This window comes from Bos grunniens, chromosome 14, assembly GCF_055505025.1.
Source record: "Bos grunniens cultivar Pamir isolate PY7600 chromosome 14, Bosgru_T2T1.0, whole genome shotgun sequence".
NCBI lineage: Eukaryota > Metazoa > Chordata > Mammalia > Artiodactyla > Bovidae > Bos > Bos grunniens.
In genome coordinates, this window is record NC_141178.1 from 13,323,581 (window position 1) to 13,467,759 (window position 144,179).

The 144,179-nt window shown below is 42.4% G+C and overlaps 1 long non-coding RNA gene and 1 pseudogene across 1 annotated transcript; one reads left to right on the forward strand and one right to left on the reverse strand.

Annotated features, from left to right (window-relative positions):
- The first annotated feature begins 20,606 nt into the window (after window positions 1–20,606).
- Window positions 20,607–90,440, forward strand: LOC147359070 (uncharacterized). Its single transcript, XR_015140512.1, has 2 exons — window positions 20,607–20,750; window positions 90,022–90,440. It is a non-coding gene; the product is annotated as an uncharacterized LOC147359070 (long non-coding RNA).
- Window positions 90,441–108,750: 18,310 nt separating this feature from the next.
- On the reverse strand, window positions 108,751–108,874 carry LOC147359071 (small nucleolar RNA SNORA70; annotated as a pseudogene).
- Window positions 108,875–144,179: the final 35,305 nt, after the last annotated feature.

The following is a 144,179-nucleotide window of genomic DNA, read 5'->3' on the forward strand; positions in this document are numbered from 1 at the left end:
TTTCCATTTGAATTGCCATCTGAGGTGATGGCACCCCACTCCAATACTCTTGCCTGGAAAATCCATGGACGGAGGAGCCTGGTAGGCTGCAGTCCATGGGGTTGCTAAGAGTTGAACACGACTGAGCGACTTCACTTTCACTTTTCACTTTCATGAACTGGAGAAGGAAATGGCAACCCACTCCAGTGTTCTTGCCTGGAGAATCCCAGGGACAGAGGAGCCTGGTGGGCTGCCGTCTATGGGGTTGCACAGAGTCGGACATGACTGACGTGACTTAGCAGCAGCAGCAGCAGCATGAGTTGCCCAGATTTTTGCTCCCTTCCTTGTGGCTTCCCTGGTGGCTCAGATAGTAACTAATTTGCCTGTAATGCAGGAGACCTGGGTTTGATCCGTGGGTTGGGAAGATCCCCTGAAGAAGGGAATGGCAACCCACTCCATGCCTGGAGAATTCCATTGCCTGGAGAATTCCATGGACAGATGGTCCTGGCAGGCTATAGTTCACGGGGTCGCAAAGAGTCAGACATGACTGAGAGGCTAACACTTGCTGCAGATGGTCGGAAGCTGACTGGATCACTGTTTAACTCAGATAGTTGTCCTATCTAGCTGAAAATTTCTATGTTGTCATTCCTTCTTCCCCTCAGCTTTATCTAGGTATAGCTGACAAGTATAATTGCACATATTTTAAGTGTGAAACATTATATTTGATATACATGTAAACAATTTTATATACATTGCCAGAATCAAGTTAACACAGCCATCACTTCACAAAGTTACCTTTTGTGTGTGTTGAGAACAATGAAGACCTATTCTTTTTTTTTTTGAGGCAAGGAATATGACTTTATTTGGAAAGTCAGTTGACTGAGAAGATGGCAGACTAATGTCTAAAAATCACCATCCTGAAGATCTGTTCTTTTAGAAAACTTCAAGAATACAATACAGTATTAAGCATGATCACGGTACTGTACATTAGATCCTCAGAATTTGTTCATCTTGTAAGTGAAAGTTTGTACCCTTTAGTTAATGTCTTCCCATTTGTCCTCCACCCCAGCCCCTGGTAACTACCATGCTACTATTTCTGTGATTGAACTTTTTTTTTTTAAGAGTCCACATATAAGTGATACCACTCAATACTTTCCTTTCTCTCTCTGTCTTATTTCACTTAGCATAATGCCACCCAGCTTCATTCTGGTTTTCAAAAATGATGGGATTCCTTTTTTTTTAATGACTGAATACTAATCCATTGTATGTATGTCTCTATCTGTCTATCATCAATTACATTTTCTTTATCCATTCACTCATTGATGGACACTTAGGTTGTTTCCATGTCTTTAGCTATTGTAAATAATGCTGCAATGAACATGTGGGGTACAGATATGAGACTGATTTCATTTCCTTTGAGTATGCACCCAGAGAAGGGAATGGCAATTCACTCTAGTGTTCTTGCCTGGAGAATCCCATGGACAGAGGAGCCTGGCGGGCTACAGCCCATGGAATCGCAGAGTCAGACACGACTGAGCGACTTACACATACACCAAGAAGTGAGGTTTCTGGGTTATATGGTATTGGGTTGGCCAAGAATTTTGCTCGGGTTTTCTGTAAGATGTTATGGAAAAACCAGAATGAACTGTTTGGCTAACCCAACAGTTCTATTTTTAATTTTCTCCCCCTATTTTTAGCCCTGTACAACCCCTCTGCTTTCCTTTGTGCTTGGTGCCCCTGAGTCTGGAGCCTCTGTAGCCTGCTTCCTGCAGAGAATAAGGCTGTGGTGTCTGGCAAGAGCCAGGGTTAAGTCAACCCCTGTCTGGGCAGAATAGGAGAAAAGACCTACTTGGAGAGAGATGTCTTGTTTCCTTGTCTGCCCAGACAGGGACTGTGGAGGCAGACTTTCACAGCTACCTCCTGGGGGACTGTCCCTCCAAATGTGAGCCTGTCAGAGGTTCTATGCAGCAAACTGGCGTAACTCTCCTTGGTACTGTGACTTCTGTAGACTCTCAGGTTGCAAATTTTATAATTTCTCTTGCTTCACTAAGTCTCACATCATTCCTTCAACTCTGTCTTTTCAAAATTAATGTAAATGCATTGCATGCTGAAATCTCCCCATTGTCTTTATGGGTTAAGCTATTGAAAAAATACCCTTGCTGTATTTTATATGGATTTAAGTACAAAGAGGTGATAATGTTGTCAATACTCCATGTTTAACCAGAACTCTTTCTTGAATTTGAACTGATTTAGAATCCAGCAGTGTTATGATGCAGATTTAGCTCTCTCTCCACAGAGACTTCTGATTTCTTGAGGGACTACCACACTGCTTCCCACAGTGGTTGTACTGCTTTACATTCCCACCAGCAGTATACAGGATCCCCTTTTCTCCACATCCTTGCTAACATTTATCTCTTATCTTTTTGATACTAGCCATCCTAACAGGTGTGAGATGATGTCCCACTGTGACTCTTAAACAGATTAACCACCAAAGGATCAGGAACTAGAGACGCACTGCCAGCCTGGTGCAGTAAGATGGTTCTGGGCCCAGGCTTATGGGAATATTAGGTGGTAATAATATCTGCGATGTCTGTGGGTCTCTTCAGCATCAATGGGCCTCAGTTTCCTCATCTATAGAGTGAGGGTGGATTAGAGATGACAGTCCTGTAAGACCTCTCCTAGCTTTACAATTCTCAGATTTTGCAGAGCACCTGGAGATACTGACATTGACGTTTGGAGACTCCTTTGAGGGTTCTTTCCATGATGTAGGCAGTGTGGAGTGCCGTAAGGAACATGTGCCTGAGGAAAATGAGCACAGCTATCATGCTTCAGAGCCTTACCCCAGCTTCTTTTTGCTTACTTTCCATGTTTAGTTTGAAAGTGAGATCCATGGTCTTACAGTACTTCTTTGATTCACTGCCAATATTTGCTGAAGCAAACCAAAGGGAGAGTTTAGGCTAGTGTACCAGTGAAGAGGGACAGATGGAAAAATAGTCCTTTCACTTCAATCGGTGCACGGAGAACCCAATCTTTTCTTCATGGTGGAGAGGGGTCTTCCAGGATAGCTCCTCAGCTGTGGAGGGCTAAGGGCCCTGTCTCTCTGCCCACCCTTTTTGCTCCATTTTCTGAGCTGTTGGGAATAGTCCGTATCTCCTAGGATAGCTCTGGGATTAGCACATCCTGGCCTGGACCCATTTCCTCAGGAGGTGCTGGGGGGCCTAGACTCCAAGGTGCAAGCTGGACGTAACATACCAGATGGCCGGATAAAGTCATGCTGGCGCTTGTTCCTGTGGCAAAGCTCTGGGGTGATGAATGGTGCACTAGAGTGATGAGCGTTACATTAGAAACTTGGAAAGGTGTATTCACTTACTGATGGCAAATTCAGCAATGATTGGACACACCCAGCCATTTTCCAAGGGCTATGGGGTTAGCAAAAGCACAAAGCCTGTTTTGCCCAGAATTTTTTCCTCATAATTTTTAAACTTGTGTGAATCTTAATGGAAAATTAATCATATGTTTCAGATTTATTTACACTTAACTCATCAAAACGTTGTTTTGTAAGAGGGAGTCAAGGTCCAGGAAGCCTTTTGAGGTGTTTTTTTTTTTTTAAATAAGGACTTTTCTTTTTTCTTATAAACAGGAAACCATGTATCACTGAGAGAAAACAAGCTTGAACCCCAAAAGATTCAAGTTTGATTTGAAACTCAGGAGTCATGAATACCAGGAATACTCTGAGGCGAAATGGATTTCTCCTGTTTTATTCTTAGAAATTCACAGGGAGACAGCTGAGAATTTCAGCAGAACACTCTCTATTTTCCTAAAGTTAGTGACTATCCTGCAAGGCAGCATACAAATTAGAAACGTTATAGCTTTTTTTTTGTCTTTTTCACATCACTTGCTTTTGACACATTTATCAATACTTTTTTCCTGAATAAAAATTGGGTTAAGTATAAAATCACATCATAAGCAGAGATTTCATTTCATATCAAGCTTCTTAGGTAGCATTACAATTATTATCAAACAAAAAAGCAAATTTTGTGCAAACAAAAATAGCCATTTACAAGAAAAACTGTGGCCTGATTTTCTAATTATTTTATTTGTAGTGGCCATGTCTGTACAGGTAAAGCGGACAGGTGATTGGTTCATTTGTAGATGTCTGTAACAGACTTACTTCCCCTCCTCAAAGAGTTGAAGTAGTTACCACAAAGCATCTAAATATTAATGAATTCATTGTTTTGATAGCCTGAATTAACATTTGTGTACTTTTATATACTTATATTTTTAGGCTTATATGCTTTGCTTGTATACTCTGTTTAATGTATGCTTTTTTACTTATGATAAGTATATGTACTTATATAATTTTAAGCTCTAAATATTTGACTTATATACTCTTTATTCACTTTTTACTTACTATTTTACTTGCATTTATGTACTTATATGTTATAGAATCTGGATTAGTAGTTATATTAGAGTTCATTTTTACTCTGTGTACATTGTGTCTATAGATACTTCATCATCCTTTTGGTATCAACCTGTTTATTTCCCCTTGGAAATACAGATTAATTGATTTACCCTACTCCAGTACTCTTGCCTGGAAAATCCCATGGACAGAGGAGCCTGGTAGGCTGCAGTCCACTGGGTCGCTAAGTCGAAGACTGAGCGACTCCACTTTCACTTTTCACTTTCATACATTGGAGAAGGAAATGGCAACCCACTCCAGTGTTCTTGCCTGGAGAATCCCAGGGAAGGTGGAGCCTGATGGGCTGTCGTCTTTGGGGTCGCACAGAGTCGGACACGACTGAAGCGACTTAGCAGCAGCAGCAGCAGCAGCTAGAAAAGTTGAAGTGGACTGACCATTCAACTGAGAACTCAACACTTAGTCCTTGGGCTTTGTAGGGGCTGGAGAAACCCTAAGAGCATTCACTTCCTGCTTGCCAGGGAGGTGCCTCTAATAGACTGAGGCTTTGTCAATAGAGCCAAATGCTGAATGGGAAGTTTCTCCATGTCCAGTTGTCTGGAATACATGATATGAATCAGTCTTTCGTGAACCTGTCATTTTCTCACCTAAATTTTGTGTGTGTGTGTGTGTTTTAGTTGGAGGAATAGCTCCTCTAGTTCAACACCACCTGACTAAACTTTATACTCCTGCTACTATGAATCTACTACTGTGATTTTAAATATGGCTCAAGGTAAGACTAGGTTTATAGCTACATGTAACAAGTTGGATGGGTCTGAAAAGTATTTTCAACAATATCTTACACATTAAGAATTCTTGTTTTATTGCTAATATTTTATTGCAGGTTAAAAAATATGTATAACTGGCAGAAACAACTTTTGGAAAAATGAGTAGATTAAAAAAAATGAACCACAGAATACACAGAATAAAGTTTATCAATGCCATGATCACAGCCAATGAAGTAACTGACTAGAAACTCCCCGGGTTCACATCCTTTCCAGCTGTTCAGAGGAACTCTATCAGATCTGCCCAGGAGAGCAATAAAGAGACTTGGTGACAAAACACAACATAAATAATTGCTCATCCTGTGTGAAATGCCTTCCATCCGCTTTGGGAAAACCTCCTTGTGGCAGGAAGAAGCCAGGTAGCCTGGAATAAAAGAGTAAGTGGTGTCTGCCAAGCAGGTACCCAAGAGCCAGCTGGCAACCAGGGACTCATGGGTGGAGATGCAGATTTGAATGGCAAAAGTCAAAGGAAAAACAAGGATTGCACCATCTTCGAACCCAGCACTTAATGGCTTCATCAAGGAGGCTGTGGGGGAATTCAGCACGTAAATGAAGATAAACAAACTTAAAAACAGGCTTTATAGGCCTGGAGTAGCATGTTAGCTATTATGGGGCTGCTGTTGATGCCCAAGGATGCGTCATTGTGGGTGATTATGGCTCTTGGAAGAGTGCAGAGCTAGGCTGGGCTTAGCTGGGGTGGTGGAGGTAAGTTGCTGGACTCTTATGTGGAGGTTGAGCTCTTTTGACGATTCATTTGTCAGACTATCTCCACTGTATGCTAGTCACATCCACATGCATTCTGAATTTGGCCAAATCAGTCTGCGTCAGCTGCCTAATGATTATATAATTCTATGTTCTTCTGTGAAAAAATTCAGAGAACATATATTGCATAGTTAAACTCTATGTCACAGTAGATAGCCTCAAAAAGCGTGATTCACTTTCAATGTGTGTGTATGTGAAATTCACCTTTGAGTGCACGTTGTTATTTTTCCAACTTTTTCAGATTTAAAATTAAAAAATATATTTCTTAATTTTGAAAAATGACACGGATTCCATGTGAGAAGAGGGCTTCTAGGCAATGAGGGTCTCCCTGGAAAATTTTCCTTTTTTGTTTAGGTTCATGATTACAATAAAAAAAAATCATATTTAAAAAAAATTTGAAACATAGAAAATACACAAGATTCTCCTCTCCTCTCCCTGTAATCTAAACAAAATTCAAATATCCATCACAATTGGTTTCACCTTTAAAGGGCCTTTACTGGAAGGAGCCAAAGAACTTGGTTCCTTTCCTCCTTCCCTGGAATGCATTCGGCTTTGTTCTTTGCAGCTGAGGCAATTGCTGTTAAAGAGAGTTCCAGTTTAATATGTAATTAATAGTTTGGCATTTCCCAAGGGCTTTCCTTGGGACCCTTTGTGTATCTGTTTTGCATTACAGGGCTCCCTTGCTAAGTATTTCCAGATCATATAGATTTAGATAAGACAAGTTCCAGAACTTAGAGTATTTTTTATTTTGACATTTACAGTATTTATTAGTGTAATGAAAGTAATACTTTGACAAGTCCCCAAGTAATAAATGGCAATATTCTCAACCCTTGAGTAGGTTAGAGTAACTTTCAGTGGCTAGTGACCACCTGTTATCCAACTGTTCTCCTTTCAGAGGTGTTAGCAAATTCGAAATACCTCAGGATCAGCCCTTTTAGACCGCTTTCTCACGATGGTAATTGTATTTCCCCTCAGTCCCTCTGGGTGGTCGGCGTGTCTGTCATATCTTGTTCCTTCATCTGTGAGAATTAAAGAGTTAGGAAAGGATGAACTACAACCCCAGGCAAATCACCGCCTTTGTGCCTGGGCTGAGCATGGGGCGTGCTGGGACCCTTGGTGTGTCAGGGGGAGCAGCTATCACCCCCAAACCATGTGTGTTAATCACAGCATGGGTCACCCCATATGTCAGGAGACAGGACTGAGCTGAAACATAATTTCAACTCAATCTGGGAACTAATTATGGCTCACTTGGATGTTTTGCAGGACAGTCCTTAGTGAAGTGGGTTGGGTGGGCTTTATTCATTCTCCCTTTCTCCCTTCTCTGTAGATCTTTGTTGTTCTTATGGAATTTATCTCATTTTGCAACATATAGTAATATGTTCTACTAGGAACACGTGTCTCTATGCTCTACTGGGTCTGAGCCTGGGAAGGGACTCTTTTTCTCACTGTTCAATCTTCCCAGCTCTTAGCACTTTTCATAAATATTTTTCAAATTGTATCAAAAGTCTAAATCAAAGGTCAAACAGAACTTTGTGTTTTTCATGGTAGTTAGGAAAATGCTAGCTGCTCATAACAAATAAACCACCAAATTGAAGTGGCTTTACACAAGAAAAGTTTAATTCTCATTCATGGAATAGTCCAGCATGAGTATGCCTGCTTAGCGCAGCTTCCTCCAAGTGGTGACTCAAGGACCAAGGCTCCTTTTGTCTTGCGGCTCTGCCTCCCCTAAGCCCTCAGAATTTTCTGCATCTGGCCAGAGACAGAGGAAGAGAGTGTGGGAGGGGGACAGCTGTGTCTTAATCACCTTGCCTGGAAGTGACATGCATCACTTTTGCTCATATTCTATTGGGAAGATCTAGTCACGTGGTCTTACCTATGGGGGTCAGGGAGACGGAGATGTCCCTGGCAGGTTTCTGCTTCTCAGTGGGGAGAAGGGGAAGCTATAGGAAGGGGAGCACATGTTTTTTGGAGGCCAGTTATCTCTACCATCGTTCCATAAGGTGAAAAGCTTGAAGAATGACGGAACCATACAAAAGTATATATTGAAGGACTTTAGAGCCATGATAACCCCACTCTCCACTTTACAATTGAGGATACATGGACTTAAAGAGGGAATGAGAGTTTTCCAAGTCCACACAGCTAGTTAATGGAGGAGCTGGGACTAGACCCCGGGTCTTCTGACTGCCAGTCACTTGTGCAGCCCTGTGTACAACCAAAGTGCTTGTGATTTCGTTGCTGCTCAGGTACAGTCATACATCAGGTCCTTGAGAACGGTGGATGGGGAGCTTTTTGTGGCAAGTTCAGTTGGGGTTGTTGTGTCACGCTTCCTTTAGGTATATTTAATTCAGTTTTCATGTTCCCCTTTTAGTCTTTCACTTCTGACTTAACAGAAGTCCCCTCTCCTTATGTTAACCAACAATAGTGTAAATTGACTGAATTTGGAGGTGAGTGAGAAATGGGACCATGATGTGGGTCATGAAGTGAAGTAAAGTGAATTCGCTCAGTCGTGTCCGACTCTTTGCGACCCTGTGGACTGTAGCCTACCGGGCACCTCCGTCCATGGGATTTTCCAGGCAAGAGTGCTGGAGTGGGTTGCCATTTCCTTCTCCAGATGATCTTCCCAAGCCAGGGATCGAACCCGGGTCTCCCACATTGTAGGCAGACGCTTTACTGTCTGAACCACAAGGGAAGCCCTGTATGGGTCATAGATGTAGCCAAAGTGACTGGTGCCCATGGGAGAGGAGTCCTAGTGTTGTAAGCTGAGGCTTGATGTGATCTGAAGGCTGCTGCTGCTGCTGCTAAGACGTTTCAGTCATGTCCAACTCTATGCGACCCCATAGATGGTGGCCCACCAGGCTCCCCCGTCCCTGGGATTCTCCAAGCAAGAACACTGGAGTGGGTTGCCATTTCCTTTTCCAATGCATGAAAGTGGAAAGTGAAAGTGAAGTCCCTCAGTCCTGTCCGACTCTTTGTGTCCCTATGGACTGCAGCCTACCAGGCTCCTCCGTCCATGGGATTTTCCAGGCAAGAGTACTGGAGTGGGTGCCATTGCCTTCTCCAGATCTGAAGGAGCATATGTCTAAAACCTCCCAGTGGTCAACATGAATCTCTTCTTAAAATTTTTTGTCTCTAAAGGGTTGCTAGAAAGTTCTTGTTAAAATACACTTATAGAAATTATTTGGGTAATGAACAAGCATTCAAAGCTATCTCCTTACTGATTGGTTTGTCATCATGTAGATCAGTAAATGAACAGGAGCTTGAGGGAACAGGACTGAAAGCAGATAAGTTTTGAGAATGAAGAAGAGGCTGAAAGGTTGTGAAGGATGGGATATTTTGGGGAGGGCATACTGGAGTGGCAGGCTGTGTTAGTGATGGAGGGTCTTTTTTTTTTTACTTATTATTTTTAAGTGAAGTCCAGTCGACTTACAGTGTCATGTTGGCAAAAATTTGAATGAAGGCACTGGGTGACTGGGAGATGATGGGGGAAAGAGAGTATGATCTAGGAAGGTCAGAGAGCACCAATGACAAATTTATCAGTTCTTCTGTTGATAATGATGGACTGACTATCAGGTGGCAAAGTGTCTTATTTGGACCTGGCTTTGTACTCAATCTGTGAGTACCTCTGGGGTAGTGACTTAACCTTTATGGGCTTCAGTTTTCCAGAAGTTTCATAAGCTTTCCTACTTATAAAATAGGAGGGTGTACAGACCATTAGTCTTCTCACTGTGTTATCTGGGGACTTGGGGGTCTTGGTGGATATGCTTCTGGGGATCACTGCAGGGATATCTGTGAGGGTCAGGTAAGTGGTTGCTGCTGTACCCTGTCACTCCCACTCCAACCAAATTCACTTTGCTCTGTTTTGTATTGAATTTCTGCAGAAGTGTTTTGTTTGAAGGACAAGTTATGGGTCTAAAAGAAAATTTTGGAAAGCACTCAGCCTAGACAATTTATCAAGTTTTTTCTAGTCCTGACATTTTTGGTATCTGTGATCAGTATTCAAAACCTTCAAATCTAAGGGGCTGTATACAGGCCGGATCATAAATGCTTATGTTCCCAGTCCTCAAGAGACTGTAACTGAAGACTCACGACCGGTAGGAATTTGGACACTATTGAACGCATAATAACACTCATTTATTGAGGTTTACAGATAGTCTGGCTCCATTCTAGACATTTTACATAACTGAATACTTATATCCCCAACAATTTAATTAGACAGATACTACTACTCTTACCATTTTAAAAGTGAGGAGACTAAGGCTCAGATAGATAAAGCAACCCAGCTCAAAACAAACAAAAAACCAACCAAACGAACAAAGTAAAAACAGGGCTAGGATCAAGTCTCAGCTCTTTCTGCAGAGTCCACTCTTCTTGGTTCTCATTCTCTGACCTGCGGATTCCCTTTCATGACTCTTGACTCTTTTGCAGGCTTCCTCCACACTCTTGGTCCCCAGCTGGCTCTTCCATGGTAGGAAGACTTCCTTTCAAGGGTGGCTGTCAAGGCGACCTAAGTTCTTACCTGGGGCACAGATTCCTCACTAAGAACGGTGCTCAGACCAGGGCAGTCTGCCTGGTGAAGGACCCACAACTTACAAGCTCACTGAGATCGTAGAACTCCTGAGGGACAGAGAATGCAGTTCACGTGGCACAGGGCAAGGAGCTGGATTGTCCTAAGAACACCACCCTCATTCCTCCTGGGTAAAGTGTGGCTAAGATTCCTGTTGTAGATAATGAGAAACCATTAAAAAAAACAAAGCAAACATTTAAGTTCTAAAATAAGCCCCATATATTGAGAAGCACCTGGATTTTTCTCAAAGATTTTCAGTTTTCCCCAGCCTTTTGCTTCTAACTCAATGTGTTTTTAACACTGTCAAGCTTAGTTCTATTAGTAAATGCCACTCGACCTGCAAACTAGTTGTCCAGGAGCAAAATTAAGTTGAAGGTGGGTGTGTAATCTACCCTGCCTCAGCCCACTTCAGTGTTCGTGAAAGTTTTAAGGCTTATCCTATCTCCCCGACGCAGGCTCTTTGAATAGCATATGGTGATGAATTCCAGATGTTAAACTACAGAGAGCTTCAGGGTCTTATTTGCTGTGGTTCTGAGTGAACAAATGTATTTTTTTTTCTTCTGACTAAAAGGCTAAATAGCAGGTCATGTGTACCTATGCATGCAAAAAGGTATTGCTATTTTTGAACAGGTGGAATGCACCTGAGGACTGTAAATATCACTGATTAATATAGTATGACTGGCTCTGAATGTCTGAGTGGCTCGGAAGACCAACTCTGGGGTTGAGTGGCCCAGTTTGGTCAGCTTTCTCTCTGGAAATTGTTGTGTATACCTATTACCTGTGGTGATGGTATCATGGCTGTTTGTATATGTCCAAACTCATCAAATTGTACACTGCAATTCTTTGCTTAAAAAAACCGGAGTAAAGGAGAAAACTGTTGAGAAAAAATCCTGCCAAAGGACACAGTCATCTTTGCCTATGTTTGTTCAAAATTATCAACCCCATGCCTCAGTCCTTTTTTTTAAGTTAGTTTTTATTTTTTTAAAATTGGAATATAGTTGTTTTACAATGTTGTGTTAGTTTCTTGCTGTACGACAAAGTGTATAAGTCATATATATACATATATCTATTCTTGGTTTTGGTTCCCAGAAGTTGCATTTTTTGATCATCCCATTTCATCCATGTATTCATTCTTTCACTTGGAAACCTTCAGTACTGTGCTGAATGAATAAATTGGGAAACAGCACAAATTGGATGCATGGATGGGTTCTTTTCTCATGTCTAGTAGAGAAGAAAGATCCATGAGTTAAGAACTGCCTTAGAGTGTGTTAAGCATTCTGGTAGGGGGTTGCCATATGCACCATGGCAGAACAAAGGAGAAGACAGGACATGTGGATTGGAGGATTGTGCAAGGTGAGAATGACTCAGCGAGATGATGGGGGAGGAGGAGGAAACACCACACACCTGTTAAGAGTGTGAATAAAGAGTGTGAATTATGGGAAGAATTGGAATCCATAGCAGGCAAAGTGAGAGAACCATGATTAGTCGGGTAGCACTGGATTTGAGTAGAATGATGTGTTAGCAGGGGGAGGAACACTCTTGGCATTCTCTGCTTGCCCCTTACAGCTTTGTCACGCACAGCATAACTTCTTATTGACTTGTCCAACTCCCCCACTAGACAGCATTCCTCTGGGGACAGACATTATGTCTCCTTTATCACGGTATGAACCCAGCCTCCAGCACAGTGATCGGCACAGAGTGGGGAGTCTTGGTAACTACTGACTGAGTGACTGGATGAAGGAGGAAGGTGAGGTCAGCACGTGGAAGGTGTAGCTACTGGGCAGTTTCCACAGCAGGCCAATCATCCCTTAACTGCTTTTACTCAGTCTTGGAGGTTAAGTGGCCCTTTCAGACTGAGACCTAGTCTGCCTTCCTGGTGGCTAACCCCTTTCTTCCATCAGTTACTGCTGGGCCACCCTGCTGCCCTCTCCAGCAGGAGAAGCTCAACTCAGGGTCACTCGGCTCTTGAGGGTCTCTGACTGGTTTTGGGTTCCTTTCTCCTGTAGTCCTCCTCCCTGGTGTCCACCTGAATTATGACAACACTGACCTGCTTATCGTTTGAAGCCCCAGATTGTTTTTGCTCAAATATTACGGCTCTCATTCTGCTTCATTTGTTTACCAAATGCTCATTATGTAATTACATCATCAGAAGTTTCATATCATGAGCTTCATAAGATCAGAGATATACCTGACTTTTCCCCTCCTGGATTTGTAGCATCTGGCATAGTGCCTAATGCTCTATAATGCTCAACAAACGCTTGTAGCAGAAATGAATGTCACAACCTCCTAGAGAACTTGTCTATTGCCCTTGGCTATCGGTAGCTACTTGTACATCACACTGTACCCTTTTTGTTTGTTTCTATGGCTAGATTTTGAGCTCCCTGAGGATAAGACTTTCCCATGTACCCCTAGAATGCAGGGTAATACTGGGTTCTTGTGGACTTGAGATTTGAAGGACTATTGGTTTTATTTTTATGATCTGTGTGGTGTCTCTGAGTCTCTCTCCTGGAGATCCCCATGTTCCCCAAGCACAAGACTGTCATGCTGTGATCTTGAAGCTCCCGAGGCTGACAGTCCTTCAGGCCACACCTCTTTATTGGAGGTGGCCGAAGTCAGTCACAACATGAGGCAATCTCTAATTCCAACCTCTGACCGCTGAGGTTTTCCTCTGGCTGTGTGTGCCAGCTCGCCTGCCTGAGTGCCCTCTAATATATAATTAATGATGGCTCTCAGCAGTTCGGATTTTCAGAAGTCTTTCTAGGCATGATCTCACCACCAAGCTGGGATACCTCACTGCCGAGAGGCTCCATGTGGCCCCGGGGGATGTCTCTCAGTCCAACCAGCCTGTCGATCCAGTGTTCAGTAATGTTATGAGCTTAGGGAGTGTGCCTGGATCCAGTCACTCATTTCTGCCCTGCCCATTTTTTCCTGATGTTTTGGACCTACAAGAATATTCATGTTGATTTCTAATGGAGCCTGGAATATCCACTAGCTAGGCAAGCTTCCAAGACAGAAACCCTTCAAATGGTGAATCATAATTAGTGGAGCCACTGTCTGGTTTACCTGGGACTGAAGGATTTCCTGGGAAGTGGGACTTAAATTGTTAAAACCAGATAGTCCTGGGAAAACTAGGATGGTTGGTCACTCCAATCTCAATAGAGATTTGGATGAGAGAATGCAGTGGGTCCTTGAATGGAAAAAAAAGCTGCATAAAGAGAGCAGGTCTAGTCTGATTTATCCAGTCAGCTGAAGCAGAGGGTGATTTTGATAACCTCTTGAGCCTGCAATTGCTGTTATAAGTGAGAGTGGTCTTGTAGGTTGACAGTGATCATTCTAAAACAGTGTAGTTGGCTAACTCTCACTATTGGCATAAGTTGTTGGCGTCTTAGGTAGCACTGGAATCAGGACTGAAGACATATCAGAAACTCAGTATCTTAGTTTTGTTTTCACCCAAGGGCATATCCTGAGTTAAGGATTCGAGTGCAGGTAGTTTGGGAGGTCAAGGACTGTAAGAGAGGAGGGAAGGAAGATGGGGCAGCTAGTCGGAGCACCTTAGCAAGCTAGCTACTGGGGCTGGGCGACTGCAGCTTAGTGTTCAGTCTCTTCCTCTAGAGCAGTTTCTCACTATTGACATTTTGGGCTGGATAATTGTTTGTTGTGGGGCTATCCTGAACCTTATAGGATGTTTAGCACATCCCTGGTCTCTATCCATAGATGTTTGTAGCACTTCCTTTCCCCAGATTGGGACAACAAAACTGTCTTCAGACACACCAAATTGGAGGGAAAATTGGCCAGCTTAAAAATTAGTGTTCTAGAACACACTGAGTTGTCACACCTAAAGGTGAGGGAGTTGGGCTATTTATGTATATGTGAATCTAAAAAGAAATGATACAAATTAACTTACAAATAGAAAGAGACTCAGAGAAGGAAGTGATGGTTGCTGGGCAGAAGGATAGGTGAAGGGATAGTTAGGGAGTTGGGGATGGACATGGACACATTGCTGTATTTAAAATGGATAACCAGTAAGGCCCTAATGTACAGCACTTGCAACTCTCTCAATGTCATGTGGCAGCCTGGGTGGGAGGGGAGTTTGGGGAGAATGGATACATGTGTATGTATGGCTGAGCCCCTTTACTGTTCATCTGAAACTGTCACAACATCATTAATCGGCTGTACCCCAATACAAAATAAAAAGTTTAAAAAACAAAAAATTAAAAAAAAAAGAGTCACTTGCCAACATGTGATGCCACTTCTGCCCTGTTGCAGCTCTTAGCTTCTGGTCACTTTCCAGGCCTGGTTGTGGTAGGAGAGGGTGAATCATAGCTTAACTTAGCTTGGGTGCTTCTGACCACCTGGAAGATGGTTGCTATGTTTGTAAGGGTTGTTATTTCAAAGCTTGGGCCTTCATCTGGCTGAGGGGAGGACAAGAAGCGTGGCTGCAGCTTCTTAACATGAAGATGGTCAGGGCTCCTTTTCTCAACTACAGTGATGGGGCTGCCTTGTGAATGTGCCTGCTTCATAGACCACCAATCACAGGAGGGTAATTGACCAAGGACTTTAACTCCGAAATCCATCTCTACATTTGTGTCAAGGTCATGATTTCATAGGCTGTTTCCAGCCTGAGGCTGAATGTGCTAGGAAGACTGAGGCAGGTCCGTTCTGGGGAGGCCTGCGTTTCCTCTGATGGCCAACTTTGGCTCCAGAGTTTCTGACTACCTTGCCAAACCCTTCTTAGACTGCTGGCAACCTTGGAGGCTTTTACCCATCCCTCCCTCTCAGGACTTGCCTGGCAATCTATAGCTCCCCCAGCTTTCCCTAACTCCCTCCCCATTTCATCTCTTAAAAACTATTTCCCCTAATACAGTCCTTGCTCATGTAATCTCATCTTGGTGTCTGCTTCTCAGTGGCCCAAACTGACACAGATGATCATGTAATTTGTTAAACTGAGATACTTTGGAAATGACAGAAAAAATGCTAGATGTTAAAAATAACAGTAGTAAACCAGGGCTGGCTTAGAGAAACCTAGACAATTTTTTGGAGAAAAAATTTTTTGGAGAAATCTTGAATGCTTTGATTGAGATTCCTAAAGGTATGGGAGAAGATGATAGCAAGGACTTTGCTTGGTGAATAGAAAAAATTAGAATGTAACCCATTTAATTAAAAAAAAAATAGCCAATTTGTTTCAAGTAATACTTACAGAGTGACTCCTATGTACAAGAAAGAGGCTGAGCAGAGAAGATGAATAATACATAGTCTCTGCTCTCATGTAGCTTACAGTCTGGAGGCGGGGGCTCACATGATGTGATAATTTTACTGAACTGTTATTCTCATAAGGTAGAGAGTTGGAATTGGGACTGACTCAGCTGTAAAGACAGGAACCAGCTCCACCTGATAATTTCTAGGACCTTTCTAGGAGGCAGTGTTGGCTCAGGAAAGGGGGCCTGGACAAGCTTCGGAGGCCTGGTTTGTGCCAGTGGAAGAATGAGTGAAACAGTGATGAAAGCAAGGCAAATGCGCCTTTCATTCTAGCTCTAGGATGAAGTGCTGTGTATCCCCAGCACTTTGCTTTTTCCTTTGAAATTATTCATAGTGAGAAAGCAGGATCCCCTCCACATCCCACATACATGGGTGGGAAAACAGCTCTGTGATGTACACAGTGATGCGATTCAAGATGTGCCTTCTGGGGAATTCCCATCACATGTACATGTGGGCCATGTGTGCCCTCCAAGGCAGCTTGCATTTAGCAAACACCGTCCGAATGATACCTACTCAGACAGGCAGGCAGGTGATCAGCCCCTTCTGGGCTCAGTTTAAGACTCCTGTCCTCTGAAGCAGCTGGTGCTACCGTGTTTTCTGGCAGAGCTGCTCCTTCCACGAGTCGGGAAAGAACACAGTGCAAAGGGGAAAAAAACACCTGAACAAAAGCACTTGAATAAACAGATGCCTGATTTACTCCTCCAGCCTTTTCCTCAGCCTCATGATGCCTGACAAGAACTGAGTCAAAAGTGATGGCTGGGCTAAGAGGAGGCCAGCAATATGTCACCCGATCAAGCCGAGACCTCGGGGGATGGAAAAGGGTTTTAGCTGTGAGCTCAGCCATGCTGCTGCCGCGAGACAAGAGCCCGCCTAGCTCCTCCCTCCTCCTCCTTTCCGCATGATTCAATTTCATGCCGTTTACAATCGTGAGACAAAAGAACGCTCCAAATTCCAGGCCCCCATCCTGAAGCTCCCTTCCTCAGCCCAGGGAAGGAAGCCCAGCTGCCTCGTTCATTCTTCTGGCCATAGACAGTCAGTGGTGATTTTGAGGGATAGAACCAGGTTCTGGGTTTTCAACTTTTAGCCCCTAATGGGTAGGAAGCCTCTGGAACTTGGAAAAAAAAAAACGTTTCATGCTTTTAGAAAGAATATAAAAAGAATGGCAAAACTTCTTGAAGCCTAGGGTTCACTTTTCTGTCCTGCAGAGATCATAGCATTGGTACCCCTGACTTCAGTCAGGTGAGAAACTGCTGGAAACCATCTCCCCAGAACATACTTCGCCTTCCTGTGGAGCGAAAAGCAGCAAGTATCTCAGAAAACCTCAAAGTCATTTGCCTGTTTGCTCATCATCACCACTGCTGGCCACCATCGTTTGTACTTTCCATCATTTTGGTGTTGGTTTCCACCTAACAAGAGTCCTGGGTGGATGTTGGGCAGAGTGTCTTACAGGGACGCAGGGACTCTGGAGAGTGTGTGTGCCTTGGTGATAATGGGGGGTTAAAAGCCTTTCAGTTTGTGGGCTTTTAATTTGAGCTATGGCCCAAAGATTTCTTACGAAGCCAGCTTGTAATAGAAACCACATCAAAATGAAAGAGAACCACACTGTTATGATGGCACTTTAATTTCATTTGGATGGGTCATATGGGCACCAAAGTTTGTGGACTCTGCCCAAGCAGTTCCAGTGCTACGATGGGAGGCTGAAGCAAGTATCAGACGAGGTCAGATGAGGATGTGGATGAGAAGCAAGAAGAGGGAGGTGAGGAGTATAGGTTGTTCTTTTAAAATTTTTTTTCAGTTAATGGAAGGAGATCCAAAAAGCAGAAAGTTGAAGAGAGAATAGAAGGAATCGTTTTTTTGGGGGGGAGGTGGGGACAAGTGGAAGAGGGGGTTAATGGTAGAAAAAGAAGCAATGAGGGAAAGTAAAGGAAGCTTTACCTTTATTTCTTTCTGTTTCCTTCTCTTTTCTTCACCCCTTTCTCTTCCTTTCCTTTCCCTTCTTCCTTCTCAGTTAGCCAATCAAACTCTGGCAGTGAAAGAGAGTGTTTCGAAGATTATTCGCTATTATTATCCACAGACCGTGTCCACCAAAGAGGGCAGATCCTACTAAGTTGTGACTTTTGTTTACCAAGTAGAGTTACGGGTGTAAGAACTCATGATTAGAAAATCCAGGAGGGAGCTAAATTGCCAGAGATGAAAAAAAGGTGTTGAGAATTGGGAATTTCCAATCTGAAGATAGCAAGACTGAAATCTGCATGGGATAAATGTCCAGAGGAACGAAGGCGACTGGGTGCAAAGTGGGACTTGGAAGGGAAACCAATCAATTGATTCTGGATTTACATTAAAATGCACTGGGTAGCATGGGAATGGAACCTCTTCTTCAGATTTCCTTATGATTTTCAGCAAAAGTCTGCACTGATGCTTGGCAGAATAGGATTTGCTTTTAGGGGCTGCATTGAAGTACCAAATCCTGCTTGGAGTGGGAACATTGTATGCTCATTGTAGTCTGTTGGGTGCTTTTGGCTGCAAATAACATGAAAGCCCACAAGTGGTGACTTAAGCAAAAGAATGTTTTATTGTTTATTTACTAAGAGGTTTGTAGGCAGGTGGTTCTAGGTCTCACTGAACAATTCTAGGATTCTAATGCTGGCACGGAATTCTTCTGATCTGCCCCTTCTGGTTGAAAGATAACTGAACCCTCAACTTGAGACCAAAATGAGCCCCCTTCTTCCCATTAGGGAGAAAAATTTTTCTCAGATGCCTCCCAGCAGATGTTCCTATGCTTCTCACTAATCAGAAGTGATCACATGACCAATCTAGCTGCAAGAGAGGCTTGGAAAGCAAGTGCTGTTTTTCCTCAGCTTCTATAGTGGGAATGAGTGAGAGAGAAAGTTGGTTGGGGATGACAGTGGGGCAACCACTGGTAATTTGCTGTGTGTTCAGATATCTGCAGGCACTGTAAGTCCTCAGAGAGGGTTACACCAAAGGAGCTCTTCAAGATTTCCTCGACATTTTCATAAGAATAGATTTTTGTTTTCTCCTCTTCCAACGTCTGCTTCCTTTACAGGATTGCCTCTGAAGGTTTAGGAGACATCTATTGGTATCCTGATCCTTGCAAAATGATTGAACTTTAGAAAAATTCCTCAGTCATTTTCACTTTTCTGTCTATGGGATATGCATCGCCTAACTGGAAAAGACACAAGACGTGTTCCAGGGCACAGATCATCAGCTGGGCGCTGAATGAGCAGGAGTCTGTGGGCAGCATGGCCCAGTTATAAGGAACTTGGTTTTGTGATTGTATGTTGCTAAAGCACCAGTGTCCTGGCTTTCAAGTAAGAATTTCCTTTAGTTGGCTTTGTTTATTTTTAAATAAGTGACTTCAGTATAACTTTTTTTTTTTTTTTAAATAAGTGGCTTCAGCATAAAGGGGAAAATATTCACTTTCCCTGAGTCTGTCTTGCCAGTGGAAGGCTACTAGTTGCCCAGATCTTTTAGGAAGGCCAGTTGCTAATAATGAAAAGGCATTTAATGGACAGTCTGCAGAATGGCTTTCAGGCCCAAGAAGATGAATGCTGTGTTTAACGGTCACCTTCCTGGTTTTATGTTCTTATGATGTATCAGTTAACCTTGAACTTCAGTGAGTCACATAACTCTTGCAGCCTTTCTGCCCCTGCTGGGTAAGTGTAAATCTTGATGACAATGACCTCTTTATCTGTTGGCCTGTTTCCAGCCTTCGTGTGGGCCAACCAAGTGGAAGCCACATCCATTCTTGTCTTCAAGTATTTTCTTGAGTTTGGTAAGCGTATCTCTGCGGTTCAGAGAGCCAGTGATTTACCTTGAATCACTGTGTTCACTATGACGTGTGAGGCCTTCTGGTAAGTGGTTTTTAGAGGTTTTGGGGAGGACTGTGTTGAGAGGGGTTGGGAGGACAGAGATGGGAGTATCACCTCTGCAGGTGGTGTTTATTTACTAAGCCAGGCTCTGTTTCATCTTGCTCTGGCCACTGCTCATGCTCTGTGTCTGCCTGGGGCTCCCTCTAGCTGGTGCAAGACAGAGAATAACCATTCTGTCTTCAAGCTAAACACTGTTCATCAGAGGAGCCACTCAGATGTACATCATGGAGTCATGTTTATTAGGGCTGGTTCCAGGAAAAGCAGGTGTAAAGATGTGTGCATGACACCAGCTATTTAGATGTTGGTTATTTCATCTACTAATCAGTCCTAGTGAGTTGTGTCTACTAAAGATGGGTGCTGTGCCTTAATAATTTCCATTGTGCCTGTGCCTGGAGCACTTCCAATTTTTATTGACTGAGTTGACCTCATGAAAAGTCACTTAACCCCATTGGAACCAGTTTTCTCCTTTGAAAATGGAATTAATAATATGTGTCTGGGAGGGAAGGGGCTAAATGAAATGTTTGCATGAAATTATTTACCATAGCACCTGGCACTCAGCAGGTGTTTGAAGGGATAGTAGATCTTATTTCTTCTGTTCTTTGGTGTCTCCTATTCACCTCCTTTCCTCTCCTGGGTGACTTCAAGGCTCTCGGGGTCTCAGAGCCCCTCTTCTTTCTGCCTCATTTTCGTGGTGCTGTACTTGGGAAACTGCATTCATACACACTAAGGGGCAGGTGCTGGAAAACGATGGAACCTGTGGACGATGGGGTATATAAGGTTATCTTAGGGTATGTGGCAGAAGGAGGGGATGAAATGGGACTGGGAGGGAGTAAAATTCACTTTGCAGAGATGTGTGGGTGGCGAGGGACAGGCTGCTGGCAATTTTTCTCAAAAACCTTGTGTTGATGTTTCAGGAAGAGCCAGCAACTTCTCTTCTTACCTGGAGAAGAACAGTGGAACCATCTGGGGCCGGCAGAAGTGTGACTGTGAAGACTAAGACTCTTTAGTGTGCAAGGTCAAGGTTGAAGGAGCAGCGGAGTAAACTTTTATAAAATCAAGTAAGACTAAGGGCTGTGCTGAGAGCTTTAGCATGACACCTTAGGTAGACCTAAGAAACTTGCTAGAGTCCCAAGGTGGTTTACACTGTGTGTCTTTGGGACCATAAAGAGGTGATAGCCCAGAAGTCCAGCTTTCTTGAAAGCCTAAGTAGTTGTTCCTATTAATTAGAGCCAAGAAGCATGTAGTTAAATTCATGAAAAATGAGTTCTTAAGGGAACGCACAGGTTGTGAGACTGACATCACGGAGGAAGGTCATTTCCTCCTACCTGTTAGATTTGATGCTCTGTCAGGGACAATATGAAGATGTAGAGAACACTGGTCAGATTTAACACGTAGAAGGGGAAGGCTCAAATTGTGTTTGTTTACCTCTGATTGAATTGCATTGTTTATGGTCTCCTACATTTGGGAAGACTTTTCTCTAGTGAGAAAAATATTCTATTTATATTTGTTTGTTTTCTTTAAAAAATTTTTTTGGAGTAGAGTTGATTTACAGTGTTGTATTAGTTTCAGGTGTATAGCAAAGTGAACCAGTTATCCATGTACACACCTCCATTCTTTTTTTTGGTTGTTTGTTTTTTTAGATTCCTTCCCCATATAGGCTGTTGCAGAGCATTGAGTAGAGTTCTCTCTCTCTGTGCTATACAGCAGTTTCTTATTAATTATCTATTTTTATATATAGTAGTGTGTATATGTCAATCCCAGGCTCTCAATTTATCCCTCCCTCTTGTGTTTGCCTTCTTAATAAACACTCACTGAGGGCTAACCTCAGGGCTAGCCACCAGAACTTATTCATCTTATGGCTGGAAGTTTGTACACTTTGACCAGCATTTCCCCATGTCCCCCACCCTTCCAGCCCCTGGACACCATCGTTCAATTCTCTGTTTTTATGAGTTCAGCTTTTTACGGTTCCATACAGAAGTAAGAATATACAATATTAGTCTTTCTCTGTCTGACTTGTTTCATTTTGCATAACATCCTCAAGGTCCATTCACGTTGCTGAAAAAGGCAGGGTTTGTTTATTTTTAATGGCTGAAAAATATTTTAAAATGTATTTATGTTTAATATTTATATACGTATTTTTTTCATGTGTACAGACATGATGTATGAAGGATGCTAAGAAATGTGTTTTCCTCTGGGCAGTCTTGTGCCCAGGTACAGTTCTCTAACACTAGCAGAGGAGAGACTAGATTTTGGGAGACAGTGAGCCATACCCTTACGGATCAGCCTGTCCCCTTACCTGTGCCTCTTCTGGTCATGACAGTCTGAATGTCCCATAACAGATGTCCCAGAGAGTGAAAGAGCGGGAATTGCCTAAAACAGACAAGTGGCTGTGTATCTTTGGGACCATAAAGAGATGATAGCCCAGAAATCCTGGCTTTCTTGAAAGAGAAAAAGGAGTCCTGAATTCTCCAACTCCCACTACTTGTTAGGACTAAAGCTTAGTGGGTTACAACTGAAGGCATACACAGACAGAAAAAGGAACAGATGAAAAAGAAGTCCTTCCACCTGTGATGGGGAGGAGAGGGAATGGTGAACAGGGAGAGAGCAGAAATGCTGGATAGGCTGAAGGAGAAGCCAAAGCAGATCTTGGGTTTCCAAAGCACCTCTGAAATTCCAAAACATTCTGCCCTACAATGGGGGGGGTGCCCTACAATGGGGGGTGGGTGTCTGCAGTGGGAATGGTAGCCCAACACAGCATATCAGCAGGAAAAGGGCCTGAGGTCTCTCCTCCAGCTGTATTGATGGAAAAGATCCAGAAGATTTCCTTGCTCATTGAAAAATCATGGTTGGATGGCATCACCGACTCAATTGACATGAATTTGAGTAAACTCTGGGAATTGGTGATGGACAGGGAGGCCTGGTGTGCTGCAGTCCGTGGGGTCGCAGAGTTGGACACGACTGAGTGACTGAACTGAACTATGTGTCAGGCCTTATTCTAAGCACTTGAGATGCGCTGGTGAACAAAACAAGCACCCTTGCTCTGGAGGAATGAGGCGGGGTGAGGGAGTGAGGAAGACGGATACACAAACAGACACAATACATAGGTAGTTTAAAGACTCTGTTGGGCAATAAGTGCCATGGAAAAATGGAAATGCAGAACAGGGTGTGGGGCCTCATGGGGCTGGAGGTGGCAGGAAGCAGACTGTAGCATCAAATGGGCACAGGAGACCACGTGGAGGGGGAGGGTGAACCCTAGCATGAAGGACATAGGCATCTGGACAGGTGGATGTGGGACAGAGTGACCAGGGCAGAGGGACCAGCTCCGTGCCATTCTCTCTCCCCATGTCTGCCAGCCATGGGGCCACCTGCAGACACGCTTGCCTTCCCTCAGCTTCTGACTCTTCCGTCCATATCCTTTTCCTGTCTGATTCTCCCTTCTGCTCCTTCTCCATCCTCTCTCTCTCAGCCCTGAGTTGGACTCCGCGAGGAGGCCAGCGTGATGAATGGGGTGAGAGGGATGTGAGCGTGCCGGTGGGGAGGGGTGAAGTGGGAGGGAGCGGGTGTCCCTCACATTTTGGCTTTTACTCGGAGTGAAATGAAGGCAGCTGGAGGTTTTTGAGCAAAGGATGGATAGGACTTGAATTCTGTTTCAAGAAGGTCACTCTGCTGTTGTGTTGAAAACAGCCTGTGGGTGGCCAGGGTGGAGGCCTGGAGACTGCGGAGTAGCCGCTGCAAGTATTCCAGGCAGCAGACCATGTGGCTTGGATCTGTGAGAGATGTGGTTGAATTCTGTGCCTGTAGCGGGTGCTCAGAAAGGAACTAATGGTGGCACTCTGGGACACCCAAGAGCAAGGTGGGGCCGATTCAGCCAGTGGGGGTCCCTGGGGCCTGTCCTCGTTAGGGAGAAAGAGTGTATATATCACCAGTTGCTGGCGCTTCAGAAGAGTTTTCAGTAGACAGGTTGATGCTTCAGAAGAGTTTTCAGTAGACAGTCTGGTGCTTCAAAAGAGTTTTCAGTAGACAGGCTGATGCTTCAGAAGACTTTTCAGTAGACAGTCTGGTCTTTCAGAAGAGTTTTCAGTAGACAGGCTGATGCTTCAGAAGAGTTTTCAGTAGACAGGCTGATGTCCAGGACCTGGGAGGCATCCTAGAGCTCAGCAGAGGGTCACAGGCACCCCTTCTCTTAGCACCTTGAGGATACAGCAACATCGCCTCACACTCACATGCCATGTTAGGCTGGAGAAGGGGCAGGGGAGATCCTTGGAGGAAAGAAATAGTCCCAAAAGTGACCTCGAACTCTGAGAAAATATTTACCACCTATGAAACTGCCTTAAATGGGAAGAGACTGGATAAACTTAACTAACAGATGTATTAATAATGTTTTTCTACTCAGCCTGGGAATGGGAGCTTTTGAGCAGGCTCAGTTCAGATGTGGGAAAATAAAAGAATCAACACTTTTCACACTGGAACAGTAGTGTGTAAACTTCAGACCCTTGACACAAGCTAGAAAAAATGATCAATTAGAAAAAAAATAATCAAGGTCCTTTTTGATAATGGTGACAAGTTCTGGCTCTTAAATTTGTTCTGGTTGGCTTCCCTGCCTAAAGGAACAACTGAATGGTGGGAATTTCCTGCAGGAGGAAAGATTTGAGTCAGCTGGGCCTCTCCAGACCCCTTTTGTGAACCCAGGTGGGTCCTGACTGCCCTGGGTGTGGACAGAGCTGACCATCCATAGCAGAAGATACTTTGGGGACTGTGGGAGAGGCCTTTAGAAATAACGCAACAGAAAGTAATATGGAAGTAACCTAAATGTCCATCAACAGAGGAACGGATAAAGAAGATATGATGCATATACATAATGGAATATTACTCAGTCATAAAAAGAACAAAAGGATGCCATTGGCAGCCACATGGATGAACCTAGAGATTGTCATACTGAGTAAAATGAGTCAGACACAGAAAGACAAATACCATATGATATCAGTTATATGTGAAATCTGAAAAAAAAGGGGTAGAAGTGAAGTTATTTACAAAATACAAGTAGAGTCACAGATGTAGAAAACAAACTTATGGTTACCAGGGGATAAGGGAGGGAGAGATAAACTGGGATATTGGGGTCAACATATCCACACTACTGTGTAGAATAAATAACTAATAAGAACCTGCTGATACCACAGGGAAGTCTCCTCAGTGCTCTGTGATGGCCGATACAGGAAAAGAATGTCAAATGAAGAGTGGGTATGTGCATGTGTCTAACTGATTCACTTTGCTGCACACCTGAAATTAACACAACACTGCAAATCAACTATATGCCAATAAAATTGTTTTTAAAAGGAGAAGGGAACAGCAACAGTGTTACTTTACACAAATCAAGAAAACCACAGTGGATAATGTTGGTGTAACAAGCTCTGAAACAGGAAGTGTCCTCTTTTCTAAAAAAAAATCCACACACTCTCCCAGCCCCCATTCCCGGCAGCCACCGCGTCCAGGGTGGAGCTGCTGTTAGGAGCAGCCATCTTACCTTTCCAGGTTCCCCGGTGGGAGATCCAGGAGGTGGCAGGAAATGGTGTGCTCAGCATCACAAAACCTCTCTTAGAGGGTACATAGACACTTCAGGGGGTCTGGTGGGGAAGAAAGACATTTTCTTGGATCATGGCCCAGTTACTACTTCATGCTTTGGGAATCTGTGATGTCAGCTTCTACCCCAAAGCCTTGCAGAGAGGTGCAGCCACCCCAGGAGGCCTGGGCATCTAGGGGAGATGCGGTCTGATCTAGCTTTGGGAGAGAGTCAGCCTTGAAGGCAGGGCTTCATTTTCTGACCCCTAGTGAAAAAGGATCCAGCACCTTCTGTTTATATCCTAGAGGAGGCCAGGAAGGTGGATGGTGGTGCACTGGTCCACATGTGCCTTCAGAGGAACCAAGAAGGGAAGGGTGATGCTGACTGCTGGTTCAGGCTGCTAGAGCTGTGAGGAGGGCAGGGTAGGGGCTGCTGCTCTGCCAGCAAAGCGGGCTTGGACCTGTTCCTTGGCGTGTGCCTGGATGTGATTTGCTCCCTCAGTCCCAGGCTGGGGGCTGCCTGTGAATAGACAGAAAACAAGAAACTACCAGCAGAAGTCATGTTGTCTGGCTTTTTTCCAGACATTGTCCTTGTGAACTAGTGGGGCTCCAACATCCTGCCGTTTTGTGGATTGGAAGAAGAAAAGTCAGGGCACACCCTGCCCTGTCCCAGAAAGAATTTAAGACCACTTGGAGAGTCACACCCAACCCAACAAAATGGCATGTGATTCACTGTATATGTCTGGTGAAGGTGGCTACAAGGAGAAAGGAGGGGGAAAGCAGAAGACTGGTTGAAGTGAGAGACGAGGGGAGTCCGGTGTCCCTGGCTTCCTTATTAGGTGCTACTTATTAAAAGGCGCTTACTCCTTGGAAAGAAAGTTGTGACCAACCTAGATAGCATATTAAAAAGCAGAGACATTACTTTGCCAACAAAGGTCCATCTAGTCATCTAGCTACGGTTTTTCCAGTAGTCATGTATGGATGTGAGAGATGGACCATAAAGAAAGCTGAGTGCTGAAGAATTGATGCTTTTGAACTGTGGTGTTGGAGAAGACTCTTGGGAGTCCCTTGGACTGCAAGGAGATCCAACCAGTCCATCCTAAAGGAGATCAGTCCTGGGTGTTCATTGGAAGGACTAATGTTGAAGCTGAAACTCCAATACTTTGGCCACCTCATGCAAAGAGCTAACTCATTTGAAAAGACCCTGATGCTGGGAAATATTGAAGGCAGGAGGAGAAGTGGACGACAGAGGATGAGATGGTTGTATGGCATCACCAACTCAATGGACATGGGTTTAGGTGAACTCTGGGAGTTGGTGATGGACAGGGAGGCCTGGCGTGCTTCAGTTCATGGGGTTGCAAAGAGTTGGACACGAGTGAGCAACTGAACTGGAACTGAAATTGAGCACATGTTTATATCTGCCTCAAAGTGTGGTTACAAGAATGAAGTGAGTTTAAATGAGAAGTGCATAGTGGCACCTCAGCATGTGAGGACTCCATGTACATTAGCTGTTGTCACTGTGTCAGTGAGGATGATGGTTTCTTTTGTGAGGCACTTCTAGAAGGCAGTCTAGCCTAGTGGTTAAGAATGTGGGCTTTGCTATCTGTTGGAGACTTGAGCCTGTTTGGATTTACTGCCTCTCAAACACAGACATATGAGGTGGCCTCTCTAAACCTTGATTTTCATACATTTTACGTGGAGATGACAACACCAACCTCATAGGGTGGTTGTGAGGATGATAAAATGGGCATGTCATGTCATATCGTTATCTTGGGCTGCCATGACAGAGTACCACAGACTGGTGGCCTGAACAGAAGAAAGTCATTTTTCATATTTTAGAGGCTAAAAAGCCAAGATCAATGTGTTGGAAAAGGTAGGTTTCATTCCAAGGCTTTTTCTTTTTCTTATAGGTGTCTGCATCTTATTGGGTGCTCATGTGTGTCTGTGTGAAGCAGAGCAGAGAGAGAGATCAAGCTCTTTTTGGTGTCTCTTCTTATAAGGACACTAATCTTGTCTGATCAGGGCCCCACCCTTATGACCTCATTTAAACTCATTTAAACTAAGTTTGCCAACATCTGCTGGATCATGGAAAAAGCAAGAGAGTTCCAGAAAAACATCTATTTCTGCTTTATTGACTATGCCAAAGCCTTTGACTGTGTGGATCACAATCAACTGTGGAAAATTCTGAAAGAGATGGGAATACCAGACCACCTGATCTGCCTCTTGAGAAATCTGTATGCAGGTCAGGAAGCAACAGTTAGAACTGGACATGGAACAACAGACTGGTTCCAAATAGGAAAAGGAATACGTCAAGGCTGTATATTGTCACCCTGCTTATTTAACTTATATGCAGAGTACATCATGAGAAACGCTGGGCTGGAAGAAGCACAAACTGGAATCAAGATTGCTGGGAGAAATATCAATAACCTCAGATATGCAGATGACACCACCCTTATGGCAGAAAGTGAAGAGGAACTCAAAAGCCTCTTGATGAAAGTGAAAGAGGAGAGTGAAAAAGTTGGCTTAAAGCTCAACATTCAGAAAACGAAGATCATGGCATCTGGTCCCATCACTTCATGGGAAATAGATGGAGAAACAGTGGAAACAGTGTCAGATTTTATTTTTCTGGGCTCCAAAATCACTGCAGATGGTGACTGCAGCCATAAAATTAAAAGATGCTTACTCCTTGGAAGGAAAGTTATGACCAATCTAGATAGCATATTGAAAAGCAGAGACATTACTTTGCCAACAAAGGTTCGTCTAGTCAAGGCTATGGTTTTTCCTGTGGTCATGTATGGATATGAGAGTTGGACTGTGAAGAAGGCTGAGCGCCGAAGAATTGATGCCTTTGAAGTGTGGTGTTGAAGAAGACTCTTGAGAGTCCCTTGGACTGCAAGGAGATCCAACCAGTCCATTCTGAAAGAGATCAGCCCTGGGATTTCTTTGGAAGGAATGATGCTGAAGCTGAAACTCCAGTACTTTGGCCACCTCATGTGAAGAGTTGACTCATTGGAAAAGACTCTGATGCTGGGAGGGATTGGGGCAGGAGGAGAAGGGGATGACAGAGGATGAGATGGCTGGATGGCATCACTGACTCTATGGACGTGAGTCTGGGTGAACTCTGGGAGTTAGTGATGGACAGGGAGGCCTGGCGTGCTGTGATTCATGGGGTCGCAAAGAGTTGGACACGACTGAGCGACTGAACTGAACTGAAACTAAGTTAATTCCTTAAAAGTCCCATCTTCACATATTGCTACACTGAGGGTTAGGTCTCCAGCATATGAATTTTGTGGGGACATGAACATTCAGTCCACAACACATGTCTACAGGGCAGTGATGTCCAGATCATCTGGGTGGCTCCAAAAGCTCAGGATAGGTTTTATTTAGTGTTTCTTGATGTCCCATTATGTATAAAAGCACAGCATTGAGCCTTGTGGGCAGTGGATGAAACAGTGGGGTGGAGTTCTCAATGGAGTTTACTATGTTGTGTAATAGGCAGATAACATCCAAGAAAGACAAGGGAGAAATGGGATGGGCTGCTGCTGAGGGGACTGAATGCTGAAGTGGAGTCTCTGAACCTGAGCACGAATCCTAGGGAAGAACTTTTCAATTGTAAGCTCGTGTACCAGCTGACCAAGGGCTCAGTACACAGACGGATGACTGTCCTGGTTGCTTAAATGTGGGGAAGCTTCAGGCCTGGTTGGTAAATGGTCTGGACACAGTAGGGGTCTCCAGGACCCCACTCAGTCTTTTGCTGAGCGCTATCTGGACGGCTGGTTGGTTGGTAAGTGTTTTGATATCATGCCTATGCATGAGAGCACATTCTGGAGAGAGATTCAGACTAAGGAGCCCCTTGGGCAGAAACAGCACATGGAAGAGGCCCATCAGGCTTTTTGAACCTTTATTTTTATTACAAAAAATTTACTTGGCTATGTTGAGTCTTAGTTGTGGCAGGCGGGCTTCTCTCTGGTACTGGCACGTGGGCTCCAGAGTGTGCAGGCTCAGGAGTTGTGACACTAGGGCTTAATTGCCCCAGAGCACATAGGATCTTAGTTCCTTGACCAGGGATCAAACCCTGCATTGCAAGGCGGATTCTTAACCACTGGACCACCAGGAACACCCCTTTTTGTACCTTTAGTTTTATGTTTTTTTGTTTAATTTAGTATTTTGGTATTTTTGTAAAAACAAAACTATGTGGGATATTATGCTTATGTTTGCACACAATATTTTATAATCTATTAACCTCTAAAACTATAAAATCAATGAAGGAATAAGGCTGAGGGCAGGGGCTCAGGACCCAGATTCGGGGCCCACCACTCTTGAGTCACTGAAAGATTTGGAAGCCAATGGAATTGCAGGTTGTAGGCTATCATCTTTGGGGAAGTAACAGGGGTGGGACTTGCTGATTTTCGTAGTGTGGAGAATTGCTCTGGACATTCTTTGGGGCTCTGTTGTAGATTGAATGCTTGGGTCTCCTCCAAATTAATGTTGAAGTGCTAGCCTACTTCAGCATTTTTTGATGGGGCATTAGAGATGGGGCCTTTGGTAGGTTTAGGTGATATTGTGAGGGTGGGGCTCTCATGGTTGGATCAGTGCCCTTATGAGAAGAGACACCAGAAAGCTTGCTTTCTCCTTTGCTTCAATCCCAGGAGAGAGCTCTCATTCTCTCAGCTAGACTGCCCCCTTGATCTTGGACTTCCAGCCTCCAGAACTATGAGAAAAGAAATTTCTGTTGAGTCACCCAGTCTGTGGTATTTTGTAATGGCAGCCTGAGATGGCCAAGACCAGATTCCCAGTGGATTTTTTCATGCAGTGATCGGGCAGGGAAAGGTCTTTTTATGTTTTCTGTACCTTCTTGTCCACGTCTCATGTGCTTCTATGATCATCTGTGCCTCTGTCTATAAGAAAGGCCGGATTCAATCAGCAGCGTGAACTAGTGGGGATGGATTGATATCAAAGAAGAACCTCTGTTAAGGGGAACTGCACTGGAGCAAGCACAAAGGTTTTGGCCAAAGTGTTTTCCAGCTGTAGTATGCCGAACATCAGGCCCTTCCATTCACATACAGAAACCTAAGGCTTGGTTGGGCATATGGCCCTGTTGGACACACAGTAAGCACTCAGACGTCTGAGGGTAACTTAGGTGAGCTTGTCAGGGTCTGCTCATCGGTGCTGTAATCAGAGATCCTGGAGAGGAGAAAGAACTTTTCTTTGGGGCATTCTCATCTATTAGAGAAAGTGATCTCTTAGTAGAAGACGCAGCTACTAGGGATTCTAGAGAGGTAGTTTTCTCTTGTCTCCTCAGTGCCTGCCAATTGATGGATGCTGTATAATCAGCTCACCTGCCCATGGCCAGTGGAGCTGGAGGAATCTGGAGGGACTGAGGTTTCCCAAGCCTACCTGACCTTTTGTTCTTAGCTGTCTTGCATGTGTAAGTAATCCCTGTTGTTTTCTCAGGGCTATTCTTTGAAGCATTTGAAAGAAAAGAAGTACCTTTCAGCATGTATAAACTCAGAATTAGGCCATAGAGGAAAAGGAACACAATCCAATGAACTCTTAAGATACCTTCCTGCCCAAGCATTTCTCTCTGAGCCAGTTTCTCTCTAATGCTTTAGTCTTTCTCTGATTAAAGCAAAAACAATACTAACTTCTAAGAAAAGGGGGTAAGTTCAAGGTACCCTAAAGTTCTTTCAAGGGGTTAAGTTACCAAGGTACCAAGCTAAGTGATGTCCTAGAGGGATAAAAGGGCTAAGTTGGTTACTTAAAACTCTTCTTGGTTCACAGAGCTTTAGACTTTTCAGAGCGTTTTGAGTTCTATTGTCTCCTTTATCTTAATGACAACCCTAAGTTGGAAGGACAGACATTTACAGAGGCCCAGTGGTGTTAAACGATTTTTAGAAGATCCCTATAGCTGCTTGACGGAGAAGGCAATGGCATCCCACTCCAGTGTTTTTGCCTGGAGAATCCCAGGGACGGGGGAGCCTGGTGGGCTGCCGTCTATGGGGTCGCACAGAGTCGGACACGACTGAAGTCTTAGCGTAGCATAGCATAGCTGCTTGACAAGCAGAAGCAGGTCTAAAGGGATGGTTACTGGAGATATGAAAGCCCATGAGTCTCTGACAGTCTGGAGATTCCCAACCAGTCTGAGACAAATAACAAGTGTCTCCCTTTGTCCCCGCTTACTCAGGGCACAGGGTGGAACCAGTGGAAACTGCTGGTGGAAGAGACATTGTTTATCTACGGTGGAAGCAATGACATTAGCGTGCGGGCGGATTGGGCGTGTCAGATGCTTCAGAATTACCACAGCAGCGTTTGTTTTTCACCGTTCACAGCACCAACAAACATTTATGAAGTGCTAACTCTGTGCAAGGTCCGAGGTAGGACGCAGCGATGAATAAGAAGTGATGTTTGTGGTTCATCTGGGGAGGTAGGACACAGTCATTTGAAAAAACATGAACGTCAACACAGGTAGTATTTGGTGAATGCTGAATGAATGGCAGAGAAACAAGAGCTCAGAGAGTTTCAAAGTGGGAGATGGAACGTTCTCCTGAGATGGTCAGGGGACGTTTCCAGAGATAGGATCTTGGAAGGTGTGGAGAAGCAGAGGGAGCAGTTATGGTGGAGACAAATTATGTAGGGAAACACAGAGTCAAGAGAATATAAGGCTACTTTGTTGGGAGCACAAGTAGATCAGTTTGGCAGGAGTAGAGAGTTGACTAATTAAAAAAAAAAAGGAATGGAAAACCAAACTGGAAAGGAAAATAGAATGGGGCTGGAGTATCAGGCCAAGAGGGACTTGGGTCTTCAGAGTATGGGTCATGGAGAACTGGGGAACGTTTTCAAGTGACATGTCAGAGCAGAGCACAGGGAACTCCTTTGTGAAAGCTGTCATCATAGTCCTGGCTTCCCAGAGTGTATCCAGAGGGGCTTTCTTGTCCTGAGTTGCTACTTTGCGCTTGGCGCTGTACTGGGTCCCGGAGATGCTCAGGTGAATAGGAACAGTTCCCGTCTTCAAGGAGTTTGTGGTCCGTGTAGTTGGACCACAGCAATTTCTTCTTAGTAAGGAAGAGTTACTGCCCACTGTTCCTGTTTATTCTGTCTTATTTCTTATCAATCTCCCCTATATGTTCTTCCTCTAGTTCTGTAAATATCTTCCATTAGGTTCCAGGAGAGTCTGTTGGAACCTTTGGGCCAGTCTATCTCTTCAAGGTCGCTTTGAGTACTTCTGATCTCGGCTCCAGCATTATATGTTGATTTTATTAGATAACCCTCAGAGGGAAGCCTTGTTTGTTTTATCTCTGAATTATGGAGAAATGCTTCATCCTGGTGACCAAGTACCGGACTTGCACATGTCCAATCATAAGCTTAAAAGTCTAGAATTTCTGGAATATATATTTATTTCAGCTCTGAACATGAGGATCAGAAGTTGTTCACTTCCATTCTTCAGATACCTCTCCGTTTTCCACATCCCCTGTTGGTTAACTCATAGCAGTAGGTTCCCTTTGTATTGGGTGTAGGCTTGATTCAAACCTGGATATTTGAAACTTATTAAAGCTGTTAGAGGTTCTCTTTCTAGCCCCTCAACCACTGAGGTCTCCGCCAAATCACTGCTGCTACCTTCACCTTTGTACACCTACAACTTGCTAGGAGATGCCCTAAAATATGCCAGTTCTAATGTAAAGATATCTAAAGTTTTGATGTAAAAATTAGACATTCTAATGTGAAAATCCATATTACTTCTAATAACTCTGGAAGATAGACATTAATATCCCTATTATACAGATAAGTAAATTGGGATCAGATTATGTGATCTGCCCAAGACCACATAGCTCCTTAGTGGAGAAGCACAGATCTGATGCAGATCTATCTTGTCTCAAACCTGAAACCTGAGCCTCTATACACACTCGACTCCCTCTTATTCTGTGTGCCTTACCTCTCTCTAGCCATATGCTGCTGTTTGTGGTTTCCCACAATTCCTTTTCCTTTGGGTTTCATTTTTAGAGAAAGGAAATAGGAAAGCAGACGGGGTGGGGGATAAGAGTGAAGCTTGGGGGTCAGACAGACATGAGTCCGAATCCTAAAGCCAGCACTTACTAGCTGCTGTGGCGATATTAGTTCATCTTGTTGTGCCTTGCTTCTGTATCTGTAAAAGAGACGACGCCTACCTGGAGGATGTTGTGAGGTTTCAGAGAGACATGTCCAGCCCCTAGGACAGAGACTGAAAGTGCTCAATAAACGGGGCCGTTACAAGGTCTGGATCCACAGTCTGGGGGAGCGCCAGTTCCTTGGCACTACTCCAGGGGTGCAATTTCTCCTCTCAACTTTTCCCTTTCTTGTCAAGTTCTTCTACTCACCACCCTTTTGACTCTGGTTCTGATTCTTCTCTATTTCAGGAGCTTTTTTTTGGGAGGGGGTGGTTTCCACATCAGGCTATTTCCTACATTGTGTCCCATTAGCTGGAATGACTACTTAATTCTTTCATCTTCTCCTTTGGCTCAAGAGCCACTCAGATGGATAGCATACGTAATTGGTGATTGGCTCAGGGAACTTTTAAAAGGCAAGCATAGTACATGCCCTGCAGGTTGTTGATGCTGATTCCTTATGTCCGTATGTGTTGGGATCCGTGTGCTGTGCTTTCTCTAAACTAAGGGTTCCTGGACCAGTAGCCCCAGCATCACCGGGAAATGTGTTAGAAATGTCAACCCTCAGGTTCTACCCCAGAAACTTTGAGAGTGGCCAGCTATGTATGCTTTTACAAGCCCTCCAGGGGCTTCTGGTCTACATTAATATTTGAAAAGCACTGTTAAGACCCACCGGAGAGTCCCTCGTAAGTTGGGACCATGTCTGTGCACCTCTAGCCTGCCCAGGTGCTCCCTTCCTGGGGCTGGCCTCAGCCTGTGACCAGGTGTTAATTCTTGGCCTTTGTTTGCATATTCTGGTTCATAAACTTTCGCTGAGACCTTTGCTCCTCTAAGTCACGTGCTATCCAACTTAGGTATAGATCAAGTAGCTTCTCAGAATGTAATTCTTTTGAGAGGTTTATTTTATCTGTTTTGAATTACATTTAGGTTAGTTTCCTCTTCTTTAAAGAATTATATAGCTTTTAAATTATTTAACCTGTGCTACACAGCTTTCTTTTGCTCTACAGCCCAATGGTGCATTATTTTTGGGGGCTATTATTTATGACAAATCTTGGATAAAATCTTGCTTGAGGGTTATTCTTGGATTATTAGGAATTTAGACTATATTGTGAAGAGGTAAATGCATGGGCTCAGTGACATACACGGAGAAGGCAATGGCACCCCACTCCAGTACTCTTGCCTGGAAAATCCCATGGATGGAGGAGCCTGGCAGGCTGCAGTCCATGGGGTCACTAGAGTCGGACATGACTGAGCCACTTCACTTTCACTTTTCACTTTCATGCATTGGAGAAGGAAATGGCAACTCACTCCAGTGTTCTTACCTGGAGAATCCCAGGGACGGGGAAGCCTAGTGGGCTGCCGTCTATGGGGTCACACAGAGTCGGACACGACTGAAGTGACTTAGCAGCAGCAGTGACATACAGGGACGATATGGGGTGAAAACTGAAATAGGTTCAAGAATGATTAGCCTCATCAGACTGTGAAACCCTGAAGGAGAGATATCATGCCTTATTTGCTTCTGGCTTCCTACCAGCTGGACTTCCCTGAGGGCTCAGAGGTAAAGAACCCATCTGCCAATGCAGGAGATGCAGGTTTGATCCCTGGATTAGAAAGCTCTCCTGGAAGAGGAAATGGCAACCCACTCCAGTGTTCTTGCCTGGGAAATCCCATAGACAGAGGAGCCTTGTAGGCTACAGTCAATGAGGTGTCAAAAGAGTCAGACATGACTTAGCAACTCAACAACAACAGCAACAACCCCAACATCGAACACCACAACTATTAACTATTTATTGAGCACCTACTATGCACAGAGTTTGAGGCTACAATGATAGAAAAGTAGATGCGCTTCCTGCCTTGATAAAATTTAGTCTGTTGGTACTTAAGGAATAGATCATGATTTAGTGGGAAACAACATGTTATGCTTATTAAGGGACACTGAGAGTGTATGGGGTTTCTTGGACCCAGGAGCTAGTACTGGGGAGGATCGTCTAATGAGGGACACTGAGCTAATACAACACGTTAAAATAGAAGATAGTAGGTGTGAAACTACTTCTGCTACTGATAGTAGATATGAAACTAATCCTACTTTGAGCTTCTCCAGTCATGACTGTTGGTCAAGAGATAAACATAAGCTGTATAACAGCATGGCAGGGCGGCAGAAATAATGATGATGGTAACAGTGATGGTCACAACCAACCTTTGTCAAGTGTTCCCAATGTGCCAGGCAGGCTGCTGAGTGCTGTGCAGCCCTCATCCTGTTAGTCTTATGGGCAGTGGACAGAGAGAAACATGCTTTCTTGGCTCTGCCCCTGTCTTGCATTGTGACTCTGGCAAATTGCTTTGCTTCTGTGGGTCTCAGGGTTCTTGTTTACTAAATAGAAGGATTAGACCAAAAGTTGTCTTTGACTTAGAGATACCACTTGTTAATGGTTAACAGAAATATTCTATCAGAGGTTTAGGTTTAAGCTTCACTTGTTCCCCTCGTGTATAATACTTTCTAACATCATGTTTGAAGCTTGGATAATATGTGAAGCTATAGCCAGTTTTGGCCATATACTCAGGCATGGGTCAGCGTCTACAGAGGAGATTTCCTTTAACAGGTCCCTGAGTGAGGAAGGTATATGCCTGACCATCTCTAGAACTATCCTGTTCTTTTAGACTGAATTTACCCTACCAGCTATACTTTTGCTTCTTATAAATAACAAAGTAATGCATATTTCAGTAAAAAATATACATCTGTGATATCACCTTATTTTGCTTATTAACAGACTATAGAACTTCTGCTAAATTTATGAGACGTGCAACAGAATGTTACAGCGTTCTTGAGCCACCACTGTTTTACAAATTTGGCATCGACAGGCCTCAAAAGGCTGAAATGTTTTAGATTTATTTACACCCCGCAGTTTCCTTAGGGAACTGTTTTCCATAAGCTAATGAGGCACTGGTGCGAGGCCTCTCTGTTATTCCTGGCAGGCACACTGAGACACACCGGCCTGCTGCCCTGCTTTTTTCCTCAGTAGTCCAGTGCAAATAATAAATATGGGAAAATACATCATCCCTTTGAATGTGGGAGCCAAGCTGCAGGGCTGCCAAGGTTAAAACAAAGCAATCGCGAGCTTGGAGTCTGTTCGTGTCCTGTACCACGTGTGCCCACGTTTTGAGGACACTCTGAACGTGGCCTTTATCATGTCAGATTGCTTACTCTGAGAACATAGGCAGTCTTTTGAAATCCACTCTATAAAATCGGCCTTTTGGAAAAAGTTTCCTTTTAGTGGATTAAATGTTATCCTGAAGTCAAGAACTTGTCTTCTAGTGTGTGTGTGTGTGTGTATGCTCAGTCTCTCAGTCATGTCTGACTCTTTGGTGACCCCATGGACTGTAACCTGCCAGGCTCCTCTGTCCATGGGATTTCCCAGACAAGAATACTGAAGTGGGTTGCCATTTCCTTTTCTGGAGGATCTTCCTGACTTCAGGGATCAACCCTGGGTCTCCTACATTGCAGGTAGATTCTTAGCCACTGAGCCACCTGGGAAGCCCATGCCTTCTAGATTATGGGTCAGATAGAACTTATCAAGCACCTCCAGCTGCCCAGCCCGTGTTGATGGCAGCAGTGAAAAGAGATGAAGCAGACTCTGAATCCTGAGGTTGCAAGCACTCACAGCCAAGCTGAAGGGGGTGTTTCAGACCACGGGGGTTGCTCTTATAAAGGGCCATAACCCTCAGATGTCCAGCTGACTTACTGAGGAGTTCAATGTGATGAGGGCCTGGATATACCCTCGGCACACAGTAGGTGCCCATTGAACGCATGGATAAATGGAGGTTACTGCTTTGTTTCTGGTCTCCCATGAGAGCAATCTAGCTGGTATTTAACAAGGGAGTTAAACTGGTATTAATATCAGCAAAGCCCGAGGATTAAACAAATGGGTTAAATCGCTGCAGGGCCTTCCCAGCCCCCAAGGCATGCAGATATTCCCACCTCCAGCTGTCCTCTGATATCACCCTTGTCTCTCTTAACTCCACAAGGGCAATTAAATCTTACTGGTTTAATTGGACACATTTCCTCCCTTCTCTTTTCTGCTTTGTTTTCTCCGCTTGTCACTCAGAGCTCGTTGAGGTCAATCTGCATGTGTTGCCCGAGTTGGGGAAGCAGTAAAGAGAATTAAAAAATCCATTTGGTGGCTCATAAGAGATGAAGGCCTTTTTAATAACTAGACATATTTCTTTCTTTAGTATTTAGGCAGTCTTGAGTCTGGGGGCGAAGGATAAACCTGATGCCTTTGAAAGTCTTTTTGCAGTTCTGGGACTTGGCCAGGACAGCGCTGTCCTCCAAGTCTGCAAGGACCCTGGGGCAAGAGTCAGAGCTGATCCCCAGGAGGGGTGTGGAGGTGGCAAAGCTTGTCTTGTTCCCCCGCACCCCAGCTGTGTGTATGACACAGCCTTGGATTTTGCCTTCAGTTGGTTGTCCCTCAGTGTGTTAAGTGGAGAAACAGATTGGCAGCTGATAAAGGCTCTAGGAACTGGTGACAGAAAAGTGTTGGAAGACTGGCAAAAGGATGGATACAGGGGCTAAAGTCCAGGTTGAGGATCATAATAAAGTAGTCAAGCAACAACAACAACAAAACGTGCCTGGGTCCTTTGAATAGATTTAGGGCACACATGTCTGTCTTCTCAAACATGACGTCCCCTTGTGTCCACTTTTCCGCGGTTTCTCTGAGTCCTCAGGCCTGGATGCTGGGATCCTACTGCTGTGATTGGGAGCAGTCGTTTCTACTTAGATTCTCCAGATAGAGACATGAGACTGGCGAGGAGATCAAGAAACAAGAGGGCTGCTGTGAGACTCTTTCTTTGGGCGCCAAGTGCTTCACGTCTCCTACCACTATAATTGCGTATTTAAGGCAACTTTATGAGACGCCTACTTTCTCACCACTTTACAGATAAGGAAACTGAGGTCCTGAGAATTTAAATAAATTGTCTCAGATAACAGAGCTAACCGCGGCAGAGCCAATGTGCACGCTCAGGCCAGTTTTTTCGCTCCTCACTCTACTCTGGTACCTCATTCAGTCTATCAGCTGTGTCGGTTGTCTTACATTTGGCTTAATTCTTCACTGACCTCTACAGGGCAGATTATCTGGCCATGTTCCTAGGGCCACCTTTCCAAGTGTAGGAAAATCAGGAGCATGTCTGCAGATAAGGGCTGGGTACCTTCCACTCAGAAGGTACCCTTCCACTCCCTCCTGGCCCTGCCCTCTCACCCTGCAAGCACCTGCATGTATTCTGCCCTCTGCATCCATCACTGGGAGGATATTAGTCTTGTAAATCTGCTCCCATAGGTCCATTGTGTGTGACCCTTGTACGGAGAGCATCTCCTTTTTCTAGAATTTAAATTTATTTTTATTTGGAGGATAATTGCTTTATATTATTCTATTGGTTTCTGCCGTACATCAACATGACTCAGCCATAGGTATATGTATGTCCCTTCCCTCTTGACCTCCAACCTCCCACTGCATCCCACCTGGCTGGGTTGTCACAGAGCATTGAATCTGTACTCCCTGCATCGTACAGAGGGCTCCCACTGGCTACCTACTTTTATATCTGGTGGTGTATATGTTTCTGTGCTACTAGGAGGGCATCTTTCATGCTGCACTGTCCTTGTTTATACCTTTTTATCTAGAATACAAAGTAGTGCCTTTCATGGAGGCCCTCTTGACTTGACATGAGACATGTTCAGTGAAGGTTGAATAAAACAAAATTCTCATCACTCCTGTATCTCAGGATGGCACACAGTTAAGTCTTGCGTAAGCACAGGAGAAAATTGACTCCTGTGGATGTCACTGTCAGTGTTGAGGCAAAGGCCGGTGCTGGACCGGGTATGTTGCTGGTGTCGGTGTGGACTGCTGATCAAGCTTCCCCTGGAGTTTTGACACAGTAGAGGAGTGGATGACGGACACCCTGCTCAATTATATCTCCCCAGGTTGCTCTCTTCCTTTAGTTGATGAGGTCTTCCTTAAAATAGAAGGACCTTCTAGATGGATTAAATCTACTGACATTTATTTGACTCTTATTAGTTACTGCGATTTTAATCATTTTCAAACATTAGAGGCAAATTGATTTCAGCCTTCTCGAAGTGACCTCCTTGGGGAAAACAGAACAGGGAATGAGATGAGGACTGACTTGGAGGGCCCAGAAGTCCTACAGAGGAGGCGCCACTTTATGGAGCCCTCTTCTCCCCACGGTGAACACCCTGCTAAAGAGGTTGTGGGCAGCTGGAAGCAGTATGAGGTCCTGCGAATATGATGAGCAAAGGCTGACAAGGTCGGGGAGGACAGAGGAAGCCAGAGAACCGAGTCACTGCTCCGCTGGTGTAGACAATCTTGCAATGGAGGATTCCCTCCCGAGCTCACGCCTGGCTCGGAGTGAGGTTTGTCAGAGAAATGATGGTGTGGGTCTGTGACTGTGAGCACTGTGGGCAGTTGCTTTAAAGAGGAGATTAGCCATAGGACACAGTGGTACCCAGCACCTTGGAGGTCTCACTGAACAGAAAATGACCTCAATCACTTGGCAGATAACCCACCAGAAATCCCAGTTAGCTGATGTGTTTGCTATAATCTGTGATAAAAGTCTGCACGAGAGACCAAGATGGCAGCTAGAATGTTATATGGAGCAGATTTTAGGCCTAGCCAGTTGCCTATTAATACCCACGTCTCACTAACGAAAACTGATTTTCGGAACGAGAGCTCTGGAGTTTTGCAAGATTTTCCTTCATCAAAGCTGAATTTTCTGGTGAAGGTACAGCTAGCAGATGATGAGACTGTTCTTTGAATAAATGCATCAGAATTTGTTCAGCCAGATGATGGGTTTTCCCACTAAGTCCAAGTAGCCCATGTAGGAATCTGTACTAAAGTTTTATCCTTGTGATCCCCATGGTCTTATCATGGCCCATCAGGGCCTGTAGTCCTTTCTTCTGAATATCTCTAATGGAGTCAAGTCCTCTTCTATTGACAGTGGAAGGGATTAGTGAAAACATCCCAGTGTTTCTGGGTATTAGATTTGGGGAAGAAGACAGCTGATCAAGCTGTATAACATCTGTTTTGATACCAAAGGATATATGGCTTCGAAAAACAGAGGCATGGAGATGCTCATGGGTGGATCATGACCGCAGTGTACGCCAGGGCTCCCCCAGGTTCGGGACGGGCACATGCTGAACAGAGCCTCCCCAGATCCTGCCCCGGCTCTGTTCCAGCATCCTTGCTGTAGTGCCTTACACAGCAGCCCAAATAGCAGCTGGCACCAAAACCTTTCTTGCAAGCCTCTAAGGAGATGAACTGTGCACAGTGGGAGATCTTGGACGAGTACTGATTCATATTCCTGGGTTCCTCTAGGGCTGCAGGAAGGTGTTTTGCTCGCAGAGCAGTGAAAAATTAATGAAACATGGGCTTGGGGTTTGCAGAGCTAGATTTGAATTCTGAGACTAGCTGTCCCTTATTAATCATGAGATCCCTCGGAACCTGAGTTCCCCATATATCAGACAGAGATAACAACTTTAGAATAATTAATATCAGAACATGCTCAGCACATAGTGGGGTCTTCCTTTGACTGACTGCCCCACCCTTAATAGTTTTATTTAAACATCTCTTCCTTCTTTCAGGAATCCTCTGACCTCCTAAATCTATGTTAGGCATCCCTTCTATAGACACTGTTCTTCTCTACCATACCCTTAACACATGTCAAAACATTTGTTATCTAAACTCCACCCTCTGTGTAACTCTGCTTTATTTTCCAATATCTGTCACAGTGCCTGATACATAGTTGGTTTTCCCCAACTCAATATTTGTTGAATGAATGAAGTAAATGAATAAACAGTAGGCAGTGTTTAACAGTAGCCTTTAACGACAGGGTAGAGGCTCTATGGTGTGGCAGGACAAGTCTGGGCATAAGAATTTTGTGGGTCTAACTTGGTGCTGCCAAACAGTGGGGTGCTGAGAATGGTCCCCCAGGTGAGGGGTCTTTGGAGTGTCAACCTGACCCCACACCTACTGCTTCCTTTAGTCCTGGCTGCAGCTGGTTGTGAAGGTAAGTCAGGCAAGTCAAGAGGGGAAAGGACGCTTAAAAAATTGCAAAGTGTTAAAATACTTGGCGCCTGTTGTCAGTGGTTGATAAAAGGAAATCCAGATATTTTCATTTGTATCTTCTTAATGGCACCCCACTCCAGTACTCTTGCCTGGAAAGTCCCATGGATGGAGGAGCCTGGTAGGCGGCAGTCCATGGGGTCGCACAGAGTCGGACACGACTGAGTGACTTCACTTTCACTTTTCACTTTCATGCACTGGAGAAGGAAATGGCAACCCACTCCAGTGTTCTTGCCTGGAGAGTCCCAGGGACAGGAAGCCTGGTGGGCTGCCGTCTATGGGGTCGCACAGAGTCGGACACGACTGAAGTGACTTAGCAGTAGAGATATTTAGGTGGAGTTGTTTATTTCAGGCTTAGTTCTACTCATTGGGTGGGAAGAGGCCTAGCTATCAGACTAACATGGGATTTGAAGAGTCTTGGTTTATCCCTGGGCATAACATCAGGGATTTCAGACATTTTGATCTGTGCTAATCACATTGCAACATGTGGAGAATGGACCTAGAGTCAAATGAGCCAAGTCTGTGTGACATCTTATCTCTCTAGTAAGCCTTCTGACCACCTGATCTTTCCGAGTCTCAGTTTCCTTCTGTGTGAAGTGGGCACAGTAGTACTGATTTCACAGACTTGTTGCCAAGATGAAAGTGGTGCTGCATCAAGGTAAGAGCTTATGTGGAATAGTGATCTCCAGTAGTTGCTCAGGCTGAACCCCATGAACATGGATGAGAGCAGCTTCGACTGTACAGGTACTTCTCTCCTCTACTGCTCATTCCCATGATGATATCGGCCATCAAACTCTGGTTGCTTATATGTAAATAGAAAAATAATATGACCAAAGTAAATAAAAGTGGGAAATTGCATTTGTGTAATTTAAAAATGGTTTATTTTTTAAAAATTCAAGTCATTTGTTTTCATTCAAGCCATTTCCTCTTGGTTTGAGGGGATTATTGCTTTGTTGTTAATTGCACTTTGTTTAGAGTTTTCCCCCTTCTATTTCAAGACCAGATACTGTTCTCTTGTTGATGTAACCACTGACCTTATTAAAAGTTTTTCCAGATAAATCATGATTTTTAAGATAAGAAGGTCACTAACACAAACATGGAAAGCTGGTTACCACATGGAGGCTTGGATAAGTAAATGCACTACAAATTGGTTAACGGGGCACATTTTAGCTTATGTTCTGATTTGCCTTTTGCATCCATTTGCAGCCTCATGGGGAAATGGGGGAGGGGCTGAGTTTACTTGCAGATTTGTACGGAGTGTTACATTTTTAAAGAATTTTCAATGCATTTTGATTCAGACAAGCTTTTGTTGGCTGAGAAATTATATGATGCGCCCAAAATACTTTTACAGAATGTGGTGTTGAGTGCCATTTTATCCCCGTGGTCTTTTAAGTTCAGTACAAAAGGCCAGGAATGAGAAATGCAGTTTGACATTTTATATATATACATATATCTCACTTAAGACTGAACCACTCCTGAAAATTAAAGTTTAAAATTTCCAAGGGTATTTGTGGCAGGGTGGGGAACCCTCAAAGCCTATGAGATGTGGAGCCATCTCATCTGAGGAACTGATCAGACTTTCCATTCATTTATTATGTGTGTGTAATGGAAAGCTCTTTAATGTTAAAAGTAAATAATGGCCTTTAAGGTATAAGCACTAAAATTAGTGAGTTTAAATATTTTTATGTATTTGTAACTGCAGCCAGATTATCTGATAGTGCCTGTCTTTGCCTATTATCAGGGAACACTTGGAATGCCTTTTTTCCCTATCTTATGAAGTTTTGTTTCATCAGGTCAGTTCAGTCGCTCAGTCGTGTCCGACTCTTTGTGACCCCATGAATTGCAGCACGCCAGGCCTCCCTGTCTATCACCAACTCCCGGAGTTTACCCAAACTCACATCCATCGAGTCGGTGATGCCATCCAGCCATCTCATCCTTGGTCGTCCCCTCCTCCTCCTGCCCCCAATCCCTTCCAGCATCAGAGTCTTTTCCAATGAGTCAACTCTTCGCATGAGGTGGCCAAAGTATTGGAGTTTCAGCTTCAGCATCAGTCCTTCAAATGAACACCCAGGACTGATCTCCTTTAGAATGGGCTGGTTGGATCTCTTTGCAGTCCAAGGGACTCTCAAGAGTCTTCTCCAACACCACAGTTCAAGAGCATCAATTCTTTGGCACTCAGCTTTCTTCACAGTCCAACTTTCACATTCAAACATGACCACTGGAAAAACTATAGTCTTCACTAGACAGACCTTTGCTGGCAAAGTGATGTCTCTGCTTTTGAATATGCTATCTAGGTTGGTCATAACTTTCCTTCCAAGGAGTAAGCATCTTTTAATTTCATGGCTGCAGTCACCATCTGCAGTGATTTTGGAGCCCCCCAAAATAAAGTCTGACACTGTTTCCACTATTTCCCCATCTATTTCCCATGAAGAATGGGACCAGATGCCATGATCTTCGTTTTCTGAATGTTGAGCTTTAAGCCAACTTTTTCACTCTCCTCTTTCACTTTCATCAAGAGGCTTTTTAGTTCCTCTTCACTTAGGAGAAAGTAAATGTTTTAAAATATGATAAATTTATGTTAGAAAACTTTAGGTCAGATATAAAGAATGGTTGTCTGTTGATGAGAACAGAGCATGCGCAAAGCAGAAAGGCATTTGTTACTACCATTTAGGTAAACTTTCTTTAAGCAGTAACAGATGAGTTTTTTTTTATTTTTAAGTATTTCCTTTTTCAAAAAATTATTTTATTCTTTGTGTTGTTATTTTATTTATTTTTATCTTTGGCCATGCCGTGTGGCATGTGGGATCATAGTTCCTTGATCCAGGGATCAAATCTGTGCCCCCTGCATTGGAAGTGAAGAGTCTTAACCACTGGATCACCAGGGAAGTCCCAGATGACTTTTTTTTTTTTTTGATACTAGATAGGGAGAGTGTCTTAAGTTGAAATGTAATTGTTTTAGTTGTTTACCCTTGTCTTAATTTATCTGCATATTTGCTTACTGAAGATGTAACTGTCTTATTTGTTTGCATTTGTCAGGGATTTGCGCACCCTTCCTACAGTCCTCTTCTCCTTTCAAGCCCCCGCTCTCTCACTGGTATTTGACCACATCGTAGGCATCTAGTACACAGCATCAACCGCTAGTTATTAGAATAAAACGGACCCATCTCCAACTAGTCAATGGGTTGAGTTACCAGGTCCTGCAGATTTTTACTTTGCAGCATCTCTTAATTCTGACCCCTCATTTGTTTCTGTTTCCAACATCCCTGCCAGTCTAGGCTCTAGTCTGCAACATGACTGGACTTCTTCTCTCCTGGGCACTGCTGTGCACTGACCACAGTGCTGTCAGATTAATTTCCTAATGTGGCACTTCAACTCTCACCATTTCCCCACTTAAAGCACAGCTAGGGTTTCTTATTACCTACGAAGTAGGTGCCAGCTTCTCAATCTGGCATTTAAGCTGCTCATAATGTAGCTCTAAACCATCAACTATTCATTGAAAAAACACTTCTGAGGCTTCCTCCCACACTCGCATGGGTTCTGGGGACATAGTGACAAACAGGACAGAAAGTGCCTTTGCATCATGGGTCTTATATTCTAACGAGAGAGGGTGAGGAAGACAGATGTTAAAGAGCTTATGACAAAATAAATATTTATTGATAATTGTGCATCGAGCTACAAAGGAGAAACACTGAGTGCTTGGGAAGGTGTGTTACAGGAATGTAAAAAGTCAGAGGAGGCTGGCTGATCTCTGAAAGTTGTTCCCAAGCATGAGCAAGAGTTTCTCAGATCAAGTGAGGTTAGGGAGAGAATGGTGAGAATCAGGCAGAAGGAACAGCCTTGGGGAGGAATAAGGTCCACATGAGCGGGGTTAAGAGCACGCCTTGTATGAATGAGGAGGTGAGGGGCAGGAGACAGTTGGAGAGGAACACAGGGTGCTCCTACAATGAGAGGCCTGGGAAAGAGTTTGGACACTGGGAAACTTTGAGTAAGGCGTAACACGACCAGATCTGAGTTTTAGTAAGTCACTTCCTGCAGTGGGAGAAAGTCTGGAGTCGGTCCTGGGTACACGCAGGTAGATCAATTAGGAAACTCCTGCAAAACCCAGGCTTGACATGACTGTTGCTTGGTCTCAATAGTACAGAAGAGGAGAAGTCAGATTTGAGAAATACCTTTGAGGTAGACTGGGTGGAATTTGGAAGTTGGACATCCCACCCAACACTGGACATTCCATTCAGACCCATTCAGTTGGGTCTGAATTTGGACATTCAGATAGGAAGCAGCAGAATGGATGCTGGGGTGGTGGTGACAGTCTCCAAAATAGGGACTTCTCAAGAAAGACCAGATTTGCAGTGAAATATTTATGAGTTTAGTTTTTATAAGGCATTCAAATAGTGACTTTTTAGTATGCAAATAAATTGAAAGGCAGTATAGTATAGTGATTAAAAGCATGGCCTCTGAACCCTGACTACCTCTTAGCAGCCATGTGACCTTGAGAAAATTTTCTTTTAACATTTTGTGCCCCTGGTTTCTTCATCTGAAGATCATAACAATGGTACTTAACCTTATAAGTTTCCTGTGAGGCCCAAATGAGTTTAGCATAGGTAAAGCACTTGGATTGGTAGCTTTTGCAGAGGTGAATTGCCGTATTAGAGTTAGTCACCACTATAATTTAAATACCAGTCTAAGGCTCAGAGAAGTTGGGGCTGCTTCTATAATTTGGGGGCTTCCTCATGATGTCAGTGAAGATTTGGGAGCGGTACTGAGGAAGGAGGGAAAAGAGCCTACCTCCAGGTTTCCAGGAGACCAAGCACGGACCGAACATGGGGAGAGCCAAAGTGCCTGAGGCTGAGCGGGACAGACAGACGGAAGTGCAGATGCAGAGAGAAGAGGGGGCTTTGTGGAGGAGGATGGAGTCTTCGGTGAGTTGGGTGCTGCTCAGAGTACCTGACTGCTAAGACTGGAAAGTTCCTGGCTGATGGAGCAAGCCACTGAAAGCTTTTGAAGTATTAGGTGGTATGGTGGTTTAGTCACTAAATTGTGTCTGACACCTGTGACCCCATGGACTGTAGCCCACCAGGCTCCCCTGTCCATGGGATTTCCCAGGCAAGAATACTGGAGTCAGTTGCCATTTTCTTCTCCAAGGTGGTGTAGTTGAGGTTGAAACCAGCTTGAAGAGTGAGGAAAAAGGGAGGCAGTAAGTGGGAACAAATCCTTTGGGAAGTTTGGCTTTTCAGAGAAGGAAACTTCAACCAGTAACACAAGGCTTCCCACTGGCTAAGTGTGGGCCAATTGTTAGGGACCCTAAAGAATCAAAAGTCCCTTTTGGGTAAATGGAGAGCACTGTCAGTCCCTTGGTCGTGGCTTTCATGGATGGAGGAGGTAACCTCAGGGTTCTGCAGTGGCTGAGGAGGAGGTAACCTCAGGATTCTGCACTGGCTGAGCCCAGCATTGGTGGGTGTGGCCTGTGTTGGCTGGGTTGCTGTAGGGTTCGGTGGTCCTAACTTTAGCAGTGGCTAATGAGATCTCACCACATGAAGAAGACGATGATACACCATGGGTTCGGGAACGTGCGGACGGGCTCTTTACAGTCAGTAAGCTGGACCACTGACTCAGAAGGAAACTGGCTCCCCAGACTGTGAAGACTCTGGGCTCAAATGCTTGGGTGTAGCAACAGCATCCCTCTTTTCTGTCATGGGTATGGTGGAGACCCCAGATCAAAGTGACACCTTAACAGGGGTGTTTTTATCACCTTAGGTAAGGAAACCTGGAAGAACAATCAAGTCCAGTTTGTAAATGATATTTTGTGAGAACGTTCTGCGATTGGGAAAGCGTTCCTGTAGTAGTCTTGTTGACTGCAAAGTGTAAGCTTTTCCTTGTAGCATGCTGTATTTGCTGGTGATTGTTGGAATGTGGAGTGAACTACCTCAGGTCATCTAGTCATGATGCCTGGCCACTGTGGGTCTCCAGGCAACCTGGATTCATAACCAAGACATTGCTGGATCTCGTGAGGGAGGGATTCACTGAGAGTGTACACACTTCCTGTAGTTTCACTCCCTGAAGCCACAAATAGGAAATAAACATATAGTCAGGTCTCATTATTCATAGTAGTTGTGTTCTATAAAGTTTGTATAAATACTGAATGGGCAAATACTGAACCATCACTTCTAGGGAAATATAGGCTTAGGTCTCTGTGAACCTCTGGTCATGATTTTTTTTTCAGTGATCAATACATAATCTCTTTTTATGTGTTTCTGTTTAAAGACACCTTATTTAATATATTGTTGACTCATTAACATTGAATTTCATGGCCAACAGGACTAGAATTCACCCCTGAGTGAAGCTTATCTAACACAGGTACCTTCCTTGTGAGGCTCATCACAGCTTTCCAGAACTTAGGAACACTAGCCAGCACTTCAGCACTATACTTAGGGGCATTTTAAACAGTGAAAGTGAGTGAAAGTGAAGTCACTCAGTCGTGTCCGACTCTTTGCGACCCCATGGACTGTAGCCTACCAGGCTCCTCCCTCCATGGGATTCTCCAGGCAAGAGTACTGGAGTGGGTTGCCATTTCCTTCTCCAGGGGATCTTCCTGACCCAGGGATTGAACCCGGGTCTCCCGCATTCCAGGCAGACGCTTTAACCTCTGAGCCACCAGGGAAGCCCTGCACTCACCAGCAAAAAGCACAAAAATATGAACAGTGTGACACTAAATATACCATGAAAAAGACACTTGTTTACGTATGAGTGCTGAGATAAGAAGGCAGGTGTTATCTGTTCAACCTCAGCTGGGAACGCGCATGTCAGGCAGCTTGAAATCCACCCCGCCCCCCACTCTGTGCATGTGCATAGATGACTGTGAAAGCAGGGTACATATTGATACTGGGGTTGCAAGTACATTGTTGAGTAGATGAATTCACAAATATGGAATCCGTGAATAATGAGAATCTACTGTGTATTAGCATTTTCAGCTTTCATGGATGTCTGTAATTTGGATTGGTTGAAGTTGATTATTCTAACCATTTAACACACCTTCTCACACTGAGATTCCATCTTTGTTCTGGTTGTTGTTGTTTAGTTTCTATGTTGTGTCTGACTCTTTTGAGACCCCATGGACAGTAGCCTGCCAGGCTCCTCTGTGAGTGGGATTTCCCAGGCAAGAATACTGGAGTAGGTTGCCATTTCCTTCTCCAGGGATTGAACCCATGTCTCCTGCATTGGCAGGCAGATTCTTTATCACTAAGACACCATGAAAGCCCCAGCCATCTCACCAGTTGCTTTTAATATGTAACACAGATTGTCCTGGGATCAAAATCAAATCAGTGCAAATGCCTATACCCTTTTCATATATGGATGCAATATGGTGGGGAGATATTCAGAAAGATGGAAAGACACCAGAAGTTCCATCTACAGCCTTGTTCTTCTGATGGCTGAAAGTTGGTTGTGGCAGTTCTTGTGTCCTATTCAGACAAAAAAGAGAAACTGTTTCTTCCTGTATCTCGTAAAAAATTCTTTTCTGAAGCATTTTGAGGGATTTCCTTTTGTATCTCATAGGCTAGGAGTATGTCACATGTCTAGCCATTTACCGGCAAGGTAATAAGACGATGATACAAGACTTAAACCACTGCTAATTCACTCCTGGGGTTGGGGATGCACACGCTTTTCTGAAGCACATGGCTTTGCAGGAAAGTTGATTTTGAACAATGCTGGGGCTCTCTCAGAAGAGGAAAGGGAAATGAATTTCTGATAATCAGACAATAAGGTCTACCATACTCAATAATGAAAGAGTATGCACTAATGTGGATTTCCCTGGTAGCTCGGATGATAAAGAATCTGCCTGCAGTGCAGGAGACCAGGGTTCGATCCCTGGGTTGGGAAGATCCCCTGGAGAAGGGAATGGCGACTCACTCCAGTATTCTTGCCTGGAGAATTCCATGGACAGAAGAACCTGGCAGGCTACAGTTCACGAGGTCAGAGAGAGTCAGATACGACTAAGTGACTAACACTACTACTACTACTCTGCACTAACATGGGCTTCCCAGGTGGTGCTAGTGGTAGAGAACTCGCCTGCCAGTGCAGGAGACATAAGAGACCTGTGTTCGATCCCTGGCTCTGAAGATCCCCGGGAGGAGGGCATGGCAGCCCACTCCAGAATTCTTGCCTGAAGAATCCCCATGGACAGAGGAGCCTGCTGGGCTACAGTCCATAGGGTTGCAAAGAGTCAGACACGAAGGAAACAACTTAGAACGCACACACACATGCACTAATATATGGGAAGAATTTTAATCTCAAATTGAGTTTACGCTTTACTTTTTGTCAGAGTTTCTACCACCCTCGGCAGACTGTTGGGCCAACTCCACAGTGCCCTGCTGGATACTTTATTTATTCTCAGAGGATGTCTTTAGAGGTTCATTCTTTCTTCAGACACGCATAAAAGAAGCTCTCTTTCAAACCATGGGGGAAAGAAACCGAGCAAGAATTTGTTGGACAAATTTTTCTATAGTAGGATAAAGAGGAGTCCAGATTCTTGCTACTGCTTCCTTTGAGAGAAGGAGTCTAATTGTGCACCCCTTGAACTGAGCTGGTCTTTTGTGGATTTATCTGATTAATAGAAGTGAAGTTCTGGAACTTCTGAGATTAGGTCATAAGAAATCTTGCAGCTTTCTCCTAGACCTGTTGGAATAGTCACTCTTGAAATAGGGCCACTTTGTTGTGAAGAAGTCCCAGTATCCCACGGAGAGGTCTAAGAAGAGGTGGAGAAAACTCAGACTCCTAGATCACAGTCCTGGCCAAGCTCCCAATTGAAAACCAGCATCAGCTTGCCAGGCATGTGAGTGGAGTGCACTGTCTCAATGCGGATCTGCCAGCCCTAGCTGAAGACACTTGGAGCAGAGATGAACCATCTCCACTGACTTATACCCTAATTATAGATTCCTGAACAAAATAAATGATTATTTTTGTTTTCAGCCACTGTAGTTTTGGATGGTCTGTTATTAAGCAATATATAACCAAGACACTTACAAGAAAAAGTAAGACAGGCTCAAGAATGCTGTAATACTAGATGGAGGTTTTAAGAGCCAATAGACCTTCAGTTAAACTCATATTAATCACTCTATCCCCATTATGATTCTCAAAAATGCCTAACAAATGAATGAATGAATGAATGACAAGTTCATTTCTTCTCCCTTTAGAATACTCAGGAAATAAGAAGAAATGTTTAAGCTGTTCTTTTCTAGGAATATGATTTCAAGCTTTGAGCTTGTTTCTTTGGAACATCCAGAAAAATCCTAGAATCAAAGGGTTGAAAGGTAACATGTGTAATTTGTCACCCGGCCCCGGGTTTACATGGCACTTCATTTCCACACTTTCCAAGTTGGTTTTGTTCCTCTTTAACTTTTCTCTTGAAAATCTCCAGAGAAGGAAAGCATCAGCTTCAGTTTTGTGACAAGTGAGTCATTGATGTTAGTCAAGAAAATGGAGAAAAGAAACCTTTCCCTCTTAATTGAGAAGAAAAAAGAATTTTAATCAATATTTTTCTTAAATTTACTTATTTATGCAGATGGTGATTGCAGTCATGAAATTAAAAGATGCTTACTCCTTGGAAGGAAAGTTCTGAACAACCTAGAGAGCATATTAAAAAGCAGAGATATTACTTTGCCAACAAAGGTCCATCTAGTCAAGGCTATGGTTTTTCCAGTAGTCATGTATGGATGTGAGAGTTGAACTGTGAAGAAGGGTTAAGCTTGCTACCTTGCTGGGCCTCACCATTAAGTACTTAAGCATATAGTGCTCACTAGTAAAGTAATGCTCAAAATTCTCCAAGCCAGGCTTCAGCAATATGTGAACCGTGAACTTCCTGATGTTCAAGATGGTTTTAGAAAAGGCAGAGGAACCAGAGATCAAATTGCCAACGTCCGCTGGATCATGGAAAAAGCAAAAGAGTTCCAGAAAAGCATCTATTTCTGCTTTATTGACTATGTCAAAGCCTTTGACTGTGTGGATCACAATAAACTGTGGAAAATTCTGAAAGAGATGGGAATACCAGAACACCTGATCTGCCTCTTCAGAAATTTGTATGCAGGTCAGGAAGCAACAGTTAGAACTGGACATGGAACAACAGACTGGTTCCAAATAGGAAAAGGAGTCTGTCAAGGCTGTATATTGTCACCCTGTTTATTTAACTTCTATGCAGAGTACATCATGAGAAATGCTAGACTGGAAGAAACACAAGCTGGAATCAAGATTGCCGGGAGAAATATCAATAACCTCAGCTATGCAGATGACACCACCCTTATGGCAGAAAGTGAAGAGGAACTCAAAAGCCTCTTGATGAAAGTGAAAGTGGAGAGTGAAAAAGTTGGCTTAAAGCTCAACATTCAGAAAACGAAGATCACGGCATCCGATCCCACCACTTCATGGGAAATAGATGGGGAAACAGTGGAAACAGTGTCAGACTTTATTTTTCTGGGCTCCAAAATCACAGCAGCTGGTGACTGCAGCCATGAAATTAAAAGACGCTTGCTCCTTGGAAGGAAAGTTATGACCAACCTAGATAGCATATTCAAAAGCAGAGACATTACTTTGCCAACAAAGGTTCGTCTAGTCAAGGCTATGGTTTTTCCTGTGGTCATGTATGGATGTGAGAGTTGGACTGTGAAGAAGTCTGAGCGCCGAAGAATTGATGCTTTTGAATTGTGGTGTTAGAGAAGACTCTTGAGAGTCCCTTGGACTGCAAGGAGATCCAACCAGTCCATTCTGAAGGAGATCAGCCCTGGGATTTCTTTGGAAAGAATGATGCTAAAGCTGAAACTCCAGTACTTTGGGCACCTCATGTGAAGAGTTAACTCATTGGAAGAGACTCTGATGCTGGGAGGGATTGGGGGCAGGAGGAGAAGGGGACGACAGAGGATGAGATGGCTGGATAGCATCACTGACTCGATGGATGTGAGTCTGAGTGAACTCCGGGAGTTGGTGATGGACAGGGAGGCCTGGCATGCTGCGATTCATGGGGTCGCAAAGAGTCGGACACGACTGAGCGACTGATCTGATCTGATCTGACAGGGATGTCTAGGCCCTTCAGATGGATTTTGTATCTGGAGGGAGTTTTTCTTTGAGGAGGTCGTTATGACCCATGCAGTCTTTGCTTCAGAGATGACTTCAGTCTATTGAATTATGTCTTTAGTTTCCATATCTACTTCAAGGAGGCAGATAGAAACTATTGTGAAAGACTGAGAACAAGGGTTGAGGAAGAAGTGACAGTTCATAGAGATTGGCTTCATAAACCTTTCTCGTTGGGCATCCCATGTTCCCTAGTTAATGTGAAAAATCAAGTTAGGGTATGTGTTTTGCTGAAATGTATTTCTATGTCTCTTATTGTGTTTCTCTCCCTCTCTTTGTCTCTGTTTTTGTCTCTTTTAATTTTCTGTCTTTCTAGACATTTGCTCTGTCTGTGTATCTAATTTAGCATTAAAATCAAACTGCAGTACATATTTTTATTAATGATTGTATTTATTACAAACCACTTGTACATTTTTGTTCTTAACCTAAAAATCAAATAAATACATTATATATCTTTCTTAAAACATGCCAAATTATGAGGAATCAACTTACATGAGTTGATTATTTTTCTGTGGGTACTGGCCCTCAGTATTAAAAAATTTCCTGTCCACCGGGTGAGACCCTGCATGTGATGCTTTTAAGGGTCTGCTTCCTCTTTCTGGTCCTCTTTTATTTAAGTAATTCGGAAAGAGAACTGAAATTATCTGCTCATAAGCCCTTACAGGACTTTCTTCCCTCTGTTCAGGCCAGGATGCCAGCTAGGATGGAAGCCCCTGTGTCGTTCAGTCTTGGCCTTGGTGGGCTTTCCAGCAAACGAGAATGCTCCCCAACCTCCTCACAAGTCAGTCCATGTATGGAACATCTCACTACCCCTATCTGACCCCACTTCCACCTGGGAAAAGATAAAGTGTGAGATATTACGGTCCCTCTCACTCATGATGAAACTGCCTGATTTTCTAACTTTTCTCCTTTGAGAACGCCATCAACCCTGAATCCTGGGTTCTGTTGTAGAGCCATAACACTAAGGTCATACTATTTAAACCCTACATGCCACCCAGATAGGACAGACTGCTGCAGTCCCCTAAGAGTCATTCTTTCTTTCACTTCCCAGACTTGCTCACAGTTATGTGGGTCTGGGCAACTGAATTAAAGCCAATAGAGAGTGAGGGAATCGGATGCAGGCCACTTCCGGCTGGATCTAACCACCTATATTTGCTCCTTCATTCCTCCCCCTTCTGCCCAGACAGAACAGCAGTGCCTAGGCTGACCTCGGAGCATCACGTGGGAGATGACAGAGCAGCTATCCACACACTGAGGAAGTGCGTAGACTGGCCTTCCTCTTCCAAATCGAGAATGACGCAGTGTTCAGTGAACAGTTTCAGCCTAACACGCTGACACTTTGTTAGGTGGCTTAGTGGTGAGAACTCTAGGTGAGCATTCCAAAGTATAGCTTGTGTGTGTGTGCACACTGCCCGGGGAAAACCAACCCTCTCCTGACAGACTGGCATCTGTCAGTTAGCTTTATGCTGTTCAACAGACCACTGCCATATGTAATGACTTAAGATGATAACATTTGAATTAATGAATAATGAATAATACTATTAGCTTATGATGCTGGGCAGTCTGCTCTTGCTTGGGTAACTCGGCAGGCAGCTTGCCTGGGGCTGAAAGGTCTAGGATGGCCTCATGGCCAGGATTGTTCAGTTTGATCATCTCTAATCCCACTCAATACTCTAATTTTATCTTTCTTTCCCAGCAGAGGGGTCAGGTCCAAAGTGCATGTTATGGGAACTAAAAGCATAGTTGGTGTGCTGTTGACTGTGCTGCAGGGGCACCCCCTGCCCAGCCCAACGCTGAGCAAGACTCAGAGCAAACAAGGTAGATGCCAGAGCCAAGGGCAGAGTCAGGGCAGCGCTGTGCCAGCCCAGCTGTGGCTACTTCCATCTCCTTTCAAGTTCAACTCGGGCGAGTGGGAGGTGGGAATCCATTTTTATTTCTGGTCTGCTTCCTGTCGATTGTGATTCTTCCGTTCATGCCCTGTGCAAGTTGAATCTCACCTCCACTGTCCTCCTCAGGGCCCGCTTCTCCATTTTTTATAGTTGTTTTCTTTTGTGGGGGTGATGGATCGATGCAGCAACATTTTCCAAACACAAATAAACCAGAGTGGAAGGTGCCCTTGAAAGCGCCAGTGCTTGGAGCGAAGTCCTGGACATCTGCAGAGCTGTCAGCCTCCTGGGGGTCTGGTTTGTTGGTTAGGGAGGGACAGGTGGCGTTGGATTTCTTAAATCCTCTACTTTAAGACGGCAGCAATCAAAAACCTTGAAACCTGCTTGAAATCACCCTCTTTTAATGCCTGGAAAAAACCCCTGTGTCCTCGGGGGGTTGGGTCAGAATTGTAAGTTTTGTCTTCCACCCAAACACACAGTGGTAATGCCAAGAGATCCTGGGGCTTCCACGTTCCCCCACACCTTCCCTCCTCCAGGGACCTGTTCCAGGGGGTTCAGCAGGAAGAGTGCCCCGTGTGCAGCCTCTTTCCCTCTAGCTTTTACACGTTTTCTTCCAAATAGAAAATTGGGTTAAATTCAGGCAGAGAAAATCCGAGAAGGGAGAAGGAGCCACAGGAGAGCACCTCCCTGCCTAAGGAGGGGAGAGGTGTCACTGCGGATGGAGTGGAGGAGCGGGGGACAGTGGGCGTCAGAGCCTCGGGGCCCTTCGGGTCTCACAGCAGTGACTCCCCTCATTCCTCCACTGCTCCTCCTCAGTTCAGTTCGGTCACTCGGTCGTGTCCGACTCTTTGTGACCCAAGGACTATAGCACGCCAGGCATCCCTGTCTATCACCACCTCCCAGAGCTTGCTCAGACTCACGTCCATTGAGTCGGTGATGCCAACCAATCATCTCATCCTCTGTCATTCCCTTCTCCTCCCGCCTTCAATCTTTCTCAGTATCAGGGTCTTTTCCAAGGAGTTAGTTCTTCGCATTAGATGCCCAGAGTATCGGAGTTTCAGCTTCAGCATCAGTCCTTCCAAAGAATATTCATGACTGATTTCTGCTCCTCCTGCCATCCCAATAATTGCCACCCTGAGGGCCTGCTGGGCTGGTGGCAGCAGAGAAGCTAGGAGGGTCCAGCTCAGAGCTCGAAGAACACTTGACTGCAGCAGGAGAGCTCAGAGGTGCACAACCAGGGTCTCCAGACCGGGACTTAATTCTCTGAAAAGAGCAGTGAAGATGCACGTGGTGATGGTGACCCTGGGGGAAAAGGAGGATGAAAAGGAAGCAAAGGGGGAAGAAAGGAGAAGGATTAAAACGGATCGTCCCAATCCTGTCCTGCAAATGAGAGACTTTTTATTCCACTATTGCTTCTTCTAGCAATTACAACTGAGACTCAGGAAGAAAACACCAACCAGCAATGGGCAGCCCTTTCCTATGCTATGAAACTGTTAGCATCATTCCTGCTCTGGAGGAGATCTTCAACAAAGGCCAGTTTCTTTGAGAATAAAAAATTAAACAGAGTTATCAGATTTTCAGTTAAGCTTAGCATTTTCATCTCTGGTCAACTGTTTAATGACTGTGCTGAGTCAATAAAAAAGAGAGCCTATTGAAAGAGAGATTCTAATTATGAGCAACAATGACCATTAGTGATAGCAATTGGAGATCGGTGAGTGTGTGTTAAGAGATCAACAAAGAGCTTGGATGCAGAGTAAAAAGGGGAGGAAGTTGGTGAATGTGGGTAAATATGAATTATTGAGAAAAGGAAAGGGAGATGATACACAAAGCAATCATGTTTGCCAGGGATATTGTGTGAAGCTCTCGGCAAAGAAAGGAAAGAAGTGACACGATCCCTTTTTGGCATAAAATTGATACCATGGAAGGGCTGGGAGAGAGACAAATGACTGAGAGGCTGATCGGAGAAGGCAGGGAACCTTGTGCAAGAGTTTAATAAGAGAGCCATTAAATGAAATTTCTTGGAGGCATTTCATCCAACTACTGCTTACGATGTTTGCTGGTGCATTCTGGCCATGATGAAAGTTTAGAAGTAACTGGTGTAACTAATAAATCCTCAGTCTTATTAGTTTGTGTCCTGCATTTAAGAGTGCACTTTCTTTTAACATCCCAATTAATTTACTCCAGTACCCATTGGCCTAATTGCAGGAAATTAGTTTCTCTCAAAAGTTCCCCAGCTAATTCTAAGATAACTTCCTTACTGCATAATTAAAAGGGCTCGACTGAGTTACTGCTCTGAGAACAAAGGGATAGACTGCTTCAAAGGCAAGTTCTGGGCTGTATCCAGAAAGCAGAGACTCTTTTGTTACTTTCAGAAGGAAGTTATTTTTTTCAGCTTTCAAGCACGCACAGTTGATCTCTGCTGGTACCTGAAGTGCCTGCTGGGTACCAGACACTTAGTTGGGCATGACCTTAGATGAGATACAGGTCTAGTTGCACAGCCAAGTCCCCAGGTAACAGGGGCATAAAGAGTATAGCAGTTTGTTTCTCTCTCTGAAAATCTGGCTGGCTTGTTGGCCTTGCTCTGCAGAGTCATTCGAGGGGTCAAGTGTCTTTGACCTTGCTGCTCTGCTGTCCTCAGGGTGTTGTATCCCAAGGTGGCTCCCCATCGCATCATATGCCAGCCCCAGAAAAGGAGAAAGGGGAGAAGAGGGCAAGTGCAGAACTCACACACAATTTTTTTCAAATTCCAGAACTTAGGCATATGATCATATCTAGCTGCAAGGGAAGTTGAAAATACAGATTTTACTCTGAATTGGCTCAGTACCACATCAGTTCAGTCTCTCAGTAGAGTCCGACTCTTTGCGACCCCATGGACTGCAGCACGCCAGGCCTCCCTGTCCATCACCAACTCCTGGAGTTTCCTCAAACTCATGTCCATTGACTTGGTGATGCCGTCCAGCCATCTCATCCTCTGTCGTCCCCTTCTCCTCCCGCCCTCAATCTTTCCCAGCATCAGGATCTTTTCAAATGAGTCAGCTCTTCACATCAGGTGGCCAAAGTATTGGAGTTTCAGCTTCAGCATCAGTCCTTCCAATGAACACTCAGGACTGATTTCCTCTAGGATGGACTGGTTGGATCTCCTTGCAGTCCAAGGGACTCTCAAGAATCTTATCCAACACTATAGTTCAAAAGTATCAATTCTTCAGTGCTCAACTTTCTTTATAGCCCAACTCTCACATCCATACATGACTACTGGAAAAACCATAGCTTTGACAAAATGGACCTTTGTTGGTAAAGTAATGTCTCTGCTTTTTAATATGCTGTCTAGTTTGGTCATAGCTTTTCTTCCAAGGAACAAGCATCTTTTAATTTCTTGTCTGCAATCACCATCTGCAATGATTTTGGAGCCCCCCAAAATAAAGTCTGACACTGTTTCCACTGTTTCCCCATCTATTTGCCATGAAGTGATGGGACCAGATGCCATGATCTTCGTTTTCTGAATGTTGAGCTTTAAGCCAACTTTTTCACTCTCCTCTTTCACTTTCATCAAGAGGCTTCTTAGTTCCTCTTCACTTTCTGCCATAAGGGTGGTATCATCTGTGTATCTGAGGTTATTGATGTTTCTCTTGGCAACCTTGACTCCAGCTTGTGCTTCATCCAGCCTGGTATTTTGCATGATGTACTCTGCATATAAGTTAAATAAGCAGGGTGACAATATACAGCCTTGACATACTCCTTTTCCTATTTGGAACCAGTCTGTTGTTCCATGTCCAGTTCTAACTGCTGCTTCTTGACCTGCATACAGGTTTCTCAAGAGGAAAGTCAAGTGGTCTGGTATTCCCATCTCTTTCAGAATTTTCCACAGTTTATTGTGATCCACACAGTCAAAGGCTTTGGCATAGTCAATAAAGCAGAAGTAGATGTTTTTCTGGAACTCTCTTGCTTTTTCGATGACCCAGCAGATGTTGGCAATTTGATCTCTGGTTCCTCTGTCTTTTCTAAAACCAGCTTGAACATCTGGAAGTTCACAGTTCATGTACTGTTGAAGCCTAGCTTAGAGAATTTTGAACATTACTTTGCTAGGGTGTGAGATGAGTGCAGTTGTGCGGTAGTTTGAACATTCTTTGGCATTGCCTTTCTTTGGGATTGGATTGATAACTAACCTTTTCCAGTCCTGTGGCCACTGCTGAGTTTTCCAAATTTGCTGGCATATTGAGTGCAGCACTTTCATAGCATCATCTTTTAGGATTTGAAATAGCTCAACTGGAATTCCATCATGTCCGCTAGCTTTGTTTGTAGCGATGCTTCCTAAAGTCCACTTGACTTTGCCTCCGGGATATCGAGTTCTAGGTGAGTGATCACAGCATCATGAATGACCACATGCCCAGCTGTAAATGGGATTTCAGTGGAAGAAAGACAATGTATATAATGAGTGAAAAGCAATAGTTGCTGCCAGAGGTACCCAACATACATTTTTATCATTTAGCATTTACAGCAACTCTGATAGATATAATATCCCTGGGAAATTTAAGCTTAAGGAGGCATCTTCCTCCTTGGTCATACTGACTGGGAAGTGAGAAGGCAAGGAAGTCTAAGGACTATGGAGAGAAGGAGAGGGAAAGAGTAGGGCTGAATTTAAGAGCAAGCAGGTCAATGAAATGCATATTATCTAGAAGTCTCCACGGTCTTGGCATGGGAAGTAATCTTACAGCCCAACAAAATGAAAACAGCTGTATGACTGGTATGTGCCTGAGAGATGTGTGCTTAAGTAAAATGGCTTAAGGAGGAAGAATTAGGATAGTTCTGAGTTTGAGTTTATAGTATAAGGTCGAAAGGAAAATAGTTTGTCAGTTGTGCTTTCTGAAAAGCCTTGTCTCACCCACCCAGTGACGAGATGGAGAACGTTTTATGAACATTCGATAGGACATCAAGATTGAGAATAGATATAAAACAACACCAAATCCAACTTCCCTATTTTTCCCACACAAATGTGAAATGAGACTGGCGTATCACAGAAATAAAGCTGCTCCTATATGCCATCCAACACTGTCTAGAATCGCTTTCAAATTCCCAAATGTCACGTATTCCCTTTTACCCTCTGGCCTCTGGATATGCTATTCTTTCTCAAATTCCACTGCCCCATCTCTCTTCTGGTCCATCCCAGTTCTCTAACCCTCTCTCATTTTCTCAATGCCTTCTCATCCATTGTCTTAGCTCAAGCCCACTTTCTCAAGAGACCTTCTGCTAAACCCCAGTTAGACCTGCCTTCTCTGTATGGTACCGCTACACTACAACTGCTAGTAATGAAATCAAATGATTAGTTAACCCTTATCGAACACTTACCACCTGCCAGGTCCTGGGCTAAGTGCTTTCTATGCATAATCTCACTTAAACAGCCCAGTAAGGTGTGGACTATTATTTTCCATATTTTAGGGATGAGAAAACTGAAGATCACAGAGGCGAAGAGTGTTGGTTTCCTATGGCTGCCGTAATGGATTACCACAGACTTGGTGACTTGGAACAACAGAAATTTATTCTCTTTTAGTTCAGGAGGCCAGGAGTCCAAAATCAAAGCATGGGCAGGCTGTGCTCCCCTCCGAAGGCTCCAGGGCGAGAATACATTCTTAACTCCTCAAGCTTCTGGAGGTTGCATGTGTACGATGGGAGATACGGCCGTGATTCGAGGAGGAAGTGATGAGCTCTAGCTGGGTTGGTCTTAGAGGTGGCCGATGACTTGGGGCTGGAGGGTAAGTGGAAGAAGGAAGGAGGGGAGAGACTATCCAGAGGAGAAGGAAATGGCGTGGGCAAGCCATGGGGGCTGGGCTCACGTTACCACATTTCTTCCAAATGCTTCTTGCCTGGACTCCATAATAGTCCTTGAAGAATTGTGGTAAAATTCACATAACCCAAAATGTTCATAAACATAAAATTGTTCATTTCAAAGTGGCATTTAGTGTATTCTCAATGTGGTGCAGTCATCACCTCTATCTAGTTCTGAAACATTTTTGCCACCCCAGAGCAAAACTCCGTGCCCATCCGGCAGGCACTCCCCATCTGCCTTCTCCCAGCCCGTGGCCACCACGACTCTGCTTTCTGTCTCCATGGAGTCTCCTATTCTAGATATTTTACATACATGGAATCACGTGACACCTGACCTTTTGTATCTGAGCACACTTAAATCTTTTTAACATGGCTTCCACCTTCCCTCTTTGTCTTTTCCAATCTGTCCTTCCTAAGTAGTCATGACGCTCTTTCTAACTGATGGAGCTGAGCCTGCCATTCCCTTTCTTTAAACTCTTCAAATGCTTCCAAACGCCCTTGAGATGAACTGTGTGATCGTGCCTGCCTGCTTCTCCAACCTCAGCCTTCAGACTCCTTGGTCCCCACACACCACTCCCACTGCCCATGGAGTCCAGACCCAGCTCCTTTCCATTCTTTGCTCACCTCTGGGCCTCGCTGTAGTTGTGGCCCTTCCCCGGGCACTGTCTCCTCATTCACCGTCCCCGAACTTGTACTGGATGTGACTCCCCCCGCTAAAAAGCTCCAGACTGGGTTAGTGCCCTCATTCTGAGCCCCTCCTTTCTGCCTTCCTGCCAACCCTATAGCAGCTGTCCCTCTTCATTGCACCTTCTGGTTTAAATACCCGGTCTCCCCAGGGAATATTGGCCTTCTGGAGGCAGACACTGCGTGGGTCTTGCTCAGGCCTTAGCACATGGCAGCAGCTGGTAATGTTTCTTTAATGAAGGGACGTAGGAAAGAGATATTTTAAAGGGATATCAGAGAAGTTTTTAAAATGAGAGCTCAGATAATTGAGATGTAGTGTTATGACCACACTGAGGAGAGCCTTGAATGCTAGGACTTTAGAGTTCATCTTGTAGGTCAAGGGTTAACATTTTCTAAACCTGCTGGAGGCCAGCAGGAACCACAGTGGGTGGAGGGCTGGGAAGGGTACAAAGGCGCTGGTGGGGGTGTGGTGAGCAGCAGAGAGTAGATGCCAGGGCCCAGGCAGCTGTTCTCAGCACCAGCTGATTATTGCCAGGTGGGAACGTGGGCCTGGAGTTGCCAAGCATTCTGAGTTTTTAAGAGAAGCCAGAAATCTGAATGTGTGTGTGTGTGTGTGTGTGTGTGTGTACGCGCATGGAGACACACACAAGAAATCTCTATTTTAAAATGTATCTGAATCAAGTTTTTGAAAAACACAGTGTGAGCCAAACAAAAGCCATCTGGGGCTGGATCCAGCTCAGAGGCTTCTAGTTTTCAGCCTCTGCTAGAGGCCTGAAAAACGCTTGAGCTGGGAAGGAACAGATTGAAAGTGGCACTGTGGGGTGATAACCAATTGGTGATATACTACATTGCGATAGAGGGATTTCCTTGAGGCAAGACCAGCTAGAAGGCTGGCATACCAATTTATGGTTCATTCAGTATACCCTGGGCACCAGGTTTATGCCATCCTCTGTGATAAGGGTGTTCCGGAAAAGAACTAAGATGGCAGCTGCAGGAATAAAACCAAGACCTCCTTTTCTCTTGCTCCCGAGTTTCATTTTTCACTTCAAGGCCGATGTCTTGCTTTCCTAGCTCAGAGACCTTGTCTTGGTGACTCACCCAGTAGCTCAACTCCTCTGAGACTGGTTCCCTGGCTTAGATATTTTTTAGAGATTTATTGAGATATTGTTGAGATACAAAGTTGCATAAGTTTAAGGAGTATGAAGTCATAATTTGATATATTTGCAAAATGATTACCCCCGTATCATTAGCTATTGCTTCTATCATTTCACATAATTATCATTTTTTTTTTTTGTGGTGAGAACAGTTAAGATTTACTGTCTTAGCTACTTCCAAGTATGTAATACAGAGTTATTAACTCTAATCATCATACTTGTCTTATAATCACAAATTTTTGACCGACATCTCCCCCTTTCCCTTACCCCTTAGTGCCTGGTAAGCATCACTCTACTTTATAGTTCTATGAGTTTGGCTCTTTTAGATTCTACATATAAGTGATGTCATACAATGTCCATCTTTCTCTGTCTGATTTATTTCACCTATAAGTATAGTGGCGGGATTTCCTTCTTTCTCATGACTGGAATGATATTCCGTTGTGCATATCTCCATCCTGCAAGCTCACATCTACAGCCAGGAGAAATGTCTATACTCAGCCGTCTTCCTAAAATTAGGAGGGGGGAGAAAGACCTCTTGAGAGGGAATAAACTGCCCTAACACGGAGTTTAAGCTTTGCATATTCTTAATGGGCTACTTTATATATTTTTGTTTCTCTGCCATTAAATCAACAGTACTTGAGGAACAAAGCAATTATTATAACAAAATAAAATCCTTAAAAAATATATTTCCATTCCTGTCCCTCCAACACACACTATGCAGCAGGCTATTGTGCAGGAAATAGAGAGATGAGATCTTAAGAATGAAGACTTTACCATCCCATACAGTACTTTGTATCTGGGTGTTGGGAACAAGGGAGAAGAAAGAATCCAAGGTGGGCCAAGTCTAAATGATCAGACTGGGAGAATGTAAACTATTGATAACATAAAAAGGACAGTAGGGTGTTGTGGGATAAGGCTGGTTGGTCACAGTTTGAGTGCAGTTAACTGTATCCTGGAGGTGATCATTGCCCCAACCTTGCCCTGGCCTGCCAAGCATCTTGGGGGCTTGTCCTGTCATATTTTTAGCAGAGGCTGGTTGGGGGAAGGAGAAGAGACAGTATATTATGGCTGCACCTCCATGGCCTAACCACCTTGTTAAATGGACAAAAGTTAAGTCAAATAAATTTGCCTTTTTTCTAGTGGTAACTTCTGACACTAGCTGCAAAGGATCTTGGGAAATTTTCCTATTAATTTTGAATGCCTCTAGTATAATTGAGTGGAGAAGGCAATGGCACCCCACTCCAGTACTCTTGCCTGGAAAATCCTATGGCCAGGGGAGCCTGGTAGGCTGCAGTCCATGGGGTTGCTAAGAGTTGGACACGACTGAGCGACTTCACTTTCACTTTTCACTGTCATGCATTGGAGAAGGCAATGGCAACCCACTCCAGTATTCTTGCCTGGAGAATCCCAGGGACGGGGGAGCCTGGTGGGCTGCCGTCTATGGGATCGCACAGAGTCGGACACGACTGAAGCAACTTAGCAGCAGCAGCAGCAGTATAATTGAGAGTTGATGATATATGTGTGAGATAATTTGAGAAAATAAACTCTCTGTATTTTTGATATTACTGTTAGTTTAATCTTAAACTTTATTGTAGAATTAAATAAGCTCAGAATTGTAGAGTTTGAAGAAATCTTAGACTTAATTTAACTTTACCCAACACAAAAATCCTCAGTAATAATACTTTGATGTTTTATCAGTAAGGTAAGCTTTTTCTGGAAAGGGACTGTGTCATTTATTTTTGAATTCCAAGTGCTTTGTATAATAAGTGCTGGTTTTTGTAGCTGTTCAATATATTGATTAGTTGGTAAGAAGCAAGCCAACATATTTAAAAATAAGAAGTCTAAGTAAGTACCCAAATCTAGATTTTTGTTCAGTTTTGCAGGCTAAACCACAGATTTTAGGTTAAGAGAAACATCTAAATCAATGACTGTAATGGAAATTTTAAGACTACACAGATGTTCACACCCCAATTTTCCAGACTGACTTATCAGAGTTAGAAATTAAAACACTTTGTTCAGGAAAAGTTCAAGTGGTGTTAGACCTAAACCTTGACTAGTTAAAAAGTAGATCAAACACTCTTCAAGACTTTGAAAAGACTTACCCCTTTTAAAAAAACAACCAGGTGGACTACAGAATCCCTGACTTTAAAATATGCTTTTAATAATAATATTTTTAAGATTGAAAATAAAGATTTCACATCTGGGAATAAGAAAAAAAGCAGATGATGAATTTTCTCTCTCAGAGATCAGGGATATCCCATCTAAGAAGACAAACCAAGAATGCTAGTTGGGCAGCATAATGACGGCAGCAGGGACCGGAGACTTTGTGATAGGAATATTCACGACAGGGAGTGAGCCCAAATAATAAAATTAAAAAACTTTCCAAAAATGACGAGGGCCCAAATTGTTGCGTCTCCATAGTAACAGGAAATGCAATATTTATACCTTTATTTACCCTTCTTTTCAACCAAAAAAAATGCATGACATTTACCATGGTAACACTCACATCATATATGCGTGTATCGCTTCAGATATGGGGCCTGCTGTTCTAAAAACAACAAACACATACCAAGACATGAGCGTCATGTGAAACCTCTACTCACTTTACAGTGTTTTGATGGAAAAATATGTCCCTCTGGACCTTGACATCTTTTTCTCAAGGACTGTTTTCCAGTTTCAGTGGCAGAAAAGCCAGGTGTCTCTCTGCTTCTTTCTCTGCTTCCGAAGCCACACTGAGAGTGACGCAGACGTGTCTTTCCAGGCGCAGGTGGCAGTGGGAGAAGGTTCGGGGACAGAGTGTCGGGGACAGGATGGGTTGGAGGGGCCTGCGGCTCTGGCGGGAAAAGGGCAGATGGCGCTGTGACCACAGTGCCTGACCTGCGGTTTAGACGTAAAGGAAATAGTCACCTGCGTCCCTCGAGTGACTTGAGAAACCTGGGAAGGCCTCTTTTCCCCAGAAGACGTCTTCCTTACATTTACCATGAGGGCTGAAATTCAGGCAGCCATATTGTCCAGTCACAGCAGCAACAGGGAGCCTTGCAATGTGATTATCTAGGTGCATTCAGCAGTAGTCCCAAAGCAGCCTGTACCACCTCGGCCGTATAAGTTGGTGCGTTCATTGGCTTGTCTGAGCTCAAGGAGAATTGGACTTAGGACTGACGCTCAAACAGGGTAGAGGAGAAGGAAGGTGTTGGAGGTGGGGTGCTGCTGAGTGGCTTCAGAATTTGGGAACTTCAGCCGAACTGGACACGGGGTGAGGCTCAGTGTACCGAAAGGGGAAAGGAGAATGAATAAAAATTGGAGAAATATTGATTGTGTCAGCTGTGTGGCAGATACCAGGCTCCGAAAATAAACTCTGCAATTTGGTTTGTGGCTGCCCATGTTTTCAGCTTTCTAATTTACCCTGCTGTTGGCCTGACATAAAAGCCTGGGGTCTGGCTGAGAATCAAAGGTTCCGTGCTGTATTGTATGGCCTCCATCCCCATCCTCTCCGGAGCCCCGCTCGATAACATCTTTCCCAGCTTCGCATCTTTGGGATGACCAGTGTATCCACAGGAGGGAGCAAACTTCCGTTGCTCACTGACATTTCCTGTCCTTATTTTATTTGGCACTTTCCTTCTCTACTCTTCTTTTATTTCCAGTTCTATGGCCCCTATTTTTGGTAGCTCCTGACCCAGATAATGCTGAGGAAAAGTAAGAGTGCTCTGAGCTGGGAGTAGGGCTATGATGTTCTATTCTCAGCTTTGAGTCCCATTGAGCAGAAGGTACTTCTGGCTGCCTAGTCGCATTCATCAGGCTAGGCTGTGCTGCGGTGATGAACACACTCCAAAATCTCAGTGGCTTAGCATGTAAAGGCTTATTTCTTGTACAAGAAAAGCCTGGCAGTTCCCCAGGGCGTTTTCCTGCGTCACCTTGACTCAGAGATGCAAGCCGCTCAACATCTTGTTAATGCTTTTAGAAGGAGACAGACTCAGAGGGTCACGCACTGGCTCTTCAGTATTTCTGTCCAGAAAGTGAGGTGTATCACACTCACTTATGGCCCATTGACCAGATATAGCCATATGGTCTGCCCCCAACCATCAGGCGTGTGGGAAACGTGGATAAGCTCATGATATTCAACAAGCGGCCAATGTTTCTGCTGTACTTGTGATGTCTAAGAAGATACTCAACCTTCTCAGACTTGTGATTCCAACAATCAGGGTAGTGAGGGTGAAGTTACGGTAAAGTGATCAGTTGTTCAGTGATCCAAATGAAATCTGAAGATATCACACGACACCACATGAAGTAGGAAAAAAAAATATATGTGCCACTTTTGCTAGCAATGGCCCTTCTGGTAACTGTTAGACAAGTTGAAGAGCCCCCTCCGTGGTACCACACATTGGTATTACTCTCTCAGTACAAGCTGGGAATACCTCCTGGTGTGGAAACATTCATGGCTGGAGCTTCTTGACTGTTCCAAGTACCAATGCCCCAGTGCTGGGGATTTATCAGTTAAAATTTTTTTTTAAATTTATTTTTGGCTATGCTGGGTCTTTGTTACTGTGTGGTGCATGGGCTTCTCATTGCAGTGGCCTCTCTTGCCGAGGACCATGGGCTCTGGGTGGGTGGGCTGCAGTAGCCTTGGAGCCTGGGTTCAGTAGTTGCAGCTCCCAGGCTCTAGCGCACAGGCTCAATAATTGTGGTGCACGGGCTTAGTTCTTCCGCCGCATGTGGGATCTTCCCAGATCACGGATCAAACCTGTGTCTCCTGCGTTGGCAGGTGGCTTTTTTCTTTTTTAACCACAGACCCACCAGGGAAGCCCAGTTTGTCACTTTCGTATCTCAACAGTTCCACTTGGGTTTCTGGCACCACAAACCCCTGTCTGTAAACAATTTGTTCTTTTACCAAAGACAAGCTGGCATATCAGAGAAACTGTGTATCTGCTTTAGAGACATGATTGTTCTAGAAAATTACTGACTTTATCTGAATTATAAAAACAAGCCTCTCAAATGCCAACAACTGCCGATCAGGGATATTGTGGAGATTAATCAAAAGAGGTGGACAGAGAGCAATAGAATGGTGAGTGTCTCTGTTGCGAGGAGCGGCATGAAGTGTCAGTTAGGAAGCTGACAAGATCTCGTTGGCTAAGTTTACCCTCCGCAGTGACAGAGACGAGGCCGAACTGGACCCTGGGTCTTGCTGAGGGGAGAAGTGCCGTGTGATCCACTGAGTCTCACATCCAGCGGGGAGCTGCCTGGTTCTGCTGGAGCACTGACATCTAGCAGAGCAGTAAAGCAAGGATGGCTCTTCCGAGCGTGAGGCCTGTGCAGTTGCACAGGTTGCACACCCAGGAAGCTGCCCTTGGTTAGCATAGGAGGTAAAGGTCATTGCTGACTCCGTCTGCTGTGGATCCTGGAGTTTGAGTCTAGTTGTTCCTGAGTGGGGCTCAATCCGTCACTGTGAGCAGGAGGGCATGGTGACAGCCCCTTCAGAGAGCTGAACTGCAGAGAGTAGACCCTGACCAGCACAGGTGAGCCCTCATACAGGGCTTTTCCTCCCCTACTCTGAAACCTCCTCATGGGACAGAGGGGTAGCGGGAGTCAGATGGGGATGGGCAAGTGCATGCCCTTTCCTCCTCCAGGCCCAGGTCTTGACTACCCATTCTGTTTTCACTTTGCATCCCAAATAATCTACTTGCACAGAAGCATCAGTGAGTGCCGAGACTCTGTAGCTTTCTAGAGGAAATCTAGGGGTAGGCACCCTTGACATCTGCAAAGGACTTGAAATCTCCAAGTATCTGTTTTGTCCCTGGCCCCCTGTGTTGCCTTCCTCCTCTTTACTCGGCTGCTTTCCTTTCCTACCCTCAGCTCCCTTAGTCTCTTCCCCTTTCCTCCTCCCCTTTATTTCAGGAACTCCAGACTCCTGACTTTTTAACCTATCATGCAGTTCAGCTATGACGCAGCATCTAACTCCCAACAGAGCAGAGAGACAAAGAGCCCTTCAGCCAGTCTGACCTTCTCCACGGAAGGTGATTTAGTGACTATCTTGGTGACTCACCATGCCCCTTGGGGTCTCCTTCTTCACCTCGTGATAAATCGATGCTAATTAATTCATTCACAGTGAATGGATACTACTTTCTCTAGAGTTTCTCATGACACTTCTATCCCAGATTTCATGTGGAAGGTCCCCACTACTATCCAGCATGGGGGGTGGGGAAGGGGGAGAGCTGGAGCAGTGTGCTCTTCCTAAGTGAGATGGGTCTTCCCCCTGAGTTCTGGCGGAAGGGGGTTTGTCTCCCTGGGGTTCTGGGGGCAGATAGCAGTGCTGAGTCCCACTTCTGCACTGCTGCTACTCTCTGTTCAGGGACCACTTCATTCTCTGCCATGAGCCTGCTTTTATTTTGTCTTACTTACATATAGTCTTGGTCTAGACAAGTATCACCACTAGAAAGAAGTGGTAAGCAATATAAGTATAGAGTTCTGCGTCCTTTGGTATTGTCACGAGAGAATGCTTCATAACTGGCCGGCTTTTGTCTTGACTAAGAGAAATACTTTTCAACCAGACCGAGAGGCGAGCTGAAGGGAAAAGAACACAGGAAAGAAATATCAGCCATCTGAAGAAAGAGACAGATGCTGTCTGCTCTTCCCTCACGGGAAACATAACAGCAGGATTAGTGTTGCTAGGTGTGGCCTAATGAAGTCAGTCGGCTCAAAGTTGGAAAGAACCCTGCTCCTCAGGAGAGCAGTATTCATGTGCTAATCTAGCATAGTAGTCAGTTTCTTTTCAGTGGAAGAAAAACTCCAATAGAAACACAAAAACTTAGCATCTTTCCTGACCAAACTCAGGAATATAGTGCAACCTGGACTGGATTTGCATTCTCTCTTCAGGAAGGGTGCCAGCATCACCCTCCCCTGTGTAGTTGGGCATGTGATGCTCACAGAGGCTCTGTCTCTCCTTATTTCAGTTCCAACCCTGACCCGCTCTCTCTCCTCTTGGTTGAATCAGGCTAGGAGCAATCCTGGGCAGATGCAGGGACTGGTCTCATTTATGGTAGTGCCACAGAATTTAGCTTAACACCTGGCATGTGGTGCCTGGCAATAAATACTTGTGGAATAAATGAAGAAACAGAAGAAAAATTGAATAGCTTTTTCAAAGCAATTTTTGTGTAAAGTGTGGGGCATCCATTCTGGAGCAATTTAGAAGACTAAGGATAGTAAGAAAAAAAAGTCACAGCAAAAACAAGACCTGGAGCTGACTATGGCTCAGATCATGAGCTCCTTATTGCAAAATTCAGACTTAAATTGATGAAAGTAGGGAAAACCACTAGGCCCTTCAGGTATGATCTAAATCAAATCCCTAATGATTATACAGTTCAGTTCAGTCGCTCAGTCGTGTCCAACTCTTTGTGACCCCATGGACTGCAGCATGCCAGGCCTTCCTGTCCATCACTAACTCCTTGAGTTTACTCAAATTCATGTCCATGAATCGGTGATCCCATCTAACCATCTCATCCTCTGTCATCCCCTTCTTCTCTTGCCTTCGATCTTTCCCAGCATCAGGGCCTTTTCCAGTGACTTGGCTCTTTGCATTAGGTGGCCAAAGAATTGGAGCTTCAGCTTCAACATCAGTTTTTCCAGTGAATATTCAGGGTTGATTTCCTTTAGGACCGACCTGTTTGATGGGGGAGTAGTAAACAAGCTATAACTGCAAAAGGAGATGAAAGAAGAAAAGTCACAAAAGGACTAGTGAGGTTGAAACCCAGGGGAAAATCTTTCTGAGTTTAACTGTGAGATTGTGATGTTGTTGCCTATGATAGAGATAGTAGGCTTGCTTCTTAAAGTTTTGCAAATTTGCCTGGGTGCAGTCAGACTTTGGGGAACAATGTCTGACTGGTAGGGGATAAGTACAAGATGATTCAATAAATCTTTTCCATTTCTAATATCTGTGATTCTGTGAAATGAAAACACTAGTCATAGACCCCCTAAAAAGCAGGACATTTCAGTGCTGGCTTGATCACAAAGATCAGAATTAATGTTCATATCTAGAGTTTTAATTTTCACAATCTGTCATTCACAGGAAGACAGTAGGAGGGATGTTCTGCAGTCTACTGGTTTCATACTGTTGCTTTCCAGCACTGGGCATTTTAGAAGGTGTCAGAAAACAACAGAACCAGTTAGCTTAAAAACTCGAGGGCCATCTGACGTTCCTGTTCTACCACATGGGGCTGGAACCATGCGTGGCATCCAAGAGACTTTGTTGCTGCTTCCGCCTCGTCACATTCTGGTAAATATCACCAGCATGAGTGGGGGCCCATCCAAGCTGGTTTCTGTGCTCTTTTGACAAGTCTGCATCATTCTTTGAGCATTTTCTTGCTTTCCACGCATGACAAAATGTTATAGGTTCATCTACTTTCTTTGCCCTAGTTTTGGAATCAGTTTTTCTATGGAAGTCTGTTTTTGCAGTGAAGAAGAGTACTTAAAACCAAGATTTGGGCACTTGGTGTGATTTTTGTTCTTGTGGTGTCCGGCTGCAAGGCCTTCTCAGCGGATAGAAAGAAATATATGTGTGTATAGATATATACTGGAGAAGGCAATGGCACCGCACTCCAGTACTCTTGCCTGGAAAATCCCATGGACGAAGGAGCCTGGTAGGCTGCAGTCCATGGGGTCGCGAAGAGTCAGACACGACTGAGCTTCACTTTTATTTTTACTTTCATGTATTGGAGAAGGAAATGGCAACCCACTCCAGTGTTCTTGCCTGGAGAATCCCAGGAACGGCAGAGCCTGGTGGGCTGCCTTCTATGGGGTCACACAGAGTCAGACATGACTGAAGTGACTTAACAGCATAGATGTATACATAAATAATAGATACAGATGAATGTGTATACACATGTATGCATACCCACAGGCTTGCCCCATGCAGGCTGCTTGATTTCTGACTCCTCAGGCCAGCTTGCCCCTCAGTGTGAACGCTCTTCTTATCCTGCTTGATCTGCCCTGTTTTTCATTGTACTAATTATTTCTTTGTTTCTATAGTTCGTTACATCATTTGACTCTTTAAATACTTTCAATGACTGTATTTTCATTTCCAAGGTTTCAAATAAGCTTTTAAAATCTTACAGATCATTTTTTCTTCACTGTTTATGTTTAGTTATAAATTTTTGTTCATTTTAAATGTCATCTTTATCTCATTTATCTCCCTGAGCATCCAAAGCATATTTACTTTATTTTTCTGTGAAATTCTTCTACAGAGTTAATTTCATTTGGAGTAAATTTATGTTTAGGTTTGTTGGCTAACTTTTGTGATATTAGATTTGTTGTGTTTTAGAATTTTGGTTTGAAGATTTATTTTTTATTTATTTTCCTTAAAAAATGTTTTATTTTGTATTGGGATATAACTGATTAACAATGTTGTGATAGTTTCAGGAGAACAATGAGGGGACTCAGCCATTCACATATATGTATCTGTTCTCCCCCAAACTTCCCAGGCACCCAGGATGCCACATAACATTGAGCAGAGTTCCATGTGCTATACAGCAGGCCCTTGGCTATTCATTTAAAATATAACAGAGTGTATGTGTCCATCCCAAAGTCCCTACCTGTCCCTTCCCCTCCATCCCTCCCACCAACAACCATAAGTTCATTCTCTAAGTCTGTGAGTTTCTTACTGTTTCGTAAGTAAGATCATCTATATCATTACTTTTTAGATTCTAAAATATAAGGGACATCATATGACATTTCTCCTTTTCTGTCTGACTTATTTCACTCAGTATGACAGTCCCTAGATACATCCATGTTGCTGCAAATGGCATTATTTCATTATGTTTAAAGACAGAGTAATATTCTATTGATACATGCACCACGTCTTCTTTATCCATTCCTCTGTTGATGGACATTTAAGTTGCTTCCGTGTCTTGGCTATTGTGAGCAGTGCTGCAGTGAACCCTGGGGTGCATATATCCTTCCAGATCATGCTTTTCTCTGGATATATATCCAGGAGTGGGATTGCAGGGTCATATGGTAGTTCCATTTTAGTTTTTTAAGGAACCTCCATACTGTTCTCTATAGTGGCTGTATCAATTTATATTCCCACCAACAAGAGTAGGAGGGTTCCTTCTCTCCACACCTTCTCCAGCATTTATTGCTTGTGCATTTTTTGATGATAGCCATTCTGGCTGGTGATATGGTAGATTAGATTTGCATTTCTCTAATAATTAGTGATGTTGAACATCTTTTCATGTGCCTCTTGGCCATCTGTATATCTTCTTTAGAGAAATGTATATTTAGGTTTTCTGTCCATTTGTTGATTGGGATGTTTGTTTTGATGCTATTAATGCATCAAACATTAATGCATTAATGTTTGTTTTAATGCTATTTGATGCTATTATTAGCATCATGAGCTATTTATAGATTTTGGAGATTAACCCCTTTTCTACCACATCTTTTGCAAATATTTTCTCTCAATTTGTGGGTTGTCTTTTCAGTTTGCTTGTTGTTTCCTTTGCTGTGCAAAGGCTTTTGAGTTTAAGTAGGTCCCATTTGTTTATTTTTATTTTCATTATTCTGGGAGACAGATCAAAAAAGATATTGCTGTGATTTATGTCAGAGAGTGCTTTGCCTCTATTTTCTTCTAGGAGTTTTATAGGGTCCAGTCTCAAATTTAGGACTCTAATCCATTTTGACCTTATTTTTGTGTATGATATTAAAGAATGGTCTAATGTCATTTTTTGACATGTAGCTGCCCAATTTCCCCAGTACCATTTGTTGAAGAGATTGTCATTCCAACATTATGCAATCTTGTTTCCTTTATCATAGATGAACTGACCATAGGTGCATGGATTTATTTCTGGGTTTTCTACCCTGTTTCATTGATCTATATTTCTATTTTTGTGCCAATACCATACTGTTTTGATGATTGTAGCTTTGTAGTACAGTCTGAAGCCAGGAAGCCTGATTCCTCACCTCTGTTTTTCTTTCTCTGGATTGCTTTGGTATTCAGGGTCTTTTGTGTCTCCATACAAGTTTTAGGGTTTTCTGTTCTGTGAAAAATGCCATTGGTAATTTGATAGGAATTGTGTTGAATCTGTAGATTGCCTTGGGTAGTATAGTTATTTTGACAATATCAATTTTTTCAATCCATGAACGTGGTATATCTTTCCAAATGTTTGTGTCTTCTTTGATTTCTTTCATCAACATCTTATAGTTTTCTGAGTACAGGTCTTTTGTCACTTTATTCATAGGTATTTTATTCTTTTTGTACAATGGTAAGTGGAATTATTTCTTGAATTTCTCTTTCTGATCTTTCACTGTTAGTGTATAGAGATGCAACAGATTTCTGTGTATTAATTTTGTAACCTGCAACTTTACCAAATTTATTGATGAATTCTAGTAGTTTTCTGGTAGCATCTTTAGGATCTTCTATGTGTAGTATCATGTCATCTGCAGTGACAGTTAAATTTCTTTTTTTCAAATTAGTATTCCCTTTACTTTTTAACTCTCTGATTGCTGTAGCTAAGACTTCCAAAACTATGTTGAATAAAAATGGTGTCTTGTTCCTGATCTTAGAGGAAATACTTTCAGCTTTTCACCATTGTGTATGATGCTAGCTTTTATATACAGCCTTTATTATTTTGAGGTATTTTCCTCTATGCCCACTTTTTGGAGAGGTTTTTTTTTTTTATCATAAATGGACACTGAATTTTTTCAAAAGTTCTTTGTGCATCTATTGAGCTGATCATGTGGTTTTTATTCTTCAATTTGTTGATGTGGTATATCACATTGATATACCAGATATTAAAAAATCCTTGTATCCTTGGGGTGAATCCCACTTGATCACGGTGTATGAACTTTTAAATGTATTGTTAGATATGGATCGCTAGTATTTTTTGAAGATATTTGCATCTATGTTCATCAGTGATATTGGACTATAATTTTCTTTTTTTGTGTGGTATCTTTGTCTGGTTTTGGTATCAGAGTGATAGGGATCTCATAGAATGGGTTTGGAAATTTCCTTCCTCTGTGAGTTTTTGGAAAAGTTTCAGAAGTGTAGGTGTTAACTCTTTTCTGAATATTTGATAGATTTCACCCGTGGCGTCATGAGGTCCTGGACTTTTATTTGTTGGGATTTTTTAAATCAGTTTCAATTTCAGTGCTTGTGATTGGTCTGTTCATATTTTCCATTTCTTCCTGGTTCAGTCTTAGGAGACTGTATCTTCCTAAAAAGTTGTCTGTTTCTTCCAGGTTGTCCACTTTGTTGGCATATAGTTACTCTTGGCAGTCTCTTATGACTCTTTGTATTTCTGTGGTGTCAGTTGTATCTTCTTTTTCATTTCTAATTTTATTGATTTGAGTCCTCTTTCTTTTTTTCTTGATGAGTCTGACAAAAGTTTTATCAATTTTGTTTATCTTTTCAGATAACCAGATTTTATTTTCATTGACCTTTGTGATTGTTTTCCTTGTCTCTATTTCATTTATTTCTGCTCAGGCCTTCACGACTTCTTTCCTTCTACTACCTGTAGGTTTTGTTTGTTCTTCTTTCTCTAGTTGTTTTAGGTTAGGTGGTTTATTTGAGATTTTTCTTGTTTCTTGAGGTAAGATTATATTGCTGTAAACTTCCCTCTTAGAAATGCTTTTGCTACATCCTGTAGGTTTTGGACTGTTGTGTTTTCATTTTCATTTGTCTGTAGGTATTTTTAAAAAATTTTCTCTTTGATTTCTTCATGGATGCATTGGTTGCTTTGTACATTATTGTTTATCTGCCACATGTTTGTGTTTTTTTAAAAACAGTTTTTTCTTGTAGTTTATTTCTAATCTCATAGTATTGTGATCATAAAAGATGCTTGAAATGATTTTGATTTTCTTAAATTTACCAAGGCTCACCTTGTGACCCAGCATGTGGTCAGTCCTGGAGAACGTTCTGTGTGCCCTTGAGAAGAATGTGTAGTCTGCTGTTTTGGGATGGAATGTTCTATAATTATCAATGAAGTCCCATTGGTCTAAAGTATCATTTAAGGCCTATGTTACCTTATTAATTATTTGTCTGAATGATCTGTCCATTGATGTAAGTGAGGTGTCAAAGTCCCCCACTATTATTGTGTTACTGTTGATTTCTCCCTTGATGTTTGTATTTGCCTTACATAATGAGGTGCTTCTGTGTTGGGTGCATATATATTTGTAATGGTTGCATCTTGAACACTGCATCATTATGTGGTGCTCTTCTCTCTTATAAGAGTCTTTGGTTTAAAGTCTATTTTGTCTTATATGGGTATTGCTTCTCCAGCTTTCTTCTGATTTTCATTTGCATGGAATACCTTCTCGTATCCTCTTACTTTCAGCCTGTCAGTATCCCTGGGTCTGAGGTGGGTCTCTTGTAGACAGCATTATAAGGATTTTGTTTTTGTATTCACCCAGTTAGTGTAATGTCTTTTGGTTGGCGCATTTAATCTGTTTGCATTTGAGATAATTATCAAAATGTATGATCCTATTGGGGTTCCTTGGTGGCTTAGATGGTAAAGAATCTGCTTGCAATGTGGGAGACCTGGGTTTGATCTCAGAATCAGGAAAATCCCCTGGAGAAGGAAATGGCTACCCACTCCAATATTCTTGCCTGAAGAATTCCATGTACAGAGGATCCTGGTGAGCTACAGTCCATGGGATTGCAAAGAGTTGTACAAGACTGACAGACTAATGTTTTATGATCCTATAACCATTTTCTTAATTATTTTGGCTTTATTTTTGTAGGTCTTTTCCTTTTCTTGTGTTTCCTGCCTAGAGAAGTTCCTTTAGCATTTGTTGTAAGGCTGGTTTGGTGATGGTGAATGCTTTTAACTTTTGCTTATCTGTAAAGCTTTTGATTTCTCCATCAAATCTGAGCACTAGTTTTATTGGATAGAGTATTCTTGGTTGTAGCTCTTCCCTTTCATCACCTGAAATATATTGTGCCATTTCCTTCTAGCTTTTAGAGCTTCTGTTGATAAATCAGCTGATAAGTTTATTGGAGTTCCCTGTATTTTATTTTTCGCTGTTCCCTTGTTGCTTTTAATATTTTATCTTTGTCTTTAATTTTTGTCAGTTTGATTAACATATGTCTCTGTGTGTTTCCTTCTTGTGTTTATCCTGCCTGGGACTCTCTGTGCTTCCTGGGCTTGGCTGATAATTTGCTTTCCTATATTAGGGACGTTTTCAGCTGTGTTCTCTTCAAATATTTTCTCAGATCCTTTCTCTCATCTTCTTCTGGGACTCCTATAATGTGAATGTTGGTGTGTTTAATGTTGTCCCAGAGGTCTCTTAGGCTGTCTTCATTTCTTTTCTTTTTTTTTTCCTATATTCTGTTTTTTTGGCAGTGATTTCTACCATTCTGTCTTCCAGGTTGCTTATCTGTTCTTCAGTTATTCTGCTATTGATTTCTTCTAGTGTATTGCTCATCTCTGTTTGTTCTTTAGTTCTTCTAGGTCTTTGGTAAACATTTCTTTCATCTCCTTCATTCTTTCTCTGAGTTTCTGGATCATTTTCACTATCATTCTGAAATCTTTTTTCTGGAAAGTTGCCTATCCTCACTTCATTTAGTTGTTTTTCTGGGCTTTTATCTTGTTCCTTTATCTGGGAGATAATCCTCTGCCTTTTCATTTTGATTAACTTTCTGTGATTATAGTTTTTATTTTGAGGGCTGTGGGACTATAGTTCTTGTTGCTGCTTCTGTCTGCCCTCTGGTGGATGAGGCTGAGATGCTTATGCAGGTTTCTTGATAGGAAGGACTGGCTTTGGAAGAAACTGGATCTTGCTCTGGCAGCGGGGCCATGTTCAGTAAAACTTCTACTCAAGATTGGCCATCTTGAGCCAATCTTGGAAGAATTATTTTAAATGTGAGCTTTTGTCATTGTTTTGTTTTTTCTCTTCCTCAACGTCCAGTTCTTTTTCGTTGTTGTTGTTGATTTTTGCCTTTATCTCTGGACTGCCAGGCCTTAAAATTGAGCTTTGATGATAACCTTAACTCCTTATCAGGAAGGTTTGTCTCTTTGCTCCCATTTTCCTTGATTCACAGCTTCTTATGAATCTATGGTCCTCTGTGCTAGGTCAGTACCTTTTTATTTTCTGGCTTTTCCATATCAAGAAAACCGGAAGTCTTATGACTACCTGCAGTGCAGAGAACCTGGCTCCGTACCGAGTTTCAAATGGAGCATCTTTAGTTACTATTATTCCTATTATTCTGCCTTACTTCTGGAAGCTCCTGGCTGCTATGCTTCTGATTCTAGAACCCAGCAGACCCACAGCCTCAGTCCTGACTTTTGATGTTTAAAGATATTTTGAGTCATATCTATATATTATGTATATATCTTATGACTACATCTTTTTCCGCTTTCTTCTATTATTTAGAAGAGATGGGAAGCCAAATTATGAAGTTTTGGAACTATATTGCCTGAGAGTCTTATTCTGATTATTTTAAGTGTATAATTCTGTGAACCATGGACATTACTTATTGTAATGGCACTTCTCTATAACTTTTAGCTACATGGACCTTCCTACTCATGTCCTTGACTCTGGAAGGCAGGAATGTGCAGCCCTTCACTTACTATTCTGAGTACGGGAGGGCCTTACTATTAGAGGATCAAAATGTGATTCCTGGACAATCAAAGATTTACTGTTGGGAAAGCAGCCACATTTGGAGTTCAGAATGTGGTGAAAATCAGTTTTCTTCTCTTCCAGATTGTTCCAGTCCATACTGAGTGTCCTCAGATGGGCCTAAGAAGTCTTTCTTCCCTGGCAGTTCCTTCTCTTCTTCTCTCCCTCATGATCCTCTCTGCATATCCTAAGATTCCCTCTTTCTCTTCCAATTTTCTGTTTGTCCCTCTCAGTGGAGCTGGGTGCTGCTGGAGGTGGTGGTGCTCTATGTACTTCAGGTCTTGCAGAAGAAGGGAAAGTTATAAAGAAAATTGATCTCAAATATTCTGAGAGCATAACTCTGGTATGTTATTTTGTTATGTATCCTACCTCTTTTCTCTGCATTTTAAAGATGCTCTTCTATTAGGTTTTGTGGCCAGGCTTCTCGAAAGGTTATTTTGCTCCCAGTACCAGAAAGAGCGTGAGCTGCTGCTGCTAAGTCGCTTCAGTTATGTCCGACTCTGTGCGACCCCATAGACGGCAGCCCACCAGGCTCTCTGTCCCTGGGATTCTCCAGGCAAGAACACTGGAGTGGGTTGCCATTTCTTTCTCCAATGCAGGAAAGTGAAAAGTGAAAGTGAAATCACTCAGTCGTGTCTGACTCGTGACCCCATGGACTGCAGCCTAACCAGGCTCCTCCGTCCATGGGATTTTCCAGGCAAGAGTACTGGAGTGGGATGCCATCGCCTTCTCCGAAAGAGCATGAGAAGAGAAAGTAAATAACCCCTCCCGCCCACCCCTCGCCGCTTTTGTAGAATTAAGTTGAACCCCATGAAATGTGACAGAATATAAATCTTTTGGAGCACTTCTGTTGCGCTTCGTAAGTTTTTAGACTCAACAAACTAAATCTAGGATTTATCTTGAAACTTCTAACCCAATCTATGAAACTGGATCCAAACAAGCAACACTTCTGAGGAATCAACTAGCAGAGACAAGTAGGTAGAATCTAATTAAAAGCATATCTTAAACATAAAAGGATTATAATGGCAGTAGAGTCATCTTTTCATTTTAAGGCAGAAGACTTCTAGTTTATGGGAGTCAATTTCATTTCTTCAATTATTTCAGAACCTAATAGTATGATAAATACCTGAGGTTACTTTACTGTATTTGAAAAATATTTCAATGTCAGATTTTTCAGTTCTTTCAAATAAAATCTGCTTGGTATCTCCAGAGGCTAGAAACTCTTCTTGTCCGTTTTTTTACCCAGTTCAGATTTTCTGTCTCTCAGAAGGGTCAGTTTCTTCAAAGTTGTATAGTGTCTGGAATCAGGCAGCCTTAGGTCAGAATCCTCTCCCGACATTCTGACTTTATTTACTTTGTTCTGAAGAAGAGGCTCTTTTTAGACAAGGTATAGAAGGGCAGTGGCATAGAAGCAAAGAGCCATCTGTCCGCCCTCACTCCCACTCTCCAGAGGGAGAAATTTTGTTAGAGGAATTAGTTTGCTGCTCCAAAATGTTTGGAGTGTTATACTGTCAGGTACCAAGCTCTGGGGGATGTGCAACAGATAAATGGCCTTTTTGACCCATGATGTTGGTAACTGATCATCTGCTAGAACGAACCTGGAAGGCAGGGCATCTGAGTGTGGGAGAGACCTGCCTCTGACCAGGAATTCACAAATCCGAAGACCTCAGTGACCTGCCAGACCCTGTCCTAGTTTGAGTGGCTCCTAAAATAGACCATATTGTAATGGCAGCTGCATGTTTTATAGTCCCATTTATCTAGGTATGAAAATATTAATTGAGCTGTCAAATTGCTGGAGACTGAGCTGCTCGGTCCAAATACTTGGAATTACAGAGAAAGAAATTCCCAGGGGGTCAAGGCAGTTGGGCTTGATGTGGAATGCAAAACTCACAGGGGTAGTGCCTCTTGCCCACCTTTATCTGGTCAGAGAATCCAGGGAGCTGCCTGGCTTATTCATGGCATGCTTGAATGATTACTTTAAGAAGCCTGGATCTAGCAGAGGTGTCTCAGGCAAACAAGTTGTGTGCACAGCTGGTTCTGTTACTTTAAAATGCCAGTTAGTCTTGAATTAAGGCTTTGATGAAGTATTTCAGTGTTGATCTTGGGAAACTCTCTGCACACTAATTCAAGAGGTGTGTTAGAGTTCAGGGCACAGGTTGGGAGACGTGCTAAGAGGGGAAAGGGAAACGAGGCATTATTTTCCATGTTATCTGCCTCTGGATGCGGAAAGGTGTCAGCCCTTACTGCCTTCTGAAATTTGGGGTGGGAATTAAAACACAGGTTACCATTGATTCCAAAATGCTTTGTTCATTTCATCGTGATACAGCATTTAGCTTTTTCTCTGGGGCATATGGCAGTGGCAACTCTATGAGATACAAGAGGGGAATTAACTCTTGGGCTTGTTAATAGCAACCTGGAATTCTAACTGCCCAGGATTCTCTGAAGAATAAATTCATTGAATCAGTCCAGTTTTTGAAATAGTCCTGAAACCACTTAAAATTTTTATGTTTGAAAATCCTGCCCGTGTTTGCTATTTTAAAAAGTGCTGTGGTGTGGAATCCATGTGCCTTAAGGAAACAGTTCTGGAAACTTGTCATCCAAGGCAGGTGAATTCCAGCTTCTGCCTGGTTGGTCTGAGAGAAGCACCATCATATGGAAATTGTATTAATGCGTAGCTGTCTGTTTCCAGCCAGAAAGCTGCTGGGAGAGTGAATATATTACTTCCTTGTTTTCCACGCGTTGCCTTTACCAGTTATCTCCCAGGTGGAACTTTTATTTTCATAGTATTGACTGTGCTCACTCTTGTCTCCCTTCTGACTGAGAGTTGATGCGTGTAAAATTATCGTGTAAACTGTATGCATCTCTTCAATTAAGCTATCCTTTTTCTTACTTTCCTATCCTTGTTTACTCCATTCTCTCCATTTGGAGCCCCCTCCACTTCTCAGTGTTTGTCCAGAATCTTCCAAGTTTTCTGAGGTTGGCACATAGCTGCCTGGAGATAGCTAGATGTTCAGTAAATATCTAGATAATAAAATATAAGGGTCATCTCGAGATCCAGGCTTTTCATGAAGCGTGTCCAGGTCACCTCCCAGTGATGTACCTGTTAGGTGGCTTCTCTGGGTGAGTATGGACGTGGTCACCATCAGTACGGGCCACTATTATTTGAGGACAGCTGTTACGCTATTACATGCCCCCTGGCGCCCTCCATGTGCCAGAGTTATGCTGCATTCAGGGCAGAAATGGAAACTATGTTTGTGTACTCTTCTCTGCTACTTTGTGTTGTAAGGGTACTACAGTAGCTCTGCTTTGTTCCAGTTTTTCACTGAGATCTCAGATTAAGCACAACTGTACATTCTTACTATTTATTTGGCCTTGCCACGTGGCATTTGGCAGAGATTGAACCCATGTCCCCTGCAGGGGAAGGTCAGAGTCTTAACCACTGGACCACCAGACAAGTCCCCTACAATTGTACATTCTTGACTAACATCTCCCAACCTCTTTGTAATTCAGATAATTCTGTTAGAGACTTCTTGCAATATTCCATCCATCTGTTTATTCATCCCCCAAACCGTTTACTGAACCTTTTAAGTGTCAACCATTGGGCCAGGTGCTTAGGATACAATAGTGATAAGTAGGTAGAGTCCTTGCTCTCAGGAATTTAGAACTGTGAGACTGAGTGACCTTTGTGTGTCTGCTTCTTTCATCTTTAGATATTTTCCCTATAGACTCCGCAGACTATCAACAAGTGATCTCTCAGTAAGTCTGTTCCAGTCTTTAGCCAGGTGAGGCCAGGTAGGTGTAATAGGGCTGCATTTCACAGAGGTTCCAGATAGAGGAGGTAATGGGGAATCTGAGGGAAGAGGGAGCCTCTGGGCCTTTTGTTCACTGCCTCCAAAGATCACATACATGGGGCCTACCATTCCACACTAACCTCTGCCTCGCTCAGTGTCAGGACTCCCACCCTTGGTTTGGGGAGATTTATAAAACTGATGGGCTAATGAATAGTCCTTGTCCACAGAGGACAGTTTGGATGGGCAGGTAGGATTCTTGGGTGCTGTGCAGCTGTCGTAGGAGGTGGAAACAAGAATATCTGAGATGATGCTCTGCACACGTAATAAAGGAGCTCACAGGAGAGGTGCTTGAGAGTCTGTGGCTCTGGTCTGGGCAACCATGTGGATTCTTGGTGCTGGTGACTGGCCTATTTTAGTCGGGCAAGAGCCTGGGACATCTCTCAGAGCTGACCCAGCTGTCTTGTGGTCCTTCCAGATTGGGCCTCCTCTATGTAGATTTATGGAGCTCTGTCTGGCTCAAGCTTCCCCCTTCCTGGGCAGTTCTCCTCTGGTCTCTGTTTATACTGTCTGGATCTTCATGAATTTTTTTTCTCCAATCCATTAATTTGAGTAGTTTCTCAATGAGAGTGCTATTGGCATTGTGATAATGGAATAATACCCCCACCAATATTTTCCACTCACCCCTACTTCCCACCTCCGTCATGCTTTAGATGTAGGTACCTCATCTCCCATAGGTCAAAATTACCAGTTTATGGGCCAAAGTCTAAGTTTGCTTTCTTCATATTTTAGCTTTAGATTTTCAAAAATCCTTTTTTTCCCCCCCTCTCAGAAAAGTTGATTCCTACAAAAGAAACATGTTTGGCTTTCCACATTCTTGTTCCTGTTATGGGTTTTAACCATCTATGTAGATGTTTAACCATCTATGTAGAAGTTCAGGAACCTAACATTAAAAGTTCTCTTTGCATCTCTGCTGTACTTCTGCCTGGAGCAATGAATATGTCCTGTTAGCTCCAAGGAAAACCTTTCTTTAAAAATTTTCAAATTTCATCCCAGTGCCCATGTCTGAGGCTTAGCAGGAAAAATAGAGCTTAGGCCCTAACAGAGTTCCTCCCCACATCACCTCTAACATTCTAATTTGCTGCCTCCTCTCTCCACCCTTTTAATCAATTTAGAGAGAAATAGGGTGTCCAAAGTTAAAATAGAAAAGCCATTTGCTAGGATAAAGGGTCAACTGATTTAGGAAAGAAATAACAAAAGGCATCTCTGGTTAGAGACCAACAAATGGCCGCAGAAGGCAAGGACGACTTTGGAGCAAATTCACAGTCTCCAAGAGCCCAGGCCCTTTGGTCAAGTTAAGGAAATTATTCAGAAAAAGAAGAGCGTACATCAGAAAGAATGTGTGAAGTGGATAGGTAAATCATGAAGGAAGATATGTAAATGGCCAAGAATGCTTGTCTTACTTTAACTAGACATTGAACAGCAATCAGAACGGCGAAGAGTAAAAAGTCTGTTAATAGTAAGAATTGTCAAAGGTGGGGTGGGAGGAGTGAGCATCTGTCTGCTTTGCCATTAGGATAGTAAACTTTGGTATCCAGAGGATTCTGGAGTATAATTTGACAGGAAGTTCTGAAATTTTTAGAAAAAATACACTCTTTGATAAAACAATTTTGAAGAATGTTTATCTCACTTATTTATAATGGAGAAAAATTGGAAAATACTGGGTTGTAATGTAAAGCAATCAAGGATTAAGTGAATTATGGTATACATTCACCATGATAATGTTAATCTTTATTGATCAGGAAATGTGACCACTATATATTCTTTAAGTAGGAAAAAGTAAGCTAGAATATAAAGCAGTATGGATAGAATCACACCATTTTAGTAAAAAAATTTAAATTGCATATGTATATCAATGTATAGAAAAAATCTAAAAGGATATATATTAAATTGCCATCTCTGTGGGATTATCAGTGATTTTTAGTCTCTTTCTTATATATATCTGTATTTTCTGAATGCTAAATAAAGAGAATAATCAGAATAAAGCCAAGCTTTTCTTCTTTAGAGTACAGTTCAGCTTATTTGTTTTTTCCCTCTGATCAATAAGTTGGAAAATTACTAGAGGAGATGAGGCAGAGAAACATGCAAAGGCCCTGAGACAGAGCTGGAAGCTTGAGATGATGACCTTCTTTCTGGTATAAAGAAAAAAAAAGGAAGAGTCAATAAACAGTTAAATGGAGTTTGAGTTTCTTTTCATTTTTGTTCGGCTTGTTGTATAGCCTTGTTTTAAGAAAGTGTTTGTCAAACCATACTGATGTTTTCTTCCTTTTTAATAATATTTGAATTGTCATTAAAATTTCAAAATAAATCTGTGAAATTTCTGATATGCTCAGTATTTCACAACTTTTCCTAACCATTTTCCAATGTAATTTGCATTTACAAAGTTTCTGCTTAGCTAGAAGTTTGAAACTGATTAGGTTCAGTAAGCCAAGATTCATCTTCCAGCTCCACAAGGGCAAATTTTTTTCCAGTGCACCAAAACATTTATTTGAAATATGACAAGAACTTGTAAAGATTGCTTAAACCTACACTTTGCTACTCTTTTTTTTCCTTCCAATTCACATGGAAGAAAAATAGGCATCCAGGAGAAAAACTGAATCTCTAGTGAATTTGAAGGTCTGCAGTTTTAATCTCTTCTTTCATTTGGCCATGGTCCTTATTTATCTTGTAAGAGGGGAAAATAGTAAACAAATAAGTATCATGCTAGGTATAATGTTAAAAAAAATTATGTGAGAATGATTGGGGTGTTCAAAAATAGGAATAGTTTTTTCCCTAGTCGTGATGACCAGGAAAGGCCATCTTGCTGGTGTTTTTTTAATGTGATAATATTGCTAACTATAGTATCATTTAAAACTGTGCATAGGTGGAACCACAAAATCTGTTTTGTAACTTTTCACTTCCAAGGGATCTTATTCTATTTAGTCTCTTACAGTGTTTATATATGTACCTTAGTCGCTCAGTCGTGTCTGACTCTTTGCCACTGCATAGACTGCAGCTCTCCAGGCCCCTCTGTCCTTGGGGATTCTCCAGGCAAGAATACTGGAGTGGGTTGCCATGCCCTCCTGCACGGGATCTTCCCAACCCAGGGATCGAACCCAGGTCTCCCGCATTGCAGGAGGATTCTTTACCGTCTGAGTCACCAGGCAAGTATTTAAGCATAAACAAATTAGTTGCAAATTCAGCTACCCATAACCAGTTAATTAAACTTATCTAATTTTGGTGACTCACAATTGCTTGGCAGATAGTTGGACCACATTAAATATATGTTGATTCAGTCTTTCCTGTTCAGCTCTTTTTTAAATTTGTTATTTTTCAAATGGTAGTTGATATTATAGAAATTACAGGTTTACAATGTACTGATTCACAATTTTTAAAGGTTATGCTCCATTAGAGTTATTATAAAATATTTGCTGATGTTTTATTTTCCTGAGGAGAGAAGGATGTATTTGATGTCCTCAAAGAGCTAGTGGAGCATGCTTATTTGTCTCTGTAAGTCTGTTTACACTTTTTATGTTTCCTAACAGCATCAAAATGGAAGCTGACCCCAAAGGTAACAAAATTGCCTTATGTTCATTATTTCAGAGGAGGTGGGACAAGACTGAGGGGAGCAGACACCGAGGATAAAATAGAGGATACTGAGCCCCAGATGGTTAACCTAATGTGGTTTAGAACTCTATTTTGATATTATCCATGGTTTAAACAGGGGCTTCCCTGGTAGCTCAGATGGTAAAGAATCTGCCTGCAATGCAGGAGACCTGGGTTTGATCCCTGGGTTGGGAAGATACCCTGGAGAGGGGCACAGCAACCCACTCCAGTGTTCTTGCCTGGAGACCTCCATGGACAGAGGAGCCTGGTGGGCTACAGTCCATGGGGTTGCAAAGAGTGGGACAGGACTAGGCAACTAACACACACACACACACATTGTTTAAACAACAGAAACAAGCACAGAAAGCATGGCCGTAGCTTGGTACGTCCATGGTCAAGTTTGAGCTTGAATCTGCCTTTTCTTTTACCTTTTCTCCATCTGCAGAAGAACCATACCTCACAGACCCAACATGTTGCTTATCTGTGGGAATGCTTAGGGATTATAGGGAGGTTATTAGAGTTATTGGAAGGTTTAGATTTGAACTGTATGTGCTCTAGATGGGTATTTTATTATTTGTATGTCAGGAAGACTCTAAGGCTTGCATTGTTTACACCCTTCAGTGAATAGATAACTATGCAATCCGTGTGAAAAGTCACTTGGTTGTGTCTGACTCTTTGCGACCCCATGGACTGTAGATTGATTGCCAGGAGCCTCTGTCCATGGAATTCTCCAGGCAAGAATACTGGGGATGGGTTGCCATTTCCTTCTCCAGGGGATCTTCCTAACCCAGGGATTGAACCCAGGTCTCCTGCTTTGCAGGCAGATTCTTTACCATCTGAGCCACCAGGGAAGCCCATAGATAGGTCACTAAACCACTGGCTTTTGTGAATGTATTTCTCAAAAGTGCAAGAAAATGTTTTATTTGCCTTAATCAGCAAGCAATTTAAACATTCTTCCTGAAATTTCATTTAAGTGTTTAAATTTGTTTCTGTTTAAACCTCCATGGATACCAAAGGATAAACTCAATCTCAGCACACAATTAGTGACTTTAGGTATACGATGCTCATTACATGTATGTATTAGAGCCTCTGAGCTCCACAGCCCAATTTTTACCTTCCCTTAACCCTGCCAGCCCTTATTTCACTCTAACTTTGTGCACTGACCTCCACCCCTGCCAGCCTTTTTGTCTGGGCAGGCCCATGTGTGCATAACTGAAATATGAATTCCAGATGAGTAGGATCCAAATTTGTGAGGTTGTTCTATATGCTTATTAATTCCACTGCCCCACACAGGTGGAAACGTGGTTTCGAGAGATGTTAGACACTGTGAATTTTCCCTATGCATTGAAAGGATGGAAAACACACGTGCTAAATAACTCAGCTGACTAACTGTAAAAGCTCACAGTACACAGTAACTCTTAACTGTTTATAATGGCCTGGCTTACCTTTGGTGGTCTTGTTACTAGGCTCCAGTAATTGTGCTTTGGGATCCTGTCTAATGGTGGAAGCATGAGGTAACATTGCTTAATGATTTCTTAAATGGGTTAATACTTGGGAGGTGCCCTTGCCCTTTTCATCAATCAAACAGCATTTCCTTGTCTCTTAGCTTATGTTAAGTGCATTTAAGAGGACAAAAGAGTTTCTAGAGGGAATAGAAGTGTACTGGACTGAGATTAAAAAGGACCCTGGTAAATGCCGAATCCTGCATCCAAGCTTATAGGTGGTGGTCTGCAGCATCATGTTTGAAAGAACACCAGCTGCTGAAGATAAGAGTTGTGTGTGTACATGGAAAAGAAAATGGAAAAACCAGGTCAGCATGAGGACAGATGGTAGGCCAAAGACGGCTTTCTTTTGAAAAAAAAAAAAAAAAGATAATTGAAGTAAAGTGCTTTTAAAGTTTCACTTATTTAATTAAAAGTTCCAATTATTCATTCATTTGAAGCTGGCTTTCTTTCTAGGTTCATGGTTAAGATTATTGGTTCTGGTGTCAGACTTTCTGTCTTTAGCTCAGGTTGAATATGGGGTGAGCTGCTGACTTTCCTAAGCCCTGGTTTCCTTATCTGGCTGATGGGAGAGCAATAGCATCTGTTTCATGATGTTGTTATGTATAGTAAATGAAACTATCCTCATAAAGCATTTAAATAGCAGAATGCCTGGACTCAATGAATGCTGTTAAATTTATGAGTGCTTTCCCATCTACAGATGGTGTTATTGCTGCTCTAGACTTGAGGGACACGATATATTTTGTAAGTTTTTTTTCACGCATTACAAGTCACAGCTCATTTGATTCTTCCCACTGTTCTTTGAGGTGGGCAGGGCAGGGGTTATTATCACCTGTGTTAGGATAGTGTGACTACAGAAACAAGTAGGCTCACCAAAACCTTAGTGGCTTAACCTGATCATTACTTTTATTCCTTGCTCATGAAAGAGTCCAAGGAAGACATTTTGGTCAAAGGGCAGCTTTTTTTTTTATTAAAAAAATTTTTAAAAATTGAATTATAGCTGCTTTACAATGTTTTGGGTGTACAGCAAAGTGATTCAGTTTTATATATACATATATATTCTTTTTTGGAATCCTATCCATTATAGGTTATTACAAGATATTGAGAATATTAACAGTTCATGTGCTACACCGTAGGTCCTTGTTTATCCATTATGTGTGTGTGCGTATGCACACGTGCACATGTGTGCTCAGTCGTGTCCAACTCTTTGCAACCCATGGACTGCAGCCTGCCAGGCTCCTCTGTCCATGGAATTTTCCAGGCAAGAATACTGGAGCAGGTTGCCATTTCTTTCGAATGTGTGTTCTGGAATCTCTTGCATTGGCTGGTGGGTTCTTTACCAGCTGAGCCACCAGGAAAGCCCCATTTTATATAGTAGTGTATACATGTTAATCTCAAACTCCAAATTTATCCCTCCCCACCTTTACCCTTTGGGAACCATAAGTTTGTTTTCTGTCTCTGAGTCTGTTTCTGTTTGTAAGTAAGTTCATTTGTATCATTTTTTAAGATTCCACATATAAATGATATCATATGATGCCTTTCTTTGTCTGATTTACTTCACTTAGTATGATAAGCTCTAGTTGTATCCCTGTTGCTGCAAAGGGCGTTATTTCATTCTTTATTAAAACTGAGTAATATTTCATTGTATATATATACCACATCTTTATCCATTCATTTGTCAATGGACATTTAGGTTGCTTCCATGTCTTGGCTATTATAAACAGTGCTGCTATGAACATTGGGGTGCATGCTTCTTTTCAATTAGAGTTTTCTCCTGATATAGGGCAGCTTTCTTTTGCGAGTGATTCTAGGATATATTTTGTGGCTTTACTTCTTCAATATGTGACTATCTGGGCCTCTGTCACTTGCCAGATGCAATCGATGGGAAGAGAAAAGGGACATATCAACTTCTTGGCAGATACCACTTCCGCTCACATTCTGTTGACTCGGAATGACAGTCACACAGTCATGCCTAATCACAGGGAAAAGGGAGGGGGAGTGTATATACTCTCCTTGTGCCCCAGAAGAAAATGAAGCAGATTTATGGTGGATATCTGGCTGTTGTGGTTTAGTCATATTTGGCTCTTTTGCAACTCTGTGGACTGTAGCCCACCAGACACCTCTATCCATGGGATTTCGTGGGCAAGAACACTGGAGTGGGTCGCTATTTTCTTCTCCAGGGGATCTTCCTGACCTAGGGATCGAAATTGCATCTCCTTCATTGGCAGGGGAATTGTTTACTGCTGAGCCGCCAGGGAAGCCCTGAATATCTGGTGAGTGAGTGAGTGAGTGAGTGAAGTCGCTCAGTCATGTCTGACTCTTTGTGACCCCATGGACTGTAGCCTATCAGGCTCCTCCATCCATGTGATTTTCCAGGCAAGAGTGCTGGAGTGGATTGCCATTTCCTTCTCCAGGGGATCTTCCTGACCCAGGAATCGAACCCGGGTCTCCTGCATTGCAGGCAGACGCTTTACCGTCTGAGCCACCAGGGAAGCTATCTTCCCTGAATATCTGGTAGTCTCTGCCATATATACATTTAGCAGGATGAAACTGAGGTCCAGGGAAGTTGAAGTGATTTGCCCAATATGATGTAAATATTTGTAGCCATCATCCAGCATGTTGGGATATGTGAATCCTAGCTCAAATTTGAGCAGTAAAGAGGGCATAGGAAGAAAAGAAGTGAGAGCTGAGGGGACAAAGGGCTGGCCTTGGCACTGGCATGGAGATGCCCCACCGGGCAAATTCCCCGGGGTTTCTCACAGCAGCTTTTTGAATGCCTGGTGGTGGTGGTTTAGTTTGCAATCCCATGGACTGTGTAGCCCACCAGGCTCCTCTGCCCATGGAATTCTCCAGGCAAGAATACTGGAGTGGGTTGCCATTTTATTCTCAGGGGATCTTTCTGACCCAGGGATTGAACATGAGTCTCCTACGTTGTGGGCAGATGCTTTATCACCGAGCCACCAAGGAAGCCCTTTGAATGCTGGAGGCGAACTTAACTTCCACTTTGCTCGCCTTTCTTGCTGTTCCTTGTTCCCATTTGTGGATGCCTCGAGGGCTGCTGGTCCTGGGTTGGGGAGTTTGAGATCTCCACTGACATAAAACAACAGCACCTCTCCAGCAGCTATTGTTGCAGGCATACTGGCTGTGGGCTCAAGGAGAAAAGCTTGAATCAGTTTGTCTTGTGGAGGCCAAGGGGTTGGCTGCCTGCCCTTCACAACTTGTTAAAATGAACACTTAGACTCTGGGGTGGGGGGGTGTGTTGCAGCTAAACCTGAGGGGTGATTCTCACACTGTGATCCTTTCTGCTGATTTTTTCAGGTTCGGAGATATCAGTGTCGCAGCGCTGGGGGAACGCTGAGCCTTCCGTCTCTTTGCTTCTCCACCTGAAGTGCTTTTAAATGTAACAGCAGATTTGCTGGAATTTTGCCCAGATGCCTTTTCTCTCCCAGTCGGACCCAGCCACTCTCCCAAAGTTGTTCCTTTGGGACAAGACTCTCAGAAGAAGTCCATGCATGGCTCCTCCTTCTCTGCGGGGTGATTAGTACCCAGGTCACATATGCGTCAGACACGCTCGGAGGGGCTCCCCCTCCATCCTGGCCAATGGCCGACTGGACCAGCCAACGTTTTGTTTTACTTGACATGAAAGCTGGTTGAAGTTAAGCAGGAGACATGTTTTTGTTTCTTTAATAAATAAAAGTAAGGACCGAGTACATGAATAAAAGTAAAAGTCACTCCCTTGAGGTTTTCAGGCTTCCAAAAATAGTCCCAAACGTAGCCAAGGCTAATGCAGGCAGAATTTCCATGGAAAGCTTCGCTGGTGAGGAAGAGGCAGTGCCAGGGGGTGTACAAACAGGCCGCCATCCTCCCCCCACCCCTTCCTGTCTCAGTCACTGGGCGTTTAGAAAACAGGATTTTGAGTTTGCATTCATTTTCTGGTTTGAGATAAAGACAGCAGAGGCAGCAGCAATATTTATTTATTGTGGAATCCAATTTGGGGGCTGCAGGCAGATGGGTGAAGTGGATTTATGATGGAATTAGTGGGGGGAAATTTGTCCCTGTCAGTCAGTGAGTGCAGATTTCCTTTTAAGAAAAGAAAGACGGGGCCAGAAACTTATGCGAGGTAAACTGATGTTAAAATCTGCTTAACCCAAGTTTATTTGTGAACAGAAGCAAACCAGTGATTGCTTATGTACAGAGCAGGATTTGGGGAGGAAGTTTGGGTTACGAAGGGTCATATACGCAGTTTTGGGGGTGATGGAAATTGTTGATTATGTTGATTGTGGTGATGGTTCAATGACTCTCTCTCTATATAGCTTTAAATATGTACACTTTATGATATGTTGGTTATACCTCAATAACAGAGTGTTGCTGTTACTGTAGTTTAGTTGCTCAGTTGCGTCTAACTCTTTTCGGCCCCGTGAACTGTAGCCCTCCAGGCTCCTCTGTCCAAGGGATTTCACAGGCAAGAATATTGGAGTAGGCTGCCATTTCCTTCTTCAGGGTCTTCCTGACCCAGGGATTGAACCTGTGTCTCCCGCTTGGCAGATGGACCCTTTATTACTGTGCCACCTGGGTAGCTCCCAATAATGGAACAGGAAATGGCAACCTATGCCAGTGGTCTTGCCTGGAAAACTCCATAGATAGAGGACCCTGGAGAGCTACAGTCCATGGGATCACAAAGAGTCAGACGTGACAGAGCAAGTACGCATGCACACCTCGATAAAGCTTTTTTTTTTTTTTATTCTTTTTTTATTTTTTTTAATTTCAGATATACACATGCTCCCCATCCTGAACCCTCCTCCCTCCCAACCTCCCCATACCATCCCCCTGGGCCTTCCCAGCGCACCAGCCCCAAGCATCCAGCATCGTGCACTGAACCTGGACTGGCATCTCGTTTCATACATGACATTTCACATGTTTCAATGCCATTCTCCCAAATCTTCCCACCCTCTCCCACAGAGTCCATAAGACTGTTCTATACATCAGTGTCTCTTTTGCTGTCTCGTATACAGGGTTATCGTTACCATCTTTCTAAATTCCATATATATGCGTTAGTATACTGTATTTATGTTTTTCCTTCTGGCTTACTTCACTCTGTATAATAGGCTCCAGTTTCATCCACCTCATTAGAACTGATTCAAATGTATTCTTTTTAATGGCTGAGTAATATTCCATTGTGTATATGTACCACAGCTTTCTTATCCATTCATCTGCTGATGGACATCTAGGTTGCTTCCATGTCCTGGCTATTATAAACAGTGCTGCGATGAACATTGGGGTACACGTGTCTCTTTCCCTTCTGGTTTCCTCAGTGTGTATGCCCAGCAGTGGGATTGCTGGATCATAAGGCAGTTCTATTTCCAGTTTTTTAAGGAATCTCCACACTGTTCTCCATAGTGGCTGTACTAGTTTGCATTCCCACCAACAGTGTAAGAGGGTTCCCTTTTCTCCACACCCTCTCCAGCATTTATTATTTGTAGACTTTTGGATCGCAGCCATTCTGACTGGTGTGAAATGGTACCTCATAGTGGTTTTGATTTGCATTTCTCTGATAAAGAGTGATGTTGAGCATCTTTTCAAGTGTTTGTTAGCCATCTGTATGTCTTCTTTGGAGAAATGTCTATTTAGATCTTTGGCCCATTTTTTGATTGGGTCATTTATTTTTCTGGAGTTGAGCTGGAGGAGTTGCTTGTATATTTTTGAGATTAGTTGTTTGTCAGTTGCTTCATTTGCTATTATTTTCTCCCATTCTGAAGGCTGTCTTTTCACCTTGCTAATAGTTTCCTTTGATGTGCAGAAGCTTTTAAGGTTAATTAGGTCCCATTTGTTTATTTTTGCTTTTATTTCCAATATTCTGGGAGGTGGGTCATAGAGGATCCTGCTGTGATGTATGTCAGAGAGTGTTTTGCCTATGTTCTCCTCTAGGAGTTTTATAGTTTCTGGTCTTATGTTGAGATCTTTAATCCATTTTGAGTTTATTTTTGTATATGGTGTTAGAAAGTGTTCTAGTTTCATTCTTTTATTACAAGTGGTTGACCAGATTTCCCAGCACCACTTGTTAAAGAGATTGTCTTTAATCCATTGTATATTCTTGCCTCCTTTGTCAAAGATAAGGTGTCCATATGTGCGTGGATTTATCTCTGGGCTTTCTATTTTGTTCCATTGATCTATATTTCTGTCTTTGTGCCAGTACCATACTGTCTTGATAACTGTGGCTTTGTAGTAGAGCCTGAAGTCAGGTAGGTTGATTCCTCCAGTTCCATTTTTCTTTCTCAAGATCGCTTTGGCTATTCGAGGTTTTTTGTATTTCCATACAAATTGTGAAATTATTTGTTCTAGCTCTGTGAAGAATACTGTTGGTAGCTTGATCGGGATTGCATTGAATCTATAAATTGCTTTGGGTAGTATACTCATTTTCACTATATTGATTCTTCCAATCCATGAACATGGTATATTTCTCCATCTATTAGTGTCCTCTTTGATTTCTTTCACCAGTGTTTTATAGTTTTCTATATATAGGTCTTTAGTTTCTTTAGGTAGATATATTCCTAAGTATTTTATTCTTTTCGTTGCAATGGTGAATGGAATTGTTTCCTTAATTTCTCTTTCTGTTTTCTCATTATTAGTGTATAGGAATGCAAGGGATTTCTGTGTGTTGATTTTATATCCTGCAACTTTACTATAATCATTGATTAGTTCTAGTAATTTTCTGGTGGAGTCTTTAGGGTTTTCTATGTAGAGGATCATGTCATCTGCAAATAGTGAGAGTTTTACTTCTTCTTTTCCCATTTGGATTCCTTTTATTTCTTTTTCTGCTCTGATTGCTGTGGCCAAAACTTCCAAAACTATGTTGAATAGTAATGGTGAAAGTGGGCACCCTTGTCTTGTTCCTGACTTTAGAGGAAATGCTTTCAATTTTTCACCATTGAGGATAATGTTTGCTGTGGGTTTGTCATATATAGCTTTTATTATGTTGAGGTATGTTCCTTCTATTCCTGCTTTCTGGAGAGTTTTTATCATAAATGGGTGTTGAATTTTGTCAAAGGCTTTCTCTGCATCTATTGAGATAATCATATGGTTTTTGTTTCTCAATTTGTTAATGTGGTGTATTACATTGATTGATTTGCGGATATTGAAGAATCCTTGCATCCCTGGGATAAAGCCCACTTGGTCATGGTGTATGATCTTTTTAATGTGTTGTTGGATTCTGATTGCTAGAATTTTGTTTAGGATTTTTGCATCTATGTTCATCAGTGATATTGGCCTATAGTTTTCTTTTTTTGTGGCATCTTTGTCAGGTTTTGGTATTAGGGTGATGGTGGCCTCATAGAATGAGTTTGGAAGTTTACCTTCCTCTGCAATTTTCTGGAAGAGTTTGAGCAGGATAGGTGTGAGCTCTTCTCTAAATTTTTGGTAGAATTCAGCTGTGAAGCCGTCTGGACCTGGGCTTTTGTTTGCTGGAAGATTTTTGATTACAGTTTCAATTTCCATGCTTGTGATGGGTCTGTTAAGGTTTTCTATTTCTTCCTGGTCGAGTTTTGGAAAGTTGTACTTTTCTAAGAATTTGTCCATTTCTTCCTCGTTGTCCATTTTATTGGCATATAATTGTTGATAATAGTCTCTTATGATCCTTTGTATTTCTATGTTGTCTGTTGTGATCTCTCCACTGTCATTTCTAATTTTATTGATTTGATTTTTCTCCCTTTGTTTCTTGATGAGTCTGGCTAATGGTTTGTCAATTTTATTTATCCTTTCAAAGAACCAGCTTTTGGCTTTGTTGATTTTTGCTATGGTCTCTTTTGTTTCTTTTGCATTTATTTCTGCTCTAATTTTTAAGATTTCTTTCCTTCTACTAACCCTGGGGTTCTTCATTTCTTCCTTTTCTAGTTGCTTTAGGTGTAGAGTTAGGTTATTTATTTGACTTTTTTCTTGTTTCTTGAGGTGTGCCTGTATTGCTATGAACTTTCCCCTTAGGACTGCTTTTACTGTGTCCCACAGGTTTTGGGTTGTTGTGTTTTCATTTTCATTCGTTTCTATGCAAATTTTGATTTCTTTTTTGATTTCTTCTGTGATTTGTTGGTTATTCAGCAGCGTGTTGTTCAGCCTCCATATGTTGGAATTTTTAATAGTTTTTCTCCTGTAATTGAGATCTAATCTTACTGCATTGTGGTCAGAAAAGATGCTTGGAATGATTTCTATTTTTTTGAATTTACCAAGGCTAGCTTTATGGCCCAGGATGTGATCTATCCTGGAGAAGGTTCCATGTGCGCTTGAGAAAAAGGTGAAATTCATTGTTTTGGGATGAAATGTCCTATAGATATCAATTAGGTCTAACTGGTCTATTGTATCGTTTAAAGTTTGTGTTTCCTTGTTAATTTTCTGTTTAGTTGATCTATCCATAGGTGTGAGTGGGGTATTAAAGTCTCCCACTATTATTGTGTTATTGTTAATTTCTCCTTTCATACTTGTTAGCATTTGTCTTACACACTGCGGTGCTCCCGTGTTGGGTGCATATATATTTATAATTGTTATATCTTCTTCTTGGATTGATCCTTTGATCATTATGTAGTGACCTTCTTTGTCTCTTTTCACAGCCTTTGTTTTAAAGTCTATTTTATCTGATATGAGTATTGCTACTCCTGCTTTCTTTTGGTCCCTATTTGCATGGAAAATCTTTTTCCAGCCCTTCACTTTCAGTCTGTATGTGTCCCCTGTTTTGAGGTGGGTCTCCTGTAGACAACATATGTAGGGGTCTTGTTTTTGTATCCATTCAGCCAGTCTTTGTCTTTTGGTTGGGGCATTCAACCCATTTACGTTTAAGGTAATTACTGATAAGTATGATCCCGTTGCCATTTACTTTATTATTTGGGGTTCGAATTTATACACCATTTTTGTGTTTCCTGTCTAGAGAATATCCTTTAGTATTTGTTGTAGAGCTGGTTTGGTGGTGCAGAATTTTCTCAGCTTTTGCTTGTCTGAGAAGCTTTTGATTTCTCCTTCATACTTGAATGAAATCCTTGCTGGGTACAATAATCTGGGCTGTAGGTTATTTTCTTTCATCATTTTAAGTATGTCTTGCCATTCCCTCCTGGCTTGAAGAGTTTCTATTGAAAGATCAGCTGTTATCCTTATGGGAATTCCCTTGTGTGTTATTTGTTGTTTTTCCCTTGCTGCTTTTAATATTTGTTCTTTGTGTTTGATCTTCGTTAATTTGAGTAATATGTGTCTTGGGGTGTTTCGCCTTGGGTTTATCCTGTTTGGGACTCTCTGGGTTTCTTGGACTTGGGTGATTATTTCCTTCCCCAGTTTAGGGAAGTTTTCAACTTTTAACAAAAACAAAAATAAATCAAATCTTAAAAAAATCTGCTTTAAAAGTAGCTTTTTCTTCTTCTGAATAATTGATTACTTATGAAAAAGGTGAGCTGATTAACAGAAAGAAACTGTCTTCCAGCAATTTTAGTGTTTCCCCAGAGGGTGGCTGTCCCAGCAGACAGCTTGCCTGTGGATAGCTCACCTTGTCCACTAGCGTGTGTGTGTGTGCGTGTGTGCGTTAGTCACTTAGTCGTGTCTGACTTTTTGCGACCTCTTGGACTAGTCCGCCAGGCTCCTCTGTCCCTGGAATTCTCCAGGCAAGAATACTGCAGTGGGCAGCCATGCCCTTCTCCACGTCCACCCATGGCTGTGGCCAACTTTGCCTTCTCGAGCAAAATGGTCCGAGGAATTAGTAATTGTCTGCTTAGCAAACTTTACTGAAGTTCAGGGTTTTAGGGAGACTACTAGTAATGCGAGAGAAAAAGAACAACACCAACCAGGGTGGTTGCACCCCTCCTGCTGTTGGGCACCTTAGAAGTTGCGGTGGCTTGAAGTTCCAGGAATACTGGTTTGAAAATAAGCACTATTTTTTTTTTCCATTGAGGCGGGCAGGAAGGTGATGGTAGTGTTTTTTAGTTATTAAAAATCCAGCTCTGCTTAGGCAAGAGTGCACAGTTGCTTTAAAACATTTTAAAAAATGAATCTGTTCTTCACTAAGTCAAGGTGACTTTCAAAAAAGCTCAAAAGCAAGATGAGAAAATCCTCTGAGGGGTACCTAAGCTGAATACAAATTAACTGCTCTTCCCTGCCATTTCAAGACATTACTTGATTTTTCTCCTGTGCCCTAATTTGTATGGATGTGCTTGGAGGTAGCGGCAGTGGTACATATGTGTGTGTTCAGAGTTTGGAGGGATTTTATTATGTACATGCGTGCATGTGTGCTAAGTCACTTCATTTGTGTGTGACTCTGTGTAACTCTCTGGACTGTAGCCCACCAGGCTCCTCTGTCCATGGGATCCTCCAGGCAAGAATACTGGAGTGGGTTCCCACGCCCTCCTCCAGGGGATCCTCCCAACCCAGGGACTGAACCCAGGTCTCCCGCATTGCAGGTGGATTCTTTACCACTAGCACCACCTGAGAAATCCTATGACCTATCAGAAACGTGTCCAAATCCTCTGTTTAAATGACAGAAAAAATAAATCAGAAAAGACTATGATTCTAAGTATTATTTTAATGTATACTTTTCTGTGGCTCAGACAATAAAGAATCCGCCTGCAATGCGGGAAACCTGAGTTTGATCCCTGGGTTGAGAAGATCCCCTGGAGGGTGGCATGGTAACCTACTCCAGTACTCTTGCCTGGAGAATCCCCATGGACAGAGGAGCCTGGCGGGTTACAGTCCATGGGGTCGAAAAGAGTTGGACACGACTGAGCCATAGAGCACAGCATACTTTTTGGTGGGCCAACAATCATGACCATGAAGGGACTTTTAGGAGCAAATCCCCTGGAAGTCATCTCTGCCTGTAGTTGGGGGAGGAGACGAGAGGTCAGCAGGGGCTGGGATGAGGGGGTCATCCTTTCCCACTCATTGGCTAAGTTAGGCTTTCTATGGAGGGATGCTTGTTCACAGAAACTGAAATTGGATCCCTGGTCTTTCTTCAGAAACATGGTAGTCCTGCTTCGTGAGGTGATCAAGCATTTGATGGTGTAAGAGACTATTGTCATGGCCATTTATTTCCTTTGAATTAATGGGGGAAATGTAGAAGAGCTCATAACTGAAATATAATACAAGGTGTATTTTTGTTCTCTAGTCTTCAAAGTAGTTTTACAAGGAACTTTTCATCACTTAAATTTTTCAAACAAAATATAATCATGATTACTCAATTTTCTTTTGTAGCTAAGAAAAAAACTTCTGCATTGCAAAGGAAAGTTCTACTTGGGCCAGAAATGTGTGTTTACCCATGACGTGCTGAAACTCTGAGATTCTGTGAAAATGTCCATTTTTCATGCTCCTAGTGTGGTTGCCTTTTTGGTTCAATTTTAGCTACACACACACTTAAAAGGGGGATGCGATCCTGTCTTGATGCTCAAACCTTCGTATTTGTTTTGCTGGAAGAATACAGTGTCTCTCAAGAAATGTTTTAGTCTCATGAGAGGAACATTTCACTGTAAATGTTCAAGAGCTCAAATCCACTAGTGAATTCATGTCTCTGTAATGGGAATACCTCTGGGTAAAAGGTATAAAAATCATTTTATAAAGGAGATGGTTTAACAGTACGTCGGACTTTCAGTGTGAGTGCACCCTGGCAGTGCACCTGTTGTATAAAGCAATGTATCCTCTTATACAGTCACATCCCTCCTTTAAAGGTTTCTGCCATAGCATCATAAGTTGCGGTAAACGAGTGCATCTTTACCACATGCTGTGCCTTTTAAACTTCACAGACCTTGGTTTTATCCCTGCCCAGTCTTCATCTTTCTGACCTGTTTCCTGTAACGGAGTTTCTTTCCTTCCCAGTAACAGTTTCTGCTGTCATCAGGCCAGTGTACCTGCATCACTGGTAATTAGAATCATGGACTGTTGCCTGTTTTATAAGACACTTAGATGTCACTCCTAATTTATAGTCAAAGAGATTGAGCCCACATTGGTAAAGGGACTTCTCCTATCTCAGTGTGAAAATACGTATTACCTCCTTTGTTGTCTAAATATTTCTCAAGGCTCTCACCACCTCTCTCTCCCCGCAGCCACTGCCCCCTTCAACCTCCATCACTTTTTTTTTTCAGACACTATGGTAACAGCCTCTTGTTTGGCCTTTCCCGATCTTCCCTTGCCCTCTTTACACTGGCTTGTCCTACTCGAGGTAGATTAATCAGTCTAAAATATGAATATGGCTACTGCCACTTCTGTGCTAAGGTACCCATTACCTTCAAACTGGAGGCCAAGTTTCTTAGCCCAGGGCACCAGCCGCTCTGTGACTTCATCCCATCTGCATCTCTAGCCTTACTTCCCAACCTTTCCACTTCACTCTTCATGCTCCCTTTATATTAAACCACCTGCTGTGCCCCGACCCTGCACGCATGCCTCCGCACTCTCACTCACCTGTGTGTGAGGTATTCCTGTATCTGTCTGATTTTTTTAGCTGCAAGTAAATGAAACCAACCCTGGTTAATTTAGGCAGAAAGAGGCTTATGAAAAGGCCATTTCATGGCTCACAGAATTACCATAGGGGCTGAAGAACTAGTTCAGAGGCTACCCAGATGAAACTGAAGTTCAAATCATGCTGCTGAGCAGGTCCACAGAGCTTGCACTGCAATGGCCACCACGCTATAGCTGGCTCTGCTGCACCCTGGTTCTGAGCGGGTTGGGGGTGGGGGCTGCCCATTGGAACAATGCTCATGGAAGCTAGACCTTGACATGGCAGCTTTTAATGCCAGAGAGAGTTTTTTGGTGATCTTTATTTCTTTGTGTCACTAGCTCTCAATTTAGCATTTTTTGGCACCTGTGTCTGCTTGTCCAAGCCTAAGTCACATGCTTGTCCCTGAATGCACAAGGGGAAAGAAAGTATCAGAAGTGTTCACTACACTGGGAAGCCCACAAAGCTTCAAAAGGAGGGAAATTCCCAAACAAAGGAAGTTCAGATGCTTCAGAGGCAAAAGAGTGACAGTTGTCCCATAGGACTCCTTAGCCTTTATGAACTGCCCGATGTCTGCTCACGGCTTACTTTCGTGTGCCATCTAGCTTTATTCATCTTTATTCATTATTGCTCATGTTTTAACATAACACGTGTCTTTGCCTCAAGGAAATCTTCCCTTGCACACAAGTTTTGGTTTGTTTTGCCCATTGTCACCCTGCTTATTTAACTTATATGCAGAGTACATCATGAGAAACGCTGGACTGGAAGAAGCACAAGCTGGAATCTAGATTGCCGGGAGAAATCTCAATAACCTCAGATATGCAGATGACACCACCCTTACGGTAGAAAGTGAAGAGGAACTAAAAAGCCTCTTGATGAAAGTGAAAGTGGAGAGTGAAAAAGTTGGCTTAAAGCTCAACATTCAGAAAATGAAGATCATGGCATCCGGTCCCATCACTTCATGGGAAATAGATGGGGAAACAGTGGAAACAGTGTCAGACCTTATTTTTTTGGGCTCCAAAATCACTGCAGATGGTGACTGCAGCCATGAAATTAAAAGACGCTTACTTCTTGGAAGGAAAGTTATAACCAACCTAGATAGCATATTCAAAAGCAGAGACATTACTTTGCCAACAAAGGTTCGTCTAGTCAAGGCTATGGTTTTTCCTGTGGTCATGTATGGATGTGAGAGTTGGACTGTGAAGAAAGCTGAGTGCCAAAGAATTGATGCTTTTGAACTGTGGTGTTGGAGAAGACTCTTGAGAGTCCCTTGGACTGCAAGGAGATCCAACCAGTCCATTCTGAAGGAGATCAGCCCTGGGATTTCTTTGGAAGGAATGATGCTAAAGCTGAAATTCCAGTACTTTGGCCACCTCATGTGAAGAGTTGACTCATTGGAAAAGACTCTGATGCTGGGAGGGATTGTGGGCAGGAGGAGAAGGGGACGACAGAGAATGAGATGGCTGAATGGCATCACTGATTCGATGGACGTGAGTCTGAGTGAACTCCGGGAGTTGGTGATGGACAGGGAAGCCTGGCTTGCTGCGATTCATGGGGTCGCAAAGAGTTGGACACAACTGAGCGACTGAACTGAACTGAGCTGATGCCTTATCACTTCTGAAAACTTATTATGTTCCTATATAGGTAATTGTGTCCAGCTCTTGTTTTTTAAGGCTCCCTACATGGCTCAGTGGTAAAGAACCCGCCTGTCAATGCAGGAGATACAGGAGATGTGGGTTCGATCCCTCGGTTGGGAAGATCCCCTGGAGAAGGAAATGGCAACCCACACCAGTGTTCTTGCCTGGAAAATCTCATGGACAGAGGAGCTTGGTGGGCCGCAGTTAATGGGATCACAAAGAGTTGACTGAGCATGCACACATTCACTTGTTTTTAACCCCCTCCTCCTTCTGAGAGTAGGTACTGTGTTTTAGGTATCTTTGGTACCCAGTGTGTACTATAGGGTTTGATGAATTCATTCATTCATTCTTTAACCGCTTGTTGAACTGAATGGAACTGAATTGGTGAAGATAACATAGGGAACTGGTGCCAGAGGTGGGAGTAAAACTCCAGTCTCTTGAGTTCAGTGTTTGTAAAATAATAGAAAGAGGCACATCCCTCCTTTCCTTTCTTCCATCGAATCCTTGTTGATTTCCTCCACTGTTTAGATTCTGCCAGCCTTCATCATTCCCAGAGGATTCCTTTCCCAATCATTGCCAGGGCAAATGGTTTAAGGAACCCAGCTCTGTTGATTGGTAGATTGTGGCCCTATCCTGGATATGGAGGAGGCAAATGCAGAGAACTTTTAGGAAAATATATGCAGCTACAGTTTGGCTCGGAATGATCATGCCTCAAATTGAATTAGGCTTCCTTGGAGCAGAAGGTCTAAAAGATCAATGCTTTGGCCCGTGGACTTGCTGGCCAAGAAGTGCATGCATTTTTAAGAGAAACATAAACACAGCTCATGTTGGTCATACGGCAGCTTGGGTAGATGGATTTATACTTCATCAGACAGTTGGTCCCTGGGTAGAAATATGGGCCAAGGGCCAGGAGATCCCTATTCAGTTTCCAGTTAAGTCATCTCTGTTTATTTCTCACAAAATACATATTTAGAAAAATTTGAAATTAAAACGTCATGCTTAAAACACTCTACAGTAAACAGAGGTTTTAAAAGAAGAGCTGTTGCCAACACCACTTTTTGTTAAAGCTGTATCCAATTTAAAGTTTACTTTATACCCAGGATACAGAATGGGGTGCAGAGTGCTACAGAAGTCACCATCCATCTGATCAGACATTTCAGCAGGACTTTTCCCTGAACAGGATGCTCACAAGCTTGGGGGCTGGCTTTGGGCACTGATGGATGTGAGAGTGTGCACACGTGGGGTCCTGGACACCACATGGATGCCTCTACAGCCCTTTCCTTTCTGCTATGCTCCACAAGTCCTGCTGATTTTATCTTTTAAGTATCTCCTTTCTATTCATCTCCTCCCCTTCCCTGGTCCTGGTCCCATACCTGTCACCTGGTTTGTCTCTCTGTGTCCCCTATTGCCTCTATCCAAACAATCCTGACCATTCCATTTGCACCACCTTCTCTGCTTCATATACATCCACAGTCTCCTGTGACTCAGGATAAGGCAAAAGTGTGTTACATGGCCCAAGCCCTTAGGTCTGGTCCTACCTGGCTCTCCAGCTTAGTCTGCCATCTACCCCTGCAGTCCACGCTTTATCTAGGGCAGCCATACTGTGCTCCAGTCTTAGGGAGGCACTTCCTTAGGAAACTCTTCCCTCCCTTCTTACCCACAGTGAGATCCCTTGCCTTGTTTATACTCCTACTACAGGCCAAGAACATGTTTTTCCTTTTCAGCATTTATCATCACTTGAACTTGCATATTTATTTGTGTGATTATTTGAATAATCTTTGTGTCTTTCCTATCACTAATGCACACATTTATTGAGCACTTACTGCATATTAGGCAATTCCTAAGTCCTTTCAAAACATTAGCATTTTTAATCCTCATAAAACCTGAGGAAGTATGTCTTTCTTGAGGGCTTAAGTAACTTGCTCACGGCCACACAGCTAGCTAGCATAGAGACAGGATTTGAACCCAGGCAGTCTTGCCCTAGGATATAAAGGCCTAATCAGGACACTGCATTGCTTTCTTAGTAGATAAAGGTTTCTCATTCCTGTTTCATTATTGCCCCTTTAAGAGCCCTTTTCAGACATGATGTAATGAAATGAAAATTTAATGCTGTAGATGTAGTGTTGTGGTGGGCAGAATGGTGTCCTTTCTACCTCCTCCTCCTCCTCACAAGACCTCCATATTCTATACCCTGCAACCCATGAATAAATCATATCTCATGGTAAGGGGAAATTAGGGCTGTAGATGAAATTAAGGTTATTAATCTGGTGACCTTGAGTGAAGTAGATTATTCTGTGTTTGCCTGGTGGTCCTGATGTAATCACAAAGGCTCTTCAAGTGAAGGAGGAAGGCAGGATGGCCAGTGTGAAGGAAGTGCAGTGTAAGAAAGACTCGAGTGCCATCGCTGGCTTTGAAGATGGAAGAAGGCCATGAGCCAAGGAATATGGGCAGCCTCTTGGAGCTGGAAAAGGCAAGGAAAGAGATCCTTCCCCAGGGCATGAGAAGGAACGCAGCCCTGCCAACACTTTGCTTTCAGTCCAGTGAAGCCCATTTCAGACTTCTCACTCCCAGGATGAGAAGATTATAAATTTGTGTTATCTTAAGCTACTAAGTTTATGGTAATTTGTTACAGCCACAGTAGAAAACTAATACAATGAATACAACCATGAACACACGCATGTGTGTGTATGTGTATGTATGTATGTCTATATATACATGCGTGCACACAATTGAATATATTGCATGTACTATATAGATTTCTGTGATTTATACATAACACAAGTAAGTTTTTCTTCACCATCCAGGAATCTTTTTTCCCTTGATGGTTATATTTCCTCTGTTGAGAATGCATGTACTGGGCTGTAAGAATCATCTCTGGTTTTGACCGCTACTATAGCTCCTGTTCCTGGCATAGTGCCTGGCGCATAGTAGGCTCTCAATAAATATTTGTTGGCTGAATGAGAGAATGAATAAATGGATGAATGACGTGAATTAAATGGCCAGCTTATGGAAAATGAAAAGGGTTAACAGATCCATGCTGGAAGGGAGTGAATTAATGTTTTTTAATAACTGCGAGACTAGCACTGTGAATGTTGTTGCATCCACAAATTTATCAATGTCCACGGGCACCTATACTCTTGCCTGGGAAATCCCACGGACAGAGGAAGCTGGCAGGCTACAGTCCATGGGGTCACAAAAGAGTCAGACATGACATAGTGACTAAACAACAACAGTAAGAACAAGAGCACCTGTTCAGTTCAGTCGCTCAGTAGTGTTTAACTCTTTGCGACCCCATGGGCTGCAGCACGCCAGGCTTCCCTATTCATCACCAACTCCCAGAGCTTGCTCAAACTCATGTCCATCGAGTTGGTGATGCCATTCAACCATCTCATCCTCTGTCGTCCCCTTCTCCTTCTGCCTTCAATGTTTGCCAGCATCAGGATCTTCTCCAAAGAGCTGGCTCTTCATATCAAATGGCCAAAGTACTGGAACTTCAACTTCAGCACCAGTCCTTCCAATGAATATTCAGGGTTGATTTCCTTTAGGATTGAACTGGTTTGATCTCCTTGCAGTCCAAGCGACTCTCAAGAGTCTTCTCCAGCACCACAGTTTGAAAGCACCAATTCTTTGGTGCTTAACCTTCTTTATGATCCAACTCTCAAATCCATACATGACTACTAGAAAAACCATAGCTTTGACTATACAAACCTTTGTTGGCAAAGTAATGTCTCTGCCTTTAAATGTGTTGTCTAGGTTTGTTATAGCTTTTCTTCCAAGGAACAAGTGTCTTTTAATTTCATGCTGCAGTCACCATCTGTAGCGATTTTGGAACCCAAGAAAATAAAGTCTCTCACTGTTTCCATTGATTACCCATCTATTTACCATTAACTGATGGGACCAGATGCCATGGTCTTTGTTTTTGGAATGTTGAGTTCAGCTTTTTAATTCTCCTCTTTCACTTTCATCAAGAGGCTTTTTAGCTCCCCTTTGCTTTTTACTGTAAGAGTGGTGTCATCTGCATATTTGAGGTTATTGATATTTCTCCTGGCAATCTTGATTCCAGATTGTGCTTCATCCAGCCCAGCATTTCACATGATGTACTCTGCAATAAGTTAAATAAGCAAAGTGACAACATACAACCTTGACATACTCCTTTCATAATTGGATCCAGTCCATTGTTCCATGTCCAGTTCTAACTGTTGATTCTTGACCTGCATACAAATTTCTTAGTGGCAAGTAAGGTGATCTGGTATTCCCATCTCTTGAAGAATTTTTCACAGTTTGTTGTGATCCACACAGTCAAAGGCTTTAGCATAGTCAATAAAGCAGAAGTAGATGATTTTCTGCAATTCTCTTGCTTTTTCTATGATACAACAGATGTTGGCAATTTGATCTCTGGTTCTTCTCCCTTTTCTAAATCCAGCTTGAACATCTGGATGTTCTCAGTTCACCTACTGTTGAAGCCTAGCTTGGAGAATTTTGAGCATTAGTTTGGTAGCATGTGAGATGAGTGCAATTGTGTGGTAGTCTGAACATCCTTTGGCATTGACTTTCTTTGGGATTGGAATGAAAACTGACCTTTTCCAGTCCTGTGGCCACTGCTGAGCTTTCCTAATTTGCTGGCATTTTGAGTGCAGCACTTTCACAGCATCATCTCTTAGGATTTGAAACAGCTCAACTGGACTTCCATCACCTCCACTAGTTTTGTTTGTAGTGATGCTTCCTAAGCCCCAGTTGACTTTGCACTCCAGGATGTCTGGCTCTAGGTGAGTGATCACATCATTGTGATTATCTGGGTCATGAAGATCTTTTTTGTATAGTTCTTCTGTGTGCTCTAGATACCTCTTCTTAATATCTTCTGTCAGGGCCATAGCATTTCTGTCCTTTATTGAGCCCATTTTTGCATGAAATGTTCCCTTGGTATCTCTAATTTTCTTGAAGAGATCTCTAGTCTTTCCCATTCTATTGTTTTCCTCTATTTCTTTGCACTGTTCCCTGAGGAAGCCTTTCTTATCTCTCCTTGCTATTCTTTGGAACTCTGCATCCAGATGACTATATCTTTCCTTTTCTCCTTTGCCTTTTGCTTCTTTTGTTTTCTTAGGCATTTGTAAGGCCTCTTCAGAGAACCATTTTGCCTTCTTGCTTTTCTTTTCCTTAGGGATGCTTTTGATCACCGCCTCCTGTACAATGTTATGAACCTCCACCTATAGTTCTTCAGACACTGTCTGTCAGATCTAATCCCATGAATCTGTTTGTCACTTCCACTGTATAATCATAAGGGATTTGATTTAGGTCTGAATGGTCTAATGGCTTTACCTACTTTCTTCAATTTAAGTCTGAATTTGGCAATAAGGAATTCATGATCTGAGCCACAGTCAGCTCCTGATCTTGTTTTTGCTGACTGCATAGAGTTTCTCCATCTTCAACTGCAAAGAATATAATCAGTCTGATTTTGATATTGACCATCTGCTGATGTCGATGTATAGAGTCATCTCTTGTGTTGTTGGAAGAGGGTGTTTGCTACGACCAGTGCATTCTCTTGGCAAAACTCTGTTAGCCTTTGCCCTGCTTAAGTTTGTACTCCAAAGCCAAACTTCCTTGTTCCTCCAGGTATCTCTTGACTTCCTACTTTTGCATTCCAGTCCCCATGGACTGTAGCCCACCAGCCTCCTCTGTCCATGGGATTCTCCAGGCAAGAATACTGTAGTGGGTTGTCATTTTTTTCTCCAGGGGATTTCCCTGACCCAGGGATCGAACCTGAGTCTCCTGTATTGCAGGCAGATTCTTTACCGTCAGAGCCACCAGGGGCTTCAAGGGCAGATGCTAACTCTCTTCCCTTCTACCTGTCAAGTGTTCATTTGGGAGGAGTTTCCAGAGCTCAGATTTTGCTGGCCTTGCTTTGACAGGAGAACCCACACCCCCCTGGGGTTTTCTGCCCACCTCCCTGGCTCTCGGGAAGGTGACAGGCTCTTCCCGGGGCCTGTTCTGTGTCTGTCTCTCGGTGATGACGGGAGCACTACAGTCCTTTGGATGACAGGCCATGCTTGGCTTTGGTTCTGCCCCTGGCACTGATGAGTTGAGTGCATTCCTTTCTGGCTCTCCTAGAGATGCTGTGTGGGACAGTCAGGCAGGACCAACCCTTCGGGGTGAATCTAGGGGGATGAAATGCGGAATATGCTGAGCTCTGCACTTGTATGCCAGCGGGGACTGGGCAGAGTCTGGAGGATTGTGGGGAGGGGGCTGGGGGTCTTTGGGGGAGGTGGCCAGCATGGGAGTGGGGCACAGTGCAGCCGAGGAGGACTCTGGGGGAGTAATTTCTCAGGCGCCTCTGAGCGATGGCCTGAGAGTCTTGCTTGGCAGAATCTGTCACTTCACTTGATCTCACCACATGGCAGTGCTGGTCTCCAGGGCCTACGCATAGCTAACAAGGAACACTTGTCTGGCGTTCATGCTTACAAATAACTTTCCTGTGTAAGATCTCAGGATGGTGAGTCTTGAAAGGGGTCTGGCCTCATCTCTCGCTGGTTGTTTTGTTTCCATATCATAGCTGTGGTTGATTCCAGTGCCTACTATGTACGATGATAGCACTGAACACAAACATTTGGATTGCATTTTCCGTTCAGTGTATTTTTTTGACTTCCATTAGCTAATTCATATCCAATCCTGGATCTTATTCTTTCATTTTTCAGATGAGAAATCTAAAGTTAGCAAAGCACACAGACATACATTGTTTATTCATTAGGCTATGAAAATAATAGCATGATCTACTGAAGAATAATATGTATGCACTATAAGCACTTATATTCCCTTAATTCCCAGAGCACTGGCGGTAGGCATTATTATTGCTCTCAGTTGACAGTTGTGAAAATTGGGGTGTAAGGTGGCTAGCAATATGCCCAAACTCAGACAGTTACTAAGATGAAGCAGGATTTGAACTCAGGGAACCTGGCTTCTTAAATGGTAGCTTCAACTCTGTGCATTCTGTATCCCTACACAGTGGGTATTTCCAGTGCTAAATTCCACACCCTTGTTTCATCTCTACCACAATGCCTTTCTATGCCAAGCAATTTGAGAAGGAAAATGACATTGTTTCTGCTTCTGGTTTGGTTGGGGGGGGCAGTAAGGTGTGAACCAAGAGACTTTTCAGGGCAGAGGGCCATATGTCCTAAGCAGAGGTCAAGGGGAGCCCTGAGTGACCATGAAGAATGGTCCAGGAGACTTTTTCCCTGTTGTAGTCATAGCCCCTTCCCTGTGGATCTTACCCGTGCTGGCCTCCCAGCCCAAAACTCTCTCATAAATGGAGCAGCCCTCGCAACTGTCCTGGATTAGTCATTTTGACCCCAGATTTGAGGGTTTGGGAACACTCTGGGAAATTTCTCTTAGAAAATTTCCACCACATGAAGTATGGCTGGTAAACACAGAGGTCGTTGGCAAGCAAACTGCTCCAAAGAAATATCCTAGACTGTCCTGTACCAGGTGCCTGAAGATGGAGACCCTTTGGGTTTTAGTTTTCCTTTTGCTGGTTTCTTGAGATTTGGAAGGATCATATCTTGCTCCCAGTTCTAGGAGCTGCTTTTTCTTTTCTCTCTTTTCTTTTACAGGAAAGTAAGATTTATTGGTGGGTGTGAGTAAGGAAGGAACAAGCCAATTAGGGATATTTTTGACCCCTCAGGCATCCAGGATGAGCTGCTTTCCTGTCACCATAATTTCAAATTCATCTGCATTAAATTTAGTAAGTGTCCACTTCTTAGAGATATGAATCTTCTGGTGGCCAGGGAACTTGAACTTGGCCCTGTGTGGGGCCTCAGTCCCATGCTCCTTGTCATACAGCTTGGTGCAGATGGACATTATGATTTAGACAATGAGGACCCTAGCCACTGTGTCCTGGGGCTTTCCAAAGGTACCCTGCATGGCTGTCTGGACCCTAGACTGGGGACAGTGTGCCAGACATAAATGTCCACTGGAAATGACTGTCTCCCAGGTCCCTCAGAGCCACCCCTACAGATAGCAGCCACCGAGGAGGCTGCTCTTTGCAGCCATGGCACATGGGCCCCCACGGGGAAAAGAGGTCAGTTGGCTTAACTGACTGCGAATAGGTGCTCCCTTTTCTAATCCTGGATTGAACCCAGCACTCAATGGTTGCTTTCTCTCAGCCACTGGCCCAAATTTAGCCTTGACTACTACCTTCCTTTGGGCATCATTTTCTAGATCGAAATGTTATCTTTGCCTATATTTTGAAAACTCCATATTGGAATATGTAGGTCTGGCACATAATGATGTAAAATATATGAAATTAGAGATGTCTTCAATTTCTTAAACATTTAGTGACTACCACACCACCACCATAATTTTTCTGGAATCCCTATAATCTGGTTACTATAATCATATTTTTCTTTCATTAGCCATTCAAGAGACTCTGTTTCCTTCATTGGCATCCTGTCCTCTTTTTTTCCTTGCCCACCCTGAGTCAATGCCCTTGTCATTACAGCTTGAAACCCCTGGACACTTGGCCAATAAATACTTGATGTGGGTATTTAGAGGACATTTGTTTATTTAGTGCAAATTTTAAAATTATTAAGTCCTTCCTCCTCTAACCCAATTGGCATATAATTTGTTTGGATATTTGGGAAATAAATTACAAGAACTTTCATTTCTCACTCACTGGTGATGATCTTGATAGTCTTGCTTTGTGTTCTTATGGCAAGAAAGTAGTCACTTTTGCTTACGTATTTGTATCACCAAGTAATCTAAAACCGTTTCATGTCACGTTTCCCCAGCATTTAATTCTTAACCTCTATGTAGGTTTTATTGACTGTGTTCGAGTTATTTGGGGTTTCCCTGGTAGCTTCGATGGTAAAGAATCTGCCTGTAGTCCAGGAGACCTGAGTTTGGTTCCTGGCTTGGGAAGATCCCCTAGAGAAGGGAATGGCTCCACACGCCAGTATTCTTGCCTGGAGAATGCTATGGACAGAGGATCCTGGCAAGCTACAGTCCATGGGGTCTCAAGGAGTTGGATATGACTTAGAGACTAACACCAAAGTTATTTGTTTTCATGTCTGTTTCTCCTACAAATGTAAGTTTTCCATTATTAGGAATCCTTCCTCATCTATCTTTGCATATTCAGTCCAAGCATGGTTCTGGGGACAAAAAAACGTGTCCAAAGAAGTGATGTAGAAAAAAAAATCAGATTGATGTCTTTGATTTGTTTCATAAATGATCCACTGCTATCACTCACTGAATCATAACTGTATATTTATGTCTCCTCTACCAAACTTTATGTTTTTGGCTTGGGTCATTTAGTACAAACAATAGATTAAAATGAACAATTATGTGTCAACAAGTTGGATATTTCTAGAAACATACAACCTACCAAGACTAAATCATAATGAAACAGAAAATCTGAGCAGACCAATTACTTTGTAAGGAGATTGAATCAATATAAACCTCTCAAAAAACAAGTCTAGTACCAGATGGCCTCACTGATGAATTCTACTAAACATTTAAAGAATTAAAAACAGCACTTCTCAACCTCTTTTAAAAAATTGAAGAAGGAGCAATGTTTACAAACTTATGAGGTCAGCATTATCCTGATACCAAAACCAGAGTGTGATACTACAAGAAAAGATTACAGCCTAGTATTCCTGATGAACATAGATGCAAAAATCCTCAACAAAATGTTTACAAACCAAATTCAATAATATACTGAAAAGATCATAGAGCATGATCAAGTGGGATTTATCCACAAATCAGTGTGATACATTACAACAAAACGAAGGATAAAAACCATATGATCATCTCAATAGATGCAGAAAAAGTATCCAACAAATCAACATTCATTTATGATAAAAACTCTAAACAAATATGGGTATAGAGGGTACACATGTGTGGATATATATATATATATATATATATATATATATATATATGTGCCTCAACATAATAAAGGTCATATATGACAAGTTCATAACTAACATTATATTTGATGATGGAAAGCTGAAAACTTTTCACTAAGATCAGGGAAAAGACAAGGATGCTCACTCTTGCCTCTTCTATTCAACATAGTATTAGAAACAATAGACAGAGAAATTAGGCAAGAAAAAGAAATAAAAGCATCCAAATTGGAAAGGAAAAAATAACTGTCACTATATGCACTTGATATTATGTATAGAAAAGTCTAAAGACTGCATCAGGAAACTGTTAGAACTAATGGCAAATTCAGTAAAGTTGTAGGATAAAAATTAATGTGCAAAAATTTGTTGCATTTCTGTACAATACTAATGAACTGTCAGAAAGAGAAATTAAGAAACCAATCCCACCTACAATTGAATCAAGAAAAATAAAATGCCTAAGAATAAATATAACAAAAGAGATGAAAGGCCTGTATACTGAAACTATGATAATGAAAGAAATTGAAGTTGTTGTTCAGTCTCTCAGTCATGTCCGACTCTTTGTGACCCCATGGACTGCAGCATGCCAGGCTTCCCTGTCCTTCACCATCTCATGGAGTTTGCTCAAACTCATTTCCCTTGAGCTGGTGATGCCATCCAACCATCTCATCCTCTGTCGTCCCCTCTCCTGCCTTCAATATTTCCCAGCATCAGAGTCTTTTCAGATGAGTCAGTTCTTTGCATCAGGTGGCCAAAGTATTGGAGTTGCAGCTTCAGCATCAGTCCTTCCAATGAATATTCAGGACTGTTTTCCTTTAGGATGGACTGGTTTGATATCCCTGCAGTCCAAGGGAATCTCAGGAGTCTTCTCCAACACCAGATTTCAGAAGCATTAATTTTTTGGTGCTCAGCTTTCTTTATGGTCCAACTCTCATATCAGTACATGACTACTGGAAAAACCACAGCTTTGACTATACAGACCTTTGTTGGCAAAGTAATAGCTCTGCCTATTAATATGCTCTCTAGATTTGTCATAGCTTTTCTTCCAAAGAGCAAGCGTCTTTTAATTTCATGGCTGCATTCATCATCCACAGTGATTCTGGAGCCCAAGAAAGTAAAGTCTGTCACTGTTTCCATTGCTTCCTTATCTATTTGCCATGAAGTGATGGGACCAGATGCCATGATCTTAGTTTTTTGAATGTTGAGTTCTAAGCCAACTTTTTCACCCTTCTCTTTCACCTTCATCAAGGAGCTCTTTAGTTTTTCTTTGCTTTGTGCCATAAGGGTAGTGTCATCTACATATCTGATGTTACTGATATTTCTCCTGGCAATCTTGATTTCAGCTTGTGCTTCATCCAGCTCAGCATTTCACAAGCAAGTTAAATAAACAGGGTGACAATATACAGACTTGATGCATAGTTAATGGAGCAGAAGTAGAAGTAGAAGTTTTTCTGGAATTCCCTTGCTTTTTCTATGATCCAAGGGATGGTGGCAATTTCCTCTGGTTCCTCTGTCTTTTCTAAATCCAGCTTGTATATCTGGAAGTTCTCAGTTCATGTACTGTTGCAGCCTGGCTTGGAGGACTTTGAGCATGACCTTGCTAGAGTGGAGTTGTGCAGTAGTTTGCATGTTCTTTGGCACTGCCCTTCTTTGGGATTGGAGTGAAAACTGATTTTTTCGAGTCCTGTGGCCACTGTTGACTTTTCCAAATTTGCTGGCATATTGAGTGTAGCACTTTAGCAGCATCATATTTTAGGCTTTGAAATAGCTCAGTTGGAATTCCATCAGCTGAGGGAACACAGCCCCACCCATCAGCAGAAAATTGGGTTAAAGATTTACTGAGCATGGCCTTGCCCACCAGAGTAGGACCCAGTTTTCCTCACAGCTAGTCCCTCCCATCAGGAAGCTTCCACAAGCCTCTTATCCTCATCAGAAGGCATACAGAATGAAAACCACAATCACAGAGAACTAACCAAATCAATCACATGGGTCACAGCCTTTGTCTAACTCAATGAAACTATGAGCCATGCCGTGTAGGGCCACCTAGACAGATGGGTCATGGTGGAGAGTTCTGACAAAATGTGGTCCACTGGAGAAGATAATGGCAAACCACTTCAGCATTCTTGCCTTGAGAACCACATGAACAGTATGAAAAGGCAAAAAGAAATTGAATATGATACAGATTAATGGAAAGATATTCTGCACTCATGGATTAGAAGAATCATTGTTACAATGTCTATACTACCCAAAGGAATCTACAGATTCAATACAACCACTATCCAAATTCCAATGTTATTTTTCACAGAAATAAACAATCCTAAAAGTTACATGGAAACACAAAAGACCCCTTATAGCCAAAACAAACTTTAGAAAGGACAAAATTGAAGGCATCATATGTCCAGATTTCAAACTATATTATGAAGCTATAGCAATTAAAACAGTAGTTACTGGCATAAAAAAAGACACATTAGATGATGGAACAGAATAGAAAGCTCAGAACTAAACCCATGCATATATGATCAAATAATTTACAACAAAGGAGCCAGGAATATACAGTGGGGAAAGGGTAGTCTCTTCAATAAATGATATGGGAAAACTGGACAGTCACATGCAAAAGATTGAAGTTGGACTCCTGTCTTATACCATACACAAAAGTTAATTCCAAATGGATTGAAGCCCTGAACATAAGACTGGAAACCAAAAAACTAGAAGAAAGCATAAGCAGTGGTCTCATCTGTATAGGTTTTGGCAATGATACTTTGGATCTGACACCCAAAACAGAAGCAACGAAAGCAAAAATAGAGCAAGCAGGACTACATCAAATGAAAAAGCTTCTGCACAACAAAAGAAACAATCAACAAAATGAAAGGGAAATCTACCGAATGGCAGAAAATATTTGGAAGTCATAGCTGATAAAAGATAATGTCCAAAGTTACAAATGTGTAGAAGCAACCAAAGTGTCCATTGAGAGACAGATGGACAAGGAGGATACACATATACATACATATATATGTACACACACACACACACACACATATATACACAATGGAATATTACTCAATGTAGAAAAAGAGCAAAATCCTGTTATTTGTAACACCAAGGATGGACCTAGTGAGTATTATGCTAATTGAAATGTCAGACAGAAAATAAAATACAGTAGATTTCACTTATATGAATCTAAAATATTTAAGAACAAACAAAAGTGGAACAGATTTATAGATATAGTAGATAAACCAGAGTGGATGGGTTATGGAGATAAGTGAAACAGATGAAGGGGATTAAGATGCACATGCTTCTAGTTATAAAATAAATGTCACAACGTAGAGATGATAATCAATAATATTGTAACACTTTTTATTTTGTCAGATTATAATTATAATTAGACACATGATAATTTTGTAATACATAAAAATATTGAAATCACTGGTATAAATCTGAAACTAATATAATATTGTAAGTCAAATATACTTCAATTAAAATATATAAAAAGTTCATGCAACTCAACAGGAAAAAACAAAAACAAAAAACACCGAAACCAAACAAATAACAATCTGATTAAAAAATGAGCTGAGGATCTGAATAGACATTTTTCCAAAGAAGACATACAGATAACCAACATGAAAAGATGTTCAACGTCATTTGTTTTCAGAGAAATGCAAATCAAAACCACATTGAGCTATCATCTCGCACCTGTCAGGACAGCTGTTTTCAAAAAGAAAAGAAATAAAAAGTGTTGGTGAATATATGGAGAAAACATGACCTTTGTACACTGTTGGTGGGACTGTAAATTGGTGCACTCAATATGGAGAACACTATAGCAGTTCCTCAAAAAACTAAAAATGAAACTACCATATGATCCAGCAAATCTACTTCTGGGTATTTGTCTTAAGAAAATGAAAACACCAATTCAAAAATATGTATGCACCCCTATGCTCATTGCAATATTATTTACAACAGTCAAGATATACAAACCACCTATGTCCATTCATGGATGAATGGATAAAGAGATTGTGGTGTATATATACAATGGGCTGTTCATCAGCCATAGAATAATAAAATATTGCCATTTGTGTCAACACGGATGAAATTTGAGGGCAATATGCTAAGTGAAATAAGTCAGACAGAGAAAGGAAAATGCCATATGATCTTTGTAATGCATGGAACCTAAACAAACAAACAAATCAAAACATAAAAACCAAGCTCATAGATCCAGAGGACAGATTGCTGATTGCCAGAGGCAGGACGGGGGTATGGTGGGGTAAGCGTGGAGCAAATTGGTGAAGACGGTCAAAAGGTAAAAAGAAAAAAAAAGTATTTTCCCTAAAATGCAAAACTTAGTCAGTTTAACTGTATGTCCTGGTTCTTCAGCTACACAAAGACTGAATTCTCTTGTATGTAAAATAATATCTACCCCATAGGTTGTCAAGAGCATCAAATGAGAATCTGTATCATATGTGAAAGTCTTTTGTGAACTGCATAAAACATTAAGATTAGCTGGGTGTTTATTTACATGTGCCTTTGTCTACACAGACATTGTGAGAGTAATGGCATTTCTGATGATCTTAGTAGGATAGTTAGGAGTTAAATTGGCAGAGAAGACATGAGTCAGTATGTGGCAAAAATGGTATGATGTGATAAAGAGAAGTTAATTGAAACCAAATAAAATTAAAAGAGAAACATGAATGGTACTTCTTTAAAAATAGTAATGCCCACAATTAATTTAAAAAAATATTTTTTTCTTTAACAATCTTGTGTTCTTCCCCTCCTTCCAAACCTGTGGTAATAAAACTATGTTGCATGCTCAAAAAAACTACTTTTACTCAATAACATCTAATAAAAAACATTCATAGAGTACCATATGCCAGGTACTGTCCTGAGATCTTGCAAGGGTTATCACAACAGCCCCATTATTATCTTCACTTTTCCAAGAACTAAAGTAGTTTTCCCAAGCTGATGCCACTAAGTGGTGGAGCTGGGATCTGAGTGTATAGAATGAACCCGAGGCCAAGAACTTTGCCACAATGTTGTATTTCTTTTTGAGTAACTTACTTAACCAATCTTAAGTAACCAAACTTCAGTTCAGTTCAGTTGCTCAGTTGTGTCCTATTCTTTGCGACCCCATGAATCGCAGCACGCCAGGCCTCCCTGTCCATCACCAACTCCCGGAGTTCACTCAGACTCACATCCATCGAGTTGGTGATGCCATCCAGCCATCTCATCCTCTGTCATCCCCTTCTCCTCCTGCCCACAATCCCTCCCAGCATCAGTCTTTTCCAATGAGTCAACTCTTCGTATCAGGTGGCCAAAGTACTGGAGTTTCAGCTTTAGCGTCATTCCTTCCAAAGAACACCCAGGGCTGATCTCCTTTAGAATGGACTGGTTGGATCTCCTTGCAGTCCAAGGGACTCTCAAGAGTCTTCTCCAACACCACAGTTCAAAAGCATCAATTCTTCGGCGTTCAGCTTTCTTCACAGTCCAACTCTCACATTCATACATGACTACTGGAAAAACCATGGTCTTGACTAGACAGACCTTTGTTGGCAAAGTAATGTCCCTGCTTTTGAATATGCTATCTAGGTTGGTCATAACTAAACTTAACCAATATCAATAACCTCAGATATGCAAAGACACCACCTTTATGGCAGAAAGTGAAGAGGAACTAAAGAGCCTCTTGATGAAAACAGTGACTGACTATTTTCTTAGGCTCCAAAATCACTGCAGCCATGAAATTAAAAGACTCTTGCTCCCTGGAAGAAAAGCTATGACCAACCTAGACAGCATATTAAAAGGCAGAGACATTACTTTGCTGACAAAGGTCTGTCTAATCAAAGCTATGGTTTTTCCAGTTGTCATATATGGATATGAGTGTTGGACTACAGAAAAAGCTGAGTGCCAAAGAATTGATGCTTTTGAACTGTGGTGTTGGAGAAGACTCTTGAGAGTCCCTTGGATTGCAAGGAGATCCAACCAGTCCATCCTAAAGGAAATCAGTCCTGAATATACATTGGAAGGACTGATGCTGAAGCTGAAACTCCAATACTTTGGCTACCTGATGTGAAGAACTGATTCATTGGAAAAGACCCTGATGCTGGGAAAGATTGAAGGCAAGAGGAGAAGGGGACGACAGAGGATGAATGGTTGGATGGTATCACCAACTTGATGGACATGAGTTTGCGCGAGCTCTGGGAGTTCATGATGGACAGGGAAGTCTGGTGTGCTGCAGTCCATGGGGTCACAAAGAGTCAGACATGACTGAGACTGAAGTGACTGACTTAACCAATCAATGTCTACTGAGATCCTATATGATGGATGCTTCCACATTTACCTTGACAATAAGACTAAGAGATAAGTGTAATTAGCTTCATTTTTCAATTGAGGGAAATGAAACTCAGGTCAAATGACTAGTTCAAGGTCATACAACTAGTAAACGGAAGAGTGTGAATTTAGAAAGGGCTTCTCCAGTGGCTCAGCAGTAAAGAATTGGCCTGCAATGCAGGAGATGCAGGTTCGATCCCTGGGTTGGGAAGATCCCTTGTAGAAGGAAATGGCAACCCACACCAGTATTCTTGCCAGAGAAATCCCATGGACAGAGGAGTCTGGTAGACTACAGTCCATAGGGTCACAAAGTAGGACATGACTTAGTGACTAAACAACGACAATGTGAATTTAGAAGTAGATGATTTGCTTTTTCCATCGTGTCACAACAGGGTGCAAATCAATGAATTAATGCTAAGTTTCTGAGGCCAGTTTGTCATAATTCTCACTTTGCAAAACTGAGTTTAAAAGAAGGGGCTTTGGGAATTTCCTGGCACCCAGTGATGAGAAATTGATGCTCTCACTGCCGAGGGCCCAGGTTCAATCACTGGTCAGGGAACTAAAATCTTGTAAGCCACAGCACAGCAAAATAAATAAATACATAAATAAATAAAGAGGTTTCGGAACTTGACAGACCTTGGTTTGAGTCCCGGTTCTGCCAGCTTCTGGTTCTGAGACTTTGGTCAAGTCAAATGAACCTCTTTGCATATCAGTTTCCTTATCAAGAAAATGAGGTTATGTATGAAAATTTTATATGAGATTTGCACGAAAGCATTTGGTATGTGACAAAGCTCTCTACAGATTAACTTCTAATCACAAGGCTGGCAGATGATGACAGAGACAGTCCAGTGGCAGAAGGAAGATTTGAACTTGCAACTCTGCTTGACTCCATGGACCCCTCTATTTATCTGTTTCCTCAGGTGTTCTTTGACACCTTACTTGATGGTTTAATTGGAGGATGAATGCCTTTTGCTGAAATAGCAAGTTTTGTTGATGGCCCCTTAATTGATTCTGAAGACAAAATATTTACTCTGGAATGAAATAGCTTTGGGTACAACGTCACCAGGTCAAAGGAAAGGGAATGTAGAATTGGGTCTGTTAGGACCTAATTAGGAACGTGTAGTCGGAGGGCCTTATCATCAGGTAAACCTTCTCCAGTTTTTCTGAAAATAGCTGTTCGGAGAAACCCACAACTTTCGGAAGTTTGCAAAAGCCCAGAAAGGTCGGATATCTCCTAGGACAAGACAAATAAACAAAACAAAGTTAAATAAAGGAAAAAGAAAAACAGAAAGAACAAATATCCCCCTACTCCAACAAAACACATTCATTCTCATTTAAAGGCCGTCAAACAATGCCTGACCTTTACACAATTCTTTTTGTTACATGAATTTCAAATACCTTGAATTCACTGGATTCCGACCTTCTATAGAAGCAAGGTGAAGGCAGACTCAGCCTGCAAGGTGAATTTGGATTTCTGGGGGGAGGGCAAGGTAGTGATCTAGAAGCTCTTCCCAGAAGCCCTTGCCTCCCTGGGGGTCAAGGTCACTTGCAGCTGCGTGGGTTTGGCCGTGGACACCCCGGGGCTCTACTTTCTACCCCCTCTCCACTTCCCTTTGGCAAAATCATGACGTTCTTTCCCAAGTTAGGCAACAAGAATTTTCTTTTCCAGAACCGACTATGAAGCTAGGATACAATTACTCATATGGTTTAATTTAGCATGCAAAAATCTTTGAAAAATAGGTATTTTCAAAATAAGCGTTTTGGTCTGGAGCTCTGGTTCTCATTAACTTGGCTGAAGCCCTTGATGATAAGTTGGAACTGTTTAAACACCAGCTCACATGCCTGATCTCAGGTGTTCATAAACCCGCTGCCTTCCCCCGGGACTCTGGCCAGCGGCATCCTGACAGGCCCTCATGGAGACCTGGTATTTCCCTCACTCCATCCGTGACTTTTGGGAAAGGGAGCTGAATGGTTTAATGGGATGTTTGGTAATCTCTGCCCACTCTGCTGAAGTGCACAGTGTAGGAGTGACAGTCCTTGGGGTCTGGTTCTGCCTGCAAACCCTGGCATGAACCCCCCTGCACGTGGTCTTCCCTCTCCCCTCCTGACCATGCCTCCGTGGCAGGGGCTTACCTTCACTGGGTTCACTGCACGTGAGTCTTGAAGAAAAAACTTTGGCTGAAGCTGAAGAGTCTTTCCAGCCCAATGGGAATGTATTAAATTTTATTAGAACAAGCCAAATGTAATCTCTATACCTCCTATTAAACATAGAATGCATGGTACAAAAAGGCATTCCAAAGGCATGTAAAATTACATGTTTGCTTTAAGACATGCCTTTTATCTACGATGTTCCAAGAACATGAAAAGCATTAACCGCTGGTTCTCAGGAATGACCTTCATTAGGGAGGAAGGCAAGAAACCTGGTAATTTTTTCCCTGCAGTTTCCCAGGAAAGGGATACTAGAGCCCTAAGCCTGCAAACATGCAGATTTCAGAGTCCAAAGCCCCGGATGCTGTGTGTGAGATTCATAGGCCTTCTCTTCCCCAGCACATGAGGAAAGGGTCTGCACTGGAAACCCAAAGCCTTAAGCACACTGGCCAACCCTAGAAACTGTGTCTCCACCCACAGAGCCTTTTTGATAAGACTTCTCTTCCAAAGACTCCAGAAGAGCCTCTCTGAAATTTTCCACTTGGAAAATAACAAAAGATTTGGTGCTTTAATCTCCTTGTCTTGCTGATATTTCTTGGGACTCAATCTACTCAAGCCTACCATCGACTCGGCTGAGCCCCGTTTCCTTGGCCATTGTCCCCAGGGCCAAACCTCCACTCAGAGTCCCCCTCTCTCCTTCTATTATGCCCTCCTGGATGCTTGATCCTCTGTCCCTAGCTTCTCAGTAAACGTTCCTTTCACCATCCGCTCAGCAGAAACCTGTTGTAGACCTGCTCTTAGCATTTCTCTGCTCTAAGCTCACACTTCCTTACCTGAAATTCCCAATTACAGAGAAGCAAAAGCATTCTATATTTTATTTGGTGACAGAAACAGATGTGAACTGATATGAATCTGTTCATCCTACTTACTCTTAGTATTTATGCATTTGTCTGAAGAAATATGAGTGTGTTTGATTATGAAGTGCTTCCCAGGTATTACATATTAACTGTATGTGTTCCATTATTCATTTCCTAAAATCTTAAGAATTCTGAATCCAGAAACACATCTGGCCTAAGGGATCTGGATGAGGAATTGTAAACTCATGCTTCCAAGACATGAAATGAAAGTTGCTCAGTCATGTCCGACTTTTTGCGACCCCATGGACTGTAGCCCGCCAGGCTCCTCAGTCCATAGGATTCTCCAGGCAAGAATACTGGCATGGGTAGCCATTCCCTTCTCCAGGGGATCTTCCCAACCAAGGGACTGAACCCAGGTCTCTGGTATTGTGGGAAGATTATTTACCCTCTGAGCCCCCAAGGAAGCCCATGCTCTGGCTCTGCAATGCCAGAGACCCGGGTTTGATCCCTGGGTCAGGAAGATCCCCTGGAGGAGGGAAAGGCAACCCACTCCAGTATTCTTTCCTGGAGAATCCCACGGACTGAGGAGTCTGGCAGGCTACAGTCCATGGGGTCATAAAAAGTCGGACACAACTGAGAGATTTTCACTTCGTTCACTTTTTTCCTCTGGCTTTTGCCCGAACTCTTCTGTCATGTTGATATTGTTTGTTCAACTTCTGGCCATTTCTCTCGATGATGGAGGCTGCTGCTGCTAAGTCGCTTCAGTCTACATATCTCCATATTTTTCTTCTTCCCTCACTAAATTCTGCACTAATTCACTCTGCCTGACTTCACTATTTGCCAACTCCAGGGGACTCTTTCTATCCTTTACTTTATTGCTCTGTCTGTGTCCCTAGAAACTGTTCACCTCTCTGGTCTTGATAACATTTCCTCCCTCTCCTTCTTCAGTATCATTCTGTCTGGTCCTCCATTCCCCCCTCATCATTATGAGTGATTGACTTAAGTGATTGTGAGTGATTGAAGTCTATTAACAAGTGAAACTATTAGGCATTTCTTTTGGCCTCAAGATACCATGAAAGATTATTGCGACTCCAAGGGGATTATGGATAGAGAATGTCTGAGAGCTGTGTGGCACCCATATATTCAGTCTGTAAAGAGAATCCTTATTTGCTTCCACCGCCGCCTAGAACCCCTTTAGGCTGGATATACTGTAGTTAATTCCATCAGCCCCTGTTGGTGGATCTTTGGTTTGTTTCCAGATTTTAGCTATTTCAAATAATGCTGAAATGAATAGCCTTGTGCATGCGTCTTTTTGTATCTTTGCCAGTGTTTCTGCGGGAGAGAGTCCTAGAAGTGGGATGGCTGGGTCAAAGGGTAAATGCACACGACATTTTCCTGGATACTGCCAAGTTCCCCTGCATAGGGGTTATACCATATTGCATTCCCATCATCAAATTATGAGAGTATCTGTTCCCCAAAGTCTTGCCAATAAAGTATGATGTCAAAGTTTTGGGGTTTTGCCAATATGATAGGTGAGAAATTGCATCTAACTGCAGTTTTAATTTGCATTTCTCTTATGATGAAAAAGGTTGAATTTTTTTTCATATGAGTAAGAGTAATTTGCATTTATTTTTCAATGAGTTGTCTGATTATACCTCTAGTGAAAATTTGTGTAGGGTTTTGGTCTTTTTCTTCTCCATTTTTAGAGGCTGTTTAATATGTAAATTGTAAATATCTTCCCTGGTTTGTCATTTGGCTTTTTAGAAAATATAAATATATGTTTCCAAATAGCCCTGTGAATTGTCATTTGTCTTTTTAGTTGCATATTATGGTGTTAATATGTAGTAGTCATGTACGGATGTGAGAGTTGGACTATAAAGAAAGCTGAGCACTGAAGAATTGATGCTTTTGAACTGTGGTGTTGGAGAAGACTCTTGAGAGTCCCTTGGACTGCAAGGAGATCCAACCAGTCCATCCTAAAGGAGATCAGTCCTGGGTGTTTATTGGAAGGACTGATGTTGAAGCTGAAATTCCAATACTTTGGCCACCTAATGTGAAGAGCTAACTCATTGGAAAAGACTCTGATGCTGGGAAAGATGGAGGGCAGGTGGAGAAGGGGACAACAGAGGATGAGATGGTTGGATGGCAATACTGACTCAATGGACATGAGTTTGGGTAGGCTCTGGGAATTGGTGATGGACAGGGAGGCCTGGTGTGCTGCAGTCCATGGGGTCCCAAAGAGTCGGACACAACTGAGTGACTGAACTGAACTGAGTTATGGTGTTGTGTGTGTGTTTTTTTTAATTTATTCAAATTCTTACACTTTTACTTTGGTGAAGCTTTTGGATGCTGAGCCACACAGTTAGGAAAATTTCCCTACTCTATTAACTTGTGCTTTCTTTTAATGCACTTTTGACTTTGCCAAGCTTCTCTGTGTCCAGAAACTAAAGAAGACAATAAGAAAAAAATCATGACATTTGGAAGCGCCAAGATACAACTTCTTACCTTGAAGTGTTGGGACCTAGAATGACTTTGTGCATTTTTCTATGAACATATAGTCGGTCATCTTTTGTATTTGGCTTCTAGTTCTGACTCTGAAAAGTACCCATTTGTGCCTGGAAAGTTGGCTTTAAAATATATTGACTACAGGCAATTGCCTTTGTTTTACTCAATAAAAGGTAGCAAGTGAATTGACTGGCAGAACAAAGATGGCATGCAAGTAAAGGAGGAGTGAAATCCAGAGGCTGACGTGAGCAGATTTACTGGTGCTTGTTTTCATCTTTGGTGAATTTGTGTGTGTGCTTGGTGCGTGTATGTGATAATCCACAGAAATGCCGTGTAGTACCTTTTTCCAAAGCGATATTGACTTATGACCGCTCATACACTGTGCCGCAGAAAAGCAAGGAAAAGCTTTGTGGAAGAACAAGGTCATGCTTCTACTATAGTATTAGAAAACACCGACTTTGCCCCAATCACCGAAATGCTATCCCAACCAAAAGAAATTTCATTTTCCTCATTAGTAGACTTCTATTACGAAAAAATGTGCTCCATTGTGTTTTGAATTTTGTTAAAATTTTATTTAAAAGTTTGTGAAAATTTGTTTCCTATCTTATTCTATAAGTACCTACATAATATCCTTGACTTTGTCTCTTTGTATGTAAAGCCTCAAATATATTCTACCTGGTTGCCAATCCCTGCCTTAAATAAACAGTAAACTGGTAGTTGAAGGCTGCTGCTGCTGCTGCTAAGTCGCTTCAGTCGTGTCCGATTCTGTGCGACCCCATAGACGGCAGCCCACCAGGCTCTGCCGTTCCTGGGATTCTCCAGGCAAGAACACTGGAGTGGGTTGCCATTTCCTTCTCCAATGCATGAAAGTGAAAAGTGAAAGTGAAGTCGCTCAGTCGTGTCCGACTCTTAGCGACCCCATGGACTGCAGCCTACCAGGCTCCTCCGTCCATGGGATTGTCCAGGCAAGAGTACTGGAGTGGGGTGCCATTGCCTTCTCCTAGTTGAAGGCTAAATAGATTGAAATTGGAGAAGGGTGTTCTGAAGAGAAAGGACACTGGATGGTGGCAGGAATTTCAGAGGAGGTGAAGGAAGTTCGGGGTTTTTGGAGCAGAGAGAGTGAAGTAAACAAATCAGTACACAGGGGAACCTGAGGAGGGAGGGAGGGATTCACCCTAGAAGCACTATAAATTGTTAACATAGTTTGGCCTTCACCCAAGGACAGTGACAGATCATTGAATAAATGTTTTTAAAATAATTATTTTATAGTTGCATCTTTATATACTTATTTATGCATATGCAGGATTTCATTTTTATTTTTTTGTCTTAAAATTTTTTTTTGGCATATAGCTGATTACAATGACGTGTTTGTTTTAGGTGTATGGCAAAGTAATCAGTTATGTATACACATATATCCACTCTTTTTTTTAAAGATTCTTCTATATAGGCCATTGCAGAAAATCAAGTAGATTTTCCTGTACTATATAGCAGTTTCTTACTGATGTTAGTTGCTCAATTGTGTCTGACTCTTTGCGAGACCATGGACTGTAGCTGCCAGGCTCCTCTGTCCATGGAATTCTCCAGGCAATAATACTGGAGTGGGTTGCCATTCCCTTCTCCAGAGGTTCTTAGTAGGTATCTGTTTTACATACAATAGTGTGTATACGTCAATCCCAACCCCAGATTTTTCTCTCACTCCTGTCCCCTGGCAACCATAAGTTTGTTTTCTACATCTGTGATTTTATTTCACTTAGGATTTTACTAAAAATTTTTTATTTTTTTTTGAGTTTTTATTTTTTAATATAAATTTATTTATTTTAATTGGAGGCTAATTACATTACTATATTGTATTGGTTTTGCCATACATTGACATGAATCACTGGGATGACCCAAAGGGATGGGATGGGGAGGGAGGTGGGAGGGGGGTTCAGGATAGGGAACACATGTACTTAAAATTTTTTAAATGGAAGTAGTTAGTTTATACAGAGAAGGCAATGGCACCCCACTCCAGTACTCTTGCTTGGAAAATCCCATGGATGGAGGAGCCTGGTAGGCTGCAGTCCATGGGGTCGCTAAGAGTTGGACACAACTGAGTGACTTCACTTTCGCTTTTCACTTTCACGCATTGGAGAAGGAAATGGCAACTCACTCCAGTGTTCTTGCCTGGAGAATCCCAGGGACGGGGGAGCCTGGTGGGCTGCTGTCTATGGGGTCGCACAGAGTGAGATACTACTGAACTGACTTAGCAGCAGCGGCAGCAGTTAGTTTATAATGAGATTCTACATATAAGTGATGGACAATTTCTTTCTCTGCTTGATTCACTTCACTTAATATGATAATCTGTAGGTCCATCCCTGTTGTTCCAAATGACATTATTCATTATTTCATTCTTTATGGCTGAGCAATGTTCCATTGTGTGTGTGTGTGTGTGTGTGTGTGTATATATATATATATAAAATCTCACATCTTCTTTATCCATTCATATGTTAACAGACATTTAGGTTGCTTTCATGTCTTAGTTATTGTAAATAGTGTTGCTCCAAATATTGGGGTACATATACATGATTCTATGTAAGTGCCTATATATGCATGACTTAAAAAAAAAAAAAGTGTGATCCTTTTTCTTTTCTTTTCCTTTATTATGTGGTCTCTCTTCTTTTCTTTCCCCAAGTCTCCCCAAACAACCTATTGTTTGGACTGAATTGTGTTCCTCGATTTTATAGTTGAACAAAATTATAGTTGAACACTTAAACCCCAGTACCTCAGAATGTGACTGTATTTGGAGCTAGAGCTTTTAAAGAGAGAATAAGATCGAATAAGGTCATAATGGTAGGTGCCTAATCCAATACGACTGGTGTCTTTATCAGAGCGGGGAGAGACACCAGGGCCGCACACACAGAGGAGTGGCCACATAAGGACATGGTGGGAAGGTGGAAATCCACAAGCCTCAGGAGAAGCCAAACCTGCTGGCACCTCGATCACCGGCTTCCAGAGAAAATACATTTCTGTTATTTAAGCCACTCAGTTTGGGGAATTTTGTCATGGCAGCCCTAGCAGACTAATGCATTCATATGACCCTCCTGCATTGTATTGCATAATTTTCTCCGTATTCATATAGTTCTGTACGGCTATTAATATACACATATGTATACTGCAAATTTCACTTAATTTAAGATGCTTAATTTCTCTTAAATTAAATTTCACTTAATTTAATTTAATTTAGTGTAAGACACACAATTGCGTTCTACGTTGGAAGATGAAAATGCTGCCAATTAAACCATGACACAATGCTTTCTTAACTCTTGTACTTTTTAAGCTTATGGAACTATCTCTTTTACACCTTCTTACATCACTTCTTACATCACTCATTTGTACACATGAAAGAAAAACTGTGTAAGTGAAATAAAGTGGGTTAGATACCCCCAAACTTCTTCATACTCAGAGCTTGACTCTTTGGAAGCCCTTTTCAATTCACAGACATTGCGTGTGTGCTTTTCTGGACTCTGCTGTCATCTGCACCATCAGGAGCATTAGTGATGTTGCCTTTGGGCTGTTCCTTGAGGCTGCAACACCCATTATGTGCGGGTGTATTTCAGAATCAAGGAAATACAAACATATATGCACACAGACATTTTTTGGGTGGTGCGGTTGCTTTTTTCTTTTTACCAAGATGGCATTATATTATACACATTTTCCTGCATTTTGCTTTTTCTCACTGTGTAGAACTCCCTCCAAGTCACTTGGCAAAGCTCTTTTTAATTCTTTTAGAGAGACATATAGAATTTTATGATGTAGATGTATCACAATGTATTTAGCCAGTTTCCCATTTATGAACATTCATTTTGTTTATAAAGTTTTCTGGAATTGCAAACTATGCTGCAATAAATATTCTACACATATGTCCTTAAGCATTAGTGCTTTATATTCCAGGACTGGAATTACTGAGTCAAAGAATACTGTTTATTTTAACATACGTTTTAAGATTGCTTACCACAAATGATAGGAAACCTCTTCTTTCCACTAGCAATATACGTGAGTGCTCTGTTCCCCATAACCTGCATATTCATTTTAGGAGAATTGACATTTAATGATAATAAGTCTTCCCATCCAAGAGAGTGGTTATCTTGTTTGTCTTTAACAATATCTCTCATTTTCTTCATATAGTTCTTGTGCTTTTCTAGTTAAATTTATTCTTGAAAGTGAAAAGTGAAAGTGAAGTCGCTCAGTCCTGTCCGACTCTTTGCGATCCCATGGACTATAGGCTACCAGGCTCCTCCTTCCATGGGATTCTCCAGGCAAGAATACCGGAGTGGGTTGCCATTTCCTTCTCCAGGGGATCTTCCCGACCTAGGGATTGAACCTGGGTCTCCCGCATTCCAGGCAGATGCTTTAACCTCTGAGCCACAATTCTTTTTTTTTTTGATGCAGAAAAGCAGTAGTTTATTCCTCATTTTCCATCAAGTAAATTTTTTTTTCTAATTTTATTTTATTTTTAAACTTTACATAATTGTATTAGTTTTGCCAAATATCAAAATGAATCCGCCACAGGTATGTAGTCATAATTTTTGTTCCTCCTAAAATGAAATATTTTCCCCAGTTTTCATTCCTAAGAGTTTATTCTAGAATAAAGCCACTGGTTTTCAAAAATATTTAGCTTACATACATCTCCTTTCCAAACTGACTTTTAATTCTGGTTCAGTTATTTAGTCATATCATTAGCTTTAAGAGATTTTCCAATTGCTTCCCCCACACCAGTCTTTGAAGACTGTTAGCAAAATGCATTCCTCATGACAGTTTTCTCTTGAAGGAAGACAGGGCACTTCTGTGGCTGCCACAGCCACTATTTATTCACCTGTTCTTCTGTGGAATGTTTTTGATTTCTGCTTACCTTTTCTCCTTTCTCTACCCTCTTGAGAGTACTTTTGCCTTCTCCACCCTCTACCTCCAACTCCTACATTTTGAGATAGTGCTTCTTCTTAAAATGTATCCCTCTGCTTCAATTGTACTTACTTGTTGCCAATTATATACTATATACTACACAAATAAATGTTCCTTTTCATTAAGATTTTAGTTTACATACATATACATGATGCTGAGTAATATTAACAGCTGTTCCTTTTTATCGTCTCCCGTCTTGGAGTCTCTATTTTTATTCATTTATGAAAGTGTTCATTTTTTTCCTCAAGAATTTCCTTATTAAGGGAGCTTGAGTAATATGCATATTTTTCATCCTCACCTGTTTTCTAGTATTCTTCACTCACTTGAAAAAGAGAATAGTGTCTTGGCTGGGTACAGAATTCTTGGTTTATAGTCCTTCCTGTCAGTTGTTTGTAGATGGTTTTCCCTAACTCCTACCTTTCTAGTTTCTGAGTGAGAAGTTGGATTTTCTATTCCCCCTCCAACAGCAGGTAGGGCTTCCCTGGTGGCTCAGTGGTGAAGAATCTGCCAGCCAGTGCAGGAGACATGGGTTCGATCCCTGGATCAGTAGGATCCCATGGAGAAGGAAATGGCAATCCACTCCAGTATTCCTGCCTGGGAAATTCCAAAGACAGAGGGGCCTGGCAAACTATGGTCCATGGGGTTGCAAAGTGTTGGATGTGAGTTAGCAACTAAGCAAAAACAACAATAGCAGGTAGGTTGATTAAAAAAAAAGTATTTATTTATTTTCAACTGTGCTGGGTCCCTGTTGCTATGCATGGACTTTCTCTAGCTGCAGTGAGCAGGGGCTACTTTTCATTGCCATTCACAAGCTTCTCATTGTGGTGGCTTCTCTTGTTGCAGAGCGTGGGCTCTAGGAATGTGGGATTCAGCAGTTGCAGTGGGAGGCCCAGGAATTGCAGACATGGGCTCTAGAGTACATGGACTCAGGAGGGGTGGTGCAGGGGCTTAGTTTCGCTGCAGCATGTGGGATCTTCCTGGAGCAGGAATCCAACCTGCAACCCCTATAGTGGCAGGTGGACTCCCAACCACTGGACCTCCAGGAAAGCCCCAGATAGGTTGATTTTTAAGTGTTTGTGTGCTTATGAGATTTCCTCTTTCTCCTTAAAGCTCAAGAATTCCAGTCTGGTTGTCTGCGATTTTTCTTTTGTTGTCAATCCAGCCTGAAACTCCATATATACGCTTCCAATCTGAGGATCTTTCTTCAGTCCAGGGGAGTTTTCTCTTACTCTTTTGAGCTGTTTCTTACTCTTACTCCTTCCTTCACCTGTTCCTTTTTCTCTTTTAGAAACAGCTATTATTTTTATATTATTAATAACTCTCTGGATCCCTCCAGTTTCTACCTTTTTCTTGGATATTTTAATTTCTTTCAAACTTTTGCTCAGTGCTTTGAAGTGTATCTTGAATTTGCTCTTCTAGAGCACTTATTAGGGTCTTAATGATCATGTGCTGTGCTGTGCTGTGCTTAGTCACTCAGTCATGTCTGACTCTTTGTGACCCCATGGACTGTAGCACGCCAGGCTCCTCTGTCCATGGGGATTCTCCAGGCAAGAATACCAGAGTGGGTTGCCATGCCCTCCTCAAGGGGATCTTTCCAACCCAGAGACTGAACCCAGGTCTCCTGCATTGAAGGCAGATTCTTTACCAACTGAGCTACCAGGGAAGCCCCCTTAATGATGATATTCTCCTTTAATTTAACTAATAAATTTTCCCCTGAGAGATTTCATTTTTATGTAAGTGAAGTCTTTTAAAACTGCTTGTAGAGCTCATTAATCTTATTTTCTACTCAGACTTCCATGTATTTTCTCCAGCAGTTCTGTTTCACTGGGAACTTATTTTGATTATTCTACGTGATCTTCCTCTGTCTGGTGGCTGGGATTTCTTAGATGGGTTGTTAGTTTCCCCTGTTTACTCTTTAGGAATCAGGCATGGTTGTTGAAGTGTCTTTAAAGATGGGAATCCTATTGGAGGTAAAAAGAAAATGGATTTGTGGCCCTGTAGGCCTATAGTGTGGGGCTTCCCAGGGGGCTCTAGTGGTAAAGAATCCGCCTGCCAAAGTAGGAGACGTAAGAGATGTGGGTTTGATCCCTGGGTCAGGAAGATCCCCTGGAGAAGGAAATGGCAACCCACTCCAGCATTCTTGCCTAGAGAATCCCATGGAGAGAGAAGCCTGGGGGGCTACAGTCCATAAGGTTGCACAGAGTTGGACACGACTGAAACAACTTAGCACGTGTGTATGTGTGTACACAGGCATAGTGTAAAGACAGATGCCAGCCTTCTGCTGAGATACCTGGAAGTAGCTTCTGTGTCTCCCTTTACTGAGCTCAAGAGAAGGGAGGGTTTATTCACTATTCTTCCCTCTCTTGCTTTGGAAGTGTCTGAAAGGCCTGCACATGTCTACTAGGTTGAGGTCAACTCGAAGAAGTGGAGGGCATAGTGGGGATTCCACAAATGCCCGATTGACAAGGTCTTCCTCTAGTCCCTCTATACTCAGAAATCCAGGCTGCCAAATCTGCTCTGCTGTTGACTGCCTAGGCCAGGGTAGGAGCGGATCCTACACTAGCTCTATGTGAAGGGACTGTATGCAGCTAGAACCTTCACTCACAGGTGTCAGGACCTGCCTGCTGGAGTTCTGGGAGTGCTGAGAACATGTTCCCAGAACCCCCGACACGTGTCTCTAACTCAGGACTTTAAGCGTAGAATTGACAGGGCCAGGTTTGCATTTGGACAGGATTGTAACACTGGAGGCAGGTGGCCTAGCTAAGAGGTGGTTGCAGGGGTCTGGGAGAGAAATGAAGGTGGTTTGGACTATGATGGTGGCATAGCAGATGGAAAAGTTTGACACATTTGAGACTTACTGAGAAGTCTTATTTAAGACTATAGGACAGATTGATTAATTGGAGATGATGGTTAAGGAAGAGTCAGGAATTAGTAATTAACATGCTAAATTAATTAGAATTCAGAAGACTATTAATACAAACTTAGATATGCAGACCATCTGCATGAACCTTGGCAAAAAGAATATGAAAGTTTAGGCAAAACAGTGTTTCTTCCATGTTAAACAGGATGTGAATATAAAATGTCAAAGAAAAAATAACATCTTATCAATTCACTGGCAAAATATTTACATAGCATGTGATATGTGCTAGCCACTATGCTAGGACCTAGAGTATAGCTATGTGTCTGCATGTGTCTGCAAGAGGCAACAAGATGACCTGAGATGCACTGGCCTGGGCTGGTGTTAGTCACTCAGTCATGTCTGACTCTTTGTGACTCCATGGACTGTAGCCCACCAGACTCCTCTGTCCATGGAATTCTCCAGGCAAGAATACTGGCGTGGGTAGCTGTTCCCTTCTCCAGGGGGTCTTCCCAACTCAGGGACTGAACCTGGGTCTCCTGCATTGCAGGCAGATTCCTTACTGTCTGAGCCACCAGGGAAGCCACCAGGGCTGGTCTACTCTTATCAAAATTATGTGGCCCCACAATTACAAAGGGGAAGAGTTCAAAGTCTTTTATAATAGGGTATTACACTAGAGTGGGGGAGGGAAGCCTTTGGATATTTATTTTGGTTTTCCCTTTCTTCAATGAGGGCAACTCCAGCTACTTCACAGTACAGGAGGAAACACCACTATGGAAGCTCCTAGTGTATATTCTGACAAGAAAGGCAAATGACCTTGAAATCATCTAGAAAGGCTGGGCTAAGGCCCTTCACATCACGTGTGGGGAGGTGACCGGATCCGGTCCAATAGGTGGTACCTGCCAGAATTAGTTCTGTTTAGTTCCCCTGGAGCCAGCTTTATACCTGTGTTGTGAGCTGAAAGTTGCCGAATATAACCCAAGCTTAGGAGCGTGTGAGAACCTGATGACCGAGTGTGACAATGGTGATTATCTTTCCTCGGTGTCTGAGTGAGGGAGGGCTTTGTCCCAGCTCCTGCTGAGGTCACAGTGCTGGAAGGTTTGGCCTCCCCCACTGCCCTCCACACCTGGCGTTCAGGGAGAGCTGCACAGGCCTGCAGGACTCCTCCCAGCCGTGAGTGTCTGACCCTCTGCTCCAGAGACTTTGCTGCCTGGTACTTCTGGGCTACATTTTACCCGGTGAAGCGCACCCAACACAGCTAAATCCCTCTAAGTTGTGTTGAAAGACTAATGATACTTGAGATTCCCAGGCATGTTTTGATGAAAATCCCCTTCACTAAGAACGTGGGAAATTATAAAGCTTTAGCCCAAAGGGCAAGAGCCAGCATGGCTGGGAGCTTATATCCAGATGACCTACTTGGACACCCACAGCCATTTCTTTACTTGAGAACTGTATCCAGTTTATAACATCCAGACACAACTTGCCAAGGTCAGGTTTATTTAGTCACAAGTTACCTAAGAGTATAGTCAGTGCCTCAGGATGGATCTGAGCTGCCCTGGGGATGTACATGGCAGAGGTCTGAGGGCCACAGGCTCAATTATAGACCATTGGCTCTTAGTGGCACATCACAGACTTGAGCATATACACTCTGAGAACAGAAAATGTGGACAGGGACCCTGTGGTGATGCCTGGAAATGAAGGCATGGATTTCCTGCATTTCTAGATTCTTGTAGGCAACTGTTAATTTGAACAAGAAAAGAACAAAGTCAAAAGTCATTGCGTTTAAAACTGCACCCTGTCACATTATTGAGGAGGATTCTTAGTCATTAGAGGGAATATTTTTAAAAATCACCACACTGTTTCTGGAAAGATGTAACAAATTTCCATTTGTGAATTGCAATTTTTACTGCACAGATAAGTGGGCGTGAAACAGTCTCAAAACCCCGCTGCGGGTGGGGAGGAAGGAGAGGGATGGTGGTGAATTTACCAGTGACATGGAGAATGACTCCCCTGCCTACATGCCATACAGATTTACACTTCTGTTCCTTAATCCTGACTTCTTCCCCGTCCCCTACCATGTGCCTCCTGTGAGCTGTAGGGACCAACTCTGAAGACAGTGCCTCAAAGGATGACGTAGGAAGGCAGTAACCAGGAAAATGGTCCAGGGAAGAAGAGATGCATCGCTCTGAGGGTTAAGGGAGTGAGTGGGCTGTGGTTATGGTGGAGACAGAGCCCAGCGGCAGCTCCGGTGGGGGACCTAGAGCCCCTCATCATCTGAGAACACCTCACCTCCTTTTCCTCTTGCTTCCCATGCACTGCCCAGACACTGAGGAATATTGGCACAGTTATGTCGATACTGGGTATTTGAGTATGTTTCCAGTTTTGAGAGGTAATTACATTTTTTGTTTTTGAAATATTGGTAAATTGGTAAATATATGTTACTTGTATGGATTATTTAGGGAGATTATATTAATAGATTAAACGTTTACAAACTCTCTTTACAGTAGATATTCCACAGTACAAGTCCAAAGCTAGGGTCCAGGTGACAGGGACACCTGGTCTACCCTGTCTTGCATCCGTGAGGTGTTTCATTCATATTTGTGAGGTTTTTTCCTTATCGCCTCCACAGGTGAGTCCTGATTTCAGATTGGCCCTCTGCACAGGTCTGGCTGAGTCCTTCTTCCTCTCTCGCTGGTAGAGCAGGCTCAACTGCTTTATAGGCTGAGCCATTTGAAGGCTATGAGAAAGGGAAGAGGAAGCCCTCCTTAAGTGCTGAAGCCTGGATTCTAGCCTAGTTTGCCAGAGAACTGTGCTTGCTCTGCTTTTAATAAAGTACTGCTTCATTTTCTTCTGTTAGACATTGGCCTTTAAGCGTGTAGTCCCTAGAAGTCCAGAACCATAAACAGGGTCTGTTATTCTTACTATCTCTCCTTCTTTCTCTGTCCCTCTTTTCCCCTCATTTCCTCCCTCTCCCTTCCATCCATTATGGGCCAACAGCTATTGGAAAGTTATGTATGAATTAGCTCATCTCATTCTCACAGGAGCCTGATAAGGCTGACCCTTGTGTCGTCACCCCACTGGATAGAGGAGAAAACTGAAGCACACGAATGATGAGTAACGTGTGGCAGAGCCAGGCTGTTTAGCAGCAGAGCCTACACATGTAAACCATCTTCAGTGCTCTATAGCAAGTCCGGGTGTAGGGCATCCAGGTTGAGAAAAGACTTACTGTAGACCATTTATTATTATGAAGCTTGTGCTTGGATGTAGCCAACATATGTTACCACCAAACTTGCTTCAAGAGCGCGAAGGGGACAAATGCCCCACTTTAGAAAGATTCCTCCTTGCAAAACACTGCAAGAACTGGATGAACAAAATCATGCACACTTCCCTATGATTTTAAACTTGTGGACCAAATCTGGAATATTTAGTTTTGTCTGTTGAATAGCAACACCAGAACATGGTAACATAGTGATTCTAGAACAATATTTCTCCAAATGTGTGCCAAGGAATCCTAGCTCTGTGAGCTATTGGTGAATGTACAGAGAGTTTCATAGTCAAGTAAATTTGGGAAATTATACTTTATTTTTAAACTTTTTATTTTGTATTGGAGTATAGCTGATTAACAGAGCTTCCCTGGTGGCTCAGATGGTAAAGAAAATGCTTGCAAGGCAGGAGATGTGCGTTCAATCCCTGGGTTGGGAAGATCCCATGGAGAAGGGAATGGCACTCCAGTAACTCTTGCCTGGAGACTCGCCATGGACAGAGGAGCTTGGTAGGCTACAGACCATGGGGTCACAAAGAGTCGGACACGACTGAATAAATGACATGTTCAGTTTCTTTCATAGCTGATTGATAGTGTTGTGATAGCTTTAGGTGCACAGCAGAGCGACTCAGCAACACATTTACACGCATCCATTCTCCTTTGCTGAGGGCCAAAGAATTGATGCTTTTGAATTGTGGTGCTGGAGAAGAGTCTTGAGAGTCCCTTGGACAGCAAGGAGATCAAACGAGTCAATCCTAAGGGAAATCAACCCTGAATATTCATTGGAAGGACTGATGCTGAAGCTGAAACTCCAATACTTTGGCCACCTGATGCAAAGAGCCAACTCATTGGAAAAGACCCTGATGCTGGGAAAGGTTGAAGACAGGAGGAGAAGGGGGTGACAGAGGATGAGATGGTTGGATGGCATCATCAACTTAATGGACTTGAGTTTGAGCAAACTCTGGGAAATAATGAAGGACAGGGAAGCCTGGTGTGCTGCAGTCCATGGGGTCACAAAAGGTTGGACATGACTTAACTACTGAATAATGACAACAAGAAGGGGGCAGAGCAGGCATCTTTTAGCAAACGGATTGGACCACAGAATCAGTCTCCTTCCTGCCTCCCTGCATTTTATTTGCTGAGAATATCTCACAGGAGGAAAGGCAACTCTAGATTTGGAGTAGAACGCTAAAGAGTGCCGGGGACCAGCCCAGGATGATCCAGGGTATTTGAAGCGGGGACGCCGTTGGCGACCTATTTATTTAAATATTTTATCAAAGATATAAAGAGTAATAGGATGAGGATAGCTCAGTAGGAAAATTCAGTGGAGAAAAGAGGCTGAGTAGCTTGGTTTACGCGGGAGACCAATAAAACTTCAAGACAAGAAGTTTGCACCACTTACGTAGGCCGCAGGCGTCCTTCCATTCTCCCGAAGAAGAGGAGACACTGAGGCCTCCCTGGTCGGATCTTAGAAGCCCAGGCATAATTAGCAAGCATAGTGGGTTCTGCGCTCCAGATGGAGACTCAGCCAGAATTTGGGAGAGAGAGACATGGGGAGACCAAGTTTCGGTGAACAAGGCCCGCACTTTATTTTCCAAAGTAGTTTTTATACCTTAAGTTGTGCATAGAGGATAATGGGGGAAGGGGTGGAGTCATGCAAGGACAGCAGTTCCTGGTCCTAATCGAAGCCAGGCTTTCAAACTTATCATATGCAAAAGTTCAGGTGAATTACATCATCTTCTGGCCAGGAGGCCTGTTAACATTTTAAGAAACTTATTTTTCTCTAAAGGTGATTATTCCAAAGTCAGGCACCAGCCTCCAAAAAAGCATTGGACAAAGCTGCATTCCTATAGGGCAAAGGTGAGGTGGGCTCAATCAAGAAAAGAATTAACTCAAGGGTCCAAGGTTACAAACGTTGAGACTACTACTTACATTTCTATACACCCATTATATCAATCAATACACTGCCAAGGACACAGTAGGTAAGGAGTATGGAGACTTAGCAGCAAACATTGGCCCAATAAGTGAAAAACCCTTCACCAATACAATTTCTAATCAATCTTTTAACTACTCAAAGGAATCTGTGTTTAGACAGTTTAGAACATCTCCTGCCTCTCACAGTTGGGAGGCTCTGAACAATCACATGTGGCCGGAAAAACCTATTCAGGCAGGCTAGAGGACTTCCAAAGGAGTTTGTACGTTGAAACACTGTCACACCCAGGAATTGTTAACTGGAGCTGTAAGCTAACTCTTTTTTCAGAGAGAGGTAGTGGGGGACAGCTCCCCGTAAAGTCAGAGGTGTAGGTGAGAGCACAAAGCAGAAAGTAGACAGACTCTGGTTTTGGGGGTAGATGCTCGAGAATTTCCAGGGGGACTCCTGAGGCTCGATCCCGTCTTTGCGTATGCCAAGCCTCCTTCCTCATGACCTTTGCCACAGGTGGAGCTCGCTCCTCGCAAAAGAGGATGGCAAATTCCTCAAGAATAGGAACACTTTTCTGTTTTGAAAGCCTACATTCCCCATCAGCAGTAAGGGATAATAGTATTACTGTCTGTAATTAGTGTCTCAGGGATAACTTGGTCAACATCCTGAAGCTGAGATAAGTACCTGCTTTCTTCCCCTTTGCAGGGTGCCTTTAACTATTCATGGTGACATTCTTGCATTTTTGGAGTTCTTTTCCAAGCAGTTCTTTCAACATTACCTCATGTTAACCTATTGGATAATTTATTTTTAGCCTCAAATCCAATTAATCCAAAGGTGTTAGGGGAACTTGATCCAAACATTTGCCTATTTAACCCTTTCTTAGAAGAAATTCTGAGCAAAATTGCTGCTCTGTAACCATGGCTAATTAAGGAGGAAGGGACATAAAATTCATGTGACAGGGTTAATGTGACATGGTACCACAGAGGTCACAAGATATTTTAGGGAAGACTAAAAATTGGAGAGGTAAAGATAACAATAAAAAATGTGTTTCTAATTTAACATGTTCACAATGGTTTACGCATGAGGCTGCAACTAGAACATGTTGGAAACAGAGTAAGCAAAATAAAAGATTGAAAAACAATCTCATTTTGTGGATTGAAACATTTTAGGGGGAATATTTGCTTTAAATGAATTCCAAGGCCCCACACTGGAATATGGATCTTTCCCCCCTTTCTCTGTGGTGGGGGTGAGGGTTGTATGGACCAGAGGAAAACAGATATCAACAAAAGCTTTGAAGTATTTAGATTGAAACCAACTCTCTGTGGAAAGGCTGAGGGAGAGGGGTGTGAAAAAATTCACTATTTGGCAAATTCTCAACATAGTTTTTCTTTCATCTGTTTTTCTGCTTCTCTCCCAGGTTCTTAATTCTGAGACAAGAATGATAAAGGGGCCCTGCAGTGCCTGCAGAGCCAAATTCTGAATGTGAGTGTTCAGAATCTTTTAAAAACTTTATCAGTAAGATCAATTCTAGTGGCCCAGGCAGTAAGGAGGAGGCTGGGGAGCCATCAGATGGCTGTCACAGGGACCAGAGCAGGTGGCTCTCCTGCAGAAGGACAAAGATAGAAAAACTCTGATGAGAGGACTGGTTAGGAAGGATTGGTACCAGGAAAACACATTTTTCTCCCTCCCTCCCTCCTTATCTCCCTTCTTTCCTTCCTTTTTTTCTTCCATTCTTCCTCTTTTTTCTAGGACAATCCACAATTTTTTATCCAAAACCTTGAGGCAAGGCCTGTTTTAGAATTCAGAATATTTCAGATTTTCAAAAGCTAATTCAATGTATATATTGTGTAGTATGCATAGCCCCCCACAAGTTCTGAGGAAGCGCTCTGTAGTTATTTTCAGTTTCATGCATGAATGAATATTATCACTCAATAGGATAAATAGAGACTATGAATTGTTTCATGTGTGGCTGGGTCACATTTTTCATTTATCAAATCTTTTGATTTTTCACAGCTTTTGGATTTTGACATCCTGGATAAAGATTTGTGTACAAATCAATAAAACAATTTTTTTGAATAAATATCTAAGAGTAGACTTGTTTAATCAGATTACAAGTGTGTGCTATACTTTTCTTGATGCAGCGATTCAAGAGAGGTTAAAATAAGTTGCTCAAGGTTATACCTACTGAGCTGCTCAATAGAAAAGACAGGATTTTACAGTGGATCTCCTTAATAATAATAATAAAAATAGCTTCAATTTATTGAATGCTTAACTCATATCTTGGCTTTTGTAAAAAAAATAATGCTGCAATGAACATTGGGGTGCATTATCTTTTTGAATTAATGTTTTCATTTTTTCAAATATATACTCAGAAGTGCAACTGTTAGATCATATGGTAGTTCTATTTTTAGCTTTTTGAGGACCTTGCATTCTATCTTTTATAGTGGTTGCATCAATTTACTTTCCCACCAACAGTGTACTAAGGTTTCCTTTTCCCCACATCCTCACCAACATTTGTTATGTCTTGTGCTTTAGATGATAGTCATCCTCATAGGTATGAAGTGACATCTCATTGCAATTTTGATTTGCTTTTCTCTGATGACTAGCGATGTTGAGCATCTTTTCATATGCTTGAAACTACTTATCTGTCTGTCTTCTTTGGAAAAAAGTCTATTCAGACCTTCTGCTTATTTTTAAATTGGTCTCTTGGTATTGAATTGTATGAGCTTTTTGTATACTTTGCATGTTAACCCCTTAGCTGTCATATCACTTGTGAATATTGTCTCCCACTTAGTAGGTTGTCTTTTCATTTGGTCAATGGTCTCCTTTGCTGTGCAAAAGCTGTTTTAGGTCCCATTTGTTCATCTCTGCTTTTCTTTTTCCTTAAGAGATAGATCCAAAAAATATTGCTATGATTTATATTAGAGACTTTTCTGATTTGCATGTCTCTAATAGTGATATTGAGCATCTTTTCATGTGTTTATTGGCCATCTGTATGTCTTCTTTGGAGGAATGTCTGTGTAGGTCTCCTGCCCATTTTTTGACTGGGCTGTTTGTTTTTCTTATATTGAAGTATATGAGCTGCTTATATATTTTGGAGATTAGTCCTTTGTCAATTGTTTCATTTGCAATTATTTTCTCCTATTCTGATGTTGTCTTTTTAATCTTCTTTATTGTTTCCTTTGCTGTGCAAAAGCTTTTAAGTTTAATTAGGTCCCATTTGTTTATTTTTGTTTTTATTTCCATTACTCTAGGAGGTGGGTCTAAGAGAATCTTGCTGTGATTTATGTCAAAGAGTGTACTGCTTATGGTTTCCTCTAAGAGTTTTATAGTTTCTGACCTTATCACCTCACACCAGTCAGAATGGCCATCATCAAAAAATCTACAAATAATAAATGCTGGAGAGGATGTGGAGAAAAGGGAACCCTCCTACACTGTTGGTGAGAATGTAAACTGATATAGCCATTATGGAGAACAGTATGGAGATTCCTTAAAAAAGCTAGGAATAAATCTACCATATGACCCAGCAATCCCACTACTGGGTGTATACCCTGAGAAAGCCACAATTCTAAAAGACACATGTACCCCACTGTTCATTGTAGCACTATTTACAGTAGACAGGACATGGAAGCAACCTAGAAGTCCATCTAAAGAGGAAGGGATAAAGAAGATGTGGTACATATTCACAATGGAATTACTCTGCCATTAACATAAATGAATTTGAGTCGGTTCTAGTTAGGTGCATGAAACTAGACCCTATTATACTAAAGGAACTAAGTCAGAAAGAGAAAAAAACATTGTATATTACTACATATACATGGAATCTAGAAAAATGGTATTGATGAACTTACGTTCAGGGAAGTCATGGAGATGCACATGTAGAGAATGGACTTACAGACACAGTGGGATGGATGGAAAAAGTATCATAGACATACATACATTATCATGCATAAAGAAGGTAGCTGGTGAGAAGTTGCTATGTAACACAGGAAGCCCAACCTGGTGCTCTGTCGTCACCTAGAAGATTGTATAAGGGGGGGAGGAAGACTCGAGAGAGAGGGGATATATGTATAGTTATGGTTGATTTGTGTTGTTGTACCGCAGAAACCAACACAACGTTGTAATTTTCCTCCAATTAAAAAATAAATTAAAAAAAAAGAAAGTATTCTGCTTGTGTTTTCTTCTAGAAGTTTTCTGGTTTCCAGCCTTACATTTAGGTCTTTAATCCATTTTGAGTTTATTTTTGCATAAAGAAGTCAATTTCTAATTCTTGCTTTCCTTCCGTTTGTATTTCTTTTCTTTTTCCTAACACTCCTTGAGAACCCACCTGCACTCTTATCCCTCAGCATGCTCTTACTGTGGTAGATTGTCCCAGAGTATAAAACTCTCTGTGGCCAACGTAATGATTGGAAAAATTGATTTTGGAGAAGGCTCCTTTAAAGATGAAAGTATCTCAGTTTGATTGGACTTTTTGTCTTTCCCTGATTTGTGCATATTTCTGTTTAGGATGGTGCTGTATCTGGATTGGAATGTTCTGAGTTCAGAACTCTCAAATGCTGTACTTAATAATTCTGAATCTTTTCAATGTACATTTAATCTTTTAAATGGAATGTCTTCTGGAACTATTAAAATTTTTAAGATACATTGGCTAACACCCACAGATAAAAGGTATGCATGATTTCTTTTGAATTTGGCATGTTATTGCATAAAATGGTAAAAACTCCTTTTATCACATAGTGTAATGAACTATTCACTCTGATTACATTCAATCTTCATCATATTTCAGTTTCAGTCAGTTCAGTTCAGTTCAGTCGCTCAGTTGTGTCCAACTCTTTGCGACCCCATGAATCGCAGCATTCCAGGCCTCCCTGTCCATCACCAACTCCCGGAGTTCACTCAGACTCATGTCCATCGAGTCAGTGATGCCATCCAGCCATCTCATCCTCTGTCGTCCCCTTCTCCTCCTGCCCACAATCCCTCCCAGCATCAGAGTCTTTTCCAATGAGTCAACTCTTCGCATGAGGTGGCCAAAGTACTGGACTTTCAGCTTTGGCATCATTCCTTTCAAAGAAATCCCAGGGCTGATCTCCTTCAGAATGGACTGGTTGGATCTCCTTGCAGTCCAAGGGACTCTCAAGAGTCTTCTCCAACACCACAGTTCAAAAGCATCAATTCTTCGGTGCTCAGCCTTCTTCACAGTCCAACTCTCACATCCATACATGACCACAGGAAAAACCATAGCCTTGACTAGATGGACTTTTGTTGGCAAAGTATTGTCTCTGCTTTTGAATATGCTGTCTAGGTTGGTCATAACTTTCCTTCCAAGGAGTAAGAGTCTTTTAATTTCATGGCTGCAATCACTATCTTCAGTGATTTTGGAGCCCAGAAAAATGAAGTCTGACACTGTTTCCACTGTTTCCCCATCTACTTCCCATGAAGTGATGGGACTGGATGCCATGATCTTCGTTTTCTGAATGTTGAGCTTTAAGCCAACTTTTTCACTCTCCTCTTTCATCAAGAGGCTTTTGAGTTCCTCTTCACTTTCTGCCATAAGGGTGGTGTCGTCTGCATATCTGAGGTTATTGATATTTCTCCCGGCAATCTTGATTCCAGCTTGTGTTTCTTCCAGTCCAGCGTTTCTCATGATGTACTCTGCATATAAGTTAAATAAGCAGGGTGACAATATACAGCCTTGACGTACTCCTTTTCCTATTCGGAACCAGTCTGTTGTTCCATGTCCAGTTCTAACTGTTGCTTCCTGACCTGCACAACATTGAAAATATTTTTCTATTTACTATTACAAATATATTTTCAAATGTAGATTAAAATTTAAGATTTCAGTTTAAAAACGTGAAGGGTGAAAGTGGGCATGGTTGGCTTGTTCCTGATTTTAGAGGAAATGCTTTCAATTTTTTGCCATTGAGGATAATGTTTGCTGTGGGTTTATCATAGATGGTTTTTATTATGTTGAGGTATGTTCCTTCTATGCCTGCTTTCTGGAGAGCTTTTATCATAAATGGGTGCTGAATTCTGTCAAAGGCTTTCTCTGTATCTATTGAGATAATTATATGGTTTTTATCTTTCAATTTGTTAATGTGGTGTATCACATTGATTTGTGAATATTGAAGAATCCTTGCATCCCTGAGATAAAGCCCACTTGGTCATAATGTATGATCTTTATAATATGTTGTTGGATTCTGTTTGCTAGAATTTTGTTGAGGATTCTTGCATCTATGTTCATCAGTGATATTGGCCTATAGTTTTTCTTTCTTTTGTGTCTGGTGTTGGTATTAGGGTGATGGAAGCCTCAGAGAATGAGTTTGGGAGTTTACCTTCCTCTGCAATTTTCTGGAAGAGTTTGAGTAGGATAGGTGTTAGCTCTTCTCTAAATTTTTGGTAGAATTCACCTGTGAAGCCATCTAGTCCTGAGCTTTTGTTTATTGGAAGATTTTTGATTATAGTTTTGATTTCCATGCTTGTAATGGATCTGTTAAAAAATTTTCCGTTTCTTTATGATTCAGTTTTGGAAGACTACACTTTTCTCAGAATTCATCCATTTCTTTCAAGTTGTCCATTTTGTTGGCATATAGTTGCTGAGAGTAGTCTCTTGTGATCCTTTGTATTTCTGTGTTGTCTATTGTGATTTCTCCATTTTCATTTATAATTTTATTGATTTGATTCTTCTCCCTTTTTTTTCTTGATAAGTCTGGCTAATGGTTTATCTGGAAAAGAAGAAGTAAAACTCTCACTGTTTGCAGAAGACATGATCTTCTGCATAGAAAACCCTAAAGACACCACCAGAAAAATTACTAAAGCTAATAAATGATTATAGTAAAATTTCAGGATATAAAATTAATACACAGAAATGCATTCCTATACACTAACAATGAGCAAACAGAAAGAGAAATTAAGGAAACAATCCCATTCACCATTGCAATGAAAAGAATAAAACATTTAGGAATAAATTTACCTAAAGAAACAAAAGACCTATATATAGAAAACTGTAAAACACTGATAAAAGAAGTCAAAGATGACACAAATATAGGGAGAAATATACCATGTTCATGGATCGGAAAAATCAGTATAGTGAAAATGAGTACACTCCCCAAAGCAATCTATGGATTTAATGCAATCCCTGTTAATCTACCAATGGTGTTTTTCACAGAACTAGAACAAATAATTTCACAATTTGTGTGGAAACACAACAAACCTTGAACAGCCAAAGCAATCTTGAGAAAGAAGAATGGAACTGGAGGAATCAAGCTGCTTGACTTCAGGCTCTACTACAAAGCTACAGTCATCAAGACAGTATGGTACTGGTACAAAGACAGAAATATAGATCAGTGGAACAAAATAGAAAGCCCAGAGATGAATCCATGCACCTATGGGCACCTTATCTTTGACAAAGAAGGCAGAAATATACAATGGAGAAAAGACAATTTCTTTAACACGTGGTGCTGGGTAAACTGGTCAACCACTTGTAAAAGAATGAAACTAGAACACTTTCTAACACCATACACAAAAATAAACTCAAAATAGATTAAAGATCTAAATGTAAGACCAGAAACTGTAAAACTCCTAGAGAAAAACATAGGCTGAACACTCTCTGACATAAATCATAGCAAGATCCTCTATAACCCACCTCCCAGAGGAATGGAAATAAAAGCAAAAATAAACAAATGGGATCCAACTAAACTTAAAAGCTCTTGCACAATGAAAGAAACTATAAGCAAGGTGAAAAGACAGCCTTCAGAATGGGAGAAAGTAATAGCAAATGAAACAACTGACAAAGAATTAATCTCCAAAATATACAGGCAGCTCATGCAGCTCAATACCAGAAAAATAGATGACCCAATCAAAAAATGGGCCAAAGAACTAAACAGACATTTCTCCAAAGAAGACACACATGAAAAGATGCTCAATATCACTCATTATCAGAAAGATGAAAATCAAAACCACAGTGAGGTACCATCTCATGCCGGTCAGAATGGCTGCTATCAAAAAGTCTACAAACAATAAATGCTGGCGAGGGTGTGGAGAAAAGGGAACCCTCTTACACTGTTGGGAATGCAAACTAGTACAGTCACTGGAGAACAGGGTAGAGATTCCTTAAAAAAAAAAAAAAACAAACTGGAAATAAAACTGCCATATGACCCAGAAATCCCACTGCTGGGCATACACACCAAGGAAACCAGAATTGAGAGAGACATGTACCCCAGTGTTCATCGCAGCACTGTTTACAATAGCTAGGACATGGAAACAACTTAGATGTCTATCAGTAGATGAATGGATAAGAAAGCTGTGGTACATATACACAATGGAATATTACTCAGCTATTGATAAGAATGCATTTGAGTCAGTTCTAATGAGGTGGATGAAACTGGAGCCTATTATACAGAGTGAAGTAAGTCAGAAAGAAAAACATCAATACAGTATATTAACATGTATATATGGAATTTAGAAAGATGGTAATGATGACCGTATATGCAAGACAGAAAAAGAGACACAGATATAAAGAAAAAACTTTTGGACCGTGTGGGAGAAGAAGAGGGTGGGATGATTTGAGAGAAAAGCGTTGAAACATGTATATTACCATATGTGAAATAGATGACCAGACTAAGTTCAATGTATAAAATAGGGCACTCGTAGCTGGTGCACTGGGACAAACTAGAGGGTTGGGATGGGGAGGGAGGTGGGAGGGGGATTT